General features: G+C 42.1%; 5 protein-coding genes across 6 annotated transcripts; 2 read left to right on the top strand and 3 right to left on the bottom strand.

Moving 5' to 3' along the window:
* The first annotated feature begins 9,402 nt into the window (after positions 1-9,402).
* enpp1 (ectonucleotide pyrophosphatase/phosphodiesterase 1) lies at positions 9,403-33,143 on the top strand. Its single transcript, XM_071528760.1, is given in 26 exon segments — positions 9,403-9,605; positions 13,945-14,014; positions 14,256-14,381; positions 16,184-16,309; positions 17,093-17,156; positions 18,556-18,653; positions 18,740-18,819; positions 19,650-19,769; positions 20,982-21,091; positions 21,210-21,275; positions 21,362-21,434; positions 21,877-21,985; positions 23,230-23,361; positions 23,476-23,507; positions 23,650-23,777; positions 24,613-24,682; positions 26,582-26,669; positions 27,094-27,278; positions 27,493-27,532; positions 27,718-27,878; positions 28,956-29,010; positions 29,013-29,090; positions 29,712-29,786; positions 31,266-31,398; positions 31,793-31,937; positions 32,121-33,143. Coding segments are annotated over 26 exon segments (2,640 nt in total). The 5' UTR covers positions 9,403-9,482; the 3' UTR covers positions 32,274-33,143.
* A 3,770-nt stretch (positions 33,144-36,913) lies between these two features.
* On the top strand, positions 36,914-44,326 carry sytl3 (synaptotagmin-like 3). 2 transcript variants are annotated; one of them, XM_071528750.1, is made up of 15 exons: positions 36,914-37,116; positions 38,005-38,226; positions 38,949-39,016; positions 39,461-39,512; positions 39,616-39,682; positions 39,773-39,845; positions 40,316-40,428; positions 41,398-41,520; positions 41,709-41,878; positions 41,971-42,073; positions 42,168-42,329; positions 42,477-42,585; positions 43,212-43,317; positions 43,477-43,682; positions 44,124-44,326. In XM_071528750.1, exons 1-15 carry the CDS (start codon positions 36,995-36,997, stop codon positions 44,213-44,215), a joined length of 1,788 nt encoding a protein of 595 aa, XP_071384851.1. In that variant the 5' UTR covers positions 36,914-36,994; the 3' UTR covers positions 44,216-44,326. The 2 variants fall into 2 exon arrangements, with proteins under 2 accessions (XP_071384851.1, XP_071384852.1); XM_071528751.1 differs by lacking the exons at positions 43,212-43,317; positions 44,124-44,326 and having other exon boundaries at positions 43,477-43,553.
* A 146-nt stretch (positions 44,327-44,472) lies between these two features.
* ezrb (ezrin b) lies at positions 44,473-73,866 on the bottom strand. Its single transcript, XM_071528752.1, has 13 exons — positions 73,692-73,866; positions 67,481-67,564; positions 61,054-61,149; positions 58,829-59,103; positions 58,058-58,141; positions 57,721-57,867; positions 55,180-55,276; positions 54,307-54,470; positions 52,254-52,384; positions 50,704-50,864; positions 47,856-47,948; positions 46,617-46,856; positions 44,473-46,161 (listed from the first exon to the last, which is right to left on the bottom strand). Exons 1-13 carry the CDS (start codon positions 73,701-73,703, stop codon positions 45,997-45,999), a joined length of 1,749 nt encoding a protein of 582 aa, XP_071384853.1. The 5' UTR covers positions 73,704-73,866; the 3' UTR covers positions 44,473-45,996.
* A 3,730-nt stretch (positions 73,867-77,596) lies between these two features.
* On the bottom strand, positions 77,597-82,679 carry rsph3 (radial spoke head 3). The gene is made up of 8 exons (XM_071528781.1): positions 82,459-82,679; positions 81,174-81,261; positions 80,942-81,083; positions 80,728-80,873; positions 78,928-79,131; positions 78,542-78,704; positions 78,359-78,445; positions 77,597-77,788 (listed from the first exon to the last, which is right to left on the bottom strand). Exons 1-8 carry the CDS (start codon positions 82,569-82,571, stop codon positions 77,718-77,720), a joined length of 1,014 nt encoding a protein of 337 aa, XP_071384882.1. The 5' UTR covers positions 82,572-82,679; the 3' UTR covers positions 77,597-77,717.
* A 4,787-nt stretch (positions 82,680-87,466) lies between these two features.
* Positions 87,467-93,566, bottom strand: tagapb (T cell activation RhoGTPase activating protein b). The gene is made up of 10 exons (XM_071528761.1): positions 93,450-93,566; positions 92,637-92,721; positions 92,458-92,511; positions 91,978-92,047; positions 91,462-91,610; positions 90,841-91,002; positions 90,422-90,531; positions 89,856-90,042; positions 89,544-89,634; positions 87,467-89,412 (listed from the first exon to the last, which is right to left on the bottom strand). Exons 2-10 carry the CDS (start codon positions 92,661-92,663, stop codon positions 88,253-88,255), a joined length of 2,010 nt encoding a protein of 669 aa, XP_071384862.1. The 5' UTR covers positions 92,664-92,721; positions 93,450-93,566; the 3' UTR covers positions 87,467-88,252.
* Positions 93,567-103,374: the final 9,808 nt, after the last annotated feature.

The raw sequence follows: 103,374 nt of genomic DNA, 5'->3' as shown, positions 1-103,374 counted from the left end.
TTGAAATAGACATCTGAAAACTAAGCAGTTTTTAATGTCTTGATTAATTAACCAATGGGAATCAATCTCCACACTGCAGACTGTAAATCCTGGGACTAATTGCAAAAAATAAAGCCCTTTGCAACGTTTACTTGACCTCCTCTAAAGCTATACTACGTTTATCCGAGACTAGATGTTACCAATTCAAGTGAACAGGGGAAGCCAGCAGACATAATAAGTGTCAGAGTGTGTTTGCTGCGCGTCTCTTAAACTGTGATTCCGCTGTGATTCATCGCCTCGCCCATGAACGGGCCTTCAGTTTGACGACATGCCCTCTGAAACGCGTCCTCCGACACACGCAAAGACACATAAGGCACTCAGCGGAAAGTTTAGGAGGAGAGACAATAGACGCGGGGTTGTAGGTTGCGAGGTTGTACTTCTTATTGCAGATGAGGCACCCGGTGACCTGTTTATCTTCACTTCACAAGGCGTTTTTCCCCTTTGTTTGTGACAGCAGCAACTTGCACATTGTGATTCAAAATCTATCAAGCAGTGCCATCAAAACACCTTGTCAAGTTAAAAAAAAAAAAATAGCATTTGTGAATAAGATTTTGGATTGGGTAAGATGATTGGGTAAGAAGAATAAAAAGGAGAAGAAGAAGCAGCAGAAGAAGAAGAATTATCATTATCACCTCTGCATGCAACCAGTGGATACAATATACAGCTACACCCACATCTGTTACATACAAAACAAAGCTTTTCTATACTGTCCAATACAATCACAGTCACTGTTTGATAATGCATTCACTGTGGACAGGTTACTGGCAATTGCAATATCTGCGGTGATGCGTTTTATCATGAAAGTCCTGTTCACTTTGTATGCAGTTATTGGCAAAAGCCTCAAAGGTAGAGAGAAAAAAAATCCATACCTCCTGAAGCCATAATGCACTTTGATTTTGCGGCCATCCAGGCGAAAATAACTCCATCTCTATTACCGACGTGTGCACGCGCATGTGCACGTACACTCAGACACACACACATGTGCACGCACACACACACACACACACACACACACACACAGCACCATGTTAGCTCTTGCACTAGTTGGCAGGGCTTGGGGTATAAGCCTGACTTAACATTACTGGAGAGCACGTTACATAATGCCATGATATGAGGACATCATTAAGGCAATGCCAGGGAGACAGGAGTCATCCCAAACCCCCTGTCTGCCCACCCCCCTCACCCCCTTCTCCCTACCAGCAAAGCATCCTGGGAGGGGTGCCCTTCAGCTGCCTACATCTCATTACACGAGGTTCAACGCGGCCTCCAGCTTCCCGCTGACATTCAATTAAAGCCTTTCATTTGCCCATCATTTGCTCTGCCTCCGTGGCTCTGCCGCTGCGCCTGCTGTCGTCGGGTAATTATTCCAAACGGCCCTCCAATTGGGGGGTGAATCTATTTATTAGCCATGGCGCCACAGTGGGTAAGATACACCTGCCCTGCCCGTCAGGAGGGGAGGAGAGGAGAGGAGAGGAGAGGAGAGGAGGCAGTGACGCACGACCGGGAAACCAGGAAAGCAGCGAGCAGGGGCAGCCTGACTGGTCACATGGCTCCGGTTCATGTGGCTTCACCTGTGACCAAAAGATCTTTTGATATGTTGCCATGGTTGAGCGGTGCCACTGTGCCATCATGTGACTCAGGGTCAAATCTGAAATCATATGGCATGAAATTGGGTAATTTCAGAATTGATTACTTCATCTTAGAGGTTGCAATTACTTTTGTGTCTAATTAGCCAATTTATTGACTTCCCTGCTTGGACAATGTCCATGGACTTCCGTGGACATTGGGTTTCTCGCCACATACACACACAACAGTGTAAGCAGCTTACAAGGAAGTATTATTCTACAAAGGCCTGTGATTCACATAGGCATCTCATAATAGTGCATATTTGTTTCTGAAACTTTTTAGAACTTGTTTATCCTCTGCTAACTCAAAAAGCAAGTTTATTTTCCTCCACTATCTGCAAACAATTCAAATGTAATCAAATGTTGTGTAATGTCACATACTTTCAGTCCTTGTATCAAAAGCTCAGACAATAACTGGAAAAATAAATCTTCAATTACTGTATTCTCCTGTAAAGCTCCTCATAGGGCGACAGTTTGTCAACACTGAGCGCCACACTTCATATTTGCCTTCTGATCCAGCTACACATGAAATCGGCTATTTTCAGAATTGATTACTTCATCCAAGAGGTTTCATTGTGTCTAATTAGCCAGTGTATTGACTTCCCTGCTTGTTAAACTATGGGTTCCACCAAGGACACTGGGCTTCCAACATTTTCTTCCCCACAGAAGCGCCAGCAGCTTGAAAGGCCTGCGATTTACATATTACTCATAGAAGTGCATGTTTGTCATGTTTGAACAATTGATAGCGCTTCCATGTGGGCATCGTCGCCATTCCTCTGCCGCTCGCCGCACGGCTCAAATTGTTTTGCACACAATTGGTGAAAACATTTCGTTTTTCGCAGGAATAATAAGCTTGCATCCCACCGGCTTTTCTCTCCTAACTCCGAAACAATCAAGCCAATGCAGTCTTTTCTGTTCTCTGAAGTGCCACGGACATACTGACAAACTGCTTTAATTATTCAGACATCCGCCCTAATGAACACTGTCACACGTGTCATTGCATATGTCTGTTTTGTGATTATGTAATGCTTGTCGGTCTATATGAATATCTCCGCAGTGATTCCTCCTCGCCCTCCCTGTCACCAGCTCCTCTTCCCATAAATTTGCAATAAGCGCTGACAGCGTGACCCTCATTAAAGTTGAAGTGGGAAAGGTCACGTATTGGTTCTGTGTTATTGATTTATCTGACAAAGATGGATAAAACTCATCGGCACGCATGACAATACATTAATAAATCATGAGCGACTGTGGACACAAATAGATCTTCAGAAATGCCAGTAAAAGCTCTGATGTTAAAGGTGAAAGGAAAAATTTGCTAAAATTAGCATCAGTGGTTATGCAATTAAATATAGCCTGATGGCAAGTAAAATTACAGCATGATTATTATTTCATTTACTTGTGATGTCATGGATGGGGGCTGAGCCAGGCAGCATGCAGCGGAAAAGCCACTTGCATTAATAAATATATACTGAATGTACAAAATATTAGGGATGCTTTATCTTTTCATGAAGTCCACTGATGAGGTGAATCCAGGTAATTATTCCTTAGTGATTTCCCTTATTAAATATATACCAATCACAAAGGAGGAGATGTAGATAAAGAGAAGCAGAAGAGTAAGAGAAGGGTTTTTAAGCTTTGAGATAATTGAGATGTGGATCGTGAAAAAGAGGCTGCAACTCAATATCGAGAAGATGTCCCTAATATTGCATACATTCAGTGTTTATAAAAATACAAAAGCAATATAGCAACAACATCACAGAAAAAAGTTACACCATTCCTGTTGACTCTGCTGTAATATCGATGGATGCTAATGATTGAGAGAGTAAACTTAGGCCTCTTGCTCCCGCTTTAACTTGGCATCCCACTGAGTGACATGTCTGACACACGGTAATGAGGCACTTCACACATCCTTAGCTTTCCAGCTGGGCCGTCCATTGACTGGACATGAGGCTGTCTCTCTGCTTGCCTGTCTGGCCCTCTGGCCCCCTCAGGTCATTATCCCTCACTCTAAAAAAAAGCTTACCTTTGCTTTAGATGTTACCCTGCTTAGACCTTTCTTGTGGTCATTGCTGCATGTTACGAGTTTATACTGTATATGTCAGGGCTGAGATTTCAGATTAACACGGGTGAAAGTCTGTAAAATACAACCATGGATTTGATTGATCATCTTCATTTTGGCCATAATTACATACATACCTTTACGACAGAAAATAAGCATTTTAGAACTTGCTAACTCAAAATGCAAGTCTCTTTTCCTTCAGTATTTGCAAAAACTTAAAATGTAAATGAATGTTGTATAACCCTTAATGTCATATACTTTCAGTGCTCATATAAAAAGCTCAGATGATACATTTCAGAGTGGAAAATAATATCTTCAATTCACTCAGTTAAAGCACTGTACAGGGCCACAGACTTTCAACAGGGGGCGCCACACTCAGCAGTTGACTTCTGATCCGGCTCCAGTCCAAGTATTTCAAACATATTTAACAAAATAATCTGTGGCATTTTCATATCAGTAAATGTCTGTTTTGCTGCTCTCAATTGCCCATTGATATACATAACACAATATTGATTCAACCTACACTCAGTTCATGAAAGCTTTTACATTTGTTGTTATAAACACCTGGTGTCTGGTAGGTCTTTCCTGGGGAGAATCCTCTGGTGCAGAAGAAGTGAAAATGAAAAAACAGAAGAAGAACTGGGTAGTTAGCATGAGCAGTGATAGCCACCATGGCTGAACAGACAAAGAGAAGAAACTCAAACTTCATCAACAGAAAATCCAAGGAAATAGAGCTGGACACACTGTTTGATTGACAGGTGATCTCTGGGAAGTGCAGAGCAGAAACACCACAGCAATGAGCGCTTAGCAACAAAGATGTAGACAAAATAAAAAAAATAAAAAAGACCTGACGTCTGTTTCCACAATCTGGCTGTCAGTCTTCTAGCATGTCCTCAACGTTTCAGATCCCTTATGACCAAGTCCACTGGTCATAAGGGACCCTGAGTGAGTGAGTCATACCGTTTGCTTGATTGCCGTCTGCGATTGATTGCTGTCCTGTTCCCCCTCATGACATGCAAGTTCAACACAAGCACTTCATGTGCTTTTTAATAGCATCACCAAATGTTCAGACGTTTTAGTAAAGAAAGACTTCAGCTCCAGCTATAGGAAAAAAGGTCAGTCAAAAGCTCTACACTGAGTCACATGTTCACACACACACACACACACACACACACTGACAGAGAGATTATTTGAACCAGAGGACGTATTTATCACAGTTCACTTTCCAAGCCAGTGTGATTAGGATGGATGACGACAGGAGCAGCAATGGGAGACATAATGACAATAATGATAAAAAATAATAATACTGCTTTTGTTGTCACGTGTGTGTTTGTATTCCAGCCACTCAAACCTCTTCTCTCCACCGCCGCCCCCCTTCCAGTTCCAGAGGGAAGTCGATGTGATGGGAAAAGCCGCGTTACCTGTGGCTCAGGGGGCAGAGGAGTGCAGAAGCTGGAGAGAGAGAGAGGGAGAGAGAGAGAGAACGGAGGATGTTTTGGGTAAGGTGTAAGAAGAGGTAACACATTAGTCATGAGTGGGGCTGGCAGGCTGCATGGTCAAATGAATCCCAGCCAGGCTGAATGTGGTTACAGCTGCAGACAGCCGACTGTAACTCCTCTACAGCTGCTACCTACTCTGTCTGCATGAATACAGATGGAGTGTGTTGAGTGTATGTGTGTGGAGTGATATGTGCACTGTCACTGTGCACTGTCCATGCACTTGAATTGAAAAGTTTCATTTCCAAAAATATATCCAGTTTAAGGTTAAAGAAAGATACCAAAGATACCACAAATGATTGCATTCTTTAAAAGTCACTAAATAAGAAGTAAGAGTCTTAAGATAGTTCAAAACTTCAATAGCATCCAATTGGGCGCTTTTGTTTCATGCCAGAAATCTTGGCTGATATCTCATTTTGGCCTGAAACTCTATTCTATTCTATTCTATTCTGATTCTTACTCTGATAAAATAGAGAAGCAAGTAAAGGCTTTTCAAGCTAACTTGAAAACAGGAAACGAAGGAGCCACTTCAAAAGCCTCCTGCAGCTTTGTCCTTTTGTGAAGTGGCAAATGAGACGACCACCTCAGCATATTCACCCCGTCATTATCAAGAAGAAAGTTCACAGCAGCTTCGGCACCCAACCCAGAATTCACTTGACCATCTAAACTTTGGGTTTAGTGAATAGATTGACTTGTAGATGGAAAATAGTCTTTCTTGACCCATCATAACTCAACATGAACTTTATTTTTCTTGGTCTTTTATATGAATTTTATCCTTTTCATTTTGTCTTGATGCTTTTAATGTTTTATGTAAAGCACTTTGAATTGCCTTGTTGCTGAAATGTGCTATATAAATAAACTTGCCTTGCCTTGCCTTACAACTCAATTTTACTTTCATGTGTACAAATATTACAAATGTAAACAGTTGAAAACATGTGAGACTCATGTCTCGCTGTCGCATACTGTCAAGCCTTGTATCAAAAGCTCAGACAATACATTTCAGAGTGGAAAAATCAATATATATACACAAAGCCAGCCCTATTCTATGTTTCAGTTATGGATGGGGGTTTATCAAAAGCTTTGAAAGCCACTCATTACAATAACAACAGAAAACAACAGACCAAAGACATTCAACAATAAATCCTGGCTGACAAGTAGTCAGTGACAGATGTGGCTTGGGAAGACAGAGGCTTTCAATATAAAGTCCTGCGAATTGTGCCATGTTGCATGAATAATTCATCTCATTTTTACAAGTGCCTACAGTATATCTCAAGGGGATGATGTGCCTATAACTGTCAGCTGATGAATTCTTTAAGCACACCTACTTGTGCTCTTCCCCATACATTATTAATAACGCACGCCGCTCGCCTCAGGTTGGAGCCACTCCACATCACTTCAAGTGTTGCTGGGGGCTTTTGGTTGTACCAACAATAACGTCTAATTGATTCAACACCCGGCTCCGAAGGCTGAGGCCATAAAACTGATTAAGCCGGTATCAGGATGAATCAAACACCAGGGAAGGTCATGCTGATGTCACCTGTTGCCGATCTGTTTCTCCCGCTTTGCAGGGCAGAACTGATGGATCTGACTGGTGCAGGTCAGGGTTCAACTTCTGCTTGTTATGAATGGCCTGATTGCTATCAGACTTATGCTGAGCTTACATTTTATTATTATTATTATTAGTAGTAGTAGTAGTAGTAGTAGTAGTAGTAGTAGTAGTAGTATTGGTAGTACTAGTAGTAGTAATAGTTGTAGTAATAGAAGTCGTATGAAAGCGTTTTTATAGTCTTTTATTTTCATTTTTGCTTTTATTCTTTTGTTCTTTCTGTACTAAACTCACTGTATTTTTTAGTCTTCCCTGTTATTTTTGTTAATCACTTTGTACCTATGTTTTGAAAGGTACTATATAAATAAAGTTATTATCATTATTATCATTATTATTGTTATTATTTAATTATTGCTGTTGTTGTTGCTTTTATTATTCTATATTATTATTAACTTCATTTGTCCAGCGCTATTCAAAAAGGAGTGACAAAGTGCTTTGCCGACAGCAAAGCAATAAAGCTTAAAATGCTGTGAGATTAACAATACAAAATTAGAAACGGGGGTTAAAGAAAGGTTAAAAACAAATGAAACTGGAATAAAATTAGTAGGAATAAGTAGGAACAAATGACATAAAAGCCTGTCGGTAAAAATGTGGATTTAAGAACTGACATTTTGCCACTCTGAGCAAAGTCCCTATTCAGAACAAAATGTTTCTTTAAAAGACTTTAAGGAGTCGGGGAACATGTGACAGTAAGTGCTACATGTGGAGGTCAGAATGAAAGGTCATATTCTAATGGCCAGCTGGGTTGGGGACAGCTGCGGGGAGACGAACAGTTCACTGAGCATGGGACACACACACACACACACTCACACACACACACACACACACACACACACACACACACACACACAGACACACACACTCTCACACATAGCCTGCAATGACAACCCCAAAATCACACTTAGCATCACACTCAGGCATGCACACACACACATGCACACACACAAACAGGGAGAGCAAGATAAACAGGGAGTGAGAACAGTGAACCCACGGCTGTTTATGAGTGCAAGACAAGGGAGAGGTCAGAGGTCGTGAGTTGGAGCCATGTGATCTCCATTATCACACCATGGAAGGAAACCTGGACCTCACTAGAGCCAAAATATGCCTATGATATGAGGAGTAATAATATTAATAGCATGTCATTTCAATGTCACAGAAACATTTCTACTAGATGGGAGGTGTTTTAGTATTACTGTAAGTGTTGCAACATCACCATCTTGTGGATGCTTTGATAACTTTTGCATTGATTGGATTGGATATAAAAATTGTGTGTCTATTTAGTCCTGTAATAACATGAGAGATAATTTAGTGATTTGTGCATAGGTAGTGGATATGTTCAAATCTAACGATCATGTACATCCGTCACTAAGAAGGTGACTGTAGTTTGCAGTATATATATCCATCCAAGCCATTGGTGCCAAATACCTTTATAAAACTGATTTTTCCATAGGCTTTGTTATTCTGTGGTTCTCACAGTAGGGTCCGGGGACCAGCAGGGGTCCCCGAGGGACTCCAGAAGGCCGCAGATTGGAGTTTTAGTTATATAAACATTGGCAGAATTGCTCTGGTGGCAGAAATAATCTCATTGGTTGAGATAAACCTCAGTGACCGGAGCCAAAAGAACCACATTTTTTCTGGATGAGCAACAACATTACACAGAAAGCCAGTGAAAAAGGCACAAGGTAAGAGAGAAGGAAGCTAAAACTATGAAGCCTAGCGCTGCTCAGAGAAATGTTTGTATAACTAAAACTCCAGTCTGCCAAAAAGTCAGCAGTAAAATGAAGAATAGTTTAATTTCACTAATATTTAATTCCTTAGAGGTTAGCACAATTAGAGAATATATAATGGTGCCTGTTTTGTTCATTGGTTTCACTCTCCCTACTGTTTCAGACAGTTAATTAATCATATCTAACACTCATCTCAGAAGGTGATTCCTTAGGAAATCTTCTATCAGATACAGGTCCATGGTCCAAGGTGTATGTATGAAAACATGTAGGACCCCATTTAGGATTTTAGACTACTTCAGTGTGGTGTTATGGCTTATTCAGTTCAGCACAGCAGAAGTTCCAGTGTCACCAGCAGGGGGCAGCAGCACTCAACCACCTTACATGAAATTAACTTTGAGCTGTGAAGTTCCTCATCAGCTGTTTCACTATGAGACAAGGAAACTGTTGTGTCCTGCACCTGAGAAATTGGTAATGATACACACTATCGAGGGCATGTCTAAATATACTATGGTGGGTTTGTCTATTTTAAATTAGACTGCAGCTGTGCTTAAACTTATATAGTAGGCCTAGTAAAATACCAAATATAATTGTTAAAACAGGAGGCCGTGGGCTTTGCTGGAAAGTGACACTGAAATGTCTGAAATGCCTCCGATGAAAAAAATAACAATAATTGTTTTTTCTTTCCTTTTTTTTAATGTTCTTTCTTTCTTTACAGCCTCGTAACCTACCGGTCTCATATCAGTCGCACATGCTTTACAATGCAAACTTGGAGACGTCGAGAAACAAGGCGGTGCTAGCCTACTCTAAAGCACAGAGGCTCATATCCCAGTCGTAGTGCCATACATACATACATACTGCAGACAGTCACCGGGGAGAGTGCTGTGTGCCGCTCAGTCCACTGGCAAAAAAACACACTGGCAGTGGGTCAGCATGGAAATATCCAAAGGAGACGAGCGGTCGGCAGAGCAAGCTGCCTCTCTGTTTGGACTGGAGAGTCAGAGGAGAGAGCAGGGCGACAAGAGGAGATCCAGACACTGTAAAGTCATTATTGGGGTACGTACAGTAGCAGCGACCTGTCTGAACTATAGACCACCTAGCCTACTAACTGTTTCTCCCAACTGTCTAACTCCACGCCACAGGCTTGTTATTGTCTTCCACGGTAATATGAAACGCTATTAGTCGGATAATGTGTCATAAAGTTTGCTAACTGTTGGTTTAACTGGAACAGTCAACATGTCCAGTTTACTTTACAGGCTGAAGCCACCCCATAATATTCCTGTAGGGACTTACAGTGTTTCTGTGGTACTTATATAGTGAGTTTATAGTGACCTTATCATACTTTTCTCTCCTGTGGTATCACTGTAATATTCTTATAATAGGCTGTTATTGTAGGGATTTGTAGTTTTTTATCTATTTTTCGTAGGCTAAGGGAAAATTTACCAATTTTCATATTCCACCTTAACTTAAACTGTAGGTCAACTTTTCTACACAGTGTTCACAGTTAGTGTCATGAAACCACAGCTGTCACACAGGCTATAAATTGTCCATTTGACAGTGAACACACATTTTTAAATCCTGTGAAATAGGACACAAAAGTGTCAGTGCAGGTGGGGCTGGACTACAGTGTGATGCAGGACTGGACCTTTAAACCCGCCATGCCGATTCTAGGCAATAAGAAGACTTTTTCAACTGGAAGTCATGTGCTATCAGCAAGTCAAATATTCTGTGAGAGCAGGGTGTAACTGTTAACTATTTCTTAGATATCTAATTTATGTCACAATAAGTCAGCCAGTCATGAAAGCTTAGGGGGAAGGTGAGTCCTGCTTCCCCTGTCCATCTTATTAATATTATGGATCTTTATGGGGTGGTTATAGGAGAAAAGGGGAGGCAGGTAGAGGTAGGGATGTGTTGTTGGTGATGTGTATTTTTATTGTATTCAGCAGAATTTTAGCATTGTTTTTCTAACTTGGCACACTGCCAACGTTGGAGGTTCAATTCCCACTGTACACTTTTGATAGAAGTGTCCACAAAACAGTGTGTGTGATGACAACTTAACAAATTTAGCTTTAATAAATAACAGTTGTGTAGTTGAGGTTATACATAGGTAGTATCTCCTTTTCTGGGTATTTAAAATATTCCTACATATCAGACCTAATTATTAGGATTTGACCTATATGTGTTTTAAAGGCAGATACCGATACTGATATTTTTGGGACATGTTTTGGAAATTTGACCATTTTCATGCCAAAAAAGGACAAGGATTCCCCCAGAATTTTATTCTCAGTGGGCAGGAAAATCCTCTGAAACAGCAGATAGACTATGACACTAAAAATCTCCATTGAAACTAGTTCAATTCTTGTAGTGTTAGCAGGTCTATGCAGGGCGACCCACCACACCTATTCATATCTGACATTAAAAAAGGGCAATATTGGCCCGATATGTCAGTCTAACCCTACTAATTACCAGTGAAAAATATAGGGAGGTGGGAGCACACTGTACCCACCACCTCTCAGCAGTGTACCCACCCACCAATCCAACTATCACTGACATATATACTGCACAGATAGGAGAATCTAACCCTAACCCTAACCCACCTATCAACCTGATTACTACCATAGCCTAACCAAGACCACAGGAACCAGACTTCACCTCTGGCAGCCCCGTGTAAAGCCCTGCTGTCTGTTTGGCGCTGATTAGATATATATGAGGTGAGCTCAAAGTCTAGACAACAGAAAGGTCTGTACTGTCACGAATCAACCACCAGATTCTGGCGAACATCTGTCAGTAATTGTGCCATTGGTACATGTTGCAGCGCAGTGTTATTTGAGGTTTTGCAACAGGATGATTGCAACATCTTGTGACTAAAAAGCAAGGCTATTTTTTGAAGCCCCGCACCCTAAATGAGTCAGCTCTCTGTGCTAGTATCATCATTTTCCATAAGCAATTCATGGTATGTTTGAGTTTTATTTGGCAATGGTAACAGTCATGTGAAAACCTGTTTTCGCTGTCCAGTCTGTTTTGACTCCCAACACAGTTTTTATCACATCCTTGTTATGTAGACAATACAGACTACTGAACTTAGTAGTAGAATGTCTTCCAGTATCAGACGAGTAGACAACCAGACAGACTGTTTATTTTCTCAACCCACAAAGATGGAGTCCAAAAGGGTTTCCCAAGGAGCCCATCCAGGTCTCTCTCTCTCTCTCTCTCTCTCTCTCTCTCCCTCTCTCTCTGTTTCACTCTCTCTCGTGCTCCCTCAAACTCACCACACACCTATGGTTTGAGCAGAGGGGGGGGGGTAAGTGCACATACCCAGACACCGTGCACAGACCATATTTTCATACCTGTCTAGGAATTCCAAGTCTTGTGTATGTGAATCACACCAAATGGATTACTAGCACTAGACGACTTCCACAATCCCCTGTGTTTTCAGGGACTTTAGTATGAGGCTGTGAACTTTCTCATATGCCAAATTCCTTCAAGGGTGACTGCACACTACGACAGCTTCTTCAGCTGAAACTTGATCACATTGGTCATGCTATAGTGAAAGTTATCCGTATTGAGACTGAAAGTCTTATTTCTCTTAAAACAACTGAAAATATCTCCCAGCGGGGTGAGATAATAGTTTTTTTTTAAAGAAGTTTCTTGAATCAAGTGTCATTTTCTTGATACTAGTGCAGTGATCTGCCTTATTCTGCCTTAAGATAATTACACTCATTTATAGGAAATGACTGAAACAACTGAAGCTGCATTGGAAACGAGCAGAATTAAATCAGCCCATGGGCAGAATTTCTCTCTGAATGAGACTAGATAAGATAAGAAAAGATAAGATAAGATAAGATAGATAAGGTAATGCTCCCTGTGACTTGATAAGATACAATAAAATCAAATTTCTGACTGTTATTGGGTAGTTGAAGTAGCAAAAGGATACAGCAAAGAGAAAAAAAGAAGACTATAAATAAGAATATAGCAAATTAAACATAACACAGTTGACAGTTCCAATGTGTCAAGATCATATTCAGTGGAAAGTCATGAATGAAAAGTATGACAAAACAGTTACAACATTATAGGGGGGTTGAGATTGAGATTGAGGGTTGACATTTTTTGCAGTGTAATTATATTTTTGTAGACTCTCGAATCATCGCCCACTCTATTCTGCTCAGTTCTCCCATTGGTACTCAATGTAATTACATACTTTCTATTCAGTTACCACTTTTGCTCTAGTGTCTGCTAACCAGCCCCCCTGCCCTCTCACTCCCCCTCCTTTTCTACCAGACATCCCTGTTGCATCCTTTAAACTGAGGGTGGCATCACACTTGAACACAAGGTTTAATACACAACCATTAAGACAGCCCCGATAACTGCCGTGTGCCGTGTTTAGGCGTAAGACTGGTGAACATCCCTTTCTAATTTAGATCAAACCTCCGCGATCGACTACTTTGAACCTCCCCTCTAATTACAAAGCCCCCAGTGAGCAGCCCTCTCTGGGCAGAGGAAGAGCCGGCAGCTGGTGAAGACGCAGGCCCGCATGTCCTCCACACCAAAGACCTGCAGGAGATGTGGAGGGATTTTGACTTGTGTATGGAGGAATATGGAAATGATTAAAAGTCTTTTGGGCGGGGAACGTGAATAAATAAATAAGTCTCTAAGCCCCATGATAATAGCACTTTACCCCAATTGAATAAAGTTAAAGAAAGGAGAAGTCCCATGACCAGTTGAAAAACTAAAAAATGACAGCGTATCTACAGTAGAGTTACAGTACAGATTCGGTTGTGTTTAATTGTGGTTCTGCAAAATGACTGTTCCTGGCATCTCCTTTGTCAAGGAGATGCCGGAAATTTACATTTACCTTTTTTAGGCATGTGGTTGACACTCTTATCCAGTAGAATAAGCTTCACTTTCAAGTTTTGGCCAAGCTCAAACAGCTAGACCATCTTTTCACAATATTATGTCCCTTTCACAAGATTTCCATTTCACAAGATTTCCAACGGACAGTGAAAACACAACCCTTTTGTTCACGGCCTTCATGTTTCACATAAAGCGTGGTGGGAAGCTGGTAACAGCTAGCTGGCAAAAAAGGTCATCAGTAGTATTCACATGTTGTATCCTAACATGATCCTTTCACAGAAGTAACATTACAATGTACCAAGTTACTTTGCAAAGACACAAAATACGACCAGGTCATCCTCATGTCATTATTCAACAGAGGGCCTTTGTCTTCATGGCTCCTGGAGTTTCTTGCTACTTGTTGCTTTTACATTCTACTCACCAAAGGCAACTTTCCCAGTCATGTTTGATATTATTGCTGGCTACATGAGCTTTGTGAACAAATGGCTTTCTTCAGTAGTTTTCACAAGCATTCTGACATTTGTTTATCCTCTCTGGCCTGTAGGTGCTGTTGCTGTGCTTACTGGTTATCATCCTGGCCGTTGTGTTCTTTTTGAAGCGCTGTGATGTGAAAGGTTTGTTAACAACTCATCAACAGGCTACAGTGCCTATTTCTACTTTCTACTTTCTACTATTGGCTTGTGTGCAAAAGCATTACAACTTTTACTTCTTTTTTGTATTCTGACCAAATTTGTCTCCACTCTAACCCTAATCTTCCAATGTTTTCCATCAGAAACCACTCTCAACTTCCTTCATCTTAATGATCCAGCTACTGTCTAACCATTTTCTGTGTGTTGTGTGTGTGCATCACCACAGTGACCAGCTGCAGGAACAGGTGTGTCACCGGAGGGAGGGACAAGTCCGCGTCCTGCCAATGCGACCCGTCCTGCGAGGCCGAGGGATCCTGCTGTCTGGACTACGAGGAAGTTTGTCTCGAGCCCAGTAAGACTCTAATAAACTAACCCTCGCTGCCTCACACGCTCTAAGCTGGAGTATTTACAGCAGGCGGAGAGGGAGGAGGTTCAGGTTACCAGCCAGCCACTTAGAGAGAGACAAGACAGAGAGAGAGAGAGAGGTGAATGAAAGGTTGTACATGCGTTCATTTTGTCCATAGGGTACGGTTCTGCCAGACTGGTGCGATCCAGGATTTTCCCCCACTGTGCACAACACATCGTAAACACACTTTTAAGCCAGGGAGGAATGTTCACTCGGAGCTGGCGTGTTGATTCCAGGAAGGAAGGAGACCAGCTATGGATTCCATCTGGTTAGAGACGTGGGCAGCGGTGTCAGTGTCCTCTCTGTTTGGAAACCGCCGTGCCAAAATACCCCCTCTGCCATTTCAGGGGCAGCGTGGTCAATGTGGGCAGCTGTCCCCCGGCTTGGCGGGGCACGACTGTGGCGTTTCCCTTAAGCTTACATTTCCTACCCGGCTGTAACATGCCAGCCAAATGGAAGAGTGAATTTTGACTTTGAGTGGGTTTTGACTTTGATTTTAATTGCACTTTTGCTTATGCACTGCGAAAAACGTCCATCTTAACAAGTCATTTAGTCTCACCTTCAAATCTTATTTTTCTTAAACCAGGAGAAAAATTCTGCCAGTGAAGTGAGATAACTCCACTTGTTTCCAATGTAGTTTCACTTGTTTCAGGAATTTCTAGAAATGAATGTCAAGAAAATGACATGTGATTCTACAACATTCTTGAAACAAGTTGATTTGCATTGGAAACCAGTGAAATGATCTAACCCCATTGGCAGATTTTGTCACTTATTTTAAGAAAATTACAGTTTTAGGATTCAATAAAAACAACTTGTTAAGACGGATATGTTTTGCAGTGTGTGCATCTCTGTTGTTTTGGCTGAAACTTCTATGTCTGTCATGATGCTGCTTTCTTACCCAAGTCCCTCTTTGACAAACAGATTTAAAAACAAGGTGAAATAAAAATAACTACCTCCTCCACAGAGGCCTACAGTACGTACAGTATAAGGCAGATGTGACAGTGTGTTTTCCCGCGGATTACTGACCACAGCAACTTGTCTCCTGAGACAGAGCGTCCCCCTGTTCGCTCGTCCAGTTGACCGCCGGCCAAACCGCGCTCCTGGCCTAGAGAGGCGGTGAGGAGGGGCTTTCTCACCGACACGCTAAAGATTCCCTTCTGTCATGAGCCGAGTCCGTAGCAGACTTGAGAAACCGTAGGGAATGTATCGGGGTGGGAGAAGTGAATAGGAAACAGCTACTGTGTGAGTGTCCTTGAGCAAGGCACTTTACCCTCAGCGGAAAACAGTGGAAAACAGTAGAAGAGTCCCAGTGTGAGAGTGCGTCACTGAGTGTGTAGCAGCGTGTTGCAGGGAAAGAGCATGCTGAGCAAACACTACCAAGGTAAATAAAAGTAGGAAAAAGTGTGTCTACTACATTTCATCTAGTTGAAATTATATCTGTGCTGTTGCATTTGAAAGGCAATGCTAGACATGTTTATTACTTTAATATAGGTTTCTGCCAGCTATTACAGCAATGAAGAATAAATTAGGATTCATCTCAACTCTCTCTCACACACACACACACACACACACACACACACACTAGGTCAATCATCACACACACACACACACACACACACACACACACTAGGTCACTCATCACACACACTAGGTCACTCATCTCCTCCTGGTTATTCTATGACTCTCCTCCCCTCTTTTTTCCGCCCCATAAACTCCAGTTTCTCTCTCTCTCTCTGTCGTCCCACCAGGTCAGCGCTGGACTTGTTCCAAATTTCGCTGCGGTGAGGAGCGTTTGCCCAATAGCCTTTGCTCCTGCTCTGATGACTGTGTGAAAGCGGGGGACTGCTGTGATAACTACAGGAACATATGCAAAGGTGAGCAAGTTACCCCAGCTACCTGCATTTAAATCTCGTATTCAAGTAAAGTATGCCGAGACCAGTGGAGTTTCAAGATATGGCATCAAAACAAGAGAACATGAGGCTAACACAAGGGGAATTTTCTCTCCCCTCTTTGGCAGAAACACTGTGCCTTAGCCCCTTTTTGCCATAATAGTGAGTCACACCAGATGTATTCCATTCTCAGCTGAACACATGTGGTGAATGGAGCAAAGATCCTTTCTGAGAATGTGACGTTTGACTGTTCAATCACTTCTTCTGGGAATTCTTTGTTGTTTATCAAGGCATATCCCTCTGTACTTTTTACATAATGCGTGCATGTGATTGATTGCGTCTTTCCCTTTTCTAGCTCCAAAAAATGGTGGGATGAAAAACCTAACCTCTCGCCAAGCATAAGAAACTCTTTCACTGTCTTTGGTCATTTGCTCATGAATACGTGAATGAAAAAGTAGCTGTATACTTCTGCACTTCCGCCGCCTACTGGATGCCAGTCAACTGGCTCCATAGCAATCGCTCATAAATATCACTCATAATAACCCCATTTCCTTTGACATTACAGTACTGTAAAAGTTGCTTGGCTTGCTTTGGCCTACGCAGCTCTAACACACAACATCTGCCACTATAACTGTGATTCATTAGACAGTTTTATCAGTTTCATCCTATTGGTATTTTAGCCACTTTAGTTCTAAGAAACGTATAGGAAACATAAACCTGCAGATAATGAGAGACTTAAATATGTTTGTGTGTGTGTGTCTTTTGCAGTTGGAGGGAAGACCTGGCTGGACGAGGAGTGTGAGAAGATTGAACAGCCGCAATGTCCGCCTGGGTAATTACTGCACACATTTACCGCTATTGCATGTGAGAAATCTGTGGATTTGATATAAAAAAAAACAAATCTGGTTAGGATTACCTCAACTCCTCTCATCTTCACTAGTGCACAATAGTCTTTGATCTGACTACCGAGTCGGCTCAGAGAATAACGCTATTCAATTGTGTCACCCATACTTGTCCTGAATCAAGGCCATTGTTCGCTGTAGGCGGTTGTTAGTGGAAATTATACTGTAATCTGTGACTATAGAGAAAAGTGGAAAATGCTTTTCTGTCGTAAATGTGCTGTCTTCAGTCTGGCAGTTGCTCATATTGTGCGTGAGAACCATCAGAATAACCCAAACACATACAGTAACTCTTGTTTATATGACGGTGTTGGTGTAGCTCGCAGTGAACAAGTCACTGTCTCTATTGAAACTTAGCTAATGGCTCTGAGTATTAGGCACGTGTTGGAGCCCGTGGTGTGTGTGTGTGTGTGATCACATGTGTGTGTTCCTCCTTGGAAAGGGTAAGGGTGTAACCCCAGACTCATTAGACTATGGAAAAGAAAACTTTTGGGTTTTCTCTTGAAGCTATTTTTGGCTTCCAGCTCTTTACGAATATCTTTGAACAAATGAACGCTGTCTGTGTTTTTATTTCTACATTTGACGTCACCCATTCTCTTGCGCTTCTTTATGGCGTTTCCGTTGGCTGCGACTCCAATTAGAGGTTTTCAATTTATTTTATGCGCGGTTTGCCTTTTACACGCACATCAGAATCTCTCCTGGCACCCTCCCTTTTTCACACTTTGAGTTTTTATAATTACAATTTGTTTTACCTTACAAGCTCTTTAGTAGCAATCACAACTTAATGAGAAGTTATGAGAACTTCATAAGAATTTAACAGTGTTATATCTACGTATGTTTTTCATTTTCTGTAAAAGAAATGAAATGCAACCGCTATATTTTGACAACTGTATGACAAATCAGTGAAATAATAACTATAACCTTCAACTGTGGCAAGCCAAGGAAAGGGTGATTACGTAAATACGAAGTGATTCAGTGAGTATTCCTGATGAAAAGGGGAAGGGAAAATGCCTCTATTTGGGGAACAGAGCAATCTGTTCTGACCGCAAGTCTTTGATTCATCGTCAGCAGAGTCACATTTCTCTTCCTGTGTTCCTCTGTGAGTCTTGTGTGGGATTTGCCTCTCCTCAAAGGCCTGCTTTGTATTCTCCACACAGAACCACTGTACTACGCTGCTACTGTACCGCGCCAAAGATAGTCCCGTCTCCCGAGGATGAACTAGCTCCCGTTCCCCATTCATAAACGCACCTCAGTTTCCTCTTAAAGCATCGTTCTTCCTCTCTCTCTCTCTCTCTCTCTCTCTCTCCTCTTTCTCATCCTATCCCCGCCCAGGTTTTCCAAGCCTCCTCTCATCCTGGTGTCCATGGATGGGTTCAGGGCGGGGTATCTGGAAGCCTACGGCAGCCGCCTCCCAGTCCTCAAGAAGTTACGTAAGTGACCGACCAGCGGCATTGTTGTGACTTCGCAGCTTGTTTACCAGGCCTCCGGGTTCTGATTGGCCGCTGTTGCGTTTCAGGCAGCTGCGGCACGATGACGCCGTACATGAGGCCTTCTTACCCCACAAAGACCTTTCCCAATCACTACACCATCGTGACTGTAAGTGTGCCGTTCCTTCCATCCTCCAGTCAGTTCACAGAGGTGGAGAGTAACTAAGTACATTTACTCAAGAACTGTACTTGAGTATTTCCATTTTGTGAGACTTGATACTTTTCCTCCACTACATTTCAGAGGGAAATATCCACTACATTTATCTGATGGCTTTAGTTACTACTTACTAGTTATAAGGTTTTACATGCAAAACATACATTAAGCTCATAAAATATGATGCATTGTTAGACCTGCAACATTAAAATACTTCTTACAGATTAATGCATCAATAATTTAACCATAGATATAACATAATATATAATGTAATGTAATAGATAATGTTATATATCTATGATTTTTCTACTTACACTTTTACTTTTGATGGAGTGTTTTTCCATTATGGTATTGCTAGTTTTACTTACTTGACTTAGGTCAAAGGTTGATTTGGTGTATGCAACCGCTTAGATTGTTTGTCTGACGTTACATTGCTGCGTCTTATTTCTGCCTTCCTTTCCTCATGTGAACTGGGGATTTAAGTATTTTTCCATGGCATCTTATTAGAGTTGCTGTTACTTGATGATAACAGTGAGGCTGCTGTTGTGGCCTAATGGCTTGCATGTGCTCATGAAGAGGAACCGCAGCCCAAATGAGCGGCTTACAGGGTGGAACACACCTCTGCTGGTTGAAAAACAGACCCTGCAATTAGCTACAATGCTTCTCTTTCAAAATAAACAGGGATAAGCTATGGCTACCAGTAATATAACAGACTGAGAAAGAGAGGATAGAGATAATCATGGAGTTGTACGGTATGTTACATCTTGTGTGTGTGTCTCCTGCAGGGTCTCTATCCCGAGTCTCATGGAATCGTGGACAACAAGATGTACGACGTGACCCGGGACGCCAGCTTCAGCCTGAAAACTGCGGAGAAATTCAACGCAGCGTGGTACCAAGGAGAGCCTGTAAGTGAATCCCGATTTTGTTTGCAAGGGCGCAAACTTGCCGTCCGGTAAATATTAGTTTTGCACGTGATCTCTGCCCCAAGCTGTGTGGCCCGATGTTTAGAAAAACCTGACAACTTAAAGCTTTGGACCACGTCAGGGAAATTGTTGTGCGTGTTCAATCGTTTCCTCTGCCAGAAGTAAGCTGGAAAAGGCAAGGAAAGCGATGAGTAACGCTTCCTCTGCGTATCTGAAGTCGACAAGCCCTGAATCTGCGGAAAACACAAAGTGAAGGGGAAGCGCCCGTCACAGAACTCTGTCACATGTAAGATATATGAATGACAGGTGGAGAAGCTCGAATGATTGCGCTCTGATCATGTTATCCTGCATGCTGTAATTTGCTGTCTATGAACGGCGCGAGCCACTTGTTTTGTTGACAGCGCTCAGTTTCATCTCAGAGGATCGGAGCTCCCCCATAATGCGCCTCTTGATATAATTATGGATTGTGCTTGTGCAGAATGACAGCCTGTGAGGGCTGTGGGTTGTGCTTGTTTAGACGCTCTGTGGTTTTCATTTAAATGGGAGACCTCTTAAAACTCATTCTTCAGCCGTGTGACAGGCCGACCCCCCACCCCCCCCCCCGCCCCCCACCCCTTCAAAATACACCACGCATGTGACTTTCCAGGAGGGAAGGCGGCTGTGAATGAGAACTAGATGCACTGTGATCCCAGGAGAGGAATTCGCTCTGACATCAATACAACTAAGTGCGCTGCGCTCCTCCATCACATGCTCATAATCTTAGAAATAAACCTCATCTAGCTGCAAATCAGTCTAATAGTTATTGATCTTACTTAAAGATATGCGGTTCTATTTCCATCAGTCTTGACTTGGCTGTGAGCCTTTCACCCTAATGGATTACACACCGCTGCTGTGATATACTATGATGAATGAGGTAGCTATTACCTGTGTGCAGCCTAGTGTGTCTGATTTAACCAATAAAGCTCTTCTCTTCTCTTCTCTTCTCTTCTCTTCTCTTCTCTTCTCTTCTCTTCTCTTCTCTTCTCTTCTCTTCTCTTCTCTTCTCTCTCCTCTCCTCTCCTCTCCTCTCCTCTCCTCTCCTCTCCTCTCCTCTCCTCTTCCTCTCCTCTCCTCTCCTCTCCTCTTCCTCTTCCTCTCCTCTCCTCTCCCTCTCCTCTTCCTCTCCTCTCCTCTCCTCTCCTCTCCTCTCCTCAGGTCTGGCTCACCGCCATGCGTCACAACCTGACGACAGGAACCTTCTTCTGGCCTGGCTCGGATGTCGCCATCGGTGGCAAATTCCCAAATTTGTACAAGCAGTACGATAAGTAAGAGCGATGCTGTTACGTTGCATTCTTTTGTACCGGTGCCTTTGACTTCTATATTGCAAGAAATTGTATCGCATGATGATGTAGCGGTGTGTTGACTCATTCATTTGTCACACAGGAGCATTTCGTTTGAGAAGAGAGTTTTGACAGTGTTTGAATGGCTCAGTTTACCTCAGGGAGAAAGGTATCGCTTGCTCTTCATTATCATTACAGTGGTATTTCTGTGACTCACCACCAGGGACTTTTTACTTACTACTTTTGTGATTTTAGGCCTGACTTCTACACTTTGTACCTGGATGAACCTGACTCATCAGGCCATCGTTACGGGCCGACAAGCAGCCAGGTTAGCTATTTCATCTAACCATTGTACTAATCATTAAATAGAAGCTTGCAGCCAATTAACAGAACAACAAAGTAGGCAGAACGTGTAAAAAGCTGCCTGTAGAGCTGTGTGATATATTACAGTAACTATGACATTTCAGTGAAACATCTACGTTGTAAATAACTAACCAGTCTCTCAAAGACTGGAATAAACAAAACTTACATAGAATGACATTTATTATCATTATTATTATGTGAAATACACCACTGGTTCCACAGTTTTTAGTGCATTTTATACATTTAATATTTAAATATTCATTGAAACAAGTTGGTTTTTGAGTGATGAAGTGTGTGAGAAGCCTACAGGTTTTATAGACTATTTTCCAGCCACTGTACCGCTGTGCATGGGACACTTTACCCTTATTCTGTTCAATTATTTTGTTTAAGTGCTGATGTGCTTCCAGGTCATTGAGGCCTTGCTGAATGTGGACAAGATAATGGGCATGCTGATGGACGGCCTCAAACAGAGAAACCTGCACCGCTGTGTCAACATGATAGTCCTGTCTGACCATGGTGAGATAACTATTTAACTTCCACACAGTTCCCATCAAGGTTATAGGTGAGAGCGAGGAGAAGCCATGAATTCACAGCTTTTATTTGACAGAAAATAAACATAGAAGTCATTTAAAGAGACCAAAACAAAGGCAATCAAAAACAGAATCCCGTCTTTCGGTTTTCAAGTAGATTTAAATAGCATCAACAACAAATTCTTTAGACTGAACAATATGAGACAGACATGGTTACTTTTGGTTTATGATGAAGCAATGAGAGGAAGTGGTGTTCTTTCTCGTGCTTTCCTTCACTTTCATAAAAAGCACCAGTTCATATTGTCGTCATTTGCATACAAACAAACTCGGGCGCAACCTTCTTGAAACTCTGCGGCTTCACAGTGAGAAGTCACAGGATTGTTTTACAGTCTGTGTGGCACTGACGGGGGAGTTTAGAGGCTTAGTGTCAGCTTCTACTGTTTGGCTTGGTTGAGTCACTGCACCTGTTGCAGGGCGACTGCAAGCCAGAGGGAAAGCTGATGAAAAATGAGTCTGTTATCTGAGTGTAAACAGTGAGAAATAGCACTAAGCGTGAGCTGCCAGGAGGTTCTGTCAGGAGGAGTCACTCTGGACATCTGCGGACCATATGTCTAGTCTTGTAATTAGGTATGTTAAAGATCAATGCAGTGAAATTAATGTGGCTCAGGGCGATGCCCAACTATCCTTGTAATAAACTACGCATCACAGACAGGATTTTAATTTAAACTCACTGTACTTGTTATTACTCTATGGTGCAAGCCATCAAGGAAGACTCGCTAGTGTTCACATGTCACACCCTACACCCCATCATCAGCATCTGCTGTGACATTCAAGGCTGTGAAACAGAGGTGATGACAAAGTAACTCCTCGTAAAATCAGCCACATCTTACTATCAAGTGACTATAATGTGTCACTAAAAAGCCTAGTTTCAGGTGATGTAACAGTGTGAAAAGTAGTGTGCAGATATTATTCAGTGTCTGGGTTAGGGTTAGGCTAACGTCGGTGTTACAATAATCTCTAGAGATACGGCAAATAGGGAAGTGACACTTTGTTGAACATCTACTGTTTGTCACCTGATAGTTTAGTATCAACATTGGACTATGCAAATGAAGTGAAGCACAAACTTTCCCTTTTCCATGCTATTAGGGCCACATTTGTAGAATATACACAAATCCAAGTCAAACTTTCATTTTTCTTCCTCTTCTTAGTATTATTATTCTTATTTTACAGGCATGGATGACGCTTCCTGTTCAAAGGCAGCGTATGTGTCCTCCTACCAGGACAACACTGACGACTTCACTGTCATCCAAGGCCCCGCTGCTCGCATCAGACCCAAGCGCCTGCCAGAGGATTTCTTTTCCTGTGAGTTCCCGTCGATAACGCCCCACTTCCCTTCTTCCCAGCACCGTGACATCATTCAATGTCAGCGTGACTGCAGCGTAGACTAATGCGGCCGACCTTTGTTTCTTTTCCCAGTCGACTACGAGGGCCTGGTGAAGAACCTGTCGGTATGTGAAGTATTCCAAATGCTCTCCGGACTTTTGTGTGGACAAGAAGAATGAAAAATTATCTGCTTGCTTGGCTCCGTGTCAGACAGCCCATTCTCCCTCTGCGCTGTGTTGATTCTCCTTGTCTCTGTCTGTTCTGAAGTGCAGGATCCCTGACCAGCCAATGAGGCCTTACCTCAAAGAGAACCTCCCCAAACGCATGCACTTCGCCAACAACGTGCGCATCGAGAGGGGCCACCTCTACATGAAGCCCGCCTGGCAGGCAGCACTGTAAGTCACCGTCCAGTTCCCCGTCCATCACTGTGTTGGGTCATCAAACACCTCAGCAAAGGAAGAAAGAAGCTGAAGAAAGAATAACTGACACATAAGCAGTAGTGTAAGGCTTAATTGTATTAAAGGAGCAGTTCACCACAAACAATTCTGTCATTATCTACTCATCCCCATGTCAGTCAAAACTCTATTTGTACGGCCACCAAACACACGGCCAGTTAGCCCCCATGGTTCTAGCTCAGCTTTTTCCCAAACAATTTAAGGGGCCCTTTTGTGTAAAGTTCCAAAAAAGGGCATAAAATGTCCATCAAATGAAGAGTGAGAGTCCAAAAGGCCTTTTTTTTACCTCAGTATGTAACATCATCCTAGGTAGAGGAAATGGTAACTTACTCTTTATGTAGTATGGCAACCAAAACAAGGAAATGGGCTAATAATATTTCCAACACACCAGCCAATAGAAGTGTTTGTGAGCAGTCTGTGCTTTGGTTGCCATGCTACACAATAAGTAGTTATGGTTTCCTCTACCTCAAATGAGTAGGTAAATATAATTACATATATACATAATTAGGAAAATATAGGCCTTTTGTCTTATAGTGCAATCGTTTGTTTACAAGACACTTGGAGTGGAAGGTAAGTGGACGAAGGATGTTATTTTTCACAGTATATCCTGTGTACAGCTGTCACACTGGTAATCCTCTGAGTTGTGTGCTGTATACATGCAGCCTGACAGGGTGGCGACTCCCCCGCCTCCCTTTCTCTCACACTGCTTTCTCCCTTTGTGTGTCAGTATATACAGTTCAGACCCCTGACAGTGTTTATTCTCTCTCTTCCCCAGTCAGCCCAAGGAAGTCAAGTACTGCTCTGGAGGATTCCACGGCTCTGATAACCTCTTCAAAAACATGCAGGTCAGAGGGGGGGAGGACGCGGCTATACGTCAGCCACAACCACAATCGCAGTTTATCAGCTCATAATATCCTGTTTTGATGAAAGTCTGGAAAATGAAAAGCTTCCTTGACATATTTATAAAAAGATTTCTACAGTCTACCCACAGTTGAATCTATAAAGGATGCACTAATAGTCATCATTGGATGATGATCAGAGTTTGTAAAAGCTTTGAGTATCAGAGGCTGCAAGGTGCAGAATAGATATGGACAGAAATTGCACAATTTGTACGGCGAGCTAAACCGAGGACTTTGCACAACCTCTGGCCACAGTTTGCTCTCACAGCTAAGAACAGACCATAGGAAAAGCCATCACACATACTCTATGAAAATAAACCGGCTATGTTTAGATAGAAAAGAAAGCTCCAATCAGCAGGCTTACCAGAGGCTGAATGGCATAAGTATAAAAGCATGAGAAGGCCTTTGCTGGAGCCGCTGTGGCTTCATGGAGAGCTCAAACAGTTGCACAACAATTAAAGGGATAGTTCTCCCAAATTTCACAATGGTACATCCTAATCCAAAAAAGCCTCCTCGGAATAGAAACAGGCATTCATCCTTTCCATCAGTTGCAGCTGTGGCTGAACGCCGGAGGAACATACTGCTTTGTTTTTTTTTAATGTAGCGAGGGTTTGCTGAGCACATGTGCTCCTTTTTAGCACCGCTGTGCTTCACATTCACACGGCTACACTTCACTTCTGGGAGCTGACAGCTACGACCACAATCCTCCACGATGTGGCTCTGCTGGAGCAGCCGAGGGTTAAGTGATTTGCTCAAGGGCAACTCGACTAGCTGTTGAGGGAAGGGAGACCATTGCTCATTCACTTTCCCCATACAGATTGTCCTAGCCAGTCAAACCGGTGACTCAACACATCATAAGTTTGATTCTCTGAGTACTGTTACTTCTGCTTGAAACTACTTAAGTTTCAGTGATTAGCCCACTAAAAATACGCAGTAACTTAGTTATTTTTGAGCAAAAATCATTAAGATCTTATGCATTTTTGATTGTTGGTCAGTCAAATCTAGGTAAGCTCTTTCTCTATATAGTCCTTTGAGACATGCTTGTCATGAAGGGATATAGAAATAAATTAACTTGAACTTGGAAAAAGCACTACTCAAGTAAAAGTAGGAGTAAATAATACGGACCAAAAAGCTCTCTCAAAATGTTGTGTTACTCTAAAAACTAGTCAAGTATAGTAATTAGACCAGTTGTCAGTAGTTACTTTCCATCTACGCCTGTTCAGCTTTGGGTTGGGTTTGTTTCTTTTGGAAACATGTTTACAAGATTTCTGTCTGCCACCTTGGTGTTAGTCTTTATGATGCGTCTGTATGTGTAAGGACATGGTTTGCACTGGAGTTTGACTTGGTATAATTAGCTAACAAGGTTACTCACTTCCCTAAAAAACAACCAGGTGTGTGAGCTAGGAAATTCTGCACTACAAATAGCTTTAAGTCTGTCGACGCAGAGCAGACAAAAACAGTTAAGTGTGCCTGAAATAGACAGAGTTACATCACCTACAAATATTTCCACATCCACCCACTGTCATTTTCTGCTAGAATTAGATTCCCGAACTTACCTTTTAGAGGTTATGTAAGTTAATTTATAAAAAACAAAACACAATTTGGCTTTTAGTTTTAGCTCATTTTCAAATATTTACACATGGCCTATTCATGGTATTAAGTGTTTGACATCCAGGTATTGATGGTAAAAGTTTAAATGCAGTTGTTCTAATAGATGGAACAATACTGTTTGGATAGTTCCCTGCACTGCACTGTTTTAGTGTGTGTCTCATTTGTATTTAGAAATGTCTCCAAATGAATTATGTTTAATTATGTTTAACTTTTTTTTTTATCAACTTTTTCCAGACTATATTCATTGGCTATGGCCCAGGGCTCCAGCAGAACACAGTTGTCCCTCCTTTTGAGAACATTGAAGTTTACAACCTTATGTGTGGTAAGTCGGTTTGTCATTACGTACTCAGGGCATTGTACTGTGTCCAAACTGTAGTTGTAGCTGTAATTTGATTTATTAGGTTTATAGATCTGTTTGTCCCAGTAAACATTTTGACGTAGAACAGATGCCCTTTAATTGTTGTGCAACTGTCAACACTGAAATCCCATGTAAATACAGCAAGATGATGTCCATAGTCGTCTATAGCTTCTGCCTGTATCGTTTGCCTTATCTGGACTTTGCCGTGACATAATATTGAATTTCATAGACATAAAATTGAATTGAATTTTGTGCTGCTTGAACTCGGCCATCTGGTTATTAAAATGTCAAAATGCCACTACTGCCTGCATGATGAGGGAAGTGAATCTCTCTCTCTCTCTCTCTCTCTCTCTCTCTCTCTCTCTCTCTCTCTCCCTCTCTCTCTCAGATCTGCTCGGAATCCCCCCTGCTCCGAACAACGGGACCCACGGCAGTCTGAACCACCTCCTGAAGCGGCCCGTCCACATGCCGGTTCACCCAGCGCAGCTCTCCCATGACGTCCCGTGTGACGCCAGCGACCCCGTCCCCGCTGACGACCTGAGCTGCTCCTGCAGCTCCCGCACCAAGGCAGCGGTACGGCCTGAAATGTTAATGAGCTTATGCGGGGATGAGGTGGGGTGGAAAGAGTACCGAGATATCCCACTCAAGTAGTTGTACTATTTTACTTAAAGGTGCATTAAGTCATCTGTAGCTTCTACTGACCTCTACTGGCAACCAGCAGGAATGACAACAACATCAACAGGTTTCTGGTGCAGTAGACTAATATCAAGTATGAATTTCTTCTCAGGAGAAAACCATGAACAGACAACTTATCCAAACGAATTCTAGTGAGTATCATTTTATTTTGCTTTGCACTTGTAATGGTTTTCAGGGAAGGTAAGTATCTAGGTATCTTTTCTTGCTGTTTCATCTATTGCATCAAGGACCGTTTTGGGGTTTTGTGCACACACTGCCTCCTTGCTGCTTCCTGGGAAAGTTTCCATTTTCTATTCACTGATGGCTTCCCTTCTAGGTTCCAAAGCCAGCCTGCGCCGCCTCCACCTTCCCTACGGAGTCCCTCGAGTTCTCCAAGAAAACGCTGACTACTGCGTGCTGCACCACTCCGATTACCTCAACGGATACAGCAAAGATGTTCTCATGCCTTTATGGGTGGCTTACACCATTCAGCCTCTGGTGAGTCTGGCTGCTCGGAGCGTTCTTTCATCTCTAAACATAGCCCGTTCAGCTGAGTTGTCTTGGCTGTGTTTCGGCTGCGGTTCGGGTCTGGCCGGAACATGAAAGAGGCCGTTTAGCATCTGAACCGCCGTGCCGAGCGGCTCGCCGGCCGCTCTTCTTCTCTGCTCGTGTTGGCTTCAGCAGCTCTTGTCTTCCACTCATTACGCGGCTGAGCTTCGGTGTAAATCATGAGCCATGACAGCGCGATAGAGGGATGCGTTCCCAGGATAGTTTATGGTGTTGTAATGTACAGCGCTTCATATTGCTCCCGGTCTTAGCCATATCCAGTGGAGGTTTCCCTGTGGAGTGTGTAGATTTGTTTTCATCCAAAGTTTCATCCAAGTACAGCACAAGCTGAATACGTTTCTTACCACAGGGTAAGATTGGTTGTGCAGCTGCATTTTTCAAAAACATCCATTTTATAGCATAACATATGCTCAATCCACTGTTCACCCACTGAAAATATGATTTTCACAGCTTGTCGAAGTTGTACCAACTCTTTCATTTGCATTTGCTAGCTGGCCAGAAACCAAGGTAGACTCCAGCTTGCTTGCCTACTAGGTATCGACTAATTAATGACAAGTGTGAGGACATGCTGCTGATGAGCCCTCACAACAAGTTTGTACTCGCAAATGTTGCATCTTACATCTTACTCACGCATTCTTGTGCACATGCTGGAAAAACATCCAATACATAATGTAGCTTTTGATGCTCTATTTTTCTGCCTATAATCAGTCGCAGCAAATTCAAACTTACTTACTTAACTTTCCATGACTTAGGCATTTTATTTCATGACTGAGGAGGGAGATTAGATTATTATTTCTAGAGTACACTGTAAGTAAAAAAAACTGTACTATGCCCTTGCTGACCCAAATACACAGACAAAGCGAATTCGAGCCAAGTGATCTTACACAACACTCAAAAGTACTGGCCTGGAGTTCCAGTCCTGTCCACCGCTGACTGGCCCTCTTTGTGTTGCTCTCTCTCTCTCTCTCTCTCTCTCTCTCTCTCTCTCTCTCTCTCTCCCCCTCTCAGACCAGTGTGCAGCCCCTGAGCCCGGAGCTGGAGGCGTGCGTTCGCGCGGACGTGCGCGTCCGGCGCCCGCCAGCCAGATGTGCATGCGATACCGAGACGACCCCGCTCTGTCCTACGGCCTGCTGCATCCCCCCAGTGAGTGCACGGGGAGGTTACTGCCCCTCCGATCCCAGCCGGGTGTTGAATTAGAGTTGACGTGTTGCAAAGCTGCACTAGGCCACATTGTTATGTAAAAAAAAATACTCCCGTCTTTTCGGGCTAAAGCACAAAAGAGAGGAGCGTCCCATCGGACCTAATTGAGATGCTGTAGATTCGGCCTTTGTGTGCGGACACTTCTCTGCACACAGGGAGTGATGAATCAAAACTTAAGAGTGAAATACAAACTGTCTCCTAAACAGCTGTCTAGAGAAAGCTGGGCTCACAAATATTACATCTTTTGCCTCTCTCAATTCTTTGGTATCTTTGGTATAAAGCATTACAGAGCGGCCGGATTGGTAAACATGAGCGTGTGCTGTGTGCAGTTTACTGACCGTCACCTCACAGGATTTCATGGTATTTCATGGTGTTCAAACAGTCTTCAGTTACATCTTGCTGCCATTTGGAGCCACCAACATGCGAAGTTCAGCTTCAGCTATTGCAGCTTGAAGCCAAGTTCTTAATTTATACAATACAGATGTCCAGACCTGCAGTATGTGTTTTAAACCATACACATGTGGCTGATAATCTTTTCCCCCATTCCTTGGTTTGTCTCTGTAGATCTGAGAGCCAGCGGACCAGAGACAGACTCTCTCATCACAAGCAACATGGCGCCAATGTTCCCTGCATTTAAAGGTGAGCCACTCCTGCAGATTTCTTTTTTTATCGCTTACTAGATTTGAAGTGGCATTCCAAGCTGAAAGATTGATGGATGAGTTTTGAATTGTGTTCCAGAATTTCCAGAATGATTTTCAAGTTGTTGAAAGTGAATATTCAAAGTTTTCTGTGTAGCTTTTGGACTTAATGAGAGCTGAAAGATTCAATGAGGATTTACTCTCAGAATTGGATCATGACTAGCCATCATGTCATCCTGTTTCGTTAAAATCTCCATGGAGACGCAGTTTTCCGAGAAGCCTTGATAATGAGTCATTTTTTATTGCTGAACATTGTAATTCTTCTAAACTGAATTTCCAAAATGGGCTAGACTCTACCCCAGTTGGTTCTGACATAAACACATAAGTAGAGTCCAAAGATATAGCCGCTGTGATTACATGGGACTACTGTACTTTTATTGACCTAACCTCTCTGTGAAACACAATTAAAGGCTTAGTCACAGGGACTTCTCCCGCCATCCCAGACAGTATTCTCCACAATAAGAGTCACTCTTAATGTAGATTGTAATCAAATGGGTGATTCAGCAGACTGTAATGTAGCTGTAGGCAACACATTAGTCTGTTTCATACATAGCCTACAAATGATCTCAACATTGAAATTGTTTTTTGTGGTGGAAATGATCTGTGTAATTGTAATTTCCCTCTTTTGATCAGTTTAATTGGAAGAAAGGAATGTTGGTTTATTCCCGTAAATTGGAGTTATCTTCATTGAGATCATCTTTATAGTCAAGCCTTTTTTAGCCCATAAAACAATGTGTTTTTTCTTATGATTATGTGGTTTTATTGCTTAATGCTGGTGTAGATTGGAGACCCAGTGAGGATAGATCTTTACCTGCGTTCAAATACTATGCAGCTGAGTGTATTAAAAAAAATCGATTGTGTCATATGTGAAAGTGTCTGTGTGGTGAAGATGACAGGATTATTTTCTACATGTGGTTTTCACTGCTGCAAAGATGAGTGATGACTGCTTTTGTTTAAACTTGTCGATTCTGTTGGCTGATGAATTTATCACGAAGTCGACGTCTTTCATGTTCTTAGTCATCTGGTTGGATTCCCACTGGGGCCTTAAGGTGCTTTAGATAGAATCACCCTCCAAATAGCTTGTGTAAGAGCAGCAGGCTGTGGTTGAAAGCATAAATATGAATCAGCTTACAGATGCTGCCCTCTGCTGGCACATCATTGTATTGAGCACTGTGTATTTGAGTTGGCAAGTGATTCTTTCTTAGGGAAGAGGGAATGTGCAGAAACTCATGAAATGAAGGGAAGTGGAAACCTTTGAACTTATGAATTACAAGATTTCTTAAAAACAGATTGTCTTGTGTGAGTTTTAAATTGGACTGATGTGGCTTCTTTGTACAGCAAACAGACCACATTTATCATTTGGTGTGGTATGTTGTTGTAGTACTAAAAGTCGCTTATGTGTATTATTCCCTAACTGCAGATGTTTGGACCTATTTCCATGATTTCCTGGTTCCAAAATACTCACAACAACTGAATGGAGTCAACATCATGAGTGGGCCCATATTTGACAAAGACTATAACGGAAAGTTTGACGCGCCCAAAGCAACCGCAGCGTAAGTACGCAGTTCACACTAGATGTTCCTAATAGTAAATTCCTATTGCCCAGTCAAGATGACACATCATAGCTGTGACCTGGAGTAACCTGAGGGGGGTGTCACACACTCACTCCACCAGCAGTACTACATGGGTTCAGTGAACTGGCTTAAAGGCACTAAAGCAGTAGTTGCTGAAAGATGGGACAGTGTTAATCATTCACTTCCACTCATTCAGATCCATAACCTTTTTTAAGCCTGCAATACCTGTGCATAACCAGCATGTAATGTGCATACCTCAAATATAATAGAACTACGACACATCAAGTTGAGCTTTTATAAATAACTTTATCGTGATTTTCTGCACACAGATCAAATATGAATCTTAAGACCTGTGATCTCCTTTTTTCTTCAGGAACGAGGCTCCCATCCCGACACATTTCTTCCTGATCCTGACCAGCTGCGGGAACGCGACCTCCAGCCCCAGCAGCTGCGAGGGCGCGCTGCAGGCCCGGACCTTCATCCTGCCCCACCGACCTGACCACACAGAGAGCTGCGCCGTGAGTAGTCTTATTCTTCTTCTCCTCCTAATCGTTTCCGCACGTCGGTCCACCTGCGACACCTCTGCGGAAAACCTGCCGGCAGATCCTCCAACGGAAAAAAACCCACATTTTAACACATTTTTCTTGGCGTCTCTTTTCTCTCCTCCCCCTCTTTATGTTTCTCTTCCCTCTCCTCCGCAGGATGGATCAGACTTTGCGTGGGTGGAGGACTGGCTCCAGCTCCACATCGCCCGGGTCAGAGACGTGGAGCTCCTGACTGGACTCAGCTTCTACCATGACAGGATATCGGTGCAGGAGACACTACAGCTCAAGACACTGCTACAGACTGTTTAAAATCAGAGACGGTGGACGTTCAAACGCAGCTTTAATTTCTAAAAGAAGCCTTATTGGTCGGCACAACAGGCCTTTGTCCATGTGGACACACTGAAACCCTGCAGCCAGTGGGTCTAACAGGCGCCTCATTTATAAAAGCTTCTGTTGTGCTTCCATGGCAAAAGATTATCTTGATCCCAACATCGTCAGTTTTCTGTGACATATCTGATCTCCAAAAACCAATTATATAAGCATCTAATGTGTAAATGACATAGATCTAATCTTTATTGAATATTCTGAGATGATTGTACAGCAGGATGTAGGATAAAGTCAGAGAATATTTTTTATAAATGAGGCTCCAGAGTTCTGTACCAAAGACGCCACCATTTGCTGACTGGCTCCACTTTAAACCAAAGCTCCGCTTCAGATGAGAAAGCAGAGGCAGGAACAAAATAAAAGCGAAAAAAAAAGAGAAGCATTTATTGATGTAAGAAGAATCTATTTATACTATGACTCAAATGATTTTAATGGCCGGGGCATTTCGGGAAACCCCCGGCAATCTGGAAGCGTTTGTTTCTGCTCTTTGCTGTGAGGGATTCCTGCCGCAGGTCTGGATCCAGATGTTAGTGATCTGGAGCGCTGGCTGCAGCAGGCAGGGTGGAAACCCAAGATAGAAATTTTAGTCAAAGAAAAAATGAGTTTTGGTCTGCAAACAGCAAGTAACAAGAAACTGTTTTCCATGCAATCAAGGGTTATCATCATGCCAAATGTTATTTTTGAGTTTTGTTCATACAGCACCAATGTGGTTTTTTAGAATTTTGTACATTTTTTAATGTTCTGTTTGTGTACATACATGTATGGAAAACCAGGTCAATTAAAATCTTGACAGAATTATTGGATTGTTCATATATGCGTGTGTGTGTGTGTGTGTGTGTGTGTGTGTGTGTGTGTACTAGTTGAAATTCCTTTTGGGAGCAACACAGTCACCAGCGACTTTCACTCTTCAGTCTTTAATCTTTCCTCTGGAAGTCCAGGATGGCAACAGTTGTGGGAAAACATAACAGTTGAGCACATCAAACCATTTCCATGAAGTGTTACAGCATTTTCAAAATTGTCAGCTGCCGTGGCAAAACACAATTTCACATAAAGCCTCTTTTACACCGACCTTGTGACTTGTTCCCTTTGTTCCTCACCTCTTTCACAAAGGTCTGATCACAACAACACTTTACCGCACACAGCATTATGCCTTCACTTTTGCAAAAGAAAGTCTTTCAGGTGAGAGACAGCGTGAGTCTCAAGCAGCGGCTGCTCTCTTGGCCTTCTCCGGATTGCAACATCGCCTGTGACGGCAGGAAGTAAACACAAAGTTCTGTATCTATAACAATCTGCCACTTCCTCAGGCTGACCACTCTGGCAGCGCAGAGAGGCGACCCTGCAGGTAAGAGCTCACACTCGAGGTTTCTGCTCTGCACACTGCACTCCTAAACACTCTAACCTAGTTCTCATGACTGTCTGAGCCTGCGTTGATTTGAAGGCTTTTTATCATCAGTTCTCTCTCCAGTTGCTCCAATGTTAAAAAAAATTGATGCTTCAGTTGAGGTTCTGCGACAAAGGAGTGTGATGAGTAGATGTGTTGTAATCCACAGTCGATGTATGGGCAAGGGGAGAGTCCAAAATGACTGTTGCTATTCAGAGTAAACTATTTGTGATTTCGCTATATAAAGGTGAGGTTTCCTATTGAGGGTCGTGACGTACTGCATTCTTGTGTCACACTCTAAACATAGCAGTCTGTGTCATTTCAAAGAGCAAATATTGATTAATCTGTAGACTTCAAGTGAGCCTGAACAATGGAAGTCTTGGAACACTACAGGTTTGTGGGGGTTTTTTTTGTCTTGTGGCTTATCACTGATGCTTGATTCAATTTTATGTGTAACGCACACCGGGGTCCTTACGGTTGTTTTCACTTAGCTGCTGCGTGAATGTTATCTTTGCAGAGGTATGTGCAAATACAGAGCTCTCACACAGCGCTGCAGTGTGAGGAGGAGCATCTCTCAGCTGACCAAATATAGTGCAACCACTTGTCATGAGTGAAAACCTTGTGTGGAGGAAAATTGAACATACATGTACTAACAGCTGAACTAGGGTCCCCCTCTGGGAATGTAGTGTTTCATGATGAACGGTCACCTCACTGTAACCCTTGTGCCATAACTTACTGTGCCAGAGGTCTTGTTATCAGAGTGGCTCCTGGATGTCTTTGAGATGTCTGTGGAAGCGCTAACTTATCTGTTCTAGTGTCAGCACATCCTGTACGTCCTTGGAAGACACATAAAGGACTGGTCTTTCTAGATGCACACAGGCATCTCTTCCTCTCATGAGACTCCTTTTAACAAATATATAATAGTAATAGTAAGACGAACCTCTGACTCCAGAACGTTTTCCTCAACACCTTGTAACTCCAATTTTTGTGTTTTTCTTCTATTTTACACAGTTATTAGTGTATTAGATTAATTCTAACACCCTTGATCCCATGAAAACTATTTGAAAACGAATTGGATAATTTCAAAAATACATGGATGTCAGTATCATACAAGTAGCTATTTCCCCTTTTAATTCCTTAAAATTATTTTGGGAGATACAGCAGTATTTGCAATGCATGAGCCTTTCAGTCAGTCAGGCTTTGGGGTCAGGAGGTCACTTTAAAAAAAAGGCCCACAGTTCCTCTGTCACAGCCTGCGGTGTGTGTGTGCGTGACCAGGGCCAGCGAGCCTCGTCACTGGGTTTTTATTTGGAATTTGCTTGCGGTGAGCTGTGTGTGGCTTCTCTTGACACACTGCCATGAGCTGACATGAGCTATGCAGGGGCTGCTCGCTGTAACTGACACACACACACACACACACACACACACACACACACACACACACACATACACACACACACACACACTACACAGGTCTTCCAGGAAGCACAACTCTGCTCTCTGGGTGGGAAATGTGTCAGAGAGCCCTGTGAGCCTCGGTCGTGCTTTCTCACGGCAGTCAGCCTCAGTATTTGGCTCCCCACATAAGCCAGTCAGGTATTCTATACTGTTACTGGTGTGGTGGGCCGACCCCCGAGCTTCCCACCCCCTCTTCTCGGATATTAGCTCACAGGCGTTACGAAACCACGGACCATTTGAATCATTATGGCCCTCTGTGTAAGAGGCAGGTATGAAATGAGTATATTTGGGTTAACATGGTAATCATCCCTGCCCAGTACTGACTAATAATGAGTAAAAGCCTCCTATCAGTCTGATGTAGAGTTAAGGCTGCTGAACACTTCATCATAACACATGAAAATTGCATTGGAACAACCACACATCCTCCATAGAGAGAAGAGATGCTCCATGCCTTGACATGTAAGTGGACCAAAACCTCTCATTCTGCTATTTTCAGTGGGTTTAGTTTCCATCTGGCGTCACTGAATCTCTCCCGTAGTATCTCGCTTTTTGATCTCGTTTCATCCAATTTGCATTCTACAGGCTGGGAGAATCTGTTTAGACGCAGCAGAGGACAGATAGAGGCGTTCCCTCTGTGAGCCACAGGGCCTAATTACAACTGACACTGATTGTTTTCAGCGGCCTCCCGGCAGCTCTGGATAATAGCAAGGACAAGCTCTTATCTCCCGGTGCAGGCTGCCTCCCCCCCCCCCCCCCCTCACTCTGTAGGCTTCATTTGTCCACTCCGACAAGTGGAAAAAATGAGTTTCTAACATTCTAAAAACGACTTACCCTTCTATAAAATGAGTGCGAGCTCAGAATAAAAGCAAATTGTGCTACTTTTTTAGAGGATAGTACATAATTGAAGTGTGTTTTTGATACATTTTACAGAACAGATTCCTTTATATTTTAAAGATAGCCTACAAAATGATGAAACTTCAGGTCATGACTTTTCTTTCCCAAATGGACATTAAAGCCTTTTGGAACAGATCTCTTCAAGGCCTGCTGCAATGAGAAAAAAAAAAAAAAAGAAAAAAAAAAAAAAAACTAGAACACAGACGCACATCAGCCATCAATAATGCAAAGGGGCTGGCATTTGGTTTGTTTGGCAGCTCTGCCATCAGTGAAGCATCACTGCCCCTGCTGCAGCGGTGGCTGCTTGCTGTGAGAGGGGCTGTGAATTGTGAAAAAAAAAAAAAAACTTGTGACATTGACGTAACAGGAGGCGGAAGGCAAGTACAGACTGTATAGAACAAATCATGATTAGCAGACCCCAAAACAATGGCTGGATCTTCCCAAATGTAAATACCGTGTATTTGCTTCAAAGGTCATTGGATTCTCTCTAGAGTCTAAGGTTACTCTCCTGCCACTGAAAACAAGATATTCTCCCAGGTTAAAGTGTGCATTCCCCCCCAGTATCACTATGAGAGTTGGGGGGTGGGGTGGTGGTTTAGTCATCCAAGCAGAAACGGTGACAGAGCGGTCTATATCTGGCTGTGACGTGGACACAGGCTCTGCGGAGAAGGGAGATCTGACACTAACCTTCACTCTTTCACTTTCACTCCACCCCAGCTACAAACTCGGACTACAAAGAGGACATCTGAGCCCTGCGAAAGCATCCTGCGTCCAGTAAAGCGCCCGCCGAGGGGGGGGAGAGAGGAGGAGGAGGAGGGATCGAGAGGGGAGGAGACAGAGAGACGGTGAAACGGAGAGAGAAGAGGACCGGTGAGACAGAGAGAGAGACAGAGACAGAGAGAGAGAGAGAGAGATGATCAGAGACTGCTGTGTGGAGATGGATCTGGGTTTGCTTCAGGCTCTGGAGAGAGAGAGAGTGCTGGAGGTTCTGCAGAGGGACAAACTTCTGCGTACCATTGAAGATGAGAGAATAAGGTAAGTCATCTCACTTTCATAATACTACTTACATATACAGATATTACTGATATTTGGGGATTCCACCTGACTGATATAGTGGTAAATAAAAAAGGAGGCTGAACTATGACAATATAAACAGAAATCAATCATACTTTCGCATCTGCACACAGCTTGTATTAGTTTGATACTATTTACTATGTGTAATCTGAATTCTACATCGCAAAGAGCTATGTCAAGGTGGGTTTACCCGCCACCACATCCCTTCTGTCAAAGCTGCATTAGGTTTGCATCCAACACTGACAGAGAACATAGGGCTGGGCGATATGGACCAAAATCATATCTCGGTATTTTCTACGAAGTGGGCTAAATGTTCAGTTGTAAGTAGGGCTGGGCGATACGGACAAAATCAAATATCACAATATTTTTGACCAAATACCTCGATATCGATATTGCGACAATATTGTAGGGATGACTATTGGTGCTTTCACAAAATATTTACACAATGAGATTTTTGATAAATAATCATCAGTAATGTGGATATAATGACTAAGTGGGTAAAGGCAAATAATAGAACAGCTAGAACAGTCTGGTATGTTCAGAAAATGACATCACTTTACTGTAATGCAGCCTTTAAAACCAGGAAAAGACAACACTTATGCCATATCACGATATTACAATATCCAAAATCTAAGACGATATCTAGTCTCATATCACGATATCGGTATAATATCGATATATTGCCCAGCCCTAAGAGAACATGAAACAAAGTGTATTCAGTATTACACAACACTTGATTTTTCAATTTTCAGTCCTTACAAGCGTAGGACAGCGTGCTTTTTTTTTGGAAAACCAGTGCGTTGACAGTGGCAGTTAAAAGTGTCCGTGATTCCCTCCCTTTACCCCCAGGAGGATGAAGTACGAGCTGCAGGAGCTGCGGAGGAAAGGCGCCAAGAGCTTCGCCCGGCAGTACGGCGAGCGGACGTGCGCCCGCTGCCAGAGGCCGCTGGGCAAGTTCTGGAACTCGGGCGCCGTTTGCCGAGGCTGCAGCCACCGCATCTGCAGCAAGTGCCGCGTGGGCGTGGGGGCGGGAGGAGGCGAGTGGAAGTGCACCGTCTGCCACGCCTACAGGTAAGAGACGCGAGGGTCACCACACTACTAACAAGCCTAGTTCTGAAGCCAAACAATCAAATGACAAAGACATATTGTTATTCCAGTGTTTTGCATGATGATATATTAGCTCTTCACTAGACGTTTCTGTTGGATTCTGCTCTAATTAGCTGTCTCTTGGGGTTGTGTAGGCAAGTAAGTTCTATCAATGTTGTTGCAATTCCTACTGGTGGCCAATAGAGCTCGATAAAGGTTAATGCCCCTTTAATTTTTTATTCAAGTCAGAGTAAGAGCACCAAACTTAGTCTAGTTGGAGTTACTCAAGTGACAAGAGTGCTGTGGTACTTTACTCATTAAGATTTTGTGCATGTTCCAAAACTCTCCCACCAAAATGGATCCTGTTTTAATAATATTCACAAAGCTGGTATCAATCATGGAATGTTCAGAAAGACTCTTTTTTTACTGTATATGACAGATGTGATTGTCGATACTCCTCTCATGTATAAAAGTAAAAGTATCTGTAAGATAAAACTCAAGTTGAAGAAAAAGTTGAGGTCAAAAGGAAAAAAAAAAAAAAAATCTACTCAGGTACAGTAACTAGAGTACTATCTACAAACTGCAGATATTAGGTTTGGAACACTAAATCATCAGTGAATGGTTTAATGACTTAGTTTCTTCTACACAAAAACTATGATTACTGTCCTGTACTGTCTTATTTATTTTCCAGCTTCTCCTCTTCACAGGGAAGTCAAGATCCAGTCTGGAGAATGGTTCCTGGAGGAAAAGGAAAAGAAATTTCCAGTCACCTCAGGTTTGTTTACAACACTCTGACTGCATGAACGCACAATCGGAAATGTATTTTTCTGTGCATTCACTGTTATTCATTATTCATACAGTATAGCCTAGATATCTACCAGTTTAACTACATTAATCGATAAAGAATGCATGATCCCAGTTGTGTTTTTCCAGTCGTTCGCTGTGAAAATATGGTGTTTTGAGTTGAATTATACAGTATTACCATTACCATTGTCCTAAGAGGAGCAGTAATATTTAATCGTGTGTCTTGCAGACTTGGGTCAAAAAGAATTTTTAAATACTTTTATGGCTTTTAACCTGAGGCATCAGATGACTGTATATAATATATAATATATAATGATAATATAATGACTTTCAGAAAGTTTAGAGAATACCTGAGATTATATGATTTGTCCTGATTCAGTAAATGTGTCATTAATAATATATTTCTGCTTTACAGACAGACATGAGACTGTTGGAGAGAAACTGTTAAAGTCCTACAATGTGCTGAGGTATGATGAATCTTTTTATCATGTTGCCTTTTGGATGCTTGTGGCCGATTCAATAAGTGAGAAAATGCCATGAGTAACATGTTTTTTTCTATATTTTTCACAGTTATATTTCAGTTGTGCCGCCCACTCCTCCACCTCATTTTGATGGATCATTGTTGAACAGATCTTGGGTAAAGTAAACATTATCAATATATTTCCACCATTTCTTTCACAATAACAATGTGGATTGAATGCCAATATTGTGATGTTTTGATTTGCAGGATTTAAGAAACTCAAAACCTTTTACCAAGTCTATGGAGGATCTAGTGGTTTCCTTCACCAGTCACATTAAAAGTAAGTTTGATGTATCATTAAAGAAGTATTCACTTCAGGTACATGGTCAACATTTATCGGTAAATCTAAGTTACGAAGCAACTCTAAAGTACACACATCGAGGATTGACAAAGTGCATCTTCAGAAATCAGATGGCTTAACATTCACACACACACACACACACACACACACACACACACACATTTCCTCTGGATGTTATCAGGACCGCATCTGCTGTCTTACTTTTGATAAGCTGAACTTGTGCGCAATAAAAACCGCAAGGGAAATTTTCGCCCAAGAAATATGATAAAATTTACACGTACATCATCAGCAGTTGCATAACATTATGGGCACACACTCTAAGAACCGTGAAACCCATTCAAAACCTTTGTATATTTTCAAAAATGTGTCTGTTTGAACATGAGGTTGTTCTTAATTCCCTTTTTGGAGATTTGAAGCAATAAGTATTGACTGCTCTTTTGTAAATGCAGAGATTTCCACATCTCAGAATGATGTGCGAGGAGACCAGGCGCTGCTGAGAGTCGACGACAGAGGATTAGGCCACAAGAGCCTGTCTGACACTGACATCAGCAAATCTACCAAAGTAAGTGAATCTCACTCCACACATCATACATCCCATTATGCCAAAAAAGTCACCTAACTCTCAGAGCAATGAGGCCCTAGAGGTGTCAGCACAAGTGAAGGAAAAGTAATTTCAACATGAGATGCAAAAAGAAAAGAAAAAAGAAAAGGTCCCCCTCCAATAGTCAACAAGCCTTGTTGACTCCTTCCAATTGCAACTAAACTTAATTTGGACTGGGATCCTGACTGGTTGAGACAATCACACATCACTTGGGATGGACTGTTTTCTGAGAGGCTTCAAAATTCAAATGGGGTGGTGAGGTCACTGGATCAGGCCTTTAAAGAGGGCATTAAGTCATCTATAACCTTTATGGGCCTCTACTGGTGACCAGTAGGAAATGCAACAACATTGACAAGTCTCTGGCCCAGCCCCGACTCCTCCTGTCCCCTTGAGGTACGGTGGCCTGTAAATGACATAAACAATCAAGTCACATTTTCACAATACAGACAAGTAAGCTAACTAAATAGAACAGAGGTCCAACATTTTATCTCTCTGGTGATATATCACCATGCAAAGTAGTGTCATGCTTTAATAATAACTGCTTTGCCATTTGGCTTGAGAACAAAGCTTTTTACCCTTCTGAACTGAAATGACTCATACCATTGTTCTCCACCATTGAGTAAATAACATGTAATGTCAATGAGGTTATGCTGGGATGAGGTAGAACAAGACGTACTATTACTTAGCTGAGTTTAAGGTTAAGCTGAATTTTTAAGTTTTACTTAAAGGTGCATTAAATAATCTATGACTTCAATCAACCTCTATTGGCAACCAGTAGGAATTGCAACAACACTGACAGGTCTCCGCTGATTGTTATTCCAAAATAGAGTTTGGGCTGAAAAGTGAGTTTGGAAAGCTGTAAAATCAGTAAAAACAACTTATTTTAAGCTAGAATTTTATCCTAACTGGGGCCCGCTCTTTTCCCCTCAGCTCACCAAAGGCCCCAGTCTTCCCAACCTGTTCAAGAAAAGCAAGGACAGCGACCAGGAGGGCTCCTCCACCGGGGCGGAGGAGGAGGCTTCCTTCAGCTCCGAGTGCTCCGGAGGAAAGAGAGTGAGTAGAAGAATCTGATAACATGATAAACGTGCAAAAAAAAAAAAAAAATCCACAAGCGAGTGCAGAAGCAGCATCCTGTACTGATGAAATACCAGATAGCAGAGTGAAGGATCATGTCTCACGTACAAAAACATTTTCGGCCTGGTTCTTATCGCGTGCGATGGCTTTGCACGCTGTTCCTCCAGGGCAGCTGCAGCAGCATCAGTACAGACTGCAGCCTGTTTGAGAGCAGCAGTGTGACCGGGGAGCTGGAGCTGGCCTTGGCCTACAATACCAACACCTCCTGCCTGCAGATCACAGTCAGCGCCTGCAGAAACCTCAGCTACGGAGACACCAAGAGGAGGAAGTGTCACCCGTGAGCACGACACCCTGCACTGTATTATCTCATTATAGAGCCCTCTCTATCAAAACCTCAGCAATGTGACACACGTTGTCTCCTTTTTGTAGGTACGTTAAGATCTACCTGCTGCCGGAGAAGACGCAGAGCGGCAAGCTGAAGACGACGGTGAAGAGAAACACCACCGATCCGGTTTACGATGAAGTCTTAAAAGTAAGGAGAAAAATGAATTTTTGCAAAGGCTCGACTTCAAAGGTGTGTTGCATCGTTAAGGACACATTCAATTCGATTCTCTTGGTTTTGACAGTATCACGTAGAGCGCAACCTGCTGTACGGGAGGACCCTGCAGGCCTCCGTGTGGCATTCAGGCACCCTGAAGAGAAAGGTGTTCCTCGGGGAGGTCCTCATCCCGCTGGACGGCTGGAGGTTCGAGGAAAGGGCGTTCAACTGGTACCCGCTGTGTCCCAAGGTACAGAGAAGGGCACGGGAAGGTTCAGATGGCAGTCTTTGATATCAGGGATGCGGGGGGGAAAGCGTTTGAAGCGCTGTTGTCTGAGGGAATGTTTTGTTTAGAAGTTGGGTTTCACTTTTTCTGTCTTGTGTTTCTGTCTGTCAGCGGCCTGAGAGTCCAGAAGGAGGAGCAGTGGAGCAGGAGAGAGGAGAGATGCTGGTCAGGATCAAGCTCAGCTCAAAATGTGAGACGTCCTCCGTCTCTCAAACCCATGGTGAGTTACTGCTTTCTATACATGATAACAGTACATATTTATCGCTGTTGTCCAGTGAAAACCTTGTATCTCCAAAATGTCAACTTTTCAGAAACTCAGAAAAATTGACGACATCATTTATTACTTATAAGATATTGTGACACACTAATAAGAATTCCACAGCTCATAATACATTCAATGTCTTATAAACAAAATAAATACATAGTTCCCAGAGATAAATACAGTACATTACCTAAAACAGCCTCAGATTCTAATGCACTATAGTATATTATGACATTTTCTGACACCACTATGATGTCATTCTAATGTGCTTATGAGACTTATGATGTGTTGTAAACACATCATAATGCACATTCATGATGCATTATAGTCTATTATGACATTTTCTGATGCAGTTATGATGTAATTATAATGTGCTTCTTAATGAACTGTAATGTTCAATAACAATTGGAAAAAGTGTATGTTATGAAGGCCTTTACAGACATTAAGATAACAATAAAAGCCAACATAATAAATGATAAAACCACTATTCAGCAGCTGTTGATTCCTTTTATTGCAGCACTAGGGGTCAGAAGAGCTTCTCTTTTGGACAATGCTGTGACATCATGTTGTCTTGCTCCTTGCAGGGGTTAACACCGGGCCACAGGGCAATGATCGACTAACTGTCCTTATCAAAAGTGCCAAACACCTTCCCATTAAAGCAAACACTAGTCAGAACACCTACGTCAAAGGGTAAATATACATCATTGTGATCGTGTGTGCGTCTGTCCGCCGGGCCTGCGAGGTGTGTTATGTGTGTTCTGGTGTGTGTTTATGAATGCATTATGAATGAGTGTGAGTATTTAATAGGTGTGAGGGTGTGTTTACACAGCTTTTGTGTGTGTGTTGCAGGTGTCTGACTCTAAGGGGAGGCAGAGAGCTCGTCCAGATGACGCCCGTGCTGAGGGGGAAACCGGGCTGCGAGGCGTCCCACCAGCTGCTGTTTGACAGCCTGTCGGCCTCCGAGCTCCAGGACAGCTCTCTCACCCTGGACCTGTGGGGCCAAACCCCCCCCAGCCCCTCAGACAGGCTCCTGGGTGCAGCTCGAATGGACCTGGGTAGGGAGAGTGCTCACTTCCCTTTCCACATCTTAAGTAATAGATTTGGTTTTAGTGGAATAGAGGTCACTCTGTTACATTCAAAGCACCCCTCAAATTCAATTTTCAAAGTGAGGCTCTCTCTCAGTCAGGCGGTTCGACATCCATGCAAATGAAGTTAGTGCAGGAGATGGGAGTTGTGTTTCTCACAGATGAGATTTAGAGGCGCGCCTGTCAGAGGAAGTGGTTGGACTTATTTAAGAGCGAGGTATCCAGGGCAGAGAGAGTCTCTTCAACGTTTCCTTCTGTACAATAAAGCCTTTCTTGTCTCTGTCTTAAGCAGCGTGTGAAAGACGTGCTCAGTCTCCGGTTTCACAGCGTTATGAAAAAAAAAAAAATGTCTTGAGGAAGGAGCGGTGATGTCACTGACCTGGTATTCTCTGTTAACCCCCTCTTCCCCAGGGTCGCCATGGCAACCAGTGTTGCGGATGCCCAACAAGTGGCATGACATCAGCCTGCCCGTTCTCGCCAGCGTCAACAGCGGGAGAACATGACGGCACCAGAGTCGAGAACAGACTCAGCACTTTAACAGGCTCAACTGATGTCACTAATTATGTTGTAATAGCTGTCAGCCATTCATGATTTATAGCTATTATGCATACACTCACCTGATTGTATAAATATGAATAAGTTATGTTTTAAAGAAATATGTATTTAATTTATTTACCCACCAAATTGTATCACTTTCTGATGTGTTAAATGCTTGAACATCCCCCTTCTTCCCCATGGTCAAAGAGTAAATACACACCAGTCTGTAATCATAGGAGATTTTTATTGCCAATATGCTGAACACCTCATTATAAAATCCTGTTCAAATACAAAGGCCAGCAGAGCTGTTTGTCTCCATTACAGTGTCAGTAAATGCTACTCTAGTCCATGTCCAGAGAGAGGAGAGCGAGATGTGTTGGTGTTTTACTGTCTGGGTTGGTGCTTTGTGACCAAGCTGCAAAACAAAAACTCAATTTTTTCACCCCAACCCTCACTTTAAACTCAGTGGAGGCATAACACTAAAATTAAACAGAGGTTAAGTTTTTTTTTAAGCTTTTTGAATATGATTTGACTTTGCACCTTGGCCAGAGTGAACACCAACTGTCTTGGATCGAACCCTACAGAGGCTGCAGAGGGACACCCAGAGGGTAAAGGCCACTTGGGAGAGTAAAACCGCACAACACGCGCTCATCTCTCGCTCCACGGCGACATGATAAGGAACACAGACAGAAATAAAATACGTTAACCTAAGTGTCCCAGTCGACACGGTGCTCTGAAGGTGGGAAGGTAAAGACATTCCTCAGCATGCTGTGAGCGGCACCGTGAACTGCACGGCAAAAAACTAATCAAAAGTACCTAGCTAGAGATCTCCTTAACCGATTTGATGGCATGCAGCTGGATGTTTCCTAAAGTACAAAATAATAATTTACAATTAAATCTCTTTAATTTAGTGATCTAAAGGAAAACTTATGGAACATAAAACTGCTATTATTTTGGTCAATATATAGAACCTTTGAAACATATTAAATGTTCTCATCATTAGTAGATAGCAAAATAGCAAAAATATACAAACCAAGATGAAATACCCTTTTTTAATGTCCCATATACAGTATAAATATCAAACTAGGCATGATTTTAAGCTACTGTATAGCAATATTAAACATAAATGGAAGTGTTCAAATATAATGGAAAACAAAAACAAACAACATACAATGTTCTGCTTATACTGTTTCCCCTTTCTGAGTGGTCCCTGTGAAACAACAATGTCCTTTTCCACCTTTCACGACAAATGATAGACATCGAAAAGAAGCAAGGCTTTGATTACATCTTCTATGTGCACATCATGGAATAATAATAATAAAATTTGGCTATTCCCACTACTTATCACACCCTCTGGTTAAAAACAATAATGATTTGGTCTGAGCCGATCAAATTACACACGATCAAATACACAAATAAGATTTGAAACACTAAGAAGAAAGGAGGTTTTGGCACTAAGTCTTCTCAAAAGGATTTGCAAAGCCCTGCACACTGCCAGACAGACTTGTAACAGCAGTTTGCCTCTCTGTGAGTGGTGCTGCACGCCTGCCGCTGTGCTTATACTGCTCCAGTTTGGTTTGAGTCTGCGAGTGGTGTGTGTCATGTCCGTGCTTTGATGCGCGTGTGTGTGTGCCGTGCTGTGTGTGAGTGTGTGTGTGTGTGTGTCAGCGGAGGGAGTTAGTAGCGAGGGGTAGTGACCATTCAGAAAGGGTGAAGTGGCTGAGGGTCGCCCGGGCCCGTAGGCTTCTTATAAGGCCTCAAACTCGTCGATCCTCTGCTTGGTGTTGCCCTGCCTGATCTGCCGCAGGGTCTTGTACTTGTCGCGGCCGGCCCGCACGTTCTCCGAGTGGAGCAGGTCGTTCTGGGTCTTCTTGGTGTCGTCGCGCGCCTGGGCCAGTTCTGAGCTCAGGGCCTGAGGGGAGGGACGAAGAGGAGGAGGAGGAGGCATGAGAGGCGAGCTCCAACAAACCAAACAACACGACACATTGATTCCAATTCTAATAAGTTCAAAAAAGACCAAAACTGACTTGTACTCATGCTTAAAACCAATGATATTTTCACTAGATTCCAACGTGAATCAACTCTTTTCAAGCTTCATCTTGCATTAAGTGACATTAACCTGAAACAAGGAGTGATCTGCCTTTATTTCAAGACACTCCCACAAAATTATCATATTCCATTAGAAGATTTTTCACATTTAAGCTAAGCTAAATTACCTTGCCTTATTGAAAGTTTTTTTTTCACTTGTTTAACAAAAAATAATTTTAAACTAGAAAAAGATCAAATGATTTAGGATAGACATTTTTGCAAGACAACAGATCCTTGTTCACAGATCTATATAGTTCTTAGGCGAGGCTTCGTCCTCACCATCAGCTGTTTCTGGACGCGCTCGTTCTTCTCGGCCTCGGTCAGGCGGTCCTCCTCGTTGCGGTGGTCGTTGATGCCCTCGGTCTGCAGGTCGGCGCTGTGCGTGCTGGTGTTCTCCTCGCTGTCGCTGTTGTCGTCCATGTGGTCGTACATGGGGGGAGGCGGAGGCGGCGGGGGCGCCGTCATCACCAGGTGCAGCTCCTCCTTAGTCTTCAGCAGGTCGTCCTGGGCCTCCCTGGCCTGGTGGGACCGGGAGAAACAGCAACAGAGACGGACAGCAAGGGTGAGATCACAACTACTGTTTGATTTCTTTGGTCCGAACCATAGTGGAAAAGTTACATTGTGTATTGGTTTCGTTTGGGTTCACACAAGTGAGCCAGGGCTTGTAAACAAAAGTCACCTGGACACATGGACAAGAGTTTTGGTGACCTGTCATCCTGCCAGGTTAGAGATTTTGGCAGCAGAGGAAGAGTCAAAACAAATCTGATTCCAGTCCCAGTAACTTTAGCTGAGCATGATGGACTTGTCTGTGTTCTTTGCTATAATTTACCTTCTCTGGCAGACTGACGTCTACCCTCAATTAATTTTGTTATGTTTGTAGGTTTTCCAAGCATGAGGAACTGCTGACTATCAGATGTTAATATCTGTCTCTTTATTCCCATAAACCCTTGCATTTTAGGGTTTGGATTACATTCTTACTCCTACTCCATTTTCAGGCATCTTTGTGTGGTTACTTGGTGCCACCAGAGTCTGAATGGCATTGTTGTCACCTGGCCAAAAAGAATTTGAATAACCTGCTCCAAGCATGCTTGGTGTGCGTCCACAAGACAGAGAGAATAGAAACAGGAACATATCCACAGGGATCCACATTGATCTACAACACTAAATACTTCCCTATGAAAGATTATACGTAGATGTTAAGATATTATTTATTGTTGCGTTATACTGTAGTGCCACCTGTAGAAACACGGTCGCCACACTAGTAGCTTTGTTTACATCATTCTTTACTGAATTTTCTTCTTTTTTCTGTTTTAAATGTATTGGCATTATGGATTGTCATTATGTGACTACTAAGCGTGACTTTAGCATATATTAATAAGGTTTACATATTGTATGTATCTGCATTTTGAGTGGGTTACAAAAGTTCTAAGAAGCTTATTTTCAAGTCGAGTCCTCAAAAACAACTACGTAAATCAAGGTGGTGGGATGAATTCCAGACAGTGTCGTTGAAGCTCTCACCCTGTGCTGCCATGTGTCGGCCTCCTCCTCCTTGCGTCTCTTGGCCTCCTCCAGCAGGGCGATCTTGGCTGTGTGCTCTGCCAGCTCCCCAGCCTAATGCAAAAGAATAGGATAGAAACTTATTAAAGGGGCTGTATTCACTTGGGTAAAGATCATGGATCAGGGGTGAACACAGTGAAAAATCTGAATTGGTTTGAACGGTTAGATCTAGTTTTAAAGGCATTTTCAGAAAATGCGAATGAACACATAACTGGATACAGGCTTGAAAATAGAACACATTACTCCTGTACTGAGAACACTTCACTGGCTCCCGGTACAGTATAGAATTGATTTCAAAGTATTGCTTGTTTACAAGGCCCTAAATGGTCTAGCTCCTAAATACATTTCCGACCCGCTCACTGGCTATAAACCAATCAGATCCCTCAGATCATCAGGCATGTGTCTCCTAAATGTACCTAGAGTTAAATCTAAATCAGGTGAAGGTGCATTTAGTCACTATGGTGCTGTTCTCTGGAACAAACTACCTGATGACCTGAGATCTGCTACAACTGTAAAAGCAGTCTTAAAACATTGCTTTTTTCTCAGGCCTTTGGTAGTTAGTGTGTGTGTGCCTTGTGTGCGTCTGCTGTAGTCTGTGTGTGAGTGCTGTTGTATAAATAGGACAGGGGTTATAAAAAGCTGTATTTTATGTATGTGTGTGTGCGTTGTATGTGTGGCTGAAAGGTTATTTTATTTATGTGGAATATTTTATATATATGTGTGTATTCTATCTCCTTATCTGTCTATTGTTACTATTTTGCCTTTTTATGTGAAGCACATTGATGATATGATATGTGTATGATATGTGCTATACAAATAAACTGACTTGACTTGACTCGACTTAACTGGCACTCCTCCCAAAACAATAGTTTGTCTAATTTGGCAGGTTTGCAGTATTTTGACTGGCACAACCTCAGGTTTGCAACATCTGAATTGTCTGGTGATTAGGATCCAGTACTGAGACTGTTCTGCATGAGAGACTTTATTCACTGAATCCATCCAAGAAACATCTTATTAACAAAATTATATACATTTTTTTCATAAGGTAAATTATTCTCATCCTGAGACAGGAAATGTAAGAACAAATTCATGACAAGTCTATGAGACCTTTAATAGAGTTTCAAGGGAAGGTCCACCAGGCACTTCTTTTTGTTTTAGCTAGTAACACTTAATAGATGCTTACGGGACGCCTTGGTCTTGGCCCTTGCTGTTGCTAAGCAACAGTTATAAAATTAAGTAGTCCTGGTTCTCATTTCTGATTGGCTGAATCATAAAGATGACATAAAATACCCAATAAACACACATCATAAGAGTTGATTTAAATATTAATGTGTAAACTGCAAATCACCACTCATACTGCTACTTATGTGTCGCTTAGCAACTACTTTATTTAGCTACTGTTCAAGACTACATTGCTAGCATGAAAAATGATATTTAATTATTACTGATTGCAGAGTAAAGGACTTCTTGAATATTTGCATTTTTTTTTTATTGCAATGGTATGTTATCGCCATTTTATAAAAGCCATTTGGCACTAAAAGCTGTGATTTACAGTGATTTTTAAGAGCTAAGAGGGTTTGAACTACGCCTCTTAACTGTTCTAAAACCTCTGTAAACCATAGCCTCTCGTGGCTTCATTAAAAACCTGTTTGAAGCCTGCTGCTCTTTTGCTAAAAGTTTAAATAATTTCAGCGCTCTAAGCACTAAAAACAGGCTGAGCTCTCAGGAAAGTACAATAATATGCCATTTCCATTGAAAATGACAATAACAGAAAAAGGAGCCAACACTGTAAAAAGGCTCCTGGTGGAAACGTTAACGACTGGCTCTGAACAGCCTGCAAGGAAAAGTGGTGCATTCCTTCTGACCACCACAACAATGTGAACGGCTTGTCTTTCACCAGACTAAACTAACCAGAGGCACAGCATTAAACAGTGCACCTGCTTTTGTTGCTCACAGTGTGTGTGTGTGTGCGTGTGTGCGCTGTCTGTGTTATAACGACTGCGTACACACACACACAAAGCCTTGCACAAAAGCCCAGCCCACATTGGAACACTTGGCCGTAAAATTGCTGTGGGAAAAGTGTTGAGCTGGAAAATTGGTCGCTCAGAGAAAAATACTTGACACACTTCGTGTGTTGCACTGTTATTAACTTATCTGTTTTGGAGACATTTGGGGGGTAAACTGTATTCCATACATTGGCCAAACTCCTTTATGTCTTTTCACTCATTGTCAATAGAAGCTGTATGGTGACTGAATCCATTAGTCAAGCTTGTTAATAGGCTTAAAGCACAAAGGGTGTTGCAGCGGGTGTCTGTCCGTCTTATAAAACAGAATTGGTGTTTGACTGTCAGTAGCTGAATGTGGAGTAAGAACCTCTCCAGCCAGCTTTTACTGTCAGGGCTGTTAAAGTAAAGGAGGGAGCTAGGCTGGGTCCGCACTAGACTCCTGTGGGTGGTCTATAGCAGACTGGACCGGGGGGGGGGGATGAAGGGGCTGGGGGTGGTTAGTCTGAAGTAATGGGGTGTGGTCCAGCTGGACATTACAAAGTGGTTTTGTCTGGTCCTGAAGTGGCCAGGCACAGCTGAATGTTCCACACTGCAGTGTGCCTGGTACAGACCTGGACAAAATAACAGCTGAAACCACTGTGAATACTTAATTTATCTTATCTTGCAAACAAGTTAACCACTTTTGAGCTGTGTTGTAATGCACTAATAGAATGGCTGTAAAGCAGTAGGTGACTTCGCGACTGGTGGACTAAAAAGCAAGTTTCCCTGCCCAAGTTTGACTTAAATGAGGAGCTTGTACTGACCAGCTGCTCCTGGCTCTTCATCTGGTCCTCAGCCTGACGGGCCAGCTCCTCTTTGGCCAGCAGGGCAGCCTGACGCTCGGCCTCCAGACGGGCCGCCTCGTCCTCGGCCCTCCTCCGCTCCTGCTCCAGCATCATGGCCCTCTGGATCTGGTCCTGTAGGTCTAAAACACAGAAGGGAGAGAGAGATATGAGGCAAATGCCAAGCCAGTGTACACAGACAAACACAAAACCACACATATTCTCAATGCTCACTGCTAATAGAATGTAAAAGGAAAGAGAGATTTTTTCTGTTACTTTACTACTAAATGTCCATTTAAAATTCCCTACTAAAATAATTATTATTTAAACATTTTTTTTTTTTGGTGTCTTGCAAACACACATTATATGGAGGCATATTTTATTTAGATTTAATTCAGCTTTGATTATAATCTATGACAATGTCGGTATGCCATTTTGTTTCACTGGAATAAGTAGTAATTATGTCATTTTGCATAGCTTTCAACAGCCATGTGAAAGCATCTCCGTAATATCGAAGACCCCTCTGAAATTACAGGCAATGTGAAATAACTAGCTTCCCTAATGCCACCCAGGTAAAGCATATGGCATCAGAAGAGTGCAACAGAAATATTAATAACTGTCTGCTGCACATGCATTGCTAACACAGACAAGTAGCCCATAAGAGAATGCCCTGACGAAACCTCCAACCATGAATGTTTCCAATATTAAACGTCACAACTTGTCTGCTTAACAAGCTATTGCTGTAAAAAGTATTTCCAGTATTCATGAAGAGAAACAGGGAAAGCAGAGACAATGGTCTAATGTTAATCTCCTTAAAGTACACTAAACTGACTTTCAAATATTTTCCCATGACTGTCTAAACTTTCTGGTGCTCGTATTGCCCCGTGTGACAAACCACACTCAAACGGCATTCCAAGCACTTTAAAACAAACATTGAGAATAATTTGCAAGTACTTTATGACCCAGGCCTGATAGAGCAAGTTGTCCACCGAGCTTGAAGAGGAAACCTTGGAGTCACTTAAAGTTTTATCAGCCTGATAGCTTATCTAATCTATCTGTGAACAAGAAGCCTATCTATCAGCCTATAAAATCACACATTCTGCCTCGCTACCTGTCGACAGGATGAATCAAAACAAACAGGTAAAACTAGGGCGTATACAGCTCCACAACTAGATTTTTGTTTTTTAGCATATTATGGTTGAAATTAAAACTGTGCACCTACCACCAATGTGATCAATAACACACTAAAGAAGAAAAATAATAATCTCTAGGTTTCCAATATACTGATTACATTACTGTTGAGGTAATCTCCTATACAAATGAATGTTAGTTGAGTTTCCAAAAAACTGAAAAATCACATCCTTCACCTACACACATAACCACAGGTACACATATATTCTGTCTACTCACAGATATACACACACACACACACACACACACACACACACGCTTTCCCTATTCTCTATGTTAAATGATGAGGCATTGATAACCCCTGAGGTTCCTCAATGCAGCGCCCCTCCCCCCCCCCTCACCTTTCTCTGCCTTCTTGGTCTTCTCCTCAAACTGGTAGAGCCTCATCATCAGCTCCTGCTTCTCTCGCTCCATCTGCTCCTTCTCTTTCTCGATGGCCTCCCTTTTCTTCTTCTCGTTCTCCAGCTGGGCCCTGCAGATAAGACACCGCCGCCGTGAGCCACAAAGAGAGCTGACGTAGCCGACACATAGTTACGGCTAACAAGCGGCGGTTGTGGGGCACGTGCGCACAAGAGCATACACTTGCACGCGCGCGCACACACATGTGCACACACACTCACACAGGCCCAGATTCACTTTGCGCAGGGAACAGTGCGTGCTATATCACCAAAATGACCAAATCTGAATGCCATGTCATTCACTAATCTTGTGCAATGAGTGGAAAGCTGCCTAATAGCACTGCTCAGAAAATAAAGCCTTTTTGCACCTGTCATGGTCATGCATATGTAAATTATATGTAAATCTTATTATTTTTCCTACATAAGTATTTGTAGGCCCCGCCTTGAGACTGTGCCGAATTCACTTCTCAACACCAACTCCCCCAAATTACTGTAGCACCGTGCCAGTCTTAGTGAAATTAGTCTTAAAGCTGAAGCATGTAATTTGCAATTGGTGATGAAGGGGCTATTTGCTTGTGCAGTGCTCTTTGTGGGCTTGTTTCCACAACTTGATTTGCATAAACTTCTCAGTAAGTAAGACAAAACTCTATACTCTTGCCTCAAGCAACTGAGGTGCAACAAAATACGCAAAAACTGTCCTCGCAACATAATCTTAGTGAATCTGGACGTCAGTCTTTTGTCTAGAACTGTACTCTCTATCATTGTAACATTATGCTAGCAGGACGACTGCTAGGCCTAGCAACCTAATTTCCCTACTGGGATCAATCAAGTTTCATCTTATCTCTTCTTTGGGGACTCATCAGAGGCCATCTTGCGACCATTTTGGACCCCGGCCCAGACTCTCATTAACACTGACCACTGTAAGCTACTGTGTGTGAACCCTAAGTCCTTCAGCTGGGGAGGGGTGATCTCATGGTTCTCCCGCTGGTATTTAGTGTGTGACAGGCATGGTGTTACGTCACCATGTTTGAACAGCTGTGCAGGACAGACACTGGCCCGACAGTAGTAGCTGAGACCAGGGTCGGCATCAATTCACTTTCAGTTCAACCAATTCAGGAAGTGGATTTCCTTCCAAATCCAAACACTGAAAATCCTTTTTGTTAACAAGGTCCATGTAGCCTATCTGGAATGGAATGAATGCTCTATTATTAACCAATGAAGAGCAGTTTCATTTTTCATGTTGAATTGAATGAACTGAAAGTGGAATAGCCCTGACCCTGGCTGAGAATGGCATCCGCCACTGGTAAAGCTGTTTCAGTCAACAGAGAACGAGGTCATACTATTCATCAGTGCTGTGTTGATCTTAATCTGCTTAATGGAGCACCGTCTCATCTGCCTATGTCCACTGGTGTTGATGACATCATCCCACTGCTGTATATTTAAAGAAATTCATAAGGAAACCCTTTGGCAAATAAGCTCTTGGCGTTGTCCAATGAGATGCTCACTAGGTGTTATCTCTGTGTGTTCAGTACTTATTTCGTTTGCTATGGTGCATGTTAACGCTTTAGCACACTGTGTATGTGTAGTGGATGGTACAAGCTACTTTGTCGTCATCACAAAAGCAATTAGTTAGCATATATATTATTAGTCTTCTCTTTGCACAATGTTGAGTTGTTCAAAATGCTTATTTGTCAAAACAATCAGTGTTTTGTAAAGCTGTGGGCTGAGAAGATGCATGTTATATTGACAACACTTAAACTTAAAAACACACTAGTGTCATATTGCCTGATCTGTGAATAAGAGAGTGGATTCCAAATATGGAGATATTTAATTTTGCTGGATTTAATCTTATTCTTTAAAGATGTTTACCTTCATGTCAGCAATCATTTTGTAACAGTGAGTATTACATTTTTTTAAGTGGTGAACCTCTCCTTTTGGAATGAAACTCAAATAACATTCTTATGTTTGTGATATTTGCACACAGGGGTTTCCGTACCTCTCCATCTGTTTCTGATGCTTCTCCTCTCTGGCCTGGGCCTTCATCTGCTGCACCTCAATGGTGTCCGGTTTACGGCGACGCATGTACAGCTCATGGTTGCCCATGCAGAGCTGCAGGATGCGCTTGTTTATGCGCAGTCGAGGGGCGTAGAACACAAAGTCCTGCGACAACAAGGGAGACAGACAGGAGGAATCAGAAAGGGAGGGAGAGGGGGAGCAGAAAAATGAACAAACACCAGGTTGAATAAACGGTTTTGCTGCCTGCCCATTGTGCTTTTCTGATATGACTGACAAAGGGTTCGCTAGTGGCTGTGAGCAGGTGCAGGGAAAACTGTTAACACTACACACTACTGACAACACCATTACAGAGACTGCTCTACTTTTACTGAAAGGCAAAATGGCTTGAGGTGCAGAGATAAGGTATATAGAAACCACAGTGATGTGTGTGCGTGTCTGTGTGTGTGTGTGTGTGTGTGTGCGTGTGTGAGAGAGAGAAGGGGGGGGGGGGGGGGGTCCATCAGTAACAGCAGTGCCTGGACAGTAGCCAAGGCTCTGTTCTGTGTGTGCTAGATCAGACTGAGGATATGTCTAATGGTTTTGCTCTCCACAACAGAGACATATGATGCCACGGGCAAAATGGAAGGAGAGAACTTAAGTATAGACACACACTGAAAACCTTGACTTTACTTACAGGCATACACCACTGAATTTAATAGCTCTTACGGAATAAATTGGGAAAGATGGCAAAGGTGAATGGGGACAGATGGAAGGGGGTTTTCTGGGTACGAGGGTATATTTTATGGTTCAGAGATTTCAACAGATGTAAAATCTAGATGAGGGTTGATACTGTTGTAACTGACATCTTACTTACCGGGGCTTTTTTGTCAATGGGCTTGATGATGAACTTCTTATCGTTGAAGGAAATGTTTCTGATCTCACTCCAGGGGAAGCCAATCTTTGGGGTCAATCTGAGGAAGTGACCACATGAACATGAGCGTTACTGTGATACTGCGCCATAAGTGTCATTATGCAATAAGATTATCGTGTGAGATAACCCATATTGTTATCTTTTTTTAAATTTATATATTTCGACATTTCACCTTACACACAGGCCAATTAAGAACAAACTCTTATTTAAAACTATTCCTATTTACAGTGACAGCTTTACAGTTTTACAGTAATACAGATACTACACATAATCAAGACTGAACAATTTCCCATCATTCATTTGGATAGATGGGCTCATATGTAGTGTTACAATAAATCTCTCTAGGGCTGACTGTGAAAATCTCTGTATCAAGTGTATGAGGGATGAATCTGGGGTGTGGCCGGCTCTTCCATTGTGCCAGACAAATTGAACGGATGCCAATCTCATTTGGCTCATCACTGAGTAGTACTGTAAACATTAACAAGCCGATGGTGTTGTAATATAGTCATGCAGTGATCCGCCTAGCAGTGAAACTCTGCTTTCAAAGCCTACTGCCTGAACTGGAATTTCAATCAATTACTGACCCTGACACATGCTTGTGGAATTGAGAAAAGAATGTGGAAGTTATCTTAGCAATTCAGTATTTCTATCAGTGTCTTGAGGTTCCTTGAGCTGTGCTTTATCTTTGGATTCGTGTTCGTGAAAATTACCGCTGTGGTCATGCGGTTTATAAAAATATGCTCAAAGCCTGTGGTGACTTAGAAGATACCATAGTTGGCGTCAAGTTTAGGTGGATGCCATTAGTAAGTCTCTTTGGCTGTCTATGAGGAAGATTACTAATGTCTGAGAATTAACTCTCAGGGCACAAAGGGTCTCAAATTGTGCAAATAAAACAGATGTCTTGAGGTTTCACGTACTGTTGCAGCCAGGATATATACCAAAGTTAATGGGGAGCCAGTCAAAATAGTGGTTTACAACATAAAATTAACCGGTGATGTGTGGGAATTTGCAACTATTTATCAAAATTAAATCCACCATTAATACATGTGAATCCTACATCTGACTGGTCAAACAGATCTCTAATTTTACGGTTAAGCAGTGTGTGTGTTTGGCTAGGGTGGTTGCTAAGAGGAAAGCAAATCTTTCCAATAAAATGAGCAGCACTGCAGTCAGTGGAACAGGAGAGGAGAAGGAGTTAAACCCAAACTGAACTGTGCCTCGGTGAGGCCTTGGCTGTACTGCTGTATTGTGGGCCCGCTGCCCTCATTGGAGAGACTGTGTTGTAGGTTAGCCTCACATTCTTAAGTGCCGCACAGCTTGAAAAACCAGTCGGCGTAGCCATGGTTACAGCAGAGGGCACCGTGGAAGAGAGGCATTTCTTTGCTGATCCCAGGGAGCGAATAAAGAGACAGACTCACACAAGGACACAGTATGTTTCTTACACTGTCTCTCTCCTCCACTGCCTTGCTACATTACATTTAGAGGTATCACACTACAGTGATGTTAAAGTAAGGCTACCGGACTAACTTTGGCACTATAGCAGCTATAAATAAACACTATGAGAAACAAATTAAAACAGAACAACTTGTACAACTTCTGCTGATAGGAGGCAGAAAATCAGACAGTTAGGGTCCAGTTAGATTCCTCAAGGGGCAACTGAGTCGATACACTTGCTCATTAGCCCACCACCAACTAGCTGTATTCATGTCTCACAATGAGGCCGATGCAGCAGACCACACTGCTTTCAATAGAACTTGGCATGGAGAGCTAACACACTGCAGCCAGCTCAATACAGAGGGGGCAACAGCCTGGTAGTCAATAACACAACTCAGCCAGCGGGTCAGTGCAGAGTGCGGCTGGCAGGATTACCACCACAGGGTCAGTGACTGAAAGGCAAGTCAACTGGGATGAAGGTGGATGCTCTTATGACAGTCTACTTCTCTGCTGTAATCCCACAGGCCAGGCCAGGAAACTAACTTTTACATCCACCAGCCACAGTGGATCCCTAAACTACTGGCTTCACTTCTTCACCGTGTGGTTGGTGGTTACCTGCCAAACTGTCTGGCTGAGCAGACAAACGTGTCAACCACCACCAAAACTCGCCAGCATTGGGCTGGTGCCTGCTGATAATTTCACACTCACTGACCGTGAGCTATTAGTCCATACATAGTTGAACCTTTGGTCTTGTGCTTAGCAAAATCTAAAATAACTAAGTAACTTTGAGTACAATGCCAAACAGTAAAGGTAACTCATCCAAGGAGATATAAAAGAGAAATATTTACTTATTCCTGTCACTCTGTCTGCTGAGAAACAGAGATGGGTAGTGATTAACTACAGACATGGACCTGGCTCAGCCAGTTTGCCTCTGTGTTACAGGACTGTTGCTGGAGGCAGGCAGAAAACAAGAGCCAGAATAGACACTGACAACAGGGCCTGACCTGTCCTGTTTACTGCTGCGACGGCCTATCACAATGCAGCGCTTACTTGTCTTCCTTCTCATAGATGTTGAGGCCCAGGGCGTCCACTCCCAGCCACAGCTCTGTTCCCTTCTTGTTCTTTATATCAAAGTAGTTGACTCCATACATTTCCAGGTCCTGGGCGATCTTCAGGTACTCCAGCATAGCATCCTCCCTGCAGGAATGGACAGGACTCAGGAAACAAGCGGTTTGCCCAGTGGGGCTCAACAATCTATCCACTTCCTTCTGATACTGCAGAATCAAAGAATGCAATATCTACATAGCACAATATATTACTATTGTTTACATTTAGCGCATTCACTCAATGAGTCACATTTCTACGTAGATATACAACACACACTCACTTCAGCATCCCACGGTGCTCCTCATGCCACACCTGGATCCTCTCCTCCCACTGTTCTCTGGACAACTTGTGCTGCTCCAAGACTCTACAGAAAGAGAAAGGAAGCTCGTAAACATCAACTACATCGCGATATGTGACACTGATATCTTGACTCTGATATCTTATATAACTTTGTTATATAACTGTGTGGCAAACAAAATTATACAACGAGTAGTTTCAGCCAAGCAATCTAATTGGTCAAAATTGGTGTTGATAATTCCTACAAAGCACAGCAGGCCATGCTTTATTGGCTGCTATGCCAAGAAATGGTAACCAAGGAGCTAGTTAGGAATTTTTCTCAATTTTATTCTTATGTACGTATGCTACTTTGAAGAAAGTCTTTCAGTCTCGGGTAATGGCTGTAATAAAGCTTTGATTTTTAATGTACTGGTGCAACCAAGGAGCTAGTTAGCGATCTTTCTTGTTTTATCCCTTTTTTATTGTTGAATATGGATGCTACTTTCAAGAAAACCTTTCAAGCTGCGCTAGGGAGTTTCACAAGTGGTAGCTAGAACAATAACAATTTTTTGAAAGGTCAAAGGACTTCACTACCCATAAATTATTCTATGTGATCAATTAAAGTCCGCTTTTCTCTTTTGCAGCCACTTATAGACTAATAAAAGACTGGTGTATTTTTACATAAAAATCGTGTGAAGTGCAGCTTCACTCTTGGGTATTATTGCTATAACAAAGCTTCATTCTTCACTGAATGTATTGTACTGGTGCATCTCACCGCTGGGGCAGCAGGCGGTCGGACGTGAGGTATCCAGGCCGGTGGACGTCTTTGGTGAAGTCTCCAAACTTGGCCTGGACGGAGTAGGAGGCCAGCAGCACGGCCGTCTCCGGTGGGCAGTAGACCTCGTCGCTCAGGATGCTCTCCTTCACCTGCAGGAAGAAGAGCTTCTGGGTGATGTCCTGGATCAGCTCCTCAGCCACGTCCTCGGGGAAGAACTTGGCCCGGAACTTGAACTGCAGCGGGTTCTCCTTCTTCACGTCCTGGGACGACACCTGGAGAGGAAGTACAACATGTGAGAATAACATATCGTTGCACTTAAACCATATGATAATGCTGTGAATCTTAATGCTTTGCAATATAATAAGTATCGTTATCTTTTTTTTTGACTGCATTAAAAAGTGGAAATAATGTCTTCATTCTTGAAAAATATCTTAGGCTAATAAAATATGTAAATCAATTATACTTTTCAGTAATTTACCATCAATCAATAATGGTCTCTTAAGCATTTGATCATCATCATTATGTCATCTTTTTATCAACAACCTTGGAATGTGAGTAAAAAGACCGATACTTGGTGTCATGACAACAACAAAATATTATGGGGGAAAGCAGATGGTAAAATACAGTATGTCAGGTTAAATAATTGCCTTATTCAGTAGGTTACAGCAAGTTCTGCAGTTTTATGGGTGTGTTGCCCTCACCAAAAGGGGATCTGTCATTTGCATACAGTGAAAACCCCAGTTGAATAACTCTCAGCTATGTGTTTACACAATGTGCCTCTTCCTCTAATTTCGAAACAGGAACCAAACGGTCTTGATGAAGAGAATGGGGCTGTAAAAGGCCGGGAATATTCCAGTTTGAGCGAGGCATTGTGCTGATGAGCTTCTGTACAGCGCAGCGTCAGCACACTGCCTCCAGTTTACTGCTGCTGACTGAGCCAAGCATAACCTTTTCTCTCACCCTGACCCGTGTTTATGATTCTAAAAGTGCAAAGAAGCCTGTTTCAAAATGTCTCTCAATTGTGGAAGATAGATCCGGCACTCAATTAAAAGCGTGATTAGCAAAAGGTCAAAATCTTAATTTGATTCAGGAAGACATTAATCAGAAAAGCCCCTCTAATGCCATGGGTTAGAAACAGTAATAGAATGAATCTGTTCAGCCTGAGGTATTAGCCTGTGGAGTACAGGTGTGGAGAGACTGTTAATGCAGTACCAACTGGTCTAAAAAGCACCGCAGGGGGTTGGTGGATCATATAGACACTGTGATACAAAAACAATCTTGAGCATCTGGAATTCTGCTCATTTGCAGGCATGGCTTCATTCCACAGGCTGGTTTGCTTCACTGTAGGTAGGCGCACAACAAGATATCGGTCTCGGCAGAGCACGAGCACCTCGAGAGTAACAGTTAATGGAGGCCAGGCAATCTGTGTTTGCTCAGGGACAACAGCGGAGAAAAATAGAAGCAGTTTATGGTGGTTCACAAAGAGTTCACACTCTTGCCAAATAATACTGCTCCAGCTGATTACGTGCACTGCCCCGACACCCAGCAGAGATGGAAACCAGACAGGCCTTAACAATTAGCTGCCATGCCGGAAGCGGAACACCATGACCACAATACAGCATGCGAACACATACATAATACGATGGCTACTGAGTGACTAAGTGAAAGGCAAACACTGGAGCACTGATTTTACCCTCCCTTCAAAAGAATGCAGGTTTTCTCTTTCGCCTAGAGTATTTGGCTCCATTTGGAAAGGTATTGCAAAAGCTGGGCAGCTGGAACATACTGGGAGATCACTTTGAGATTAGGGGTGAGAAGACCATGATGTGATAACTTTGCATTATCTGAATATTTTGCGGTGCATTAGGTATCATGATGCGGAAGCCAAAAGACAAATAATGAACCCAGTAAGATAATAAAATGCTCAAATATATACTTAGGCTATATTTTGAATGAACTGACCATGAATTCTGAATAGAATTAGGTTCACTGTAATTAATAGCATTGATGTAAATAAAAAATTTGCATGAACATATATACTGATTGTAATTGTGTGGTGGTATAATCTTTTTTTAAATTATATTTAATTATTGTGATATACTGTATAGGTTTTTCCTCCAACCCCTATTTACTCTTGACAAAACCTGAGGATTAATAAGAGAGGATGAATATATTCTGACAAAATCAAACAAAAAATAAATTTTATTGAAGTTGGATCTTACCTTTTTGTCCAGTTTTAGCCAGGTGAAATAACCTTTGCCATCCATGTACTGAAGCCCAAAGTACCAGACCTCACGTAAGCCGATGGTTTTCACCACCTGCACAGAGAAAAGGAATTGTTCAGAAAAAGCCTCTAAAGCTCAGTCTGTGGAATAGGGTCAGGATCAATTCACTTCCAGTGAATTCAATCTCCTGCTGCAAAAAAATGGTATTTTTAGTAAAAGGAATAAATACAATCTACTAAATGACCTTACTAAAGGTTACATAACTCTCAAAATAGTGTATACAATCAACAATCTTTTACAATGCACAACTCGTTCTTCCAGGAAAACAGAAAATGACATGACGTAACCGCCCTGCAGTAGTCAACAGAAACTGATCATACCTTCACACTGCAAAAAACAATGAAGTAATCTGTCTGTTAAAACTCAAATGAATTGCTGATGGTATTCTGCCAGCAGAGCGAGGGGCTGTGAAAAGGCCTTTGAGGGTTTTTGCAGAGGCTGGCAAGGCCTGAAGAATCTAACCTTAAGGTGACATACTCAGGTACCAGACTAATCTGGTGGACAACCCTCATAGGATTACACCTTCCCAGGCCTGAGTACGGGCCTGGCTGGGGTGATGATACAAGGTTTAGTCAACTGGTGCAGAGGTAAACAAAAGTACACTCTAAAACACTTCTTCAACTCATGTGGCTTGTGTTTTCTTTCTGCTATAGGCTACTGATTTGATGTCAAATCAAAGCAGCTCAGCTTGACACAGGATAACAAATTCTGGACTGGGAGGTACAACTATGATGTCATTAAGGAAACCCGACTGTTTTGATATTGTTTTCTTGACTTAATTCAGTGTATAGCTGTTGAGGTTGGCACCTACACCAATGGATGAATACTGAAACTATGCCAGACAGAAAGCCTAGCCGGTTAGGCCCATCTAGTGAAGAAGCCAACATATTTAGTGCCTATATTTAAATGAAAACTATATACAAATGTCCTCAAAGACTTAGTTCAATTGACAGTTTTCTCTACTTATGTTTTAGTATCAGTTAATTCACAGTCTGTTGCAATACGCCACAGCACACAAGAGCACCATTAGAAGGGCTGGTCTTAAACAATGAGGTCCTATTGTTTGACCAGTGAGGAGGAGTGATACACTGTATGACTAGGGTGTGCAGCATGACTGGCATCCTGTCTCTGACTTCAACGTGCTGGAACCGAGGGAGAAGGCTGGAGCGAGGCGGGGGAGAAGAAGCTTGTTCCTTTCTGACCAAGCTACAAGGCCAGAACTCCTCACAGACATTTATGGACACATTTATGCTGAAGCTTAACCTTTTGAAGATTTTTGAAGCAATTTTTGACTGTGCAGCTTAAACAGAAAGTGAAAACCCAGTTATAGATCTGGAATAATCACTTGTGCTGAAGGAGGAGCAACAGTTTTCCACTGGCTGCTGAGAGAAACCTCAACGACCAGAGGCTGTTTATGGCCTTCAGAAAGGCAGAGCAATTTTCCAATAGCACTGCACAGTCCAACATAGGCGTGTGTGTGTGTGTGTGTGTTCATCTCCAGGCCTAGCTAGAGAATCTCTGTGCCAGGCCCTTTTTGAATGCATCTCTGCCAAATTCCCCACCCAGTCACCAGGTGAGGTGCTAAGTTGCCAGGGTGAAGTTTGAGTCAACACGCAGGCACTCCGGCCAAGCCCATTCCGACTGATAAGCTCCGGCCAAGGTTAAAATTAAAATCAAACACCCCCTCTTAGTGACTGACACAAAATACAGGGCAGCCTAACCTGCGGGTGCGGAGATGAATGGCTTAGATTCAGGGACCTTTTTCTGATGGATTTTATTTAGCGCAACAACAAGCACTCGCGGGGCCTGAAATGAGAGAGCACTTCAGACTGCATCTCACCTGTAATGAAACTCAGAAGGCCTCAGAGCACAATTGGCCCTTTCATGGTGGTTTTGCTTTGGGGTCCACAGAGAGAGAGAGAGGCAGGGAGAAAGAGTGGGCTACTGAACAGATATCTTAATGAAGGATTGTTTTTCTCAGGGGATAAGCTACAGGGGTTTGGCACAACCTGGGCACTGTCAGAAAAGTAAGCATTTCCCCAGACAAGCTTACCATCCTCTGACAACTGATAACTCAAGTAAATACTACTGTATTTCACTTGACAAATAGATCAGCTTTAATAACATGCTATAAATGTTGTGAATGGCTGCTGGCAAAGGCACTGAAAATGAAACAATTCATTAGAGGAGGATTAAATCTGAATCTGGGGCCACAGGTTTAATAAACTGACATGGCAGCAGGTTGGTTTGGCAGGCTGCCTTGATGTTAATGGGCTGCTGGTTTGCTCCCCTGTAGGGAGCATGTGTAGGTACTTATCTGTTCTAAGGAAGAGTATTGAAAACTAAATGCTGCAATACAACGCTGTGGGCAGCTGCTTGCAATATGTCTTTGTGATGGCATCTGCCCTTGGAAAAATAAACCCATACATATACATACAATCTGGAGGTTGCGATTTATTGTACGATAAAAATGTCAGGAGGCTGTATAGTGAAGCTCCTTGAAAGCACATCTTTTTTATGAACTGTTATGAACAGGGACTGCAAGTCTACTTCATTCTGACAATGATTAAAGAAATGTAAACCGACTGAAACATTTGCAGTCTAGTCATGGAAGCTAAACCATAACAGATTGGGTCAAATTCTGAAGAACACAGTCACCGACCCCTCAAGTGCCATTGCAGGGCGTAGGGAGCAAAGTCGCGGCTTTTGTTAGGCCGCACGTGCCGTCTCCACATAGGAACAGCCGGCGTGTCTTACAGGAGTCTGACAGAGAGTGAAAGTTACTTCTCTGCTGGGTTTATGAGCGCCCGGGCCCTGTGGTGAGAGAGAGGAATGCCACTGGGCTGAAACAGCATTACTCACTGCATCCTCTGGGCTGACTAACGTGGAGCTTTCTCCAGCGGCCGAGGCGGGGGAAGGGAGGGGCTCGCCCAGCCGAGGCCCCGAACAGGCACAGGCACACAGATGAGGGGAGTGTGTAGGGGGGAGACTGGGTACTGGGCTGGCCCAAAGGAAACGGGCCTATTACCGTCAGACCACACAATCATTGTGAGTAAGGGGAATACTGAAGGGAGCAGTGTTGTCATGACACCAACATTTTGATATTTCAACTTCAATACCGTTACTAAATTTAGTCATATTAAAAACAGTAAAAATAATACTACTACTACAATACCACAGCAAACAAGAAAAAACATTAAGTTTTGAGTTTTGAGATGTTGGCTGTCCGTCTGTGTCAGCTCTATAAGCAAAATAATTTCATATTTCGCTACTGGCACCAGTTTTGTCAACTAGTGTAGGTCGGTTTGGATTCAGATCAAGATGTGGTGAACTGTTGGACATCTTGCCATGTTTGCAGCTGTTTGAATCCGTTGAATTTTGCTCTGCATTTCACTGTCACGAGCCAGACTGCAGCTGTCTACTCCAATGCTTCTTCTTTTTCTTTTAGCTATTCCAACCCGCACGTATGCGCCCACTAGAAATAGAATTTCAGTTGGTAGAACAGATTTGGTGAAATTGTTGAATGTCTATAAGATTCAGATCATCGAATTCAACCTTTTAGTAGTGCAGTAGTATTTAAATTTTGGTTATCGTGCCAATGCTATGTGACATTTTGACATTATTAAGCCTTTCAGAAGACATCTGAATACTTTAGAGGTGTCTGCTGATTGACTGATGGTGTTTGAACGTGGCGAAACCACTGACCACAGATATTATTATCCCAATATAACTGCTGTGAACAGTGGAGGCTGTGATTTTTTTTTTAAATGCAGTTCAAGGTAAAAATGAAACAAGCAGGGCACGGGCAGATGGAAGTGAAACTGGAAGAGGGTGTGTAGGGGAGTGGCAGCCATTCCTCTTCAAGGGCGGCATGACAGGGACTAAGGCTATGATCAGAGCTGACCACAGGGGCCACACCAGGCCTCACACTCGCCCTGGGAATGAGCTCACTGCTGTTACTCAGCATTTCCACAGAACCTGTCCACGTTTCTATCTGTGAGTCTGTGTGTCCGTTACAGCAGATTACTGCCAATGCACCAGTTTAAAACTAAATCAGGCTGGTGACAGTCTTTAGGGACATGAATACAAACTACACGTCAACTGAATTAATCTGCTACTGAGAATGGCTACCTGGGCTTCAGACATGCTGCAAGGCTTGGCACACAGTTTCTCATGCTTGATTTAGTAAAGGGTATCTCTGCGCTAAAATAGAGCACTGAACTGTCTATGACACTATCACAGGGAGTGAGTGATTATCTACGACACACCCCACAGAGAGCAATTCTAACAAGCAGGCGGAAGAATTCACCAACACCTAAAAATAGAGTGATGTCAAAGAGGAATATCTGGGTCTTGTGCTACTCCTTCCTTAAAAAAAACCACAAGGGGGATTTTAGAGCAACACCCCTCCTGCTATTTTAAGATACAACTGTCATAAGGGCTTGGGATTCAGTGCATCACAGGACCAAATTAACCCAAACCCCATCCACTAGACAGTGGTGACATCAATATCACACTAATCATACCAATGTTTAAATATGGCTGATTTTCTCATTCTGATAAAACACTGATGTCATGTACTTGCAGAACAAAACCACAGAGTTAAACTCTCAGGAATACCATGGGAAATATATTTGATTGTTTCTGAGTGTTTGTGAGTAAAGTGGCCCCTTAAGTCCCTGTTCTCAACAGTGCTGCTTAGGAGGAAAACCAGAGTGCTGGAGGGTGAATCCCCAGACATGCAGCCACCAATACGTACAGTAGGCTAAACTAGCTATTGAAAAACGAGTTATACAGGAAGTGGCTAAAACAATGCCTTTCCTCTCCCCATGCTGGGAATGAGCCCCACAGAGGCTCACTCACACTAATGACAGACACGTCATCTACGTTTAGATTTTAGGCATTAAGCTTAGCAGCAGAAACTTACAATGAGTTGAACAGTGGAAATAAAAATAAAAATTCTTAGTTCACCAACATCACAAGCAGGGAGTGTAAGGGTCAACGCAACAGTGCCGTGCCAGACACCACGGCTTCTGGTTATTACATAACTACATCCGCCGTAATGGACAAACATTATAACTAACTTCAACATTCAGTACACACCGTAACGTAAGAGCTAAGAGCCGTCCATTTAAGCTCCGGTGACAGCTACAGGGTTTGGTGAAGCTAAAAGTGATACCATATCAAGTCCCAACACAGTGAAAGGTGCTTGTGCTTCTGTAGTACTGGTTTGTACATTTCCGGGGATGGAAATGGAAACATAATTATATTTTTAATTACAAGCAAACTGACCATCTGAGTGATCGCCTCCATCCAGTGATGCATTTCAGTGTGTTCCAAAATGACAACAAGGCATAATGGTTTTGAGACAATGGAAATTATGTTAGCCATATATCAAATATTGCTCGAGACAGTGCTTCTCACAAGGTGATCACTTATAATAATCATGTTATTAATGATCAGCAAATATATTTCCATCTGAGTGCAAGTCGATGGTGAAGCAAAGCCTCCCATACTGTGACGATTACTAGGGGAAATCTTTATGCTTGAGTTGCCTTTATGTTGGCTGCACCCTTCACTCTGCACTCAGACTGTGTAGCTGCCTCACAGACCTCATACAGGACTTCTTGGTGTTATCAAAAAACACTGGTGAATTTACTGCTGCCATTAGTCATTAGACCAATAAATGCCTCAACCTTTATTCACATTAATTACGCTAAGCTGCCATCCTTCATGACAGGAATCCCCTGGTAATAGTCTCTGTATCTCACCGGGAAGAGAAAGAATGATAAGAAGACTTGCAGCCAAAAGCTCCTCTAGTTTAGTCTCCAGCAGATAACCTATCAGACCTGGATGTAATGGGTGGAAAGAGCTTTGGAGGGATGATAAAGAGGAGAGACACTTTCTCTTAACACAAATCTTTCTCAGTGACATCAAACCAATTAACATGATGAAATACTGCAGCAGTTTGTGAGTTGTTTGTATTAACGACAATAAATCTCCCGTAACTAGGGCTGAGTAGAGATGGAAATTTGTTTATACTGATCCGATACTTCAAATTGAGTAACATTTCTGCTTATTTTGAAACCTTTTTTGTAAAATGAAAGCACCTTATGCACTCTATGATAGTGGATTATTTTGTCTGTACGTGCCATCTGCTTTTATAAATAGTACTGGACCAGATTGATTGATTTATATTGATTCTCTTAATAAAAATACCTTCAGTCTAGTAGAAAACCTGAGATTACATTGTTTATCATTTAGAGGGTTTCCAATTTTTGCTACCAATATTGATACCAGAGGTCAATACAGCACTGATTTGCATTGCTTTTTGATACCACTACCCATAACTGTACATACAGACCTGGTCAAACAGCTGCTTGCCAGTGGTGCTGGGCTGGACGGCAAACTCCAGCTCAGCGTCCATGGTGGTGACGCGAACATTGACCTGTAGAGACACATAAGAAAAGGCAGTTCAAAACCTGACCAGAGCAACTGAGAGGTTCACAGGCTGAGGACCAAAACCAAGCAGAGAGAGCCAAGCATGCCAGACAGCAGAGCTGGGCTTCAGAGAGAGAGAGGGAGAGGAGGGGGGGGGGGGGGGGGGGTATTTGCTTTGCAGAGTAAACACACTGGACTCTGTGTTTATCTCTGCTCTCTCATAGACAGAAGGGCTGATTGAAGAGAATTCGGCTGCAAAATCTTAGGTGTTTTAGTTAAAATATTTAGTGTTGGCTCTAACTAAGAAAAATAAACACATCAGGAAACAGTCCATTCCCCTGGATACAAAATAAGAAGTGGTATATGTACTGCAAATGCCACATAGCAACACAAGCTAATAAGAGGTACCATAGGTGGAGGGAGATTCGATCAAAAGCCCTGGATACTAACAGACAGGGTGGGAAAATAACACCAGCCACCAATGGAGCTCTTGTACTCCACCAGCTACTTTGGCAAGTAATGAGTTCTCATTTTTAAGAAAAATTCTATCAATTTTGCTGGTAAATGAAAGTGGCTTGTGAATCCACCTGCCATTATGGCTAGCCTTTCTTTACACTGCTGTGAGCCTGTCAGGATGACAGAGGCAGGGCAGCAGGCATGTACAGAAACGTCCCTCCCATTCACAGAAAAAAGGCATGCCTTTCAATTCTGTGGTTAATGATTGATCAGACTGACCTATGCATACAAAAAAGGTGGTCCATCTACTGAAACCTGCTTTATGAGTGGAGAATTTAATGTCCACTTACAGGGATCCACCCAAGTGATTAATGTATGATTTCAAAACCATTACAAATAGCCTGTGACTGTGTGCTGAACAGAATAATGAGGACTGACGTCAATTGTGTGCTACAATGGAGAGAAACAATATCCTCTCCTGTAAGTTAGTTATCAGCAAACAGCATCTGACAAACATCATGCAACGATGCAAAAATATTTACAATGACTGCTTTGAGGTAATGCACATGCGTATACTGCATCTCCACTCTCTGGGTACAACGTCAAACGCCTCTGGTATTTGCGGGGGCTATGAAAAAACACAGTCCCCCAAGTATTGACTCAAGTTATTAATGCCCAATGAAAACAGAATAAAGAGGTTTGTGGACACAGGGCTGAAGAGAGAGAGAGACAGCTAACACAGCCTCCAGTGCCATCTCTCATCTCCTGGCCATGGTGAACGGCAGTAAGCCTCAGCGGTGAACAAACTCAATGACGCCCACTGGAAGAAGAGGATGTCTGGGCTGCAGCACTGACTGGTCTGGTGACTCACAGCTCCGCTACTTCCTCTGAACCTACACAGGCTAAGCGACTAACCGGCAGACTTAAGTCCTGCAGACGGGGCAGAGCCATTCACAGTGGCGGATGGAAAGCACCTCCGTTCTGTGCTGTACAGGATATTGTAAGAAAACAGTAGGCTAGACAATGGAATTTAGGGGATCCCTATTTTTTTGGTGTCATAAGTGTGTCTGCTGGTAGTAAGCAAGGTGAGGGGAGAGCCAGGCGAGCTAGAAGTGAGCAGCTTCGCTTGTGGGAAACAACATCTAAAAGGAAAAAAAAGCAGGGAAAGGAGGGGGAAAAAACTCCATTTACTCAGCAAAACAAAGATCCCCTTTCAGCTGCGGTCCCCCAGTGGTCCCTCACCATCATCAGTATGCATTCTACTGGAGCCAGACTTCCAACGACTACAGCAAAACTGATCAGAAACCGTTTGTAAGTGAGTGCTTGAGACCTTCTGCGAGTCGGTAGTAGCAGCTTAGACGGTGCAGGGTGTTTCTCTCAACTTTGGCGTCTATATTTACGCCGATTACAGATGGAGCACCTAGAAAAACACACCCTAACCAACGGAGAATGGAACATGTGAGTGGGTAGACAGACAAGCCAACAGAAACCACTGAGTGAGTGATATCTGATCTCAAAGTAAGTTCTCCAACGGTAACTCACAATAAACTGAGGGCATTCAGCGCGGTAAAGAAAACATGACACATATGCTAAAAATACACCAGGCAAGGACCCAGAGTTCCACAATGAGCAACTTTAGTCAGAGGAAAGTAAGGGCATTTATATTAACTGTATAAAGTCCAGCTTCACAAATCATTACAGTAATAACTGACTTAATAAAACTGACTACAGAAGCATCGTTTCCCAAATGTAACCGTCTTGCCATATGACACTGAGAGCCGTTGATGCTGAGGACTTTTACTTTTTCACTCTCTTGGAGAATGGTAAAACGGTTTGGGAACAACCAACTAACAATTTCACAGTTTGCATCACTAGCTCTATGGCAACCAAGGCATTGGGGTGGAAAAAGTGGATTAAAGAACTTTTCCTGGTAAAGACATCGTCATGCGAAAGACAGAGAACAGCTTCATATAGTTTATCTTCTTAACCCTTCAACCTTTTCACTGGTGAGGTTAAGGAACTGGTCCGGGGCAAGTTAAAGGAATCAAGTGGACCTCACCACAGTAGTTAAACTCTGAATGGGTTACACTGCATTCCTCAGTGAAGACCATTCAATATTTAACCCTCTGCATAGTTTGCGTGGCTTTACAAGACTCTTTTGCAATGGGTGTTGTCATGGGGACGGTGCTGAAATGCTCACAGAGCAATATAGCCATAAACCGCTGCGCTACCTGTTGAGCCCGGCGTAGCGGCTCTGTGGGGACGGAGGGAACAGGCCCAATCCTGCTTCGGGCTTTAAAAAGTGGTACATCTTATAAGTGGATTACCAAAACACACCCAGCCACAAGCTCTGTCAACAACAACTTAAACACAAGCAAGTGAAGCAAGGTGAAAAGAACTCTAACTACTTTTTCATTGGTGGATGCATGACCCGAGGGCGTTCCATGCATGATTGATTTATTAATTATTCAAAGGAACAAACACTAACAATAGAACTGGACATAAAAAGGAAACACCCAAACATGTTGGTCATGGCCACGCCTTTTATGGTTTGTATCGTGGGCTGTGACCACAAGGAAACAGGATTCTGGGAGAGCCAAGGAGCAATATCGTTTACTTCATGACAATGTGTCATTCAGACAAGTGAAACATGAGTCACACAGGGACCCAAGACGGGAGCCTTCACAGCTCCTCAAATCTGGACTCACTTCTCACATTGGATTTCTGCACCAACTTTCTTTCAACTTTCAATACTGTGTGTCTTTCAAACACACAATATTGGCACGTCTGAAATCCTGACAGAAACAAATGACTGGCCTTTAGATGCGACAAGTCTCTGAGTTGTGACCATGCAAGGTGTCTGGAGGTTTCAGCAAGTGTAAGACTTTTTAAGAGCTTATTTAGTGACAATTAGAATAAAATAGAAGACTTTGTCTTAAAACCAATTCTAAAACAATAAATATGTAACTTGAAAAGACAATGGAACCATCAGAATATACTGTGGGTCTGCTTGATCAGATAGATTTCCTACTAGTTCACTGTGAAAACACAGACTTTAGACACAAAGACAAAAATGTTTAAAGTCTAAATTAAATGTACGTAAGACAGTTTCACTACTTGAGTTTAGATAATAAATTTGAGACATATAAAAAAAAATAAGTGCCCGCAAGACTCCCTGTAAAGTCACTGACAGTCTCCCCACTAATCTAATTTCACACTGCTCTAGAAAGCCTATCAAGTCAGGAGAGCTGCCAAAATATTTACAGACCTCACCAATGCTAAGAATAGAACTCTGCATTTTAGGGATTAATTTGAGAGTACAAAGCTTTTTGGTGGAAAAAAATATATAGCCTATCAAAGGAACAAGTTCATTAAAACAGACTTAGAGCCCTATTGATATTCTTCATGCTATGATGCAAGTGCTGCATATTGAACAGTCAGTAAGCCCGAGGAAAGAAAAAACCAGGACTTGATATCATGGAAAAGAAAACAGTCAGCCATTATCACTCAAAAAGGCAGAGTTTTGTGGCTACCAGAGGGGCAGCGCTGGACTGCTATCACACAGTAATGATGTCATTTCCACGGCGATGCTCATGACAACCCTGAGGCCACTATAAACAAACCAACAACACATTTTATGACGCTGACCTACAGTAGGCTGTATTAGTGGTCGGCACAATGCACTGTACTGTTCAACAGCAAACCTGTTCAAACAACTTTGGCAGAACATTCTGATTTTACTTTAGTCTCTTGAGTAAAATATTTCCATGTTTAATTTTTTTCATTTAATCCAGTTTGAGTTTTAATTAAGTTTTAGTCTGTAACATCTTTTAGTCTACTTTAGAAAAGATAGTGTTTCTATTGGGTTTGAAGTGTGAAGGTGCTCTTTGGTTTGAGATTGTACATTAATGAAAAAAGAAGAAGGGTTAGGGTTAGGATAAATGGAAATAAAGGCAGAGGAACTCCTTCATTTTTACTACATTTTCACTCATATCCATTTCAGGCCAATTTCCATCAGATTTTTCCTCTGTAACGTCTACATGGGCTCTTATATGCCTACTAAAAGTTTCCAAACAGTGAAGTGAGGGAGGCACATGCACCGTGTGAGAGTGTATGTAAGAGCTGGGGTGGGGCAAAGGGAGGCAAGAGCGAGGAGGAGAATATGCAATTGTGCTCTGCCTCTGAAGGCAAAAAATATGTCCAAATATAATTCAAACACCAGTTTCATCAATTTAATTGTCTTTTGAGCCTTGTTGTTTCTGGTGATAAAAAAGTAAAGTTACTTTAGCCAAGTCATATGATATTTGAAATTCATGGTGTCTAGTTTTCATCAAGGCACCAACGTGAATACAGTAACACTAGATTAAAAGGGGAACAACACCGCGTTTTAGCTTGGAAATAAGTTCCCGTGCCTTAGGGAGGTCTGTATTCATCACAGTGTCCCATGGCTAGAAACAAGAGAGATTTCCCACCGCCTCGTTTATGGTGCACAGCAGTAGAGAGAATTAATTGGAAAAGATGGATTCTAGGGGGAAAGGTATATTTTATGGTCTGAAACTGATCACATTACTGAAATGTAAAGCTGGAGGTAAAACTTTAGACAAACATTGTATAAAACCACATCTTCATCCATGCAGTGGTGCTGAACTGTACATTGCTATAAAATCACAGATTACAGTCTCAGTTTTCTTGTTCTTATACTGGTTGGACAGCCACAGGCCATAAGCAGAGCATGTGATTTGAGTGGTATTCCCCTTTAAAACTGGGACTATATGAGTTTCCTCTAGGAATGATGGACACAAAAATCTGTGACATAGTCTACATGATCAGTTAAAGTAAAAAATGAACAAGTGGCAAGTCTATACTGTTCTTCTTGTGATTCAATCTGGAAAAGTTTGGCAACATTTGTCCCATTTTAGAGGAAGTTCAGCCACGAAGAGTGTATAAGAAGTTACACTTTGAATAGGCTATGTAATTAACTGGGCCTGTGGAAATGAGAGGTTCCACTGTGACTACTTCACTTGGGGAGTTTAGGAAACTAAAATAATCAAACCTACACCGATAGCATCACTGAAACAACACAGGCAATCTGTTTTCAGTTTCATGAAATCATTTGCGAGAAAGACATTTTCAAAAAGTACAAAGCCTGGGCAACAAAAGCAAGGCCATCTAGTATAGTTAATGTAAATCTCTCTTTAAAAAAAAAAACAGTTAGCCTGCTCTATTAAAATGACAAAGGCATTTCTGAACTCCAACAGCCCAACTTCTCCCTCAGACTTGGAACAGGCTTCAGCCCGTTTTGAATCAAAGGACTCTCTTTCACTCAGTTATTACCAATGATGCAGAATAAAAAGCTGAACATTTTCATAAAACTGTTCATTCAAGTTTTTTCCCTTGAAAGACAGTAGGCCTATTCTCACTGAATAGGCTACTGGCATCAGTGTGATACCACCTACCACGAATTAGGCTACACTTAATTTCACATTATAAAGATTTATGTCAGGCTAAAAAGGTGGATAAACTCCACTCCTCTAATAAAATGGTGGGTAATCAGAATTTAGGTGGCTTTACCCTCTTCTACATCTCAGGTTTCAGTTTAAGCTCGTGACTAATAGCCAAATAAAGCAGCGTGATATGTAGTAATTAGCAGAGTGAGTTAAATATAAACCAATACTTACCGCTTTGGGCATTTCTCTGTCCTTTTCCTGGCTCTATGCGAGAAGCAGTAAAATGTGTTTCCAAAGTAGAGACCTGGGCTCCGTATAATTGAGGCTCTCTCTGTGCCTTCCTGAAGAGAGAGAGAGAGAAAGAGGAGAAACGAGTTTCACCCACTTCGGCGATACTTAAAGCACGGCGAGAGCACCACTGCACTCATGTAGGCGACAGTCATCATCATGAATCACCAAGCGGCGGAAAACTAGCAATTAGCCGGGAGAACACAGGAAGTTAGCCTGTTTCGCCTTCAAAATAAAAGCGTCAACTTGGTGGGAAAAAAATATCATTAGACCTATATATCGGGGTGTATGGATATTTTACATAAGATAATTCTATTTCATTTATTATAGATTCCACCGTAAGTATATTTCCACTTTCTTACTCGAAATTAATTAAAATCTTTGCTACGTATGTTTATCAATAAGGGTTTATTTTGACATTTTGTCCGGAAGTCCTACTTTTTATTCTGGCTAACTTCACACTGGTGAATCACCCATGCACCGAGATTAAATATTGAACTAAATGAGCCTCACCCAACAGCTATGATAAAGTTAGTCCCCACCCTTCTCTCCTCTCTGTTTTGCGAAGCCTTCACTTCAATCCAGACCCAAATTTAGATTAACGGAAGCCGTTTATTCTAGGCTTGGTCTGTGTCTCTTAAAAAAAAGTCGCCTTCAGAGCCAAATCATAAAGACCCATCAATGGTCACGGCTTCGGGAAAACGTCAGGATTCAGCCACTGTCTACATTGTCACTGTAGCCTGTACGACTGTTGTTACACTGTACGACAACGTTACTAAGTAATTGTCAAAATACATTTCCTCTGGCCTAATAGATCATTTGAGCAAATTGAGCGCACACCCATAGTGAAAGAAAAAACATTTCGAGTCAAGCGAGTGAGAAATCCCACATTTTAGCTTTGAACGGCACCGAGCGACAGCAGACATGGATTTGTCTAAACCCAGTGTAAAACAAATCGTAAAACAGTTAATGGATTTAACCTGGGGCCTTAAACTCGGGACACTGTTCTACCAATTCGCACTGCTGTAGCCTGTGAAATCTATTTCATACTGACTTTTAACACAACCGTCATCTTGGCTGCACCCAGCCACATCCTCACTAATCCCACAGACACCTGTTGTGAGATTTGCCTCCTTTGTGGAGAGGCGCAGAAAGTGCGCGGAAAAGTGGGAAAAGTAGCTCGCGCGGCTTCGACCTCGTCGCGCTACAGGCTTCTCTCGGCACAATAAACGGGTGGACAACTTGTGCAAAGTCTTACCGGCGCTGGTGTGATTTTATGATGAGATGATCGCACGGCGGTCTTGCAGCCGCAGATTTTCCCCTCCCTCTCTGTTCAGCCCGCAATATGGCGCTCATCCATCCCGCTGTGGCGCCCGATCCTGTTCCTGCTATCACCGGTAGGCTGGAGCAGTGGGTCCCAAACCTGGGGCCCGGGGACCTCCAGGGGACCATGAGGGGCTTCCAAAACGAGGAATTGTTTCATTTCACTCTCAGTTAATTTAATAGACTATAGGTTGGCGCAATGAGAGAATGTATAAGTAGCATCATTTTGATTATAGGTTTGACTCCCCCCTCTTATAGTAACATATAGGCAGTTTTACAGTTCTATACTAAGCTATAACTAGTAAAGCAATTATCTCAGACAGACTCCCTGCAGTGAAATGTTATCACATATCTGTAGTCTAGTGTTTATATTTGGAGGTGCTTGACATGAAAACACATTGGGAACCCCAGGATCAGCCCACTATGAGAAGAAGGGCTTAGGGGCCTGCTACTAATCCTGATATAGAACACACAGAGAAGAGTGAGCAGAAGGCACTATAACATCGGGCCCACCTGGCTTTTATTTCCAGCCCATTAGCCTTTTGTGACATGTCTCCTGGTATAGATGACTCTACAGTTGCCTATTTAATGTAATCTGTTGTAAGTCTGCCAGTGGTTTTGGCTTTATCCTTCCCCAGTTAAATTGCCGAAAGCCTAAATCTACTGTATATCTCTCTTTGTGTGTCCAAAACATTTGTGCAGTCTTATCCAGCCATCACTTGCTGCCATACACTGTAAATCACTAATACTTGGCTTATATTGACTGGGGTTGGTGATTTAATGATTATAGCTACTATATAATTTAAAGAGTTTATGATTTGTCAAGCCTGTCTACTTGTTATTGTATTACTCAGAATAAAGGAATTTAAACCTGCAGGCCCTGTTAGGCTACATCTAAGTCACATGAGTATATTTTCCATACTGTATTTTTTAATTAGTATGGCATAACTTTAAGGTGCGAACAAAACAAGGGTGTCGTCTGGTCGCACTTGCATCACAGCAGACACTTTCTTCTTACACAGAACTGCACTTGAGTTTCTATTCGGGGAAGTGCGCTGAATCCGCCCCGCAGGACAGCCAGGAGCGGAACAAGAGGGGAGGCGTCACGCCTGAGCTGACCAATGGGCGGACAGGATTAAAATAGAGCCGTATATATCGGAGGTAAGACCTACTTTACTACAGTTTGCCCGTCGCATAAACCAAACGCGTGTCGTACCACTCAGGGCATGACCTAACTACCGGTAGATGGAAGCATCGTCATCATCATCATCATCATCATCATCATCATCATCCCCTTCCTTGACTTTAGTATTTAACTTTTACTTACAGATGAAGACACTAACAGTCTGTTGAACATAATTAATTAATTTATATATCTGGGGCAAAGGTGATTTTAAACTCAGAATAACCAACACAAAATGAAAACAATAAACACACATTTTAATAAATCTTCCAAGACACAGCACACAGACTAAACCAGCTGAAAACACAAAGCCAGGCAATTACACAGCAATCAGCTAAAATAGTCTTTGTTCCCAGGTGAGATGAATTAAGTGGAATAGAGAGTAAATTTGTCTGAACAATGCAAAGCATTCTTGGATTTCCCTATCAGGGCAACTGAATGAACTGTTTGCAGGCCAAAGCCGAACGCAAATAGAAAAAAACAGCAAGGCAATTTGAATGTTCCACTAAATAGTAGAAGTTCTTTGTCAGCTGTAAATCATCTGCTCTGCGACTGATATGACTTTCTTTAATTCACTCTATTTTAGGATTTCCCAGTTTGCTGTGGTTGGTGTTTGGCAAACTTGCTAAAGGGCAGGAACTTTCTTCTGATTAGATAGAGAAATATATGCCTTGTTCAAAAGAAAAGGGCATTTTTATTTACTGACACAAAAAAAAACTACATGACTACTTCCTATACACCTATAGTAAAAAATACAAGTCTCTTCAACAGTGCTGCAGAACCTTTAGGTGCCACAACAATTCAAAAAGCGCCTTTATGAGCAACAGAGTTCCTCCTCTCCATCCTCAGGTGGGGAGGTTGTTTTTGTAACTGGGCACCACTATAAAGACATATTTAGTAGATGTAAATGCCACTTGGTGTTATAACTAAATGAGTGGGTTTTTATTTTTTAGAATAGCCCAGGACATCTAACATGACCGCATCTCACATTATGACTATGCAGTTTTGGTTTCAGAATAATAGCTGACTGATTAAACTATTAACTGAAGCAAAACTCTGAAATAACACACCATATGATGATAAAATGTAAGAGGCAGTTTTACTTGAGTAAAAAACTGTTCATCTATTACCAGGTGAAAATGATTTTGAATGACCTTTCAAACATTCAAGCACTTTTTAGGGACTATTTTTTCAACATTTCATTAATAGGAATGGATCAAAACAAGTGAAATGAGTTGTAATCATTAAACAGTCCTTATTATGTCAGTATTGGTAAGGTTCCTTGAAGAATTAATATTTCTGTAAAGGTTCCTCAAAGAAAATCTTCATTTAACGTTGTACATAGTATTTCTTGATCAAATAAACAATTCAAGGTAGCTTAGCCAGTGAAAAAAGTTTATTTTTTGGAGTATTCTTATGCCTCTGACCTGTTCAGAGTCAGTGGTACCTAATGTGTCTACATCTCATTTGTGTGTCGGCGGCTCCAGCTGTTTGAAGATCTCCAGCCTTGACTGAGTGACATCATGGATGAGCACTGAAACAGACAGACAGGATGGAGATGATTCACTGACTTTCTGCTCCGCATACAGTGTGTTTACATGACATTGAAAATGAATGATTGCTCTGCAACAATAGTGACCTCTGTAATGTTCAAATAGGACCACTAGATGGCACTCCAACAATGTCTATGACCTGATAACCCCTGGAGGAGCAAGTGTGAAGTGCATCTTAGCTGTCAAGCAAAGACAGCAATGAGGAGGAGTTTATGTTTGTTTGTTTGTTAGCAAGATATCTCTAAGATACTGATGGATTTTGGTGTTGATCCAGGTCTGGGATTCGCACCATTAGATGATTTTTGTTTTTTAGCCACAAGTATTGTGCTGCGTTCATGTACTAGCGGGAAAGTCTGACGCCTGAGACTTCCATTCACGTGCTATTCTGTCGGAAAATCAAACCTGGAGGACAAACCATAAACAATCATGGACCGTTAAAGAGGCTGTAGCTTTGCAAATTGGAGAATTGTTCAGCATTGGCAGAGGTTTGCGCTCTACAGAGTGCCTTCTAGTTACTGAATTTTGAAAATGTTTGCGGTGTCTCCCCTTACTGTCCAGCAGCTCTCTTGCTACATATCTCTTCTCCAGATTGTTGTTAACCTCAGCCATCAGCCAGGGGAAGAAGTTCGTCTCAATATCTGGAAATCAGAATCACGTATACCAAATGGTTAAACACTGAAATCGGAACTGTATTGAGTCTGAGTGGAAGCTGATGCAGGAAAGGAAGACTAGACCTTTCTCCACAGGGTCGTAAAAGTATCCGTGGGTCCTCAGTGTGGTGAAGACTGATGGCAGAAGGTCAGCCAGGTAGCTCTGGGTGTACGCCCGGGCAGCGATCTTCTCCGCAGTCTCCTTCTCTTGCTCCAGCACCTCCCTCTGCTGGGCAAGTCTACGCTCCTGAGGTCAGAGGGAACAGGTTAGAAACAAGCTTATCTTCCCACTGCAGTCTCCGTTCCTTCATAGGATTGATCAAGACTATTGGTTTTAAGGTGATTGAACTTATTAATCACTCTTCTCAAGCAAGTTCATGCTCTCTCATGCAACTGGAATTTATTTTAACTCTTAATTAAAGTGGTTTTCCCCTTTAAGACCCCACAAATCCCCAGCTAAACGTCCATACTTTCTCTTCACGATGGCGTCTCTCCTGCTCCTCCAGCCGCTGCACCTCCACCAGCTGGGCGTTGCGGAGCTCCTCGAAGGCCCTCTGCTGGGCCCTCAGGCAGGCCAGCTCCTCCTCCTCCATCACCTCCAGCAGAGACTGCTCCACCGTCTTCCCCACCAGCACCTCCAACACCGGCTGCACCTCCCGGTCGAAGTCAAACAACTGCAGGGGACGTTAGTAAGGAGCGGGGTTTCATATTGTCAATATTGATCAAACCTGGATCAAATAGATGTTTAAAGGGCTATACAGTTAAACTCGACTTGACTTTTACACTGATTGGCCTAATCAGAGCAACATAATTGAAGGTCAAAATTTTAAACGTAATATCTCCGACACCACTGGTGCGACGTTGATGAAAGTTGGAGGGATGATGCATTTTGGCACTGTGTTCTGGTGTTTAAAACATTACACCGATTGGCCTGATGGAGGCACTATAATTAAGGGTCAAACTTTCAAACTGAAACAAGCAAGTCCATACATTTCATCAATCATACTGGAGGCTGACATTCAAAACCGACCATTTCATCAATCAGCATTCAGTACCTCCTCATTGTTCACTGAGCAGTTAACAATATCAACTGCGAAACAAAATCGATCACCAGTCTTGAGTTTGTAAACTTGTGGCGATTGATTTACCTGAATTAGTAGTCTAATGTAGTTATTCCAAATTGTAACCTTTAGTATTTTTTCCCCTTTATTTCCACATGAAGAGGAAAAAAGGGAATTGTTTCAAATGCTTATGCCATTGCATTAATTAATTCCTTTCTATGAAAGCGTATCACATGCATAATTCAAATGGAAATATAATATGTAAAATGGCTATGTAATCCTACATTTGAATTTAAAGGCGCCACTTGTATGTGCAGTTTTTGGCTCAAAATTCAAATTCAATAATGTCATTTGCATTTGACATTTCCTATATTAGTATTGACATTTCATTTAAACAGAGATTTGCACGCTTGATTTTTAGCTTTATTCAAATGATGATGCAAATTGGAAAATTAAAATGTATTTCCCGAACTGCATAGATATGTTTCATGTGATTATGCAATAATGGTGTCAAAATTATAATTGATATGTCATTTACCTTATATGGTTTTGCACTCTCTAATAAGGCATTTTACATTTCATTATCAAAGACAATACTATGCTGTAAAGGTGGCAAAATGTAAATGGTTATCCAAATGTAAAAAGAGAAACAGCGCCTCCTGTCTTTGCCATTTAATACACTCGCCACTGCACTGATTCCCTGGCAAAATGCAATTGCAAATGCATTTCGAGAGGAGTGCAAATCTCTGTTTAAATGAAATGTCAATACTAGTATAGGAAGTCAAATGCAAATGACATTATTGAATTTTCATTTTCATTTTGAGCCAAAAACTGCACATACAAGTGGCTTTAAATTCAAATGTAGGATTACATGGCCATTTTACATATATATTTCCATTTGAATTATGCATGCGATACGCTTCCATACCTTTCTTCTTCAGTTGGTAATATTTCAATTATGTTGATTTGATAGACTCTGCTCAGCTGTTTCTGCTGGCACATTTCTGCTGCTGCTTCATGTATAAATTGAGTTACTGGGCAGGTTAATTGATCCTGTCTTCGAAGTAGGTTAAAACAAACACTAGCAATTATTTAAAAATAATATTTGACGCAGGTCTAATGATTATGTTCCCCCACCATGGAATTAGAGTTATGTTGAGCCTATTTAGTGTACAAAGTGCAGGCCTGTCTGCCCTTTAGGACACCTACCTCTCCCTCCTCTATCTGTGTGGCAACATCTTTGCCAGATTTGGCAGGTATGAAGAGCGGAGTCGCCGGTTTGTCCAGAAAAGCGTCGGTCTGGCATTCAACATTGGTGGCCTCTATCTGATCGCTCAGTTCCTCAAGATAAAGCTCTGAAAATAAAGGTCAGTGAGTCACAGTTTCTGAACTCGTAACGACTTAACCTGAAAAAATGTTTCACCTGTTTGTACGTCAATGTGCTTCCTGCCCTCGAGGGCCTCAGGAGTCCCGTGTCTGAACTGCTCCCTGGCCCGTCTGCGAGCCACGGCTCTCCTTCTGGCTTCCTGCTGCCTGTGTATCTCCGCAGGCTCTGGCTGAGCGGTCTGTCAGAGGCATTTGTAAGATATAGCGGTCAAGTACAAGGCAAACCTACCCAGGATCTGGAATAGTAAGCGAGGGTGTTGTATACTCACAGTCGGTATGATCTGCTGGGCGTAAGTGTTTCCCCTGACAACGCGCCGGTCATACATGATGTTTCCATAAGTGCTTTGTCCATCATTCCTGTATTGACAAGAAAAGACGAATAAAGAGTGCTATCATGCAGTCAATGCAGGAATAAGTAGGTAATAGCTTATAACCTATTTGCTGGCAGGATACTCAGAGACAGATAAGATAAGACAGAGCATCAAACAAAACAACCACAACACATAGCTCCTTCCATGCACATATACTGCATATTTACAACTCAGGATTTCTTCAGAAATGCTTCAAAGAACCTTGAGGTGCCGTGCAGATTCAAAAGGAGCCTGTAAGAACTTTAAGGTTCCTAATAGAAAACCTATCATGGATATTATCTGTCAGGGTGCTTTCAAGAACTTAATTCAGATTTTAAAACTCCTGTCCTATAGAAGAACTAGCATGCTTTGCAAATCAATATTTTTCACTCTTACTATGTATGCTATTTATGCACTATATTATGCACATATGTTTTCATGCATATTTCAGACCCCATATTTCTTAATTTTGAATGCACATGGAGGTTCCTTCACATATCAATGGCAACACCTCAGTCACCAAAAAGGACAGACATTAGAGCAAAAAGGACAAACATTAGAGCAAAAAGGACAAACATTAGAGCAAAAAGGACAGACATTAGAGCAAAAAGGACAAACATTAGAGCAAAAAGGACAAACATTAGAGCAAAAAGGACAGACATTAGAGCAAAAAGGACAAACATTAGAGCAAAAAGGACAGACATTAGAGCAAAAAGGACAGACATTAGAGCAAAAAGGACAAACATTAGAGCCTCTATTTAAGTCCAGTGTCAGGAGGTTGTTTCCAGCTGAAACTTTTCTGAAGAAATCCATGATTCAGTTTTTACATTGTGTAAATAAAGTTTAGCCAAAACTCTCTTAACTTCTTCATATTAGCCAAAACTCAGTTTAACCTACAGGCATTTTCTTCTTGTTGTATATTCCATCTGGAAGGTTAGGGAACAGCTGGGTTATGGCTGATATCAGCTGCACTTGAGTCATTCATCTAACGTTAGAATTTTTCTAGCAGATAGAGATGAGATTCTAGAGATGAAACTTCTCACTTCCGAGCTGTCTTGAACGCACCTGCCCGGCCAGCCTCTAGAGAGCCACAGTACACCGAGCAACGCTGTTTATCAAGACATCAGCTACTATGATCGGCCTGTCTGGCGCTTCTGCACATTGAAGCAACTTGTATACAATTGGAAAGGTAAAACAAACTTACTGTTCTGAGTTCGGCTCCCTATATTTGGAGCGGTTTTGAACAGGCCTTGGACGACTTGAGAAAGTGTACGTGCCGTTTGGCGTCTCCTTTTGAGGCTGTAAAACGGATGTCATTCTTCAAATTAGCAACTGTATTCCTAATATCCAATGTCTGGTAGCACGCTAATGCGTTCACTATCAATTAAAACAAGTTAAGCTAGGCTAAACCCGGCAAGCTAGCTTCTTGACAACATGACAGTGAGGAGACTGAACACAAACGTTGACAAAGGTTTGTCATAGCAACCGTATCCAGGAACTTTGAGGTAACTGCCGTTACATCACTTCCTTTCTAAGAAGAAACACTTTAGATGTTGTGAAGTTTTTCAGATGATGATGATGATACTACTACTACTACTACTACTACTGCTGCTGCTGCTAATATTATTATTATGAATAATAATAATAATAATAATAATAATAACGGTAATAATAATAACAATAATAATAATAATGGATAAACCATCAAATAAATAAAGAGTTAAGACCTTCTTTAAGACCTTCACAACAGGAAAAAATATCATAACAGACTTCTGTGTGAAAACGTTCCTTGCCACTGACAGCAATAATCTCAAATGGGGCGTGAACCCCAGTCATGTCATTAAGTAAGGTGAGCAGAGACTACTTTCTCCAACAGATCAATAAAATACAGGGTAAAACAGCAATTACTGGATCAGTCCATTGATCAGCAGTGCTCATCAGCTCATCTGCTACAACCGAGTATAGATCAATATAGAAAATGGCCACAGTCATTTAGAAAGCATCTAAAATCATAGGCTCCCACAGCAATTTTTCACACACCTTTGGTAGTGTGTCACACTGGACTAAGACATAATGTTGACTTTAGAAAGTTCCAATTCTAAACCAAACCACGAACAAAACAATGTGTATATTCTCATATGTTCTTTGACACGTTGCAATAAATTGATACTTAGACTGAAATTAGCATCATCAACCAACAGTTACAGTAGTGATAGCACAGTAACAGGAAAATATGGGTGTGGGTTGCAGTGCAGGTTCGATTTTTGCCATAATTTTATCCTTAAACAGTACTCAAGCAAAACAAGCTGTGCTGTTGAAAACAAATGGTTTGTTTTGCCTATAGGCCACACAGTAACGTGGGCAGCGCACGGCATTTACCAAAGGGAACCAGAAACTGAACTCAGGATGATGTTAACCACAGAGCATTATCAGTTCTACAAAACGTCTGAAAGTGTCAAAGAAAAATAGGGCACCGGAACCTACACAACAGAGCTGTATGTGGAGTCAAAGGTGAAAGCTGTGATGCAAAGTAAGTACTGAGATGACAGGTTTGCATTTTGTTTTGCATATGCTCATAAGAGTTTTATACTGCATGTTTTTGTTCTTTTTTCATAACATTAACGATTGTCTATTCAGATGAGTCCAGAGGTTCCTGTGTCGTAAACAGCTCCCATTTGCTGTCCTCTCTGCTTATTGTTTATCCTTCAGCTGTCACCCATCATTAAGGATCATTAAAGGGTAAAACTATTCAGCTGGCCGCCGTAGTGTCAGCCTCTGCTCATTAGTGTTGACTGTCAGCCACGGGATTATGCAACAGGCAGGGCATCCTTCCACACGTTCATCTTTTCAGTGCAGTATTACGTCATCTTGTTTTTATAATTTCATTCCAGACTTCTCTCAAAAACACAGTCTGTCAACTAAGTTACTTTTAATATCTTTCATTAAAGATGGTGCAGAGGAGGAAAAAGGACACAGACGTTTCGGCCCTAGGTCTTCCTCAGTGTGTCATGATGTCGCAGGTGCTAATAGGAGCAATTAGGCAACCAGGTGGCTAGTTACATCACAACAGATGAACGCAATAATATCAAAACAAACAAATAATCATATGGATAAATACACTCTGTTCTGGTTTTCTGAATACACTATTGTTCCATACAGATTAGTCATGCATCTTCATCATTATGCACTGTGACGTCCATTTGCACTGCTGAGTAACATTGTTTCAACATACAGCTGATCGCTGATTTCCTGAGTATTTCTATTGCTCCTTGCACTGAATACACAGACAGTCTATGTAGACCACACTAAGAGATTAGATTATTACTAAGAGATTCAATAAAAAACTGGTCTAGATCCATAGATCCATAGATTCATATCCTGAATCCTTGAATTCTGCCTTTCAAGACTCCCTGTACCTGCCGTACCTTAGTTAAAAGCGACCACTTTGTCTGAGCTCACACTGGAAGAAGATTTGACATCAAGTTTTGCATCACTTGCACTAGAAAAATATGTAGTTTATACACTATGATGTGCAAAAATCTATTTGGGGAAAACAAATCACAGCAACTTAAAACTCGTATTGGGGAACTCAAATGGACGATTCACTGCCAAGACGTCATCTCACCTGTTGCTAAACATTTCCTTGTATTTGGTCATAGAATTGATCAATTACATTGCATTGGTATTGAAAAAGTGGTATGCCCACAGAGGTGGAGATCTAGATAATAATCTACTGCAACAAGAAGCATATTGGATTTGCCAACTAAATTGAATGGAATGAAGAATTTGAGATGGTTCTTTATACATTTTCCTAGAATGTAAACAGGTTGACTGTACTATATTCTGAATATACCTGTTTTATGAAATCTTACGCCAATGTCACAACTATATTCACTTACCAACAAGCCGATTGCATTCATATACTATTCCAAGTGAAAAAATGATCAATGCATCAGACCTACTGATGCTCTGGATAAGTTAATAGCTTCAAGTTAATCTTTTTAAAGGAAACCAACAACATCCATTACCACCTGCTGCCTTTAAAAAGGTTGATCCATGCAAGACATCACGACACACTAAGAAGGCCTAGTGCTGAAACACCTGTGTCCTTTGTCCTCCCCTGCACCGTCTTTAATGAAAGATATTACAAGTCATTTACTCTACAGGCTGTGCTTTTGAGTGTGAACCACTGCTGCAGGTCTGGAATGATCCTACTTGGTTACACACACCAAACAAAGTTAACGTAACAGTGGACCTTGTAGAGTGCGATGGTGCTGCCTCTCTTTTTACGATTTCCTCAAAAATAGACACTGGATGTCCTCAACAGAAAAACAAATGAAGACACAAGTGCAAAAGGCTAGACGGTGTGTAAAAACAGGAAGATCAGCCAGTGCCCTTTAAAACTGAATGAGCTGTACCTTTCCTTTCAGCAGTCACAATGAACATGGCTGATAAAGGCTGTGCAGCTGAAAACATGTTTGTTGTGACTGCTGAATATAAAGAGTATTCAAGAGTGCTCATTTGTCTGCTTGTGTTTCTAGTTAAACTGACTGGTGCACGGAATTCAATTGATGTATCTGTATTCTTTGCTTAAAGCTCCGATCCAGAATTTATTTGAACATAAAAGTTTGAAGGTACAAAAGAACTTGGCTCTTGAAAAACAAGGTTTCAGCAACATTCATCATAACTCAAAATATAGGTCTGGTTTACCTCAGTGTTCATTATCAGCATTAACAAACCTTTTAGAGCCTCCAAATACATAGAAAGTTCATGTTTAGCTGTTATATTCTCGCAGTCTTTCCATCAAGAACTCATTAAATTTGAGATTTGGAAAATGTCTTCCAGAACAGTTGTGGGGTGAAGATACATTACATATAGATTTTTTTTACAGATGGATTACAGATGTGGGACTCAAATAACTTCAAATCCATCTGAAAATATTTAGTGTGTCCTACACAGTATGTTTCTTTGAAGAGATTTTACATGTGTAGATAGGATAAGGTCTTATTTGAGGACATGCATTGTAAATAAAAATCAGTCAATCAATAGAAAAACTGACATTAGCAGGAGTTTGATTAATGTTTCTGTGCTTTCCAGTAAAATAGATCTGTGTTCTGAGCTTATTTTCCATCTGCAAGTCAAATTATGCAAGAACATATGTGACTTCACACAAAATTTGTATGGTCAAATATATCAATAAAAATATGGTTTTTTTTAATAATCTGTCCTATTATGATGTTTGATTATACAATATATCTATGAAGTGGTTATTGCAATCTAGGTAAATAGTCTCTTATATGTTCTATGAAGTGGAAACAGAAATCTGATGTTACTTCCTGATAATGACCGCAATCATGCCGTGAGGTCTCAGCCTCTTTGTGTCAATCTTCACAATACAGTGTTTAAGTGTGCATTTGTAAGGTTTAATGAGGATTAGAGGCATATTCCACTTGCTAAATAAATGATCATTATAGACAATCACTATCATAGATTATCAGTGTTTTACTATTGGTTGCTTTATTTTAATTAAAGTGTTGTGTTCTCAAAATTGTTGCTGAATTGTCAAGTGATTGTTGATCTTTTAGCACTGTAGAATGCAAATTGTAATCGGATCGTCCACAATTCTGGTTTCAGTCTTAGGATGAACTAAATGAATTGGGATCAGAGTAAGGAGGGAAATAATATGTCGAAACAGGAAGGAAGACGAGGTGGCACTGGCTCATGAAGCAGTCAGAGACAGCAAGCAATTCAGAGAAAAACCAAATCCGTCCATGTGACCAAGTCTGGTTTCCTTCTGTTTTAGCATATGCGCCAGAACACAGTGTTCTCTCAATGAAGCCTATTAGGTTCTGTTATGCAACAGCTCTAGCAAGGAGAAGTTGAGCCAAACTACTGTAACTCTCACCCATCTACTCATTAATTCACTCACTAATGGTCTGACCCACAGGCGAGGCAGAGCCACTGACAACATCCATTTATATAAAAAAAAAAAGCTGTCTAAATGGTTCAGTAGTAACAGAGAAAGGAAGCATTGTTTTTTCTGTTGCAGTGTTGTTCATCCATTTTCTCAAATGATTGCCTAGCGTTGTTTTGATTAACCATCTGGAGGAATTGGAGGATTGTGAAACATCCTTTGAGAAACATTACTCAACTTCATCTTTATTTGACTTTATTCAACATAAAAAACAAATAAAACAAAGCATAGTTCATCAGAAAGGTGCTTTAATGTAGTGGAAGTAAAGATGATGCAAGGTTAAGACAAAAAATTTTACAAAAAGCTAAAACAAATGTGTGCTAAGTTATAAATCTACTATACTGTACATATTAATTCCAACAAAGAATGAACAATAAAACTCAGCATATTTTTGTCCCCGACAAATCGTGTTTACATAGCTTAGGGAACTAAATACCTTTTTAAATTTTGTACTCTAAATAGTACTACTGAGAAAGTCCAACCAATAATGGTTGCACATAGCTGGAATACATTCAAAGTGAAAGAGTGAAACATTAGCAGATTGGATTTAAGTTAAATAAACATTTCTCATTGGTTAAGCTAAACCTCAGTAGGCGGAGCCAAAGGACCACAGTTTTTCTGGCTGTACTAGACTGAAGCACAGTGAAAAAGGCAAGAGGTAAGAGAAGAGGTAGCTAATATTATGAAGTCCAGCGCTCTGCTACTAACTGAAAATATGCAATCTAGCCATGCTAAGTTATTTTGGTTTGCTAGTTAGTTTAGCTGACCTTCCAAGTTCAAACTAGCCATACTAGCCTATAGCTACCGAGGTAAGCTAGTTACCTAGCTGCTGACCTCATCATGAATGCTATTGTCATGAATGTTATTGTCATGAATGAATGAAAAATTAAGCTGTTGCCATTTATATTTTTTATAGTTGCTTCTTTGCCATTCAAGTTTGCCAGTTTCTACCTCCAGAGCAGCTCTTAAACATTTGTATAACTAAAACTCCAATCTGCGAAACATTCCAAAGTTCCAAAGTCAATCAAACGTAAGACTCCTTGGCATAAGAATAGTCCTCAAACACCGGCTGGCTGCATCTCCGTGACACAACCTCATGATGGCCTCTGGACACAGACTCAGACATCGCTCTCTGGCGGAAAGGGAGACGCCGCTCAACAACGCCAGCTTCATCCCCTGCCACTTGAGCAAAACAGTCTGCGTATTGATTGACAGGGCAGGTAGGCGGGAAGTCATAATTCACAGAGGCCGGGCGGGACCTCCTTCCCAGTTCTATGGCGTCTTGTACTGTCATTGAGCGATAATGCGAAGGCAGACCTGCGCTCTGGACCGCCCGCTGGTACGACGGAGGCCTGCAGGGCAGCCTGCTGTCCACCTGCTGAAACACCTCGATGGCCGACAGGGGGCGCGGCTTGTGCGGAGACTCAGCTGGCAGCTCCGCCTCACTCAGGGAGTCCTCCTGGAGCGTTTCACAAGGGAAGGGGTTTTCTTTCTGGGGGTCCCCTTTCTTCAGGCTGCCCCTGGTGAAGGAGAAGGAACCCAGGCTCTTGGTCCTCACTGGGCCCTTACAGTCTACCCTCATGGACTGCGACCGTCTCTTCCCATCTGAGTCCGTTCTGGCGACATCCTGCCGGGGCTTTGCGCCCGACGAGGCCTGGTGGATGGAGTGCGCCCTACGGGGGCAGGTCGGCGACACCAGCGGGGAACTGGTGAAAACGGAGCCCTCTGATTGGTTGGAGGCAGCGCTCTCCAGGGAGCAGGAGGAGGAGCATGAGCGATTACCAGCCGGCTCCATGTTCAAGCTCCTGTCGAGTTTTGGGAAAGACCCGGCTTCGCCCCGCCCTCCGAGCAGGAAGGAATCGTCGGAGATCTGCTTTTTGAGAGGCTGCTCGTCGAAGCCCCTCCTCTCCAGGGAGCAGTCGTCGTGACTCCTGGCCAGGCTGCGCAGGTTCCTCATCTCCGCCGAGGGGAAGATGATGGGCTCGGAGCAGCGACGGTCAAACACGGGCTTCGGAACGGTGTGGAAGGCGGGATCAGAGGGCCACGAGGGGACGGCTGTGGAGGCGTAGAGGATAGAGGGAGACGACCCTCCCTGGGTGGAGGGTCCCTGGTCTCCTGCATCTCCATCTGCATCTGGGTCGGTGCTGTCGTATGCGGAGTCATGGTGCTGGGAGGACAGGGAGTCTGCGGAGAGGGAAACAGAAGGCATGATCAGGGTTTCTGAATTTCATATTAATCATTCTCATTTACTCTAATCGTGTGTGTATCTATTCTCCAGTGAAGGGAGAGTATAACAGAGCAATGTGTCAACGTACCTGAGTTATCTTCATCGGTATCCAGGAGAGTCAGGATATTCTCTCCAAGAATCTCACAATGCTCAATGAGGAACTCAGTTAGCTTTGTCACCTGCAGCAAATGAGAGGAAGAATAGGATAAGTGAAAATGATTCACTATGAAAAATATCAATATTCCAGTTGTTTGTTAAACAAGCCATTGCTGTTCCATATTAGCGTGTGTGCAGCTGTAACCTCTTTCTTACGAAACCTTTTGAGGTTTTTCGCACAGTGAAACCACAGAGCTTCAAAGAGCCATAGTGAGAAAATGTATTCATAACTAAATTTTCTGACCTTGTCCATCTTATCGCGCTGCTCAGCCAAGGGGGTGTTGCCCAGCTGCAGCAGCGTGGGCGCGATGCACACCGCCAGGTTGTGGGCGTCCATCTTGTTGGTGTCGGCGCTCTCAAGGATATGGTGGAGCACGCTCAGTAGGTGCTGCAGGAGGAGTCTGTTGGGCCCCGGGAGCGAGTCTACCACCCTGGCCGAAGGGGGAAGCAAGGGGAAAGAACAAAAAAGAAGAGGAAGAAGACATAGATCAGTTTGGCGCTCTTTTTTTTTTTTAAAGCTTCTCTTTTTTGGACAGGAAACAGGCAAATAAAGAGAAGTGTTTTATGTGGAGCACACAGATGTAGGGCAGCGGGAATACTTCTTCTTTTCACCCTCTTGCAAAACTCCATTCAAAATCCCCATGCGTGTTTCACCACATAAACAGTGATGGGAACACAGATGGATTTCCTTTTCTGAATGGCTATTTGAATAACAACAGCTTTACCTCGGGGCAATTAAGTACCGACTGAGGGTCGCAGTTGCTGGTAAATGTCACTGTCTGGACTCATTAGCAGCAATCGTTCGCTTACCTCTTGATTTCCGAAGCTCTCTGCTGGGCGTCTTCACTGTCCAGAGCCTTCATCCACTTGTCATAAAGTTCAGACACCAGCAGGCTGCCAGGAAGTTCCTTCAGGAAACTCTGCAATTAACAGGAGAGGGACATTGGTGACATACAGTATTGACATAAATACACGTGATCTGATGTGACACTCCCATGTGCTATCAAACTAAGGGGAAAGCCCTCATAGATACTTGGCTTGGATGTTAGAGGGTGTGGGTAAGAGCGAGTATGCCAAGTGGGCACCTCCCATTACAGCTATTGAATTACATATTACAGTACATGTAATATTGTGAAACCATTGTTATTAGTAGTAGTAACAGTAGTAGTGGTAGTAGTCTTAATAGTGGCAGTATAGTCATCAACAGATAGAATAGAAAGGGTATGTACTTTGAGCAGCCCCACTAGCAGAACCACAGGCTGGCCCTCCATGTCCACCTCCAGGCCGCTGTTGAGCTGCTCTCTGATGGTCTCCCTCATCTTGTTGTTGCACTGCTTCCGAAACACTCCCTCTGTGGACGGCCCTTTCTTCCACAGCAGCACCAGCATCTCCTGGAGAGAGGACAGAGCAACAGGCGGGGGAGAGATCAGACTATAGCAAAAAAAAGGGATGTGCAAGTGTGTGTTTATGTCAGAGCATCACATATCTTACAAATGAAAATTATGTGTGGCATACACGTTTGAGACTGAAACAACCAGCCAATGCTCACATGGATTATTCTCGCCCTCATCAACAAATTCTGAGAACTGGTGTTGGTGTCACAGGTCAGCTCAGCGGGTGCTACCTATGTGTTATTCTGATCCTCAGGAGGTTCAGAGGTTGCTCATTCATCAGTGCTTATCCTACCACAAGTGACTGAACTTCTTTGACCACGTAAGTTGACCAAGAATAGAGTTTCACACACCCTCATCTGGGAGTCACTGAGCAGCTCCCAGATGAGAGCAGTTTGGGTTTCAGTGCCTTGCTGCACGAGCACTTCGACAGTCAGTAATGGTTGCAAGACAACGTACTGTGAGTGGCTTGGGAAGTGAGCCGTCGTCTGGGCATATCTTGCCGAGCGGCTGTCCGAACAGCTGCGTCTTGGTCTTGGCGTCTGATCGGCCCAACAGGGAGCCTCTCCTCAGCCTCCTCACTGCACTGCCCCACCTGCTGTTGTTTTCTGATGGGAGAAAACATGTTCCATCAATCACCTGATCGTGCGTTTTATATTCTAGTTACATTTTAGGCATTTAGCTGATGCCCTTATCGACTTATATCAGTGGAATAAGCTTAAATAGAGTCAAAGCCACAGTGTCAAATGGGAGTGCTGCAATTTAATTTAAGACAGAGAGAGATGTTGAAATTGATGCTTTTGTCTTAGCACTTGGTTAACTCATCAGTAGTGAGATTTCCTTTTTCTCTTCTTGCGGTTGCCCTTAGCCTACTTGCTCTTATCTCTATCTGCAGTGTTGGTACACTAAATGAGGCCCACCCTTCCATCAACACTTGCCGTTGAGTGATGTCTGCGGAGGCTTTTTCAAACTCACCAATAGGCTGCGTCAACCTGTCCTCTTGGTTATATAACGGCTTCGACGGGGCGGAGACCTTCGCGTCGCCCTGGCAACAAAATAAAAGAAAAGGGGAAGTGGTGATGAGCATGCGAGAGGAACGTGTTGGCAGAGGAAGGGAGGGAGGAGGTGTGTTTTCTCAAACCACACACCCTCGCCTTTCATGCCTGTCTCCATGTGAGTGACTTAGAGTGAAACAATCATACAAATGAACAGAGGCAAATAATGAGTGTGGCTGAATCAAAGCCTCCATAATAATAGCATCTCATTTATCAACAAAACAACTCAGGCCCTCTCCTCCAAACAGCTCTTTTACCTCTACTGCACTGTTTACAGCTTTATGCATTTCTGATCAGCGGCCTGAAACTGCACATAACTCCCCCACCAGCTGTAACACGTTTCACTCGAACCTCTTTAATCTCAACGAGAAAAAAGCCAGTGGAATGGGATTTTACTCACCTCGAGCGGAAACTCTATGAAAGGTTCCATGCCGCCTCCTGTTAGAGTTTTAGTCTAAAAAAAAAAAAAACAGAAAAAGAGAGAGAGGAGAGAGAGACACAGAGGAGGGGATTATTTACTGATGGTTATATGCTAAACATGTGGGTTTTGTATGGGGAAGCAGACAGCGAGAGACTTACTGTGATACTGCCACTCAACACCTTCATGAGGACGCTTGGAGGAGGAGAAGCACAACCAGCCCTGTCTTTTGCTTCTTTAATATTCCTGTGATCAGAATGAAAGACAGTCCGTTTACAATTTTATCTTTGAGTTGTATCTGTTTTCTTTCAGTGGTTTGTATTTTTAGTTTCTGTAGCCCTATGTAGGATTTTGCATGGCCTGATAGCATGTTACTATGTTACTAGTAGGTTCTTCTTTATGTCGCCCAAACAGCGGCTCAATACAAAACTTATTACATCAATGAATGAATGAGTAACAATGACTAAATTAATAGAATTCTAGGACATTTAAAGATGTTATAAAATAATAATAATACTACCACTGCTACTACTACTTCTACTACTACTACTACTACTATTACTACTACTACTAATAATAAAAATAATAATAATAATAATAAATAATAGTATGTTTAATTTGTAAGTGCCTTTCAAAACACCCAAGGACACCATACATGATAAAAAAAAAATAATAATAAAATAAACATAGATTATTTTCCTGTGTGACTGATGTGATAGATTACAATTTACAGTTTCACATTTGGCAGACGCTTTTATCCAAAGCGACTTACACATGAGATTTTCATACAACACAAGCAAGATGCATTACTTTGTCCGTTGGCAGCATTGATCTAAATTGCTTTACTGTCTCATCTCATCTACTGTAACAAGTCTGTCATCGATTATTAGGATTATAAGGCTATTCATGTAGATTGGTTGATATTAATCTGTAGATGATTTATTTGTTAATCTCAGGATGCCAGTGTTTCTTACCTGTGCAGAGTATCCAGCCAGCGTTCTTTCACCTCAGGCGAGCTGGTGGCAAAATAACAGCATGGTATGAGTTACTAATCCACAGAGAGAGGCAGACGGGCCGGCAGAGACAGTGGGAGGACTGAGGCGCACAGAGCACCCTCGGGCTCTTTTAACAACTCTGGTGGAAAGTGTAAGCCAGTCATGGGAACAGGAAGCAGCGTCACGGCGGCCCCCGACCAAACACCTTCCACTTCCTCCTGGACTGAGACTGCTCTGCTGTGGCTTGGTGTCCGCCGGTGGAAACGCAGTTGTGACGGAGGCGTGCTTGTCTACGTCTACATCCGCTCTTCACCTTTTCATAACATGTAGCGTGACCCCGTTTTTTATCCAAAGCACCTTGCAGTACCGCGACTGTGTGCACATGAGGCACGGGTGGCTCGAGTCTGCTCGTACAGATCGGACAACAAATTGTTTCTGGTAGACTTTATGATGCATCCACACCACAAAAAACCCCAACACATGAACTTGAGCCACTTGTGAAAGAACGAATACCCCGAAAAGAATGACATCTCATTCTCAGTCAAAACAACTCAAAGCCCATTGTGGCATTCATCAACTTCTTCAAAAACAGTCTCACTGTTTGATTTGACTTATTTGGCGAGAAACGTGGGAGTCCGTGACTAAATCTGACAGCCACAAACAAACTGTTTCTTAACCAGCGCCAGTTACTGTCTCGGATCAAACATGGTCGATATTCTGTTAGCTGCAGAGAAAAAGCACTTTGATTCCATTGAGTCGATTTCACTGTCTAGATAGGGAATATGATATGAGGTTGTCTTTCTTCCACACTTCATCATTATTGTAAAGGCCAGTGTTTCTAGATAAAGTCCACTACTGTTATTCCCCTGACACAAAGAGAGGACATGTGATCGATTCGGCAAGTTCCTATTTCACAAGCTGCTGTCTTGTGATGCTGCGGAGAGGCTACTCTCTCCCCGCCACTTCCCTGTTTTGACCGAGGCCAAAGACCGAAACCGAAGCTGGCTCGCTGTGTGTCTGAATATTCCATGAACACAACTGGCTTCATTGAACCAGTGTGAGAAAGAGAGAGAGACAGAGAGAGAGGGAGAGAGAGAGAGAGAGATCACGAGATAAGTGGTAGAACGAGTCTGTATGCACGTGTGTGTGTGTGTGTGTGTGTGTGTGTGTGTGTGTTTGTTTGTTTGTGTGTGTGTGCTTGTTTTGCTATCCTTGTGAGAACCAGTTTGAGTTTTAGACCTTCAAATGAGGACATTTTTGCAAAGTGAGGACATTTTTCCAGTCTTCACTTCTTCACGGAGCCAGTTTAGATCTAGGATTTGGGTTTAGGATGAAGATTAGAATTGGGATAGTTAGAATTAGGATTAGAGGTTAGGGTTAAGGTTTAGGGGATGAATGCAGTTCAATGGAAGCTCACCGGAACGACACCATGCAGAAAGTGAGAGCCCAGGCCAAGACGAGGGTCACCCTGAGGTCAATGTCCCCCGCTCCGTCTTCCTCCTCCGGCTCATCATCGAAACCATAAAGCCACACGTCTTCCAGGCTCACCCTGTGCTTCAGGCGGTAGCTGGCGGTCGACCTGCTCAGACACAAAGAAACAGCTAAACGAGTGACATTTTTTGGCCGATTTGATCAAAATACAAAACATCACAACGGGCAAATTCCTGTCCTCAGACCAGAAAAGAGTTTGAGTTACGGACACCAAGGCGATACTCATCTGAACGGTCCTGTATTATCCCTGCTTCATAAAAAAAAAAATCAATCTTGAAATGGATGCATTAGTTCCTAAGTATTTACTTGCATTGAATTCTGTCTCAGTGATCGATCATTTTGAAACAATCGTGTGCATATTTAAAGGAATCACGCGCACATCTAAAATCCGACACGTCCCCGCTTAAATTTGAGAGGAGAATTTTGTTTTTGTAGCTTAAAACTTTCTGGTTTCCAGGGAGAATCCTCCTCTGCAGTGACAAACTATATTGTGTAGCGTGACTACTGAACGCCAAGGGCAATGTGAAAACACACTGAGTCTGAGGCACAGTGGAGTAGGGTGCTTGAGTGTCTATAATGGCTAGAATAATCATAAGAAAACAAGGGTCAAGTCTGGAGTCAGGTCAGGTTTCTGAATAAGCTTGACTGAGTGTTTGCTGTAATAGCGGTTGTACAATGGGTTGTAGGTGAACAGGTACGGCGTGTTTGAATGGCGCAGGCACAACGGAAACGTAAATTCAAGGTCACCGGACTCAATGCTGAAATAATGTTGTTTGTGTCCCGAATGGCCAATAACAGCTTCTACAAACTGAAGGAGAGAGAGAGGGGGGGGGGGGTTAGACTTGAGGTCCGTCCTCTTGCACGCCTCCGTACCACATCCTCAGTTTTCTACAGCATTTGATCATGACCCCTCCGACCCTTTTTACGTGTTTGCAGCAGAGGTGCGCTGGCGGGGGGGGGGGGGGAAGAGGGAAGAGTCAGAGAGGGCTGGCAAGAGGGAAAAGAGAGAACAAGTGGGATTGATTCATATTCCTAGGAGGCAGTGGTAGAGAGAGAGAGAGAAGCGAAGCGCGACCGGCTAGAGGTAAGATATGAGAAGTAAATAAGGAGTTACAATTCAGATACAATAGGTTGATTTGAGCAGAATACCAACTCAAACCTACTGTGTATTGGTGTTCTTGGACCCATCTAGAGCACAATGACAAGACTCTGAACTGCATGTTTCTCCTCAACAAACTAAAATATCGTAACACAATGAATGGATATATAATGAATACTCATATATAGACTGAAAAACCTATTTACTGTATCATACAATAGTCCCAGCGGTGTGTGTCTACCGGAAAAGTGGGCAGTTGTTTGTGGTAAAGAGATGAGTGTGACTGGACTCCCACTCAAGCTATAAAACTTCCACCAACTTTGACAAACAGATCATCTGCCTGAGCTCTGTTACAGGCTGTCACAATAGTTTACAATAATATCATGTAAACTTTCTGTTTAATTGTGTTGGGTAAGAGCCTGGTAAGCAAGCTTATTCTCATCATACTGAAAGGGATGATTATGCAGACGGAAACTTTCTATTCCATCCACTGCCAAAACACATTCTTCTTAATAAGTAATTAAAAATTTTTCTTCAGTCTTAAAAATATGTTTTCTCATAACAGGTGACATCATTTCACATGTTTCCTAAGAAACGCATCTGGTTTCATAAATTCTCTTGAATCCACTGAAGTGATGTTGAAATATTTAAAAACAGTCGGCTTGTGATTGAATATGACATCACATGACTCCCTTTACATCCCTACACAGGGGTCAGTTCCCTGGTCATCATGTAAAACTATGTGCAGAGGGATTCGACTAAATCAAAATCAAAGTCAAAAACAAACACGGCGAGGGCAGTTATCATGCCGATGTAGCGTTTAGTTCGCTTTCTTCCCCTGAAATATGAGTGTCCGTTTGTGCCGTTGGAATGAAGCCTCGTAGTGTAAAAGCGGAAGTGAAACCTACACGCGTGTATTTTTGGACTGCATGCACGGACTGTTGGGGAATCTCCAAGCGCACTGCCTTTCTGTTTGTGTTCAGTCACTACATCAAATAAACTGAAGAAAGCATGGTGATTCCCTCTCAGCAGAGCCACACCTAGAAAATCATCAAAGTACACATCGGCCAAAATGTTCATCATAAGTAGAGTGTATTAACTACAGAAAAGTCGTGTAGGCTGGGCTGCACCCACAAGGTTTAGTTTAATGTAAGATTAGTGCTAATCAGAGTTTAGTAAAACTAGGTTTAAAATAAGTAAACCTAGATTTAAACTTAAACAGAGCTATGTTGGACAATTTAAGTTTAACCCTAGTTTTCTGATTTAAACCTAACTTTAAATGAGATGAAGGATGGTTGTACTGTATCACACTGCATATCAGTAAGTGGCAAATGAATGAAAACGAACAAAGCGAAAATCAAACATCTCCACCTCTTACTTAAGCTTAGCGAAGACGATGACGTCGCCGAAGAGGAAGAGGTGTCTCTCCCTGGTCTTGGTGCCCTCGGTGACCTGGACACACTCGTCCAGCAGCAGCTCTCCGTTCTCACTGCTGAGGCCCAGGACAAAGGGACTCTGCTCCACCGTGACCCAGCAGGAGGCCTCCTCCCTGGGGAGACAGGACGCACAGAGGAGGGGCGACACAGATGAGTCGGAAAAGTCTGACACCTTAGATCAGCTAGTGTGTGTGGGGAAAGCAACACATATTATGGTATTACTGATGCTTATGATTCCAGACATTTTGGACACATTGTACATTAGAGACCTAAGATGTTCATGCTAACTGCCTGTCTACAGGCTTAGAAGCACATAGACATGTGGGTGAAAAGTGTTGCATGAAACAAATGGCATATGAAGTCTGAAAAACAGCCTCATAATACACTTTCTCACACTACCAGTTTTCACGTAAATATCACATTTTATGAGAGGACTTTTATTTTGAAATTTCCACTCCATAAATTGGCGCCCCGTTCTCCTGATATGTCATGCAATGTGTCAGTTTTGCATGAACACCATATGAAAGCTGACATAAGGCCAGAATTAATATTCATGAAAGTGCCATCTAGCTGTCATGAAGCGGTCATGCCTGCATTATAAATGCGTAGTGAACCAGAGTCCATGTGATGTGTTGCCAAATCCAAGAGGATTCATATTTATCACCACATGATCCCCCCTATACCTATAGCTAACATCAGAAACACTGTGATACAACACAACAGGCCGTTTCTTCCATTGTGTCTTGGTGGTTGCATCTGTCCTTAAAAAATAAAAATAAAAACATTCATCGTCATGGGCCGGGACAAACTTATTGATTGGCTGGTTCATCATTGTGATCCTCCATCAAATATCAATGTGAGAGTGGAATAATGGTTTAATTTGGAGGAAATGTCAGATCTGTCTGCGAAGGCTTCAGCTATCCCACCAGATCAATATTATGTATGTCAATAAACTTTGATTTGATTATAGGAGGCGCAGGAGAATGTGGTGCTAATATATTGGGTGCCTTAATGTATTAAGTGACTGACTTAAGCTTGGTAATTAATTAATTATGCAGAGGTGGAAAAAGGTGGAATTGTATAGGTGGAAAACTCAATCCTAAAACATACTGTGGCTTCAATGTAATATTAGTGCTAATCAGAGTTTAAAAAACCAGACTGTCACCTCAATAAGAAAAACAAGCAGCGACTTCATCTGTGCTCACTTTTATTATTGAAGGGATCAACTTTCATCTCACATGGCATTTCACAATATTAACTAAATAATGATGCGGCATCATATAATGTCAGACATAATGTCAATATATAAAAACTGGTCATACTGCTGCTGCCCAATGGAAATCTCTAATCAAAATGTTCAACATCATTCATCATTCAGCATCAAATCACCTTCAAGTAAAGTAGTAGGCGCGAAGTAAGTTTGTTAGTTAAGTTGTTGTTTGTACATGACTCTGTCTGTGTTATAGATGAAATATGAAACCAGTTTTGGTCATAGCTCTTCCCACTGACTGCAGGTTTTTGGGCTGAAATTCAAATTGTAACAACAGAGGTACTTTCCCTGCAGGTTGCCCTTCTGGTCTACTGCAGATGACACATAAGATACTGGTAAATAAAACGGGGGGAAAAGTCCAGCAATGTAAAGCCACCAAAATACAAAATAAAAATAATATTTTGAAAAACACTATTAACTTGTGTTTTATTTAAAGTTACTTACAGTACGTTAGTCTGACACTACTTGCTATGATGTATAGGCTACTATGAATTTATATTGTCTTAAAAAGGTGTGTAAAGTTTATTTCACGAATAAACAGGTGGGTAAACTAAGTTTGTTTGGTTTACCCTCCACTACATCCTTCATACTACACAAATAGAATATAGTTATAGTTATACTGACATCGTTATAACTTCTAACTACATATATAGTGACCACAATCTAAATAGGTTAAAGTAAATCTCTACGTCAATGACAGTCCCACTACAGTGAAACTAACACCTTCAAGTTTCCCCCCTCAGGAAAATTGTGCGCTGTGTGTGTGTGTGTGTTGGCTTCAGCGCTGAATGGGTGGAAGTGCGAAGGTGGGATGTGTCTGTGACATTTCTGTCATGGCTTTGATGGACTCGCCCACTGGCTCATCTGGTGGTCTAGGTGACAGAATTGTGATGTGATAGACGGCATTAAAGGTTAGGGAGTTCAAGCCAACGGCCTGATGATGAACTTTAGAAATAATGACTTTTACCTACAAAAATACCTACATCTTTTTTTTTTATTTATAATGTACAGTGTGTATACTGTGCATGTCTGTGAGTGATATACGTAATCTTCTGTCTATTGTATGTCTTGCAGTCTATTATCTATTCTCCTACAGTATAGTCTGTTACATATTATATACAGTCTATTGTCCTTGCATCATGTTGAGAAGTATGTGCTGGCAGCTGTCAGGTGTGCGTCTGCACAAATGTCAAATGTCAAATGTCAACAAGACACCTTCCTGTACATTTTCTGTAACATCCAATTAAAGTAATTCTGATTCTGTTTCTGAAAAGGTCATGGCCAACTTCCTGATGGTACAGAAGACTGAACATCATAACAAAACAAAACAAAAAAACTCTTTCAAGCTTTGTTTGATTTACAAGAGATTTGAAATTGTTTAGAAAAATCAATATTATGAGAGCAGTTTGGTCCTCAGCGTCGGGCTGTTGTTGTATGAGTGTGGGGGAGTTTGGGCAATGTGCTCACAGCTGTGTTGAAACTCCCATACTGTAAATTCCCCAGCGTGACATCTGTGTTTGCGGCGTGAACAGAGTGGGTCTGTGGCCCACACCCACCACTGGTGATGTGAAGGTGAACTGACCTGACACTGTTCAGCATGTAGTGAGATCAGAGGGAGGAGAAAGTTTATTTGTTCATACATTATATCCAGTGTGTCTGAAAAGATACTTTAATATTTTTTTATATGTACCTGTTGTTGTTCTAAATGCTGCCATCTGTAGGGTGGGGGTTGTAGTGAAAAGGAAATGAAACAGGGTGCTAGCCTAAAGGTTAAAGGTTAAATACTGGTGTTTTTATGTTCTAGGTTGCCCCTCTCCTTCACGTTATTCCTACTGGTGTCTGCACACAGTCAGCATAGTAAGAAGCCATTTGCTGCCATTCATTCTTTTACAGTAAATCAGCTTCCACAGACTTGAAGAGTTAGAATTGCATGAGCTAGATAACCCATTACAGTCAACATGAAGCCTTCATTTGGTTTCTTAAAGTTTCTGTTTGATTATTTCATTGTGCTGAGTTGAGTGTTTTCGTATCAGTGGGCGCATTACATCAGGCTCTGCTTACTGTCAATCATCTGACACCAACAGGAAGAAATCACTCACACTCACTTTCTTTGTTAAAGCTGCAATATGCATTTTTTCCACATTACAATAACAGTAAATAAATAGGATATGATCTACATTATCAGTCTGTGTGTTCATGCACCAACTGAGGAGAGGAGGGCAGGACTAAGATAGACTTGCTGCCTCAAGGTGAGAAGTTGTTGCTTTATAATAGCAGTCTGATCAGAAAATTGTATGTCCAGACTGCCTGGGAAAATATAAGGTTCGGGAAGATAATAAACATAAAAATAACACACAACTACTGATGAGGTGCCCAGACAGTAGAAGATTGTGGAGTGTGTGTAAGTGTATGACTATGCATACAGGTTCTGCAAACTTTCAATGGATGAACAAAAAAGGTTTGAAAAAAAAAAGATCCACACACCTGATTGGAGACCATGGCATCCCCAGTGCCTTCCCAAAAGCCAGTGACGGGGCTGAGCGTCGTCTTTGAGCCAAGCTCCGGAGGTGCTGTAAGAAAACAGAGAGCTTGAACAATATACTCATTTATGCATGCATAATATACAACAACCATAATAAAAAGAAATGTTTTTATTCTAGGAAATGCCTAATCTATGTCAGTGAAACCTAGTTAAAAAGTGTTGATTTCAAGCTAATTTAATGTATACTAATAATTAATTTTTGTGAATTTTGTGTACTGATTTACAGAACTGTCTGATTCAAGCAGGTCTAATAGCAGAATTACAAAATTATTTAAAAATGATCCTTTTAATTCTGCTAGTCCTTGTCTCTACATACACGCTGCCTTAAACAATTTGCAAAGGGTTTAAAAGCGATCATGTGTGCATGTTTTATTTATTTTACTTTTTTATTAACCATTATTGAACGAGGTGAAGTCCCATTGAGATTCCAAATCTCATTGGAGATTCACTGGGAGTCAAATTCATTGGGAGTCAAAATGCAAAGTTGCAGACAGGACAGCTCATACAGCATACAACATCACATATAGTAAAATAACATGAGAAAGAGAGAGAGAGAGGGAAAAATGAGAGACAGAAGGAGGGGGAGCAGGGAGGGGAGGAGCAAGTGAGAGAGAGAGAGAGAGAGGGAACAGCAAAGAGAAGAGAGAGAAAAGGTGAGATAAGTCAAGCTACATTATAACAAGCATCTCTTCCATCTCTTCCTTGCCAAAGAGTTCTACATTTCAAATGAGCAGATGTTTTTCAGTGTAACCGTTACAATGCTTTACCCTATTTATACCATTATTCTCATATACAGGTTTTCACACTCACTTTCACACTCATTTTCACACTCATGCTCATTTCAAATTAGCAGCTGTGAGCTGTTTGACACTGTTGTTTCACCCACTGAACCTTTCCAAATTCAGGAAATAGAACTGTATCAGATCATAATCCTGCCTTCTGTCATTTAGTAATGTACTTCACATATCTGTTTCTGTTTTACTAAAATAATAATCCTGTTTTCCTTTCAAATATTAGCAGAGAGATGGTGTAAGGTTTAAGCCGTTATAATGGCAGCCCACATGGTTTTGAATCAGACTCTCCTTAAAGTGTTGGCCTTGAATCTGTCTAATTTACAGCCTTTAGAAATTATTCATTCAGATTTTGTGGTGTTCACAATGGATTCAATTGATCTACACACACATCCATGTTGTCAAAGTGGTTTTTCTTTCCATTTTTTTTTTTTTTTTAACAAAACAATTATAAATGAAACTGTTTCGATGCAGTAAGTATTCAGCCCCTTCAAATTCCTTTGAATGCCCTTGAAACAGTATAAAGCCACAGAAACAGTACAGCAGTGTCACATTTAGGTCTACTTCTAGCTGCACCAAGACACGTTTTATTGCATTATTGTTTCCTACATTCAAAATCGATATCCTATTTAAGTATTTGTTTTGAATATTGATGTGTAACTACTCGAACCAGAATTTCTCTGGTAAATGGTTGAAGCCATTGCAGTTTCCTTTATGTATGATTAGGATGTCTCATAGCCTATGTGGGCATTTATATGTTGTGCACAGTGCAGTTAGCTATATCTTTAGTCTACTACTTGAAGGGCAGGTTTGTAAAAATGAGCATTATATAGCCTATACAATAATCAAATATTGTTATAGGTTAGCAGTAGTTGGAGCTCTAAGGTCATATAGTCGGCCATTTAGTAATGTTTAGGCTGTTAGGTCTACAGTGAGCTATATGGCTGTACTGAGCACCACCGTGCCTCCAATGCGCTTGTTGTCTTGATATGTTCCGGAACCTTTTCCCTCCAGACCGACTCACGGGAACACCGACCACTTGGTGTTCCGGGACCTCAACATTTACAAATTAAGCACTGCTGAGAAGCCTGGTGGTGGTTTACTGCAGCAGTGACTGGGACACTTCTAAGGATAAAGGGAATAATGACTGGATCCACTACAGACAAATTTCTTAGAAGAACCTGCTTCAGACTGCCAAGAACCGTAGATCAGGGTGATTTATGCTCCAACACACACAGTGAATCCCATTGAAAATCAGGAAGGGTGGGAGAAAAT

This window comes from Centroberyx affinis, unplaced genomic scaffold, assembly GCF_046629955.1.
Source record: "Centroberyx affinis isolate AG114_WGS23_722 - 3 ecotype Tasmania unplaced genomic scaffold, CSIRO-AGI_Caff_v1 ptg001724l_1, whole genome shotgun sequence".
Lineage (NCBI taxonomy): Eukaryota > Metazoa > Chordata > Actinopteri > Beryciformes > Berycidae > Centroberyx > Centroberyx affinis.
Note: the sequence above shows the minus strand (reverse complement) of the source record. Positions and strands in the feature narration are given on the sequence as shown.

Coding starts and splice junctions, on each gene's coding strand:
- ezrb (XM_071528752.1), bottom strand. Junction 52,385..54,306: donor CATCAGAAACAGATGGAGAG/GTACGGAAACCC, acceptor TCTTATCTGCAG/GGCCCAGCTGGAGAACGAGA. Junction 47,949..50,703: donor TGAAGAGCCAGGAGCAGCTG/GTCAGTACAAGC, acceptor CTTTTGCATTAG/GCTGGGGAGCTGGCAGAGCA.
- tagapb (XM_071528761.1), bottom strand. CDS start 92,663: ATGAAGGTGTTGAGTGGCAGTATCACA. Junction 91,611..91,977: donor CAGGTTGACGCAGCCTATTG/GTGAGTTTGAAA, acceptor TTCTCCCATCAG/AAAACAACAGCAGGTGGGGC. Junction 90,043..90,421: donor AGAGCTTCGGAAATCAAGAG/GTAAGCGAACGA, acceptor CCCTTCGGCCAG/GGTGGTAGACTCGCTCCCGG.
- sytl3 (XM_071528750.1), top strand. CDS start 36,995: ATGATCAGAGACTGCTGTGTGGAGATGGATCTGGGTTTGCTTCAGGCT. Junction 38,227..38,948: donor ACCGTCTGCCACGCCTACAG/GTAAGAGACGCG, acceptor TCCTCTTCACAG/GGAAGTCAAGATCCAGTCTG. Junction 40,429..41,397: donor ACATCAGCAAATCTACCAAA/GTAAGTGAATCT, acceptor TTTTCCCCTCAG/CTCACCAAAGGCCCCAGTCT.
- rsph3 (XM_071528781.1), bottom strand. CDS start 82,571: ATGACATCCGTTTTACAGCCTCAAAAGGAGACGCCAAACGGCACGTAC. Junction 80,874..80,941: donor GCACATTGACGTACAAACAG/GTGAAACATTTT, acceptor CTTTATTTTCAG/AGCTTTATCTTGAGGAACTG. Junction 78,446..78,541: donor TTACGACCCTGTGGAGAAAG/GTCTAGTCTTCC, acceptor TCTGATTTCCAG/ATATTGAGACGAACTTCTTC.